This window comes from Castor canadensis, chromosome 13 (genome assembly GCF_047511655.1).
Source record: "Castor canadensis chromosome 13, mCasCan1.hap1v2, whole genome shotgun sequence".
NCBI classification, from domain to species: Eukaryota; Metazoa; Chordata; class Mammalia; order Rodentia; family Castoridae; genus Castor; species Castor canadensis.
The window spans coordinates 71,618,220-71,754,093 of NC_133398.1; the positions used below are offsets into that span (position 1 = coordinate 71,618,220).

The 135,874-nt window shown below is 42.8% G+C and overlaps 1 protein-coding gene and 1 non-coding gene across 4 annotated transcripts; one reads left to right on the forward strand and one right to left on the reverse strand.

Annotated features, from left to right (window-relative positions):
* Positions 1 to 54,099: 54,099 nt before the first annotated feature.
* Entrep1 (endosomal transmembrane epsin interactor 1) lies at positions 54,100 to 118,895 on the forward strand. 3 transcript variants are annotated; one of them, XM_074052001.1, is made up of 11 exons: positions 54,100 to 54,269; positions 65,612 to 65,668; positions 92,944 to 93,054; positions 102,365 to 102,493; positions 104,415 to 104,522; positions 104,654 to 104,787; positions 110,991 to 111,120; positions 111,294 to 111,372; positions 112,543 to 112,695; positions 114,789 to 115,081; positions 118,110 to 118,895. In XM_074052001.1, the coding sequence occupies exons 2-11, from the start codon at positions 65,657 to 65,659 to the stop codon at positions 118,311 to 118,313; spliced, it is 1,353 nt and encodes a 450-aa protein (XP_073908102.1). In that variant the 5' UTR covers positions 54,100 to 54,269; positions 65,612 to 65,656; the 3' UTR covers positions 118,314 to 118,895. The 3 variants fall into 3 exon arrangements, with proteins under 3 accessions (XP_073908102.1, XP_073908101.1, XP_020035065.1); XM_074052000.1 differs by having other exon boundaries at positions 54,129 to 54,206; XM_020179476.2 differs by lacking the exon at positions 54,100 to 54,269 and adding an exon at positions 54,657 to 55,288.
* On the reverse strand, positions 116,987 to 117,105 carry LOC141415995 (small nucleolar RNA SNORA32). The gene has a single exon (XR_012440932.1). It is a non-coding gene; the product is annotated as a small nucleolar RNA SNORA32 (small nucleolar RNA).
* Positions 118,896 to 135,874: the final 16,979 nt, after the last annotated feature.

Genomic DNA, 135,874 nt, shown 5'->3' on the forward strand with positions numbered 1-135,874 from the left:
TTTTTATCCTTAATTATTAGGTCCTCCTCTCCCCACCACCAGGAGACAGTAATTACTTCATTCTTCTTACTTGTTTCATTTTCTATGTTTTTCCTAATTCTCCAATAGATCTCTTACTCCTTTTGTCACATACTCAAACACTATCAGTCTTATTTTCTTCCCAGGAGACCTTTTATTTTCCTCCCATAGTCCTTTGCTGTACCCAGAATGCTTGCTCTCCAAAACTGGTGCACAGTTGTCACTGAGGATATCTTTTTTTCATCTCTTATATTAATTCTCCCATATCTTTCATTCTTGGTTTACTTGTCCAATTTTCATTTACTTTTGTGAGAATGTCATCTTCCAATAGCTTCCTGAGAAAGAGTATAAAGCAGATACATTTTAAAAGATTTTTGCATGTCTCAAAATTATTTTGTTCTGTTTTTACATTTCATTTTTAGAGCAATGGAACATAGAATTAAAACTGAAAATATAGCAGGATATAGGACTTAGAAGGGTGCTATAAGACCTGTGCTATTCTGATTCATGATTTTTAATGTGTGGGTCACTTTATTTACTTGGAATCTTGGGACACTCTTAGACACTTTCTTTAATCTTGATGCTCTAACATTTCCTAAAGGTATGTGTTGGTGAGTATTTTTTTTTTTCCTTCAATGTACTTGGGCATGAAGTGAATCTTCCAATTTGAAAACTTAGTTCTCTCAGTTCTAAGACAAAAAAATTTCTTTGTTACTTTATTTCCTTCTTTTCTATTTTCTCTTTCTGTATCTCCTACATATAAGATAACTGTACTTCCTAAATTTGTTCTCTAATTTTTCTCCTATTTTCTTTCTGATGATCTCTTTTGTGTTTGTGGAAGTTCTCTGTGACATGTCTTCAATTTTATCTTTTAATTTTTTTGCTAAATGTTTATTGCTACTATTCCATTTCAAATTTCCAACATCTTGTTCTTATTCTTTGTCTAATCCTATAAAATTTTCTATTCAAGTTTAATAGATATACTGTCCACTTACAATAATAAGAATAGTGTTTAGTTTGGGGACCAGAACTTGGTGGAAATGGTAGAGCACTAGCAAGCATGAGGCCCTGAGTTCAATCCAGGTCCAACTGGAAATAAAGTTAATCTAAAAATGGCAAGGTAAAATGATAACAGACATAGAGACAAAATGTCAGCAAATATAATAACTGTTGACTGTAAAAATTGGAAGACATTTTATTCCTTCCTTAAAGCAGCTTTATTGAAATATAATTTACATACCATAAAACTTACCTACTGTACCATAAGTGTTAGTAAAATCCATACAGTGTTACAACCATTTTATAGTTTGATTTTAGATCTGTCCTGTCACCCACAAAATGTCCTTCATGACTGTTTGCTGTAATTACTGCTCTTGTTCTGAGTCATGGACAAGCTCAGATTTGCTTACTGTTTTAATAATTTGGCCTTTTCTAGAAATTTTGTATAAATAGAGTCTTTCTTGTCAGAGTTCTGTCACTAAGCCTAATGTTTCTAAGGTTCAGCTGTGTTATTGAACATCTCAACTTTCATTTGCCTTAAACAGATATTTTAAGTGTATGATTGAAATTTTCTGTTGATTTTTTAAAGCTTTTGACATGTAATTAAATTCACCAATTTAAAGTGTGTTTCATTCCATTTTTGTGGCTGAATTCTAAAAATTAACCCATTGGGGACATTTGAGTTGTTTCTATAATTTGGCTATGGCAAAGAGTACTGCTATGAACATTTGTGTACAAGTCTTTGTGTGAATGTAGGTTTTCACTTCTCTTTAGCATATACTGAAGAAAGGAATTTCTGGGCCAACACACTGTGTGTGCTTAATCATTTGAGGAACAGCCAGAATATTTTCCAAAGTAATACATAATATTACTTTGTGATATTAATATTATACTTTGTATTACACACTCACCAGCAACATATGGAGGTGCCATTACAGCCACATTCCTATTTTTATTATCTTTAAAAAATTGTATCTATCCTAGTAGGTATGAAATGCTATCTTCTTGTGCTTTTAATTTGCATTCCCCAATAAGAGGTAAGATGGTGGAATAGAAGCCTCCTCTGTGTGACTGTGAAGAGAAGAGCCAGGGTAACAAAAGACAGATTTTATTCCAAAGAGAAAATGAGAGGAAGAGCATTGGGAATCACAAAAGAAGTGGCAGAACAGCTGAAAAGGTACAGAGTAACAGAAAGGACCCCCAGAGAGAAATAGGAAATAGCCCAGCAGCACTAACCTCAGCTTCCTATGGGGTGGGAAGGGAAAGCCAAAGCCACAATCACAAGGTAAGCCAGGTGGCCCTGGTGACAGACTGGCAGTCCTGGCCACCAAACAAACCAGTTTTTTAAAAATTATTCATTTATTCACATGTGCATACATTATTTGGGTCATTTCTCCCCCCTCTCCCCTTCTCCCCTCCTCCCCTCACTTACAGGCAGGTCCTGTTCTGCCCTTACCACTAATTTTTTTGAAGAAAAGACACAAGCATAATATGGAAGACAAAGCATTTTTACTAGTTAAGGATAGCTATACAGAAAGATTCCTAGCATTGCTTTCGTGTACACATGTGTTACAACCCATGTTGATTCATCTCTAACTGATCTTTACAATGGTTACTGATCCCCTTCTCATGTTAACCTCTGTCGCTTTAAGGTTCCTGTATTAGTTCCTCTGGAATGGGGACATCAAACGCTTTCATGTTTTGGGTTTTCTACCTATTGCTATATCTCCCATATGTGCTCTCCCCTTGTCATGTGATCCAAGTCCAACCAACTTGCTGCATTTGCCCTGGATCTAAAGTCCACATATGAGGTAGAACATATGATTTTTGGTCTTTTGAGCCTGGCTAACCTCGCTCAGAATGATGTTCTCCAGTTCCATCCATTTACCTGCAAATGATAAGATTTCATTCTTCTTCATGGCTGAGTAAAATTCCATTGTGTACAAGTACCACATTTTCTTGATCCATTCATCAATAGTGGGGTATCTTGGTTGTTTCTATAACTTGGCTATTGTGAATAGCACTGCAATAAACATGGGTGTTCAGGTGCCTCTGGAGTAATCTGTGTTGCATTCCTTTGGGTATATCCCCAGGAGTGGGATTGCTGGATCATATAGCAGGTCTATGTTTAGATTTTTAAGAAGTCTCCAAATTTTTTTCCAGAGTGGATGCACCAGCTTGCATTCCCACCAGCAGTGGACCAGGGTTCCTTTTTCCCCACATCCTTGCCAACACATGTTGGTAGTGTTTGTGATGATGGCTATTCTAATGGGGGTGAGGTGGAATCTTAGTGTGGTTTGGATTTGCATTTCCTTTATGGCTAGATATGGTGAGCATTTTTTCATGTGTTTTTTGGCCATTTGAATTTCTTCTTTTGAGAAAGTTCTGTTTAGTTTGGTTGCCTTGGTTCATTGATTTTAGGAGAGTTTAGTTTAAGTTCCCTGTATATTCTAAACCAGGTCTTAAATTCAGCTTGGGGATTTGATGTGACAGTGACTCTTCCTAACAGGCCAGGCTTGAGGATGGAATCCATTTGTCACTCTTCATATTCTGGACAGCTATAGCTGGGCACCATCTTGAGAGGGGGCTTACTATCTGAGACTAAGTTCCTCTGGGAACCTGAATATAAGGAACAATGACAAGTTAGGGAGTTTGGGGTCAACCCCACAGTGTTTAAGTGGACCATAGTTAGGAGAGATAGTTGGGGAGAAGAGGATTGGACTCAGCCATACCTGAGAATCTGGGCAGCAGGAGCATAGACTGTGAAGGGCTGGTGGTCAGCGGCTTTGCCCTCTGTGGTGAGAAGAGAGGCAAGAGAATGAAAGATCCAAGCCCATTCTCATGGCTGGAGGACTGCCCAGCCTCCAAAGCAGGCTCCTTGCTTAGTGTAAATTGCCGCCATGGGACCTAGAGCTCTGAGCCCAAGTCCAGTGTGCCATGCTGTTTCCCCAACCTCCTCCCTCTCCTAGAGTGACTTACTGCTGGGTGAGATCAGAAAGCTCTGACGCCTTCGGGCAGCCTGCCAGGTTGCTTCATTTCTCCCTCTCCAGTGCAGATACCAGGGCTCTGTTTGCCTCCCCTACTCTTACACAGTCAGGGGAAACCCCCAGGCTTTCACATTTGCTGCCTCTGTGTGCACAAACTGGGGTGGGAAATGATAGAGAAGCCACCCATATCACAGGCCAAAAATCTCCTTGGGGCCAGAATTGGCTCTAGATACTCAAGGAAGGGAAGCACGTAAGGTAAATGCAGCACTGATGTTGACACCGAGCCTTTACTGGTCTGCCTCTCATACTGTGTTAGGGTACCTTCGAGGCTTGCAGCCCACTCAGCCTGAAACTGGCCATGACTAACATGACCCAAGCTGCCATTTACTGTAACTAAGGGAGGTGGATGGTTTCTGGGAACAGGGACTGTTTCTGGTTAATCTTGCTAAACAGTATGTGAGTCAATGAATTAAGACACCTGGTGTTTATCAAGTTCCTGATAAATAATCTTCAAGTAATCTTGCCCCACCGCCAGGATGTGGGTGATATCAGAAATATGTGACCCCAGGGGCCATAAAAATTGCTGTGTGACCATGACTAATGTTTAAAAAATATAAAAGCAGCCTGAACTTTGCATTCGGGGTCCTCGTTGAAACCTGCTGCGTCGGGTGGATACCCAGACCCCAGCTGGCTGGAAATAAACCTTGCTTTGTGACTTACATAATCGTGAGTGTCTTTTGTTCCTCTGAGGGGTGGTCGACCTTGGACCCCAACATCTGGAGGCCCCAGCGAGATCTCGGCCCCTCCCTGAGAGGAACAAATGGCCTCCGATACCGAGGTTTAGTTGAGAAAGACCATGGAAGGAGGATTGGCCATCTCCGTTTGGAGGGACTTAGAGTCCCCGTCTGAATTTGGTTGAGAATTCTCGTTGAGTGGAAGGAAGGGGTTGCAGCCTTGGAGGCTCCACTATTGGAAGTCGTGGGAGACATCCCCGACAGTCAGGAACCGTGCCAACATCCTCAGTGGATGCCGTTTGGGCGGTCTTTGGGTAAGGATCCTGAATCTGGTGTGAATGAAAGTGTGCCTGTCTAGTAGTCTGGTTGACCGGCCAGTACTTGTGTATGTTGGAGAGTCCTGTGCGAATTTGTTTGTCTACTGGAATTGTCTCTTTTGTTCTTTGTTGTCTCCTCTGTCCCTCTCTCCTGATCATCATGGGACAGGCTCAGGTAACTCCTAAGACCCTCTTTCTGAGTCATTTTTCAGAAATCCGTGCTAAGGGACACAATTATGGCATGGAAATTAAGAAAGGTAAGTTTAACATCCTTTGTTCAGCGGAATGGCCAACCTTCAATGTAGGCTGGCCTCCTCAAGGTACCTTCTCCTTGGACATGATTAAGAAGGTCTGAGACGTCATTAATAGACCCAGTCTTCATGGCCACCCTGATCAATATCCCTATATCCTTATGTGGCAGACTTTAGTAGAGGACCCTCCTTCCTGGTTGCAGCCATTTATCCATGAGTCACCTATAGACTGGCCCACGATACTGGCCATGTCAGGGAACACCCCCACTCCTGTTAATTCCCCTAAGAAGCCTATTCTGCAGGAAGAACCGACTCTCCATCCATCCTTGATAGACTTAGATTTTGAAGTAAACCCCCCATCATATGCTGCTGCCGCGCTGCTCCAGCCAGAGGCAGCTGGCCCCCCTGAGCCTCCCTACTCGTCAGCCTCCCTGTCTGTACCCCCTGCCCTGGTCTCCAGACCGGTGAGGGGGCTCAGGCCCCATAAGGCAGCAAGAAGAAACCCTCTTCCACTTCCACCGGGGCCCCCATCCTTCCAGTGCGGGCCCTGGGTGGTGCTGGTCCCGATGGGGAACGCACTTATCAGTATTGGCCATTTTCAAGTAGTGACCTGTATAACTGGAAAGCCCAGAATCCTCCTTTTTCTGAGGACCTTAGAGGCCTGATTGATTTGTTCGAGTCCATTTTGCATACTCACAGTCCCACCTAGGATGACTGTCAGCAGCTCCTTAAGACTCTGTTCACCACTGAGGAATGGGAGTGGACTCTCACTGAAGCCAGAAAGAATGTCCCCGGCGACAATGGACTACCAACCACCCTGCTGAACCTGATTGATGATCGTTTTCCTTTAAACAGACCTGGCTGGGACTATGGGAATACAGTTCCATATGGGAGGGAGCGTCTCCGGGTCTACCACCAGACTCTTATGGCAGGCCTCTGGGCAGCAGCTCACCACCCTACCAATTTGGCTAAGGTTAAGGCAATAATGCAAGGGGAAAATGAAAGCCTGGCCACATTCTTTGAGCATCTTTTTGATGCATACAGACAGTATACCCCCCTTGACCCACTAGCAGAGGTGAATCAGTCAGCCGTGATAATGTCCTTCATAAATCAGGCTTCCCCAGATATTAGGAAGAAACTATATAAGCAGGAAGGACTTAGGGAAATGACTCTCCGGGATGTGATGAAAGTAGCCGAAAGGGTTTTTAACACCCGAGAAACCCCAGAAGAACGAGAGGATAGAATCAGGAAGGAGAATCAGGAACTACAAGAAAGGATTTGGAAGGAGGACAGGGAACACCAGAATAAGGAAAACAAGAAACAGCAAAAGGAGATGGCTAAGATATTGCTAGCAGGAGTCCAGGGTCTGGCCGGACCAAGTTCTGGACGGACCGGCCCCACACGTCCCCGAAGAGATCGACCCAGGTTAGACCAGGGACAATATGCCTATTGTAAAGAATATGGACACTAGAAGAAGGAATGTCCCAAACTCCAGGGTCACCCGGGACCAAATAGCAGGCCCAATAATGATGCCCAGGTCCTGTTAGCCGGAATGGACAGTGACTAGAGGGCACGGGACTCGGATCCCTCCCTGAGTCTTGGATAACCATATATGTGGAGGGGAAGCCCATGAAATGCATGGTGGACACAGGGGCCCAATATTCAGTCCTTAATAAACCTACTGAGCCACTGTCCCAGAAAATTAGTCTTGTGCAGGGAGCTACTGGGTCCAAGGCATATCAATGGACTAGCAAGCGTCAGGTAGATTTGGGCCGACATCAGGTGACCCATTCCTTTCTGGTCATTCCTGAGTGCCCTGCCCTGCTTCTGGGATGCGATCTGCTAACTAAGGTGAGGGCTCACATTCACTTTGAGCTGGACGGTATCAAAGTGACAGATGGACAAGGACAGCCCATCCAAGTCTTGACCATGTCTCTCGAGGATGAACATCGCTTGTTCTCCTTGCAGGACCCTCCCCTGAAACCTATTGAGTAGTCCCCTGAAATGACTTATTGGATTCAAACCTACCCCCAGGCTTGGGCAGAAATAGCAGGTGTGGGGCTGGTGGAACATCAAGCCCCGGTAACAGTAGAGATCAAGGCTTTGGCTCAGCCCATCTGAGTCTGTCAGTATCCCATGTCTTCTGAGGCATGGAGGGGGATTGCCCCTCACATTAACTGTCTCCTGGAGGCCGGAATATTACGGCCCTGCTGTTCTTCTTGGAACACTCCACTCCTCCCCATTAAGAAACCCGGGGGAAAAGACTATAGGCCAGTCCAAGATTTAAGGGAAGTAAACAAGAGGGTTGAGGACATCCACCCCACAGTCCCCAACCCCTATACCTTGCTGAGCCATTTGCCCCCCTCCCATGTTTGGTATACCACTTTGGACTTGAAAGATGCTTTTGTTAGCATAGCCCTGGCACCCAACAGTCAACACATTTTTGCCTTCGAATGGCATGATGAAAATATGGGAACCCCCAGACAGCTAACATGAACTAAACTTCCACAAGGTTTCAAAAACTCCCCTACTCTGTTCAGTGAGGTTCTTAATCAGGATCTGGACTCATATCGCCGGAGCCACAGTTCCGTCACACTTTTGCAGTATGTAGATGACTTGCTTCTGGCAGCTGCATCTGAAGCTGAGTGCCGGCAAGCCATTGGAGACCTCCTCCAGGAGCTGGGGAAGTTGGGCTATCGGGCCAGTGCAAAGAAGGCTCAAATTTGTAGACAAACAGTCACCTACCTGGGGTATGAACTAAAAGAGGGAACCAGATGGTTAATGAATGCTATGAAAGAAACTGTTCTCAGACTCCCCATCTCCACCTCGGCTCAAGAAGTCTGTGAGTTCCTGGGGATGGCGGGCTACTGCCGGCTGTGGATATTGGGGTATGCTGAACTGGCAAAACCCTTATATGAGGCAACTAAGGACAAGGCCCCTTGGGCCTGGGGGCCAGATCAACAAAAGGCCTTTGAGGAGCTCAAGACTGCCCTCCTGAGAGCCCCAGCCCTGGCGCTGCCAGACCCTCTAAAGCCCTTCACCCTCTTTGTAGATGAAAGGAGGGGGATAGTGAAAGGGGTACTAATGCAGCGCCTAGGGCCCTGGAAGCGTCCAGTTGGTTATCTATCCTAAAGGTTAGACCCAGTTGCAGCGGGCTGGCCCCCATGCCTGCAGATCATAGTGGCAGTTGCCCTAATGGTAAAGGATGCAGATAAGCTCACTTTTGGGCAACACCTGAAGGTGGTAACCCCCCATGCAGTAGAGGGGGTCCTAAAGCACCCTCCAGGTAGATGGATGACCAACGCCCAACTGACTCATTACCAAGGGCTCTTGCTGGATGCTCCCCACATTCTCTTCTCAGAACCAGTCTCTCTGAACCCGGCCACCTTGCTGCCAAATCCAGACCTGGAAGCTCCCTTACATGACTGTGAGGAGATCATAGCTGAAATCACCCAAGTGCGCCCCGATCTCCAGGACTTAGCCCTACCCAACAGCGAGCTGGTATGGTATACAGATGGGAGTAGCTTCATCTCGGATGGGGTGTGTAAGGCGGGCACAGCAGTGGTGGACCAAGGTGGGAGCATAATTTGGAGTGCCCCGCTGCTCCTGGGGACCTCAGCCCAGAAGGCTGAACTGATCGCGTTGGCAGAGGCACTCGAGTGGGCTGAGGGGAAATGAGTGACTGTTTATACCGACAGCCATTACACTTTCGGCACCATCCATGTACACGGTGCCATCTACCGGGAAAGGGGTTTTATTACAGCAGAAGGAAAGGAGCTACATAACCTCTCAGAGATCCAGAGACAACTGCTTGTGGTGCAGAAGCCTCAGGCTGTTGCAGTAGTACATGTTCCTGGTCACCAGTCTGCTCAGACTCTGGAAGCTAAGGGAACCAGCGAGCAGATGAAGTGGCCCGAAATGCTGCTTTGGCCTCCACAACCCTAGCGCTGACTTTACCTGTGCCCAAGCTCCCGCCTTGCACTGCAACCCGAGTACACCCCGGAAGACAAGCAATGGATTCAAGATCACCGATGCCCGGAGCCCAATCAGCAAAGCTGGTATCATGATATTGAAGGGTGGCTAATCCTCCCTGAAAAGCTAGGACTGTTTCTTCTCTCCAACTTACATCGAGCCAACCATCAAGGCAAGAAAAAACTACTCACCCTCCTCGAGTCGGCCCACCTCTGATTCCTGCGCCAAACAGCTCAGATTCAAAGGATTGTGGACCAATGTGCTGGGTGCCAGGCTATGAAACTCAGTAAAAAGGGACTTCTACATACAGGTACACGGGTATGGGGGAGGGCACCGGGACGGAGCTGGGAAGTGGATTTTACTGAGGTGAAGCCGGGAAGGTATGGGTATAAGTATTTGTTGGTTCTGATAGACACCTTTTTAGTCTGGGTGGAAGCCTTTCCTACAAAAATGAGAGACTGCCCAGGTTGTAGCTAGGTTTTGCTGGAGGAAATCATACCCAGATATGGCATCCCCGAAACTCTAGACCCTGATAACGGTCTGGCTTTCATCAGTAATGTCCTACAAGGGCTGGCCCGGGCAGTGGGGACTAATTGGAAACTACATTGTGAATATAACCCCCAGAGCTCAGGGCAGGTAGAAAGAATGAATCGGACCCTGAAGGAGACCTTATCTAAATTAGCCATTGAGACTGGCAGAGACTGGGTGGCCCTCCTACCTTATGCCATCTTCCGGGTTTGAAATTCACCATATGTACATGGATTGACATCTTTTGAAATTCTATAAGGGCTCCGCCCCCCTTTGTTGTCTGAACCCTACCGGACCAAGACCCCAGTATGGCCCCAAATTACTTGGCCAGCTTAAAAGCCCTACAGGAGGTCCAACGAGAGATCTGGCCCTTAGTGCGCTCCTTGTATGAGACAAAAGATGCATCAAACCTGGAACATGGCATCGTCCCAGGGGGTTGGGTATGGGTAAAGAGACACAGAGCCTGCACTCTAGAAGAAAGATGGAAAGGTCCTTACATGGTCATTCTGGTCACCCCCACTGCTCTTAAGGTTGACGGAGTCAGACCTTGGATCCATCACTCCCATGTGCGTCCAGCCAGTCAGAAAGAACAGACAGACACCAGAGAGTGGTCTGCACGGCGGCACCCAGATAGCCCATTGAAGCTGAAGCTCTTGCGACCCCGGGAACATGCAGAGTCTTCAAGAACACCCACGGATGGGTTGGCTGGTCACTCTGATCTTGCTCAACGCCCAGAGCAGGAGCCTTGCAGAAACCAACCCTTACCAGCCCTATAAGCAAACCTGGATACTCACCAATGGGGAGACCCATACCACCCTTAACAAGACTATACACATTGTCCCTACAGGAACTTGGTGGCCAGAGCTTCAATTCTGCTTTAGAGACCTCAATTCTGCCTACAAATCTGCTGCCCCAGAGCAAGCCCGACGTGATGGTTTTTATGCTTGCCCCAGCCACAAGATAAGCAAAGAAGGATGCAATTCTCCTTCTGTAAGTCATGGGCATGTGTCACATCTAACTATGGTAATTGGAAATGGGGGGTATCAAAACTGGACCTGGTTAAATTTGCCTTTGTAAATGAGGGGGTACCATGGGGAACTAAAAAGCCATTGCCCACCCAAGAATGTCAGCCCACCGATCTAGATAGAATCAAGGTCACTTTCACTGACAGTGGCAAAAGGGACATCCTCGGGTGGATACAAGGCAGAAGGTGGGGACTTGTGTATTATAAATATGGTGGACATTCTGGCTCGACTGTAGTAATCAGATTAAAAGTTGAGCCTATAGGGCCACCATCTAAAACGGTAGGCCCCAACAAAGTACTCAAGCCACCCTATGTAGAGCCACCTTTCCGACCTCACACCACCCTGGTCCCTTCCTGGCCTCACACAAATGCTAACATTAAAACTCTAGGACCGCTAGGCACCAGCCCTCCCCTGGGAAGGCCCAATCTCACGTCCGGGTCCACAGACCCCCTCTGGAATTTGGTAAATGCTGCATTCCTAACATTGAACCACACCAACCCTAATATGACTACCTCCTGCTGGCTGTGCTATGATGCGAGGCCCCCATTCTATGAGGCAATAGGGCTAAATGTCACCTACAATGTCTCGACTAGTGAAAACCCCACTCAATGTTCCTGGGGAGACCGTAAGAGAGGTCTGACCATACAACAAGTGAGCAGCCAAGGAACCTGCTTAGGGAAGGTGCCGGTGAAAAAACAGGACCTATGTGCTACTATAGATAACAATCCCACCTGGGGTGATGGTATTAAGTGGTTAATTCCAAAAAGGCAATTGATGGTGGGTATGCTCACAGTCCGGGCTAACCCCTTGCCTATCAACTAATGTCTTTAACGGCTCCAGGGAATTCTGTGCCCTAGTGACTGTGCTGCCCCGCATCATCTATCATTCTGAGGAGAGCCTATATTCATACTGGAATACAGGAACAGGTGAGAGAAAGAAGAGAGAGCCTATTTCTGCATTAACCATTGCTACCCTACTTAGCCTAGGAGTGGCTGGGGTAGGAACCGGCATAGCCTCCCTGGCTACTCAACATAAAGGGATGTCCTCGCTGCACGCGGCCATAGACGAGGATATGGAGAGGATAGAAGCCTCCATTAGTCACCTGGAAAAATCCCTTACCTCTCTAGCTGAGGTAGTGCTTCAGAATCGACGGGGCCTAGACTTATTGTTCCTCCAGCAGGGGGGACTATGTGCAGCCCTAGGGGAGGAATGTTGTTTTTATGCTGACCATTCAGGGATAGTTAGGGATTCTATGGCTAAAGTGAGGGAAGGACTGGCAAAAAGGAAACGGAAAAGGGAAGCCCAAGAAAATTGGTTCGAAGCTTGGTTCAATAGGTCCCCCTGGTTCACTACCTTTGGTCTCTACCCTGGTGGGCCCTCTGGTCATACTACTGCTTATCTTAACCTTTGGTCCTTGTATTCTGAATAAGCTAGTGACCTTCGTGAAAGATCGAATTAGTACAGTCTAACTAATGGTCCTGAGACAGCAATATGAAAAGTTTCCGATCCCTGAGGATGTTTAAGCTCGTCGCCCATATGAGCATGATTCCTCATTATGAACAACTAAAGGGGGGAATGCTAGGGTACCTTTGAGGCTTGCAGCCCACTCAGCCTGAAACTGGCCATGACTAACATGACCCAAGCCACCACTTACTGGAACTAAGGGAGGTGGGACGGTTTCTGGGAACAGGGACTGTTTCTGGTTAATCTTGCTAAAATGGTATGTGAGTCAATGAGTTGAGACACCTGGTGTTTACCAAATTCCTGATACATAATCTTCAAGTAATCTTGCCCCACCACCAGGATGTGGGTGATATCAGAAATATGTGACCCCAGGGGCCATAAAAATTGCTGTGTGACCATGACTAATGTTTAAAAAATATAAAAGCAGCCTGAATTTTGCATTCAGGGTCCTCATTGAAACCCGCTGCGTCAGGCGGATACCCGGACCCCAGCTGGCTGGAAATAAACCTCGCTTTGTGACTTCCATTATCGTGAGTGTCTTTTGTTCCTCTGAGGGGTGGTTGACCTTGGACCCCAACAACTGCGTATAGCACCAGCTTGACACAGGTGTGGCTGTTACGATGGCTTGTTTTCTCCTCCGTAAGAAGATTGAGCCCTCAAGCCTGTTCACTGAGAAACCAATGAATAAAATTTGGAGGACACATCCATCCCAACAGCTGTGCAACTTAGAAACAAATACGAAAAACCAAGGCAGTATGACTCCTCCTCTTAAAAGTTCATAAGTTGGAGGGGGCACTGTTTTCTTGTCCCTCCTTTGTTAGAACAAACTTTCTCTCACTCCTGGTTACTACTGAACCTAACTGGGCTAACTGGGGGTGACAGGTGATGCAGAAAAGACACAGAATAGACAGAAAGTGGGGTCAGGTGTGTTGGGTGCCCAGGTGGAGACACCCAACCCTCATTGCTTCTTTTCTCTATATTGATTCTTTAAGGCCTTACTCCTTGCAGTTCTTTAAAACCTTGCTTAAAACCTCTTTCCTTAGACTCGCTCTGTCCCATGTTTTCTCTTAGCTCTTCCTTAACTTAATTGCTCTTAAAGTCTTTTGCTCCCAGGCTTGCACTGTCCCATGTCTCTTTAGCTTTCTTAAAGCCTTGGTGCTCAGACTTGCAAACAGCGATGCTTACAAACTGCATATGCATAACTCTTAAAGTCTCAGTCCTTACACTTGCCCTGTAAAGTTCTATCTTTGGGTTTTCTTTAGCTTAGCTTTTCTAAGGCTATGTTAAAGTTCTTTCTTTAGTTTAGTTTTTCTAAATCCTATGTTAAAGTTCTCAGTGCAGACTTTCTATCAATCCGCTTTAGCAATTCCCCTTTAGCAATCCTTTTTCCTTCAGCAATCTTTTCCCTTCCAAAAGCTTCCCATACCAAAAAGCCAAAAGCAAAAGGCAAAAGCCAAGGGGAAAAGCCTCACATTCCAAAGCAAAAGCCAAAAGCCCAGAGCAAAAAGCCAAAGGCAAAAGACCCAAGTAAAAGCCAAAGGTAAAAAGCCCCTCTTCCTCCTTTAGGGGCCTTTTATAAACAGCCATAAACAGTGTGGAGCTGTGGCTCTCCGGGAGGGGTGTGACATTGTAACAGGAGAAACCTGCATTCCTGTTTCTCTGAAGGCAAACAACTTAGGAGAAACAGCTGTTCTGCTTCCAGGGCTGTGCCAATCTCAGAAAAGCAGGTGAGCTGCATCTCGCCTTGCTTGTGTCCAGTTCTCATAGGCTTCCCATAATCCACTCTCCACAATAAGTCCTCAATAATCAAATTCAAATATAATGGTATGGCTGAAATGCCAAACAAAGAATTTTAAAATCTACTTTAAAAAATGATCAATGTAGTACCACCACAAAGAAAAGAAAAAGAATCAAAGACCTCAAAGAGGATTCGAACAGTAGAATAATAGAATGAAGTAAGGAAGTCAATTCAAGATCTAGATGAGAAAGTTAGCAATATGGATAAGAAATTCAGAGAAAATATTGAGACCCTGAAAATTAAAAACCAAGCAGAAGTGTTAGGAATGAAAAACTCAATAAAACGAATAGAATAGACAGTGGAAAGCATCACCAATACAAGAGACCAAACTGAAGAAAAAATATTGGGGATTGAAGACAAAGCTGAGGAAGTATTACATTCAGACAGTGATAAAGAAAAAAAAACATGACCAACTTTTAAGAACTCTGGGACATGATCAAGAGATCAAATCAAAGAATCCATGGAGTAGGAACTGATATACAAACTAAAGACATTAAAAAAAAAAAACCCTATCCAATGAAATTATAACAGAAAATTTCCCAAATCTAGGGAGAGAAATGGAGATCCAAATACAGGCATATACAACCCCAATGGACATGAAAAGAAAAGAACCCCTCTACATCATATTATATTAAAGATGCTATAAAACACAGAACAAATACTGAAAGCAGCAAAAGAAAAACACCAATTTACTTACAAAGGCAAATCCATCAGAATTACATTGAATCAGCAGCAACCCTAAAAGCCATGGAAACATAGAAAGACATATTTCAAGCTTTGCAAGTAAATAATTGCCAACCAAGATTACCATATCCAGTACGGTTATATTTGCAAATCAGTTGAGTAATAAAGAATTGCATGAAATTAAAAAACTTCTGCACAACAAAAGAAATGGTCTCTAAATTGAAGAGGCCACCCACAGAATGGGAGAAAATATTTGCTAGCTACACATCAGCAAGAGACCAATAACCAGAATACACAGGGAGCTCAGAAAACTAAACTCCTAAAAAATCAATGACCCAATAAAGAAGTGGGCAACTGAACTAAACAGAACTTTCTCAAAGGAAGAAGTCCAAATGGCCAAAAAACACATGAAAAAATGCTCACCATCCCTGGCCATAAAGGAAATGTAAATCAAAACCACACTAAGACTCCACTTCACACCTGTTAGAATAGCTCATCAAGAACACCACCAATAACAAATGTTGGCAAGGCTGCAGGGTAAAAGGGGCCCTTATACTCTATTGGTGGGAATGTAAGCTAGTACAACCACTATAGAAAACAGTATGTGGACTCCTTAAAAAACTAAAAGTGGATCTGCCAAATGATCCAGCAGTACCACTCCCTAGGGATATACCTGAAGGAATGCAGCTCAGGTTATTACAAAGGAAACTGCACTCCCATGTTTATTGCAGCAATATTCATAATAGCTAAACTACATGGAAATAGCCAAGATGCCCCACTACAGATGAATGGATTTAAAAAATGTGGGATTTATACACAGTGGAATTTTATTCAGCCATGAAAAGAATGAAGTTTTGTCACTCGTAGATAAATGGATGGAACTGGAGAACGTCATTTTAAGTGAAGTTAGTCAGGCTCAGAGGGCCAAAAGCTGCATGTTCTCACTTATATGTGGCTTATAGACCTAAAACAAATGCAGCAATATTATGGGATATGGGTCACACTAAGGGGAGGCCACACATGGTAGGATTAGGGCAATGGAAGGAAACCAAAAACTTGAATGTGGTTGATTTACTCAATGTACAGAGATCAATATAGAAATCTTAAACTGGCCAGGGCCCCCATGGGAAGTGCACTAGGGAGGAGTGAGGATGACTGGAAGAGATGAACCAATTGGGGTTGCAATGCATCTATGCATAGAAACAACAGAAGGAAACTCCTTGTGTAACTATCTTTATCTCACACTGATAAAAGCATCATGTTTCTCTTTTTATCTTTTATGTTTTTCTACAAAATCAGTGAACAAGAGGGCAGAACAGGTTCTGCCTGAGAGGAGGGGGGGGATTGGCATGAGTGGGAGAGGGGAGGTGGCAGGGAAAGGATAGAAGGATGAATATGGCACAAATAATGTACACACATGTATGTAAATGCAAATATGATACCTGTTGAAACTGTTCTAGGAATGGGGAAGGTGGGGGGATGAAGGGGAGCACCAGAGGGGGTGAATTCAATTATGATACAATTGATACATTGTAAGAACCTTTGTAAATGCTACAATGTACTTCCACCCAGCACAGCAATAGAAAAATAAAATATAAATAAACAAATGAATAAGAAAATTCCTTTTAAAAAAAGGAAACTATAAGTAACTTTTAAAAAAAGAACTACCAAATGAGGACAAAATAAAGCAATTTACAATCATAAAGCCAGCATTGCAGAAGACACTTAAAGGAATCCTACCCACATAAGGAAGAAAGATAGTCATAAACACAAGAGGTTCAGGAAAGAATAAATTTTAGGAGAGGAATACATAAACAAAAGAGAAGGCAAGAATCAAACATGTTCAATTCAGTAAACCAGAACTCTAAGAGGAACAAGGGAAGAAGAAAAGAACAAATAGCACTTGAATCCACAAGGGAGAAAAACCCAACAAAATTATAAGAATCAGCAAACATCTCTCAATAATAGCCATATATGTAAATGGACTTAACTCTCCAATTAAAAGTTGCATGTTGACCAATGGGATTAAAAAACAAGATCTATTTTTCATTTGCAACAGACACATCTCATTGGCAATGACACACACAGCCTTAAAGTGATAAGATGGACAATGATTTACCAAGGAAGTAGAAATCAAAAGCAAGCAGAATTAGTTATACTCATATCTGACAAAGTAGATTTCAAGCCAAAATTAGAAGAGATAAAGAGGATCACTACATATTAAAAACAGGAATATCCATCAAAAAGATATAACTATTAAACATTTGTGCAGCCAATTTCATGAAACAAACACTACTGGCTGTAAAGAGATAGGTCTAGATATAATAATAGTGTGTGACTTCAATACTCCACTCTTATAAATAGACAGATGATCCAGTCAAAAAAATCAACAAAGACACTTCAGAGTTTGTGTGGAGAAGAGTATGAGAGCCTATGAGAACTTGGCATAAGCACAGTATGCCCAATAATCTGCAGGCTGAGTTGGCACGACCTCAGCCACAGAAGGGAGCAAAGGCAAAATGTAGCACAGCTGCTTTTTCTAAGATGTTTACATTCAGAGAGGAGTGATGTCCCACCCCCACCCCGGAACTGTTGCTCCACCTCCTTGTTTGCTGTGGTATATAATAAACTCTCTGGAGTCTGGCTGTTGATGCTGCTGACAGCTGTTGTGTGTCTCCATCCCAGCTTTTTGCACTGAGAACTCTATATTTAGGCTTTAAAAAGCTATGCTAAAGAAAAGCTAGAGGAAACATAGGACAGTGCAAGTCTAAGGACTGAGACTTTAAGAGATATTAAAGATGCTAATGTAGTTTTTGGATTTTGTACAGGAACTAAAAAAGAAGTAAAGGAATAGGAAAGAATAGAAAAGAAGTAAATGCTGCTGTTGTGTGTCTCCATCTGAGCAACCAGCCCACCTGACCCCAGCTTTCTGCATGTTTGTCCTCTATCTTCTGTCCTTTCTGCATCTCCCATCGCCCCCAGTTAGGTTTCTAGGATGAGCCTGTGCAGGTCACAGGAAGAGTTAAACTTCACCATAGAGGAAATGGACTTAATAGACATCTATAGAACATTCCATCTAAGAGCTGCAAATACACATTATTTTCAGCATCTCATGGAACTTTCTTCAAAATAGAGCACATTTCAACCATAAAGCAAGTTTTAATGAATATAAGACAATTCAAAAAATTTCATGTTTATCATGGAATAAAGCTAGATATCAAGAATAAGAAAAACTATAAAAACTACAAACACATGGAGATTGAACAATACCTATTTGAATGATCAGTGGGTCATTGAAGAAATCAGGGGGAAACTGAAAAATTTCTAAAATTAGAATCTGTGGGATGCAGCAAAGGCAGTTCTAAGAGGGAAGTTGATAAGTATGAGTATATACATTAAAAAATTAGATATCAATAAGTAACCCAATGATGCACCTCAGGCTCTTAGAAAAATAAGAATAAGCTAAACCCCAAATTAGTAGATTGAAAGAAATAATATAGATCAAAGTAGAAATTAATGAAATGGAGAGTACAAAGATGGGCATTATGAAAAAGCTGTAGACTAATTTCCCTGATGAACATATGCACGAAAGTTCTTAATAAAATACTTGCAAATTATATCCAATTGTATATATATACAAATCAATCAATGAACTATAGAGCTGGTTCTTTGAAAAGGTAAATAAGATTTTTAAATCCTTAGCCAAAGTATCCAAAGGAAAAGAGAGAAGACCCAAGTTAATAAAATTAGAGTTAAAAAGGGGATATTACAATAGGTATCATTAAAATTCAGAGGATTATTAGGAGATATTTTGAAAATGTATAGTCAATTCTTCTATCTAGAAGTAGATAAATTTCTAGAGATATATGACCTACCAAAATTGAACCATGGGAATGTAGACAACCTAAATAGATTTATAATGAGCAAAGAGATTGAAGTAGTAATAAGTCTACCAATACGAAGAACCTAGGACCAAATGGATTCACTGCTGAATTTTACCAGACCTTTAAAGAATTAACAACAATGCTATTCCACAAAATAGAAAGGGAAGGGACACTCCCAAACTCATTCTATGAAACCAGTATTGTCATGATTCTCAAACAAGATAAGGACATGACAAAAAAAAAAAAAAGAAAACTATAGATCAATTTCCTTGATAAACACAGACACAAAAATTCTCAATAAAATACTTGCAAATTATATTCAATGATATATTAAAAAGATCATATGCTGGGCTGGGAGTGTAGCTCAAGGGTTAGAGTGCCTGTCCAGCAATCCCAAGTCTATGAGTTCAAGCCCCGCCCCCAAATAAAAAAGATCATGCACCGTGATCAAGTTGGTTTCATTCTTGGGATGCAACAATAGTTCAACATATACAAATTAATAAATGCAATGTAGCACAAAAACAGAATAAAGGACAAAAATCATCCAGTCATCTCAATAAATGCAGCAAAAGCCTTTGATGAAATTCAACATCTTTTCATAATAAAAATCCAGGAGAAATTAGAAACAGAAAGAATGCACCTCAATATAGTAAAGTTATATATAACAAATCTGTAGTATTGACTACAGGTACTAAGTGGAAAAAACTGAAACTATTTTCTCTAAAATCAGGAATGAGTCAAGGGTGTTCACTGTTCCTACTCTTATTTATTATAATGCTTGAATTCATAGCCAGAGCAATAAGGCAAGAGAAAGAAACAAAGGAATGCAAAAGGGAAAGGAAGAAATCAAGTTGTCCCTAAGTACAGCACCATGACATGATCCTATACTTAAAAGACCCTAAAGATGCCACAAAAATATTCTTACATCGGATACTTTTGGCAAAGTAGCAGGATACAAAGTCAACAGACACAAAACAGTAGCTTTTCTATACACTAATAACAAACATGCTGAGAAAGAAATCAGGAAAACACTTCCATTCACAATAGCCTCAAAAAATTAAATACCTAGGCATAAACCTAAGTAAGGAGGTGAAAGGACTCTTCAATGAAAACTATAAAACACTGAAAAATGAAATTTAAGAAGACGCTGAAGGAAGGAAAGGCCTCCCAGGTTCATGGATTGGCAGAATATTGTGAAAATGGCTATACTACCAAAAGCAATCCTCATATTTAATGTAATCCCCCTCAAAATTTCAATGACATTCTTCATAGAAGAATTCATACAGAAGAACAAAAGACCCCAGAACAAAAGACTCAGTGCAAATTCTGAGTAAAAAGAGCAATGCTGGGTATATCACAGTACCTGATTTCAAATTATACCGAGAGTCATAGTAACAAAAACAGTATGGTACGGCCACAAAAGCAGACACATAGTTCTAGAAGACCTTAAAATAACCCCACATATCTAGAGCCTCTACAAAGATGGATTCTCTACAAAGGCACCAAAAACATACATTGGAGAAAAGACAACCTCTTTAACAAATGGTTCTAGGAAAACTAGATATCCACATGTAGAAGACTGAAACTAGATCCATATCTCTTGCCCTGTACAAAAATCAATTTAAAATGGATCAAAGAACTTTGTGTAAATCCTGAAACTTTGAAAGTACTACAGGAAAACATAGGTAAAACACTTCAAGAAATACACACATGTAACAATTTTCTGAATTGGACTCTAATGGCTCTGGAAATAATAGTGAAATTGACAACTAGGATTACATCAGATTAAAAGGTTCTGCACATCAAAGAAAACAATTATAAGGGGAAAATGACAACCTACAGCTTGAGAAACAATCTTTGCCAGCTATTCATCTGACAATGGATTAATATCAGGAATATATAGAGAGTTAAAAAAATCACCAAAAGAATAAATAATACAATTAATAGATGAGCAAATGAATTGGACAGTTCTCAAAAGAAAAAGTACAAATGAATGATAAATGTATGAAAAAAGGTTCAAGCTCTGTAGCCATCAGGGAATTGCAAATCAAAATCACACTGAGGTTGCATCTCACCCCAGCCAGGATGGACATCAACAAGAAAGCAAACAACACATGCTGGTGAGGAGTTGGGAGGGGGAGGAACCCATATGAACTGTCAGTAGGAATGAAAATTAGTGCAGCCACTATGGAAGTCAGTATGGTGTTTCCTCAAGGAACAAAAAATAGAACTATCAGATGATCCTGTTACACCACTCCTGGATATGAACCTAAAGGAACCAAAGTCAATATGAATAGAGATAACTACACCCCTATGCCTACTGTGGCACTTTACAACAGCCAAGTCATGGAATCAGCCAACGTGCCCAACAACGGATGAATAGATAAAATGTGGTGTTGCAATAGGGTATTATCTAGCCATGAAAGGAATGAAATCATGTGTGTTCAGGAAAATGGATGACACTAGAGATCTTATTAAGAAAAATAAGCCAGTCTCAAAATGACATATTGTATATATTTTTTCTCATATGTGGATTCTAGATTTAAAAAAAAAAATCTACATGAGAGTAGAAGAGAAACTATTTGGGAAGGGGAAGGGGACCAGCAGGAATGGGGGATGGGGGACAAGAGGATAATGGGGGATGAATATAATCAAAGTGCATTATATACATGGATGAAAATGTCATAATGAAATCCATTATTTTGCCCAATTAATATGCATTAATTAATAAAAACCCTTGTAAAAGATAAAAATTTAAGGATTTAACAATTGAATTAGTAAGTGAACTTGATTTAGACATTCCTTTGAGATAGAGGATCTTCTAAACATTACCTATACACTATTTTCAAAGGCAGTCTTAACACATTTCTAAGAATTGATACTTCAGTCAGAGAACATTTTACCAATCATGCTGAAATTAATTTGGAAGACATTTTAACATCACACATAGATTATAAACTTTAACAATAATCGCTTGAATAACAAGAGTTTAAGAGGAAATTGCTGGGAATTCCATAGTATTTAGAACTTTTAAATGGCTACAAAAGTAGTACATGCAAAGCTATTTCTTGAAAGAAGCATGCTTAGTTGTTTGAGATGGGAAAACCAAACTGCTTTTCCTACTCTTCCTCTCCATATTACTCCCAGGACAGACAACAGCTCCTCTGGTCACCAAGGTGAGTGGGGATTTCTCCTTTTCTCCTCACTACCGTTCATTCACTAATGGATGCCAACTGGGTGTCACCCAGCTCAGGCACAGCTGAGTGCTCAGTCCCATGTGACACCCCCACTTCAGATGCCAGTCACAATCCCAGGTTAGGACCTGTGCCTCTGACCAAGAGGCTGTCAATTGGGGGTTCCTATGACCCCCACCTTGGGTTCAGTTAATCTGTGAGAAAGCCTTTTCAGAACTCAGGAATCCTTTGCTCATGACCACCCATTTATTATAACGGAGACAGCAAGGGATTCAGAGGAACAGCAAGATGGAAGATTTGCATTAAGGCAAAGTATATGGAGAAAGGCGGGGAGCTTCAGCGTCCTCTCAGGGTGTGACCCCCTCAAGGCACTGCCACAAGTTCTGGACAGCACTCTGGGGTCCTTACGAAGGCCTTGAGACATAGGCTCCATTGCATATTAACTCCTTCTCCAATCCTCCCCCTTACCCCCCTCCCCCACCGCTTCCTGGAGAGTGAGGAGTGCGACTGACAGTTCCAAGTTTCTAGTCACCAAGAGTCACTTCATTGTAACAGAAGATGCTCCTGTTACCCAGGAAATCCCAAGGGATCAGGAACTCAGGGCCAGAGACCAAATATGCAATATTTCATTATTTCACAGTATCACAGTGGTAAGGTTTATGGATATTTTTGAAAAATAAAACAAGTTTTGAAGTGAGTTGTGTATAGAATCTAAGGCTGGGCGTTGGTGGCTCACGCCTATAATCCTAACTACTTGGGAGGCTGAAATCAGGATGATCATGGTTCAAAGACAGCCCTGGGCCACCAGTTCTTGCTTCCCCATCTCTAAAATAACCAGAGTAAAATGGAGTAGAGGTATGGCTTGAGTGGTAGAGTATCTGCTTTGCAAGAGTGAAGAACTAAGTTCAAACTGGCTAGAAAAAGAACAAGACTAGCCTGAAGTATGCAAGTGAAATGAAATAGTAAAGAAGAAAAAAATTAAAAACTAGAAAACAAGAATCAATGTAGTATGATTTGGTATGTACCAAATTTGGTATGTACCTTTTGGCACATACCAAAAGGTAGTATGTGCCAAAACAAGGAACGAAAAAGAAAAAGAAACAAAGGCTAGCCTGACTGTTTCAGAAAAATTAGAAAAGACACAAATATAAAATACTTGTATCCAAATAGTGAAAATAATCACTTAACTCAATTATGATTTTAAAAATAAAAAGAGAATGCTATAAATGGTTTAATGTCAATAAATTTGAAAACTTTGAGGGGGCTGAGACTGTTTACCTCGTCCATTCTTTTCTTTTTCCTCAATAATGGAACCTCTGATTTTTAAAAAAATTTATTTTATCGTTTTTGCATTTACTTCACTCTGGGAAGTGAGTTTACATTACATTCCCAGCCCACCCCCCGGAACCTCTGATTTTTAGTTGGGTACATGACTGCCTGAATAAAAAGACATTTATTAGTATTTTTTGCCACTAGGAGTGCTTCCATGCTGTGATACGATCAATGAAATAGAGTAGATATTTTGTGGTAACTTCTGAGAAATTCTCTAAGAAGTCCGCTGGCACCTACCCTGTGCTCTCTCTTCATTCCTTCCTCCAGTCAGCTGGCTGGAATATGGAATGATGCTTGCATGTGAAGTAGCCATAGCACACCATGAGGTGGAAATCATGGGCAAAGGATAGAAGCAAGATAAAACAAACTTATATCCCTGAAACGTTTTGAAGCTATCTGGCAACCTTGTGCCTTCAGAGCTCTTTTATATGTTAGAGAGACAAACTTAGAGCTAGCTGGTTGGGCCAATGCTATTTTGTGTTTTCTGTTACTTGCAGCCATCGGGTGCTTTGGAGACGTGACTCAATTATTAATTACAGGTTTTTGTTAACATTCTAACACCCATTTTGAGAAATTTCTCAGATGGGCAATTCTCTTGCATATATCTCAGTTACAAAATATAGCACAATTTTATCTAGCTCTTTCTTAGGTCTCATAGGCATAGATCTGCACAGAAATGTCTATGTAATCAAGGCCATTTCTCCAACAATGAAAAAAAGTTTCACTAATATCAATATTCTACCCAACCCATCTGCTTTCCGAATATTTCTAGATACTCAGTGTCTTGTTTCCATGACAAATCTCAGTGTAATCTTTTTGAAGATCACTTCACACCTGCACACATGACGTGGTGATGTGAGCATTCATGGTCAAGTTCAGTTTTGTAGAAGCAGCAAACAGATCTCCTGTAATCCCAGCTACTTGAGAAGCAGAGGCGGGGAGAGACAAAGGCAGGGAGATCATGGTCTAAGGCTGGCCCAGCAAAAGCACGAGACCCTATCTGCAAAGCAAACTACAGCAAAAGGACTGGGTGATTGGCTCAAGTGGTAGAGCCACTGCCTAGCAAACTGGAGTCCTTGAGTTCAATCCCCAGTACCACCAAAAATAAGAAATAAAAGCCAAAACGAAAACCGGGGAAATTGTCTCTGCTTCTAAGATTATACAAGTTTCTTATTAAATAAAAACTTGGACTTCTGTACAGCATCAATTTATGACTACACAATGTCTGTGCTTATGATGAAAGAAGGAGTGATGTCTGAGCCACTGCCTTTATCTTAACGTCAGCTTGTTCTTTCTGTAAATAACCACCAAAGCCTGGGAAAGCTGAAAGTCACCCAGACGTCAGCCAGACAGGACAGACAAGGAGCTGAGATAAACCACAAGTCACATTTGTGGCTGGGAATCCGAACTGGTAATTATGAGCATTTATAGCAAGGGCTCAGTCATTTAAAGATGAGCTGTTGGTGGTGGAGAGCAAACCTTCCCAGAACTGGAGGGGTCCCCTGCCTCCGCTTCTGTCCTCGAGCCTGTCTTCTCCTCAGGCCAGAGTGTTGAAGGGTCATCTGACCACCTCCTGACACATTTTTAACGAGAGCACCGTTTGCTATCAATGGCTAGTGAAGCTGGGTGAGGCACAGGAGGGTTCCTTGCTCAATTTTTTCTGTTTCACAGCATGCTTGGAAATTTCTATAACAAAGCCTTCCTTCCTTCCTTCCCTCCCTCCCTTCCTTCCATCTCTACCTTCCTTTTTTCCTTTCTTTCTTTCTTTGCCTGGGCTGACCTCAAGCTATGATCCTCCTACCTACACCTCTTGCACACTTGAAATTACAGGCACACACCACCATGCCTGTCTTGTTCTTTGAGATAGGGTCTCAGCAACTTTTTATTGTTGTTATTATTGTTGCCCAGATTGGCTTCAAATCACAATCCCCTTATCTCCACCTTCCAAGTAGCCACTATACCTGGCACTGAAGCATTTCTTTGAGATGCTTCTCCTTTAAATAAAGTTCCAAACCAATATTGGTTATTCAATGAGTATTAACCCTTATTGGTGTTGGATAGTTAGGTACTCACAACATGCATTACTCCCTGAGAAACAGCTACATCATTTGTGGGAGAAGCAGAGTCTGAAATCTGTGTGAATGAAATGCTACGATGTTGGAAGTTTGCTTTAAGGTTGTCTAGTGGTGAAGGGAGGATGGCTGTAACAGGTGCTGTGGTGATGGGTACATGGAGCTCTTTATACTGTCCTTTCTGTTTTTATGGACAGAAGAAGTTTTCATAAGTAAAATCTTTTTTTTTTTTAAGATATGTTGCCAGGTGTGGCAGTCTATGCCTGCAATCCCAGCACTCAGGAGGCTGAGGCAGGAGGATCATAAGTTTGATGCCAGCCTGAGCTACAAAGAGAGTTCAAGGCCAGTCTGAGCTATATAATGAGATCCTGTCTCAAAAAAAAAAAAAAAAGTTGTCCATCTGCTTCTAGGACTATATCCCAGAAAATTGAAAGGAGGATGTTTGCACACCCATCTATCCATCTAGATAAAAACTAAAAGGTAGAAACAATCCCATGTCCATCAACAGATAAATGACTAAACAAAATGTGTCACTTACATGCAATGGAATATTATTCAGCCCTCAAAAGGAAGGCAGTTTTGATACCTGCTACAACATGGACGAACTTGAAGACCTTAGGCTAAATAATTCAGAGTCATAGAGACAGGAAGTGGAACATAGTTGACAGGGGTTGGTGGAGGGGGGGTGGAGAGCTCTGTTTTGTGGGTACAGTGTTTCAGATTTGCTGAGATGGTAATACCACGAACATTCTTAATGCCAGTGAACTGTCCACTTGAAAAAGGTAATTGATGCATGTTTTCCCACAGTAAAAAGTCTTTTAAAAACATACAGTTTTTAAGCTTGAAATGAGGGAGAAAGAAGAGAAAACTGAGTGTATATGAAAGTGATAGACATTGCTTCATCTTCAATAAATGTGAAAATCTTCATGTCTCCTCACAAGTGTCTGCCATTCCCTGAACAGGGTCCCTGCCTCATTTTCCTGCTCCCACCTTCTCCCTCCAGGCCTTCTGCTTCTGAGGGAGAAGCTGAGGCCACAGAGCTGGTCACAGGCAGCTGGGAGAAGCTGGGAGAGGCCTCTGCTCTTCGCCCTTCCTCTCTTCACCAGGCCTGACCTCACCAGGCCATGAAGCCTCTAACTCTGGAGGGAGAACAAGGCCCAGAGGAGGAAGCAGCCCATTCTCTGCAAGCAGAGGAGACAGGGGGAAGGGACAGACACTCCCATATCGTTCAGACCTCCAGCTTCTTCCTTGGAGGCTGGGTGACTTCCCTGCTGCCCAGGGTTGCCTATGAGTCTTTTGTCTCGGGAACTCTCCCCAACTGCTCTTGCTTCTCTCAGGAGAAACTCTTTATGACACATCCTCTGGAAGAAGTCCACGTGTGGAAATAAATCCATCAGAAGTTAAAAATATCACTGGTCATTTAAAAATACATTCTTCACTCAACACAGCAGATGTTAGTTTGTAAGCACAGCCATTTAAAGACAGGCAAGGCATGATTACAAAAAAATAGTGAGGTAAAAGTATTTTCAAACAAGTTGTTTCTGCAATTACCCATCTGATTTATTGATTCAATTGTTTATACTTTTTCTGTCCCCCAAGGTGGCAGAAATGGGGTCATCAGAGTGAAGAAGATCCAGTTGGGGGAAATGAGATGTGACCCGGGTTGGCTTGGGTGTAACACAGCGCACACCATAGGACCCTGCACTCTGCTGGCAGTGTGACTCAGGGGTGACACTGAGCTCTTGGCAGTCCACAGCAGAGACAACACCATTGATGTCAATCATGAAGGTAAAAATAAACTAGCTATTGAGGAGAAGTGGTGACTTTCCTGGAACTTCCATCCTCACCACTCCTGAGAGGCCTGTGTGTGATAGAGGGGACAAAACCCTCCAAATTTTTCCTACCGTAACACAATAGGTAGTTGTCCAGGGACTCTTCCCGAATGTGGCATTTAATGAGGGAAAGAAGTGACCCAGAAGTGAAAGTCATTATGGACTCTCGGGAAGTGACCAGAAGAGAGCAGTCCAGCTGTATGGCTCTAAGACGACCAGATGTAATTCAAAGACAATGTTTTAAACCTCTGAGTGTACTGCAGAGAGTGAATATTCCCTGACTGTCATTTACACTGTAATCCCTTCCAAATAAATTGGACAGTAGTGACCCATCTGACTGGCCCAGGGGCTTGTCTGAGACACCATGCCTCCTCCTTGCTTAGATTCCTCCCTGGGTCACTGAAGCCTTAAGTCTAGCTTTTGTGACCCACTTTACTTTCTTGCACCTGTGTTCAGGCTCACCCATAGCCTGTGGGTGCACCCAAAGTCTTGTCCTCATACTTGTGTGGAGCAGGCTCAGTGTTCTGATCTCACTACCAGCCAGACATCCAAAGGCGGCCACCAGACAGTGCTCAGCCTCTCTCCCCTGATAAAAAGATTTCTGCCAAGGTCAAATCTACTTTCTCTGCTAGGCTAGAAGTGGCTTTGTTATCTTTCCAGCAATGGAAATGATGAGAGAGAAGTGTTCTTATTTGGAACTAGAGCAGATATGTTTGTGGGAGTGAAACACCAGTGATTTTTTCCTTCTGTCCCTTCCATTGACTTAAGTGAAATGTTTTCATGCAAAATTCAGAGCACATAGAATTTCTAAATTTTCTAGTTTGATTTAATTTGTGCTTGATAGATCAGTAGTCATTCACAAAAGTCCAACTTGGAGCATCTTACTCTGCCCTGCACATTTTCTGTTATGATGGGGTTGATTCCATTTCCTGCATGTTGGCTCTGACACCATCCACCACCAGGAATGTCCAGAAGCAGAGACTCTCTGGGTGCCAGGTGCAACTGAAGTGGAACAACTTTTTTATTGTTGCTGTTGTTTCTTTTAGTAGCACTAGGGTTTGAACTCAGGGCCTCACATTTGCTATGCAGGTGCTCTACCACTTGAGCCACATCTCCAGCCCTTTTTGCTTTAGTTATTTTTCAGATAGGGTTTGATATTTTTTGCCTGAGATCCTCCTACCTATGCTCCTAAGAAGCTGGGATTACAGGGTGAGCCTCCATGCCTGGCCTGGAACATCTTCTTGACAGGACCCTAATAGGATTCAGCCCAGAGGAGACCCACCAAAAGCCACCAAGGGCTGAAGGGGGAAGGTCTTGTTAAACTAAACTTAGTTTGGCCTAATGCTGCCACTGGACATATTTTAAGTTTGGCCAAAAGGTTTCTCTACATTGCATGAATTGTAACCTAACTTGGTATATGAAAAGACTGTATCCCACACTTAGAATAAGTGAGTCTCAGCCAGTCATAAGTGTTGAACTATTTAAACATGTTCAAATTAGACAGACAAGAGCTGTAGCCAGTGGGGCTATCTCTGTACCTCATTTCCATTTTCTTTGTGGCCCTTCCTTTTCTCTGCTACAAGGATCACTGACCCATTTGGTAGCATGGAGCCTTCTGAACATTTTTGGTCCATACCTCTGCCTGATTCTTGAATCACCAAGCCAGTGAAGATTTGCAAACTAGATTTGTGTGGATTTCTTTTGTTTTTTGAGACAGGATCTCGCTGTAGTCCAGGCTGGCCTGGAACTCATGAACCTCCTGCCTTAGCCTCTCAAGTTCTGGGATTATAGATGTGTGCCACCACGCCTGCCTCTGAATTTCCTTTTTAAGCAATTTCAGAGGAGAGCTTTGCCTTTCATAAAGCAGACAGTAGGTGTAATAAAAGCAGACCACTGACTTCTGGTAAATGTCTGGGCTCCCTGCCAGCCCCTCACAGGCAGTGTGGCAACCACATTACTCCCTCGACACCCACTTCCACAGTACTTGCATAGGGGGACCTGCCCTCTGCCCTTTGGGTGATCAGGAGGGGTTTGTGCAAAGGGGGTCAGTATACAGTTTTACTCAAATCTTTGCAGGGACTCATTATATAGATTTTAAAAATTGTGGTGACCTCCCAAAGCCACCAATTTTAAACAAAAACATCTGAGTGAATGAAAATTCTGGAACATTAAAATATCTATTTGCAGTCACAATCTTCAAAATATTTCAACTGTCACAACTTTGATCATCTCGTTTGATGAAAAGTTTACTTTTGACTCCTTTTTTCTTTTTTGGTGGCATTGGAGTTTGAACTCAGGGTCTCAGTTTTGCTACACAGGCGCTCTACCACTTGAGCTACTCCATCAGCCCGGAAGTTTACTTTTGATATTTGACTTTAATTTCCTAAGGAGTCTTCACATTTGCTGTCCAATTGTCCTATTCCTGGTATTTTGTGTTGTGGTTGTTTTTGTCTGCCAGAAGGGCAGTCATTTTATTCCTTGGGTCTGGCACCTTTCAAGCCTAAGACAGAAAGGCACCTCTCCACCTTACAGCCCATATGAGTTGGATTATATGGGCAAAGTCTGAACTAAATGCCTAACAGAACATTCTTTGTGGTTCTGCTTTTGTGTGCTTCCCTGGCTGGAGCAGGGACCAAACCTCAAACCAACAGTGGGTACCTGCATTCCCCTAGGGTGCAAGATGAGGGAGAACTGTACGGGGATGACTGCCCAGGTTGTGGACAACCCACCTTCTAGTGCAGGTGAGGTATTTGGATGGACTGTGTGTGTCTCCAGAGCTGGAGAAGCTGGATGAGGAAGTGGAGCATGGAGAGCCCATGGAGGGCAGAAAACAGTTCCCACCCAAGGAAGAAGACGGCCTCAGCCTCTGGGCTTAGTGTGAGATAACACCCAGTGGTTTTCCCCATCCCCCCATCCCCAGGGTAGGAAGAGTTCTTGCTCAATAGACTTGGCCTCAGTCAGTGCTGTCTAAGTGTAAATCCAGGGACTTCAGAGTACGTGACTCCTTACTCTACTCTATGGGGAAAAGAACGTCCTGGACATTTCTTCCATTCAATGAGGCCAGGTTGACCTCAGACGTCCACAACTTTTCCTTTTTGTTAACCCAGGCATTTTTAAAAACCTCATCCTATGCTTATCAGCTATGACTAAGCTTGTCTTTTTTAAAAACTCTTATGCAGGCAGTCATAAGAGAGTGTGTCTACTTTTCAGTGTTTTCCACTAGTAATAGCTTGCATCAGGATAGTACAGGGTCACACAGAAAACTCACACTGCCACTTGACCTACCTTATCTAAACTTCAGTTTTACACGCAGCACTCATTTATATGTGTGTATTTTATTCTGTAGTTTTATCGCACGCATAAAGGTGACAACCACCACCATAAAGATAGGAAATCATTCCATCACAAGGATCCCTCTCATTGTCTTTTATTTACTTTTTTTTGTATTTTTAAAAAATTTTCAGTTATGGGGATTGAACCAGGGGCCATAGCAAGCACTCTACACCTGAGCCATACCTCCAGTCCTTTTGATTTTCAGATTGTGCTAACTTTGCCCAATCTGGCCTCAAACCAAGATCCTCCTGCCTCTGCCTCCTGAGTAACTGGGACCACAGGTGTGCACCACCATACCTGGTTTTTGTTTTTTTACATTTCTACAAGTGTGTAGAACACCAGCGTGTGGTATTGACACTGTTTTCTATGCTAGCAATTCCCACAGTTGTGTCCTGCTGTCCCACTGTGGTTTTTTATTTGCAGTTTACTAATGGCTAATGATGTAGTCTTTTTCTCATCCATTTATTGGCCATCTCTCTATATGTTCTTTTTAATTTTTATTATCATATTTATGTCTTCTTCAGTGAAATATCTCTTCTGTTTTGCTCATATTTCTAATAAGAATGTTTTGAGTCTTTTTGTATATTGATACTAGTCCTTTGCAAGATACATGTCTTCAACTTTTTCTTCCCGTCTGCGCCTTATCTTTTCATACTCTTCGCAGAATCTTTTGCAGAGCAAAAGTTTTTCATTTGATGAGTTCCATTTTTCAACTTTTCCTTGTGGCATTGTGCTATTGGGATCAAAACAAATACTTTTTGCCTAGCCCTAGTTCTCAAAAATCTTTCCTAAAAATTTTAATTTTAATATTTCTATCTTTGCTCTAGTTTGAATTTATTTTCATATAAGATGTGGGGTTTAGATCATTTGTTTTGTCCATGAATATCCAATTCCTTCAGTACCATTGGCTGAAAGAACTCTTGCTTTTACTTATTTAATTTTTATTCTCAAATGGGAAAGGGGAGGAAGAGAGAAAGATTACATTTGAGTGACACCATTGTGCCCACCCAGCAGAAGGTTGAGGAACACTGGGAAAATAGTGTGGGTTAGGTCAGAGGGAAGGACTGCCCCAGCAGGAACTGACTTGTGTGCTGTTAAACCCTGAGGGACGGCAGCCACTGATGCATAAATTACGTATTTCCAAGGGGAAAAAGACTATGGTTGGAAAGAGAGTGGATGAAACTCGTGCGCATAACTTTCCACTAGGTGCAGTAGTAACATTGAGCTGTGTGTCACTCTGGGGTTGAGGATAGTGAAGAGCAAAATGGGATGGTGTCCAGGCAGGTTGTGCTCTGACAGCCAGAACTTGGGGCACACACACACAGATTCCCTCCAGGTAGCCTCCCAGACTACAGTGCTGGCAATACCTCCTGCTGGACCCTCTAACTTCTCTCGGGCCTGACCACACTAAGCACCCCTCCCCAGGAACTTTTCTCACAGCTTTCCTGTGCTTGCCCCCTTCAGCTCCGGCCTGGTGCTGGAATGTAACTACTTAAGAGCTCAAGAGGCCTCCACAAAGAACACCAAGGCTTTGCATTCCACCTCCTGGGTCCCTGCCATGTGACTGTCTCCAAAAATGTCTCTGTTATTTTTGGAATGGAAAAACCAAACACGGTATGGCTTCTTGAAAAGACAAGGTGATTGCTCTCCAACTTGTTTGCAGAAAATAGACACTTGAATGCTGCCCTTCAATGGGCATTTCAAATTCAAGAATGAGGCCATAGGAAAGAAGTGTTTGATGAAGGTAATTCTACATGTGCACCTTATTAGTGGTTATTGTGGGATTTGGAGCAGAATATAATCAAACACATTGACACTTATATGTAAGGAGCAAACAACAGAACAGGGCTGCATGGCCCACTTTGAGATCTTTTGTTTAAAAACAACAACAAAAAAGAGCCAGTTGGCTAACTTGTTATCGCTGAAACTCTTCCACAGGTGAGCATAATGGAGTGGAGGAAGGAAATAGCTAGCTGGTGATGGTTTCCTTTCTACCTTTTTTATATGCCATATTGGTGTCACCTGAAACATAACCAAGCCAACGTGCTTCTTTTACAGCTTTTCTTAATGATCCTCACACAAACTGTAGAGAGTTGAAATTGCCCAACTCCCCCCCAAAATTATGACCTCATCCTAATGCCCAGAACCTGTGACTGTAACTTTATTTGGAAAAGGGTCTTACAGGTGTTAAAGATCTTCAGATGAGATCATTCTGGATTATCTAGGTGAACCATAAGTTCAACAACAGAAGGGGAAAAGACACAGACATACGGAGGGGAAGGTCAGGTGAAGATGGAGACAGAGATTGGAGTGATGTACACATTCCAAGACAAGCCAAGAAAGATGTAGAGCTGCCAGAAGCTGTAAGAGGCAAGAAAGGATTTTTTTCCCTAGACTTTCAGAGGGAGTTGACACCTCAATTTCAGACATATGGCCTGTGAAAGAACAAATTTCTGTTCTCCTAAGTCACCCTAGCAGCCCTAGGAAACGGATAAACATATTAACTTGTGTGCAGTTGTTAAGACTTTAGGAAAAGCTGGCCTGCTGGTGTATCCCTGTTATCCCAACACTTGGGAGACTGAGGCAGAAAGATCACAAGTTCAAGGTCAGCCTAGACTAAAACAAACAACAAAAAAACCCCAGCAAAACCTTAGGAGAGATGAGAATAGTGGTTACAATGAAGCCAGCATTAGGAACAGGTTCTGTGCCTCCTTCTGGAAGGTATATTTATGTTGGGACATGAGTAGTGTAGACAGTGTCAGGTTTTCATAGATGAGGGGATCCTATAAGACCCAACTCAAAGCCCCACATTTTCCGATGAAGAATCTGAGACTCTCAGAGGGAAATTGTTCTACTTGAGGCCACACAGGCAGAGGCAGGGACAGTAAAAACATCGATTGCTCTGGTTCCCAGTCCATCAAATTTCTTCTCTGCACTGTGAGCCACGCTCTGCTGAAGTTTTTTCAGGTTTTCATATAGCTCATGCCTGCAGGAGCTCACACAAACCTGGAATAGAGGAGGGCGGCTTTAGTTTCAGGCACTGAAACTTGATCCACCAGGACTTTCTTGCTCCCTTCACTCCTCCCTCTCTCAGCTATGAACGTCTGTCTTCCCTGGTATCATATTGATATCAATATGATATCGTCTCTCTGATGGTGGATATGGTTTCTTCATGCTCCAGAAGGCTGCTAACCACTCCACATTCACTCACATCCTTCCTGTACCATGGTCCCAAAGCCAAGAGGCAGCCTCCTATCAGATCCACAGAGAAGACTCAGGGAAGAGCTCTGATGGCCTACCATGGGTCACATGTCCAACCCTGGGGTGGAGTGTTAAGGGTAGGGTCTGTGAGAAGCCTACATAAGCACAGTTGTGCTCAATGATCTACAGGCTGAGTTTGGTCTGGCCCCAGCCTTAGAAGAGTGCAAAATGCAGCACAGCTGCTTTTCCTAAATTGTTTAGGTTCAGAAAAGTAGGAATGCAGGTTTCTCTTGTTACAAGGTCACACCCCTCCCCAAGAACTGTTGCTCCACCTCCTTGTTTACCACTGGATATAAAAGACTCACTGAAGGAGTATGTGAGTTTTTTTGATGGGGATTTTTAATTGACTTCCACTGCTGCTGGGTATGTGTCTCCACCAGAGCAGCTTTCTGTACCAAGAACTTTATATGTAGGCTTTAGAAAAGCTAAGCTAAAGAAAAGCTAAAGAGAACATGGGACAGTGCAAGTCTAAGGACTGAGACTTTAAGAGTTATGCTAATGCAGTTTTAAATGCAGCTGCTGTTGTGTGTCTGCAAGTCTGAGCACCGAGACTTTAAGAGAGATTAAAGAAAACATGGGACAGTGGTAAGGGAGGGGGTGGGGGCAGGGGGGAGAAATAAACCAAGCCTTGTATGCACATATGAATAATAAAAGAAAAATGAAAAAAAAAAAAAAAGAATAGAAAAGAAGCAAGGTTTTAAAGAAAAACTTTAGAAGTAAGGTTTTAAAGAATAAAAGAGGCAAAGTAAAAGAGGAGTTATTGGAGAAAAGATGAAAAGAGGCTGCGTGCGTCTCCATCTGAGCGCCCAGCACACCTGGCCCCAACTTTATACATGTCTGTCTTCTATCCTTTGTCCTTTCTGCATCTCCAGTTGCCCCCAGTTATGTCAGGGAGAACAAGAGCTCATGAGAAAGCTCTCTACACCCCTGTCCTGTCCTTTCTCCAGGGCATGCAACCAGAGAACTTCCCCAGACTCCCTGGTAGAGAGGGAAGGTCAGATTCAAGTGATGATGGTCTAGCCAGTGGAATGGGAGCATGGATGTACCCCATGTCCAGGTCTGGCCCACCCAAATTTCCACATGCTCCTCTGCGTTCCTTTTCCCTTCTTGTTGGCTGGAAGGGAGGCAACCTCAGGGCAACCTTGTAAAGGACAGACTGATATGGCAGTGACCCTATCAGTTGGCATCACCAAGTGAGTGACTTCCTGGAAGAAAGTCACCTGCTGCTCGGTGAACAAGAAAATGACTTCTACTGAAATTAAACTATTATAGTGGAGGGTTTATACTCCCATTGTTAGCCTACATTAAATAATAGGATATAGTAAAGAAGACACGAGTGTTAAAACCTGGGCCATCAAAATAAAACCAGACGTGTCAGATGTGTGGATCAGGCAGGCATGGTTACTGTGTGGTAATGAAGAGCCACATGCTCAGTGGTCTCAGCCACAAAGGTCTTATCTCTCACGTGGGCCATTTTTTCATCGTGGGTTGTCTGGGAAGGACTTGGCCTCAATCTCATCCTTGCTCAGGGACCCAGGCAGAGGGAGGCTCCAGCTTCATGATTCCACAACTGTCAAGGCAGAAGAAAGGCTGTGGTGACTCATTCACTAGTTTTTAAAGCATCAGCTGGCCAAATCAAGTCACATAACCATTCCCAACTGCAAGATGGTGGGGACACCCCACAGTGTTACCGGGAGGAGTGTGTGTGGTGCACAGAAGTCTGATTGTTACAAGAAGTTTAGGAAAGACCAGATACTGCTTGTCTTATGTTTTTGGTTAGCCTATATTAACTAATATGATATGTTTCCAAAAGAAGGTATCAGTGGGGAAAGCTGGGCCACGAGAAACAGCATCAGCCACGTCAAATGTCGAGAAGGTTGTCACCTGACCATGTCTCTCTATCAGGGAGGCTGGGGAAGTTCTCTGGCTGAGCACCCTGAAGGAAGAACAGGACAGGGGTTTAGGGGAACAGCCAGCAGCCTCTACCACACAGACCCTACTCTTTGGCCCTCCACCCCAGGGTTGGATATGTGACCCATGCTAGAGGGAGGAAAGGAGAGAAAAATGAGGATACTTTTTATTGGATTCTCTTTTGTACTCTTTAAATATTTAAAAATTTTATTGTAGTAAAATATGATATAAAATTTACCATCATAACCATTTAAACGTGTTCAGTAACATTAAGGACACTTGGGTTATTGTGCCATCGGTCTCCAGAACTCTTGCAGCTTGCAAAACTCAAACTCTAAACCTGTTTATTATCTGCTTCCCATTCCTCCTACTCAACAGCCCCAGTCACCACTATTCTACTTTGTGTCCCCATGAATTTGACTACTCTTGGCACCTCCTATAAGTGAAACATGTACTATTTGTCTTCCTCATGACTGAGTTATCACTTAGCATAAGGTGATTGATGAGGCTTTATCCATATTTTAGCATGTGTCACAATTTTCTCTTTTGTTTTTAATTTTTAAAGCATGTATTAATTGTATATATTAATGGGCTTCAGTATGATATTTCCATACATGCATATAGTATGTACTGATCAGTTTTCAAGGGTAAATAATACTCCATTGTATATGTACACAGGTTGAGTATTCCTTATCCAAAATGCTTGGAACCAGAAGCATTTCAAAGTTCAGATTTTTGTGGATTTGGAAATATTTGCATATTCATAGTGAGTTGAATAAAGTTATGGAGGGTACTGAAGTCTAAACAGGAAGCTCACTTATGTTTTATATGTTCCTTAAATACACAGCCTAAAGATAATTTTATGTACTATTTTAAATAACCATGGATGAAATAAGTTTCATTGTGTAGACTCTTTCACAGTGACATCAAAAAGTTTTTGATTTTGGAACATTTTGGGTTTCAGATTTTTGGATCTCAGGTGCTCATCCTATACCACAGTTAACATCTTCATTCATTCATCAAAGTTCCTGGATGGTGTCCCCGTTTTGGGTATTGTGAACAATGCTGCTGTGCACATCTGTCAGAGACCCTGCTTTTACTTCTTTGGGGTATATACCCACAAGTGGAATTGCTGAATCATAAGGCAAATCTGCTTTAATTTCTCTAGGAACTGTGGCCTTTGAGCTTTGCACCATGAGACTGTATTATCTGTCCGAAAATAAATGAAAGTAGAATGTTAGGGACTAGCTGAAATGCTGCGTTCACAGAGAATGCTGTTTGCAAGAGTGTTGATTGCGGTGTGATTTTTGCCTGCCAGCCCAGGTCACAAATGATGCTTCACCAGCCTCCCTTTCTGCCATACTGACCTTGGTTTCCTATCCTGGGAGTGATTGAGGTTTATAGCTTGGCCTCCTCAGCTCAGCTCAGTGAATGTTGGGCCTGGAGGCTGACTTATGGCCATAGAAAGATTTGAAGTCTTTCAAATTGAAGTCTTTCTTTGAGGTCTTTTCAGGTCTCTATTAGAAGCTCCAGTTTGGAAGAGAACACCCACAGAGTGGGAGAAAATATTTGCCAACTATACATCAGACAAAGGACTGATAACCAGAATATATAGGAAACTTAAAAAACTAAATTCTCCCAAAACTAATGAACCAATAAAGAAATGGGCACATGAACTAAACAGAACTTTCTCAAAAGAAGAAATTCAAATGGCCAGAAAACACATGAAAAAATGCTCACCATCTCTAGCAATAAAGGAAATGCAAATAAACCACGCTAAGATTCCACCTCACCCCTGTTAGAATAGCCATCATCAGCAACACCACCAACAACAGGTGTTGGCAAGGATGCGGGGAAAAAGGAACCCTCTTACACTGTTGGTGGGAATGTAGACTAGTACACCACTCTGGAAAAATATTTGGAGGCTACTTAAAAAGCTAGACATTGATCTACCATTTGATCCAGCAATACCACTCTTGGGGATATACCCAAAAGACTGTGACACAGGTTACTCCAGAGGCACCTGCACATCCATGTTTATTGCGACACTATTCACAATAGCCAAGTTATGGAAACAGCCAAGATGCCCCAGCACTGATGAATGGATTAAGAAAATGTGGTATCTATACACAATGGAATTTTATGCAGCCATGAAGAAGTACGAAATGTTATCATTCGCTGGTAAATGGATGGAATTGGAGAACATCATTCTGAGTGAGGTTAGCCTGGCCCAAAAGACCAAAAATCGTATGTTCTCCCTCATATGTGGACATTAGATCAAGGGCAAACACAACAAGGGGATTGGACTATGAGCACATGATAAAAGCGAGAGCACACAAGGGAGGGGTGAGGATAGGTAAGACACCTAAAAACTAGCTAGCATTTGTTGCCCTTAACGCAGAGAAACTAAAGCAGATACCTTAAAAGCAACTGAGGCCAATAGGAAAAGGGGAACAGGAACTAGAGAAAAGATTAGATCAAAAAGAATTAACCTAGAAGGTAACACCCACACACAGGAAATCAATGTGAGTCAATGCCCTGTATAGCTATCCTTATCTCGACCAGCAAAAACCCTTGTCCCTTCCTGTTATTGCTTATACTCTCTCTACAACAAAATTAGAAATAAGGGCAAAATAGTTTCTGCTGGGTATTGATGGGGGGGAGAAGGAGGGGGCGTAGTGGGTGGTAAGGGAGGGGGTGGGGGCAGGGGGGAGAAATGAACCAAGCCTTGTATGCACATATGAAAAATAAAATTAAAAAAAAAAAAAGAAGCTCCAGTTTGCATGAACATTCGTGATATATCAGGGAGAAATGAATTCAAGTCCAAGCTCTGCTTTGGTACAAAAGAAGAAAGCCTGCTGCTGAGGGAGGTGCTCCAAGATAACACTGGGCAGACTGTTCTGCTCGCCAACTTTTTGAGTTGCTTCTCCTTCACTTACTCATCCTAAGCACTTTCAACTGTTCCGAGAGAAGTGCAGCATATGTTTCCCTAAAACCTTAAGAGAATGGTTGCAGAGGATTTGCTTTGAGACCTGCTATGTTTTTGGGTTCTAAAACCCAAGGAGAATCACTGTTCTTTATTTTAGAACAGTTTTATTGGGATATAATTCACATAATGTGTAATTCATTCAGTGAAAGTGCATTTTTCATTGGTCTTTAGGGTTTTTGTGGAGTTGGGCAAACATTGCAACAATGTGATTTCCGAATATTTTCATCACCCCAAAAAATACCCAGTACACATTAGTAGTAATACCTCTTGCTAATCTCTCACTCCATCCTACCCCTCCAGCCCAGGCAGCCATTAATCTCCTTTGTCTCTATAGATTAGCCTATTTGGGAAATTTTGCATTAGTGAAAAGAAACAGTAATGTGGCCGTTTGTAACTAGCTTCTCTCACTTAACATGGTATTTTGGAGGTTCATTCATGCTGTCGCTGGTACCCATACCTGTTCCTTTTATGGCTGAATATTCCATTGCATGGTTATATCATGTTTTATTTATCCTTTCAATCTGTTCATGGAAGAGCAACATTTGGGTAGTTTCCATTTTGGGGCTATCATTAATAACACTGCACAAAGTTTTATGTAGACTGCACAAACTTTGTGCACAAAGTTTTGTGTAGAGACAGATTTTTGCTAATTATGGTATATAATTAAGGGTGGGATTTCTGGGTCACAAGTCTAGCATTTTAAGTAACTGTCAACCTGTTTTCCAGTGTGGCTTCCCATTTTATATTCCCACCAGCACTGTTTGACAGCTCCAATTTCTCCCCATTCTTTCCAACACTTGTTACTGTCTATCATATTTATTTCTAGCCATCTTCATGTGAAATGGTATCTTTTCCTCCCATAATGACTAATGAGGCTGAACGTATTGTCATGGTCTTTCTTACTGGCCTCTTATAGATCTTCTTTGGAGTAATGTTTATTCAGATTCTTTGCCCATTTTAAAATTGAGTGACTTGCTTTTAAATGGTTCATTTGTATGAGTTCTTTAGCATAAATTAAAAAAATATTAGACATGTGACTTCCAAGATTTTGTCCCATTTTGAGGATTGTTTTTTTCATACATTTGATAGTGTTCTTTGAAGTATAGAAGTTTTAAAAATTTGATGATATCCAATTCATCCATGTTTTCTTTTATAGCTTGAACTTTTGGTGCCATATCCAAGAAACCATTGCCTAACCCGAGATTTTGAAGATTACCTCTATAGTTTTTCCTAGGTATTTTATAGTTTTAGCTGCTACATTTAGGTATGTGAATTAATGTTTTTCTTTGAGACAGGGTCTTACTATGTAGCTCAGGGTTGCCTGGAACCCTTGATCCTCCTGCCTCAGCTTCCCTAGTGCCAGGATTACAGGTGTGTACCACCACATCCAGCTTATGAGTAAGTTTTGCGTAATGTGTGTAATGCAGCACCATTTTTTTGTCAAAGATAAATTTTATTTATTTATTTTTTAATTTTTATTTTATTCATATGTGCATACAATGTTTGTACCCCTCCCTTACCTACCCCGCCCCCTCCTTCTCCCCCCATCCCCTCACTACCAGGCAGAAACTATTTTGCCCTTGTCTCTAATTTTGTTGTAGAGAGAGTATAAGCAATAATAGGAAGGAACAAGGGTTTTTGCTAGTTGAGATAAGGATAGCTATACAGGGAGTTGACTCACATTGATTTCCTGTGCATGTGTGTTACCTTCTAGGTTAATTCTTTTTGATCTAAACTTTTCTCTAGTTCCTGGTCCCCTTCTCCTATTGGCCTCAGTTGCTTTAAAGTATCTGCTTTAGTTTCTCTGCATTGAGGGCAACAAATGCTATCTAGTTTTTTGGGTATTTAACCTATCCTCATACCTTTCCTATATGTTCTCGCTTTATCATGTGCTCAAAGTCCAATCCCCTTCTTGGGTTTGCCCTTGATCTAATGTCCACATATGAGGGAGAACATATGATTTTTGGTCTTTTGGGCCAGGATAACCTCACTCAGAATGATGCTCTCCAATTCCATTCCATCCATTTACCTGTGAATGATAACATTTTGTTCTTCTTCATGGCTGCATAAAATTCCATTGTGTATAAATACCACATTTTCTTTTTTTTTTTTAATTTTATTATTCATATGTGCATACAAGGCTTGGGTCATTTCTCCCCCCTGCCCCCACCCCCTCCCTTACCACCCACTCCGCCCCCTCCCTCTCCCCCCCACCCCCTCAATACCCAGCAGAAACTATTTTGCCCTTATTTCTAATTTTGTTGTAGAGAGAGTATAAGCAATAATAAGAAGGAACAAGGGTTTTTGCTGGTTGAGATAAGGATAGCTATACAGGGCATTGACTCGCATTAATTTCCTGTGCGTGTGTGTTACCTTCTAGGTTAATTCTTTTTGATCTAACCTTTTCTCTAGGTCCTGGTCCCCTTTTCCTATTGGCCTCAGTTGCTTTTAAGGTATCTGCTTTAGTTTCTCTGCGTTAAGGGCAACAAATGCTAGCTAGTTTTTAGGTGTCTTACCTATCCTCACCTCTCCCTTGTGTGCTCTCGCTTTTATCATGTTCTCAAAGTCCAATCCCATTGTTGTGTTTGCCCTTGATCTAATGTCCACATATGAGGGAGAACATATGATTTTTGGTCTTTTGGGCCAGGCTAACCTCACTCAGAATGATGTTCTCCAATTCCATCCATTTACCTGCGAATGATAACATTTCGTTCTTCTTCATGGCTGCATGTAATTCCATTGTGTATAGATACCACATTTTCTTAATCCATTCATCAGTGGTGCGGCATCTTGGCTGTTTCCATAACTTGGCTATTGTGAATAGTGCTGCAATAAACATGGGTGTGCAGGTGCCTCTGGAGTAATCTGTGTCACAGTCTTTTGGGTATATCCCCAAGAGTGGTATTGCTGGATCAAATGGTAGATCAATGTCTAGCTTTTTAAGTAGCCTCCAAATATTTTTCCAGAGTGGTTGTACTAGTTTACATTCCCACCAACAGTGTAAGAGGGTTCCTTTTTCCCCGCATCCTTGCCAACACCTGTTGTTGGTGGTGTTGCTGATGATGGCTATTCTAACAGGGGTGAGGTGGAATCTCAGCGTGGTTTTAATTTGCATTTCCTTTATTGCTAGAGATGGTGAGCATTTTTTCATGTGCTTTTTGGCCATTTGAATATCTTCTTTTGAGAAAGTTCTGTTTAGTTCACTTGCCCATTTCTTTATTGGTTCATTAGTTTTGGGAGATTTTAGTTTTTTAAGTTTCCTATATATTCTGGTTATCAGTCCTTTGTCTGATGTATAGTTGGCAAATATTCTCTCCCACTCTGTGGGTAGTTTCTTCAGTTTAGAGACCATTTCTTTTGATGAACAGAAGCTTTTTAGTTTTATAAGGTCCCATTTATCTATGCTGTCTCTTAGTTGCTGTGCTGCTGGGGTTTCGTTGAGAAATTTCTTACCTATACCTACTAATTCCAGAGTATTTCCTACTCTTTCCTGTATCAACTTTAGAGTTTGTGGTCTGATATTAAGATCCTTGATCCATTTTGAGTTAATCTTGGTTTAGGGTGATATACATGGATCTAGTTTCAGTTTTTTGCAGACTGCTAACCAGTTTTCCCAGCAGTTTTTGTTGAAGATGCTGCTATTTCTCCATCGTATATTTTTAGCTCCTTTGTCAAAGACAAGTTGGTTATAGTTGTGTGGCTTCATATCTGGGTCCTCTGTTCTGTTCCACTGGTCTTCATGTCTGTTTTTGTGCCAGTACCATGCGTTTTTATTGTTATTGCTTTGTAATATAGTTTGAAGTCAGGTATTGTGATACCTCCTGCATTGTTCTTTTGACTGAGTATTGCCTTGGCTATTCGTGGCTTCCTGTGTTTCCATATAAATTTCATGGTAGATTTTTCGATCTCTTTAATGAATGTCATTGGAATTTTGATGGGAATTGCATTAAACATGTAGATTACTTTAGGGAGTATTGACATTTTTACTATGTTGGTTCTACCAATCCATGAGCATGGGAGATCTCTCCACTTTCTATAGTCTTCCTCAATCTCTTTCTTCAGAAGTATATAGTTTTCCTTGTAGAGGTCTTTCACATCTTTTGTTAGGTTTACACCTAGGTATTTGATTTTTTTTGAGGCTATTGTAAATGGAATTATTTTCATATATTCTTTTTCCATTTGCTCATTGTTAGTGTATAGAAATGCTAATGATTTTTCTATGTTGATTTTATATCCTGCTACCTTGCTATAGCTATTGATGATGTCTAGAAGCTTCTGAGTAGAGTTTTTTGGGTCTTTAAGGTATAGGATCATGTCATCTGCAAATAGGGACATTTTGACAGTTTCTTTACCTATTTGTATTCCTTTTATTCCTTCTTCTTGCCTAATTGCTCAGGCTAGAAATTCCAGTACTATGTTGAATAGGAGTGGAGATAGTGGGCATCCTTGTCTGGTTCCTGATTTTAGAGGGAATGGTTTCAGTTTTTTTCCATTAAGGAAAATGCTGGCTGTAGGTTTGTCATATAGCTTTTATAATGTTGAGGTATTTTCCTTCTATTCCTAGTTTTCTTAGAGCTTTTATCATGAAATGGTGTTGGATCTTATCAAAGGCTTTTTCTGTATCTATTGAGATGATCAAGTGGTTTTTGTCTTTGCTTCTGTTAATGTGGTTTATTACATTTATTGATTTTCGTATGTTGAACCACCCCTGCATCCCTGGGATGAAGCCTACTTGGTCGTGGTGAATAATCTTTTTGATGTGTTGTTGAATTCGGTTTGCCATTATTTTGTTGAGGATTTTCGCGTCAATGTTCATTAAGGAGATTGGCCTATAGTTCTCCTTTTTGGAGGTGTCTTTGCCTGGTTTTGGGATAAGTGTAATACTGGCTTCATAAAATGTGTTTGGCAGTTTTCCTTCCCTTTCTATTTCGTGGAACAGTTTAAGGAGGGTTGGTATCAGTTCTTCTTTAAAGGTCTGATAGAATTCAGCAGAGAATCCATCAGGTCCTGGACTTTTCTTTTTGGGGAGACTCTTGATTGCTGCTTCAATTTCATTTTGTGTTATAGGTCTGTTCAGGTGATTAATTTCCTCTTGGTTCAGTTTTGGATGATCATATGTATCTAGAAATCAGTCCATTTCTTTAAGATTTTCAAATTTATTTGAATATAGGTTCTCAAAGTAGTCTCTGATGATTTCCTGGACTTCCATGGTGTTTGTTGTTATTTCCCGTTTTGCATTCCTGATTCTACTAATTTGGGTTTTTTCTCTCCTCACTTTAGTCAGGTTTGCCAGGGGTCTATCGATCTTGTTTATTTTTTCAAAGAACCAACTTTTTGTCTCATTAATTCTTTGTATGGTTTTTTTGGTTTCTATTTCGTTGATTTCAGCTCTTATTTTTATTATTTCTCTCCTTCTATTTGTTTTGGGATTTGCTTGTTCTTGTTTTTCTAGGAGTTTGAGATGTATCATTAGGTCATTGATTTGGGATCTTTCAGTCTTTTTAATATATGCACTCATGGCTATAAACTTTCCTCTCAGGACTGCCTTAGCTGTGTCCCATAGGTTCCAGTAGGTTGTGTTTTCATTTTCACTGACTTCCAGGAACTTTTTAATTTCCTCTTTTATTTCATTGATGATCCATTCTTCATTAAGTAATGAGTTATTTAGTTTCCAGCTGTTTGCATGTTTTTTGTCTTTACTTTTGTTGTTGAGTTCTACTTTTACTCCATTGTGATCAAATAGTATGCATGGTATAATTTCTATATTCTTGTATTTGCTGAGACTTGCTTTGTGCCCTAGGATATGATCTATTTTGGAGAAGGTTCCATGGGCTGCTGAGAAGAATGTATATTGTGTAAAAGTTGGATGAAATGTTCTGTAGACATCTACTAGGTCCATTTGATCTATTGCATATTTTAGATCTTGGATTTCTTTATTGATTTTTTGTTTGGATGACCTATCTTTTGATGATAATGGGGTGTTAAAGTCTCCCACAACCACTGTGTTGGCATTTATATATGCTTTTAGGTCTTTCAGGGTATGTTTGATGAAATTGGGTGCGTTGACATTGGGTGCATACAGGTTGATACTTATTATTTCCTTTTGGTCTATTTCCCCTTTTATTATTATGGAATGTCCTTCTTTATCTCATTTGATCAATGTAGGTTTGAAGTCTACTTTGTCAGAGATAATATACCACATTTTCTTAATCCATTCATCAGTGGAGGGGCATCTTGGCTGTTTCCATTGCAACACCATTTGTTGAAGGGTTTTTCTTCCGCATTTGTTGAGAAGACTATTCTTTCTCCCATGGAATTGTGTTGGCACCCGTGTTGAAACTTAATTGATCATAAATGTATTCATTTCTGGTCTCTCAGTTCAGCCTCATTGATCTCTATGTCTATCCTTATGCCCATACTACCCTGCCTGGTTTCTGTAGCTTTGAATGAAGTTTTGGATCAGTACTTCTGTGGCCATAAATAATTAAGGCACTCATCTTAACCATACTCTGTGGTAGTGAAGAGTCTTATGCTTCATATAATTCTTACAACTCCGTATTTCAAATTTAAAGATAAGGTATTTGGGGCATGTAAATATAACTTTTCAGAATTCACACTGTCTTTGCTGTCTGGGTTGACATAAGAGTGGAACTCATAGGCTAAGGCTAAGTCCCTCTCTAAATGAAGCACTCAAAAGCCCCACAACAGTTTCTGAATAGACTTTTCTAGATCCTGAATAGATTATTAGATGTGTCATTCTTACTTGTGACTGCATCAAATGAAGAATTTCCCAAGGCTATTCATTCTTAGCAACATGTTGACATTGACTGTGACATACTAGCTCCTCTGCGAGGTGAGGTCTTTCTACTAAATTCATCAAGGTATCTGGAAACATTGAAATGTTTATGTGGTCAGAGCAGAAACCCAAATTAAAATAGACTGAAAGGGGTAACTTTTGGGGAAAAAATTGAGATAGCTCATGTAACTGAAGAAAGTTGAGCAGCCTGAACTGCAGAAAGTGTGAAGTACAGTTGGACCTCAGGAATAGCTGGAACCAGCACTAGAAGGACATCAGGATTCTCTCTTTGGTTCTCTCCGTCCTCCAAATATGAACCAGGCCCAGCCCTGCTTAGCTTCTGAGATCAGATGAGCTCTGGTGTGTGTAGTGTGGTATTGCTGTAGATCTCTCCCTAGTTCTTACCTTTGTTTTTCTGAGCCCATCAGGTTCACCCTTCATGTAAGTCTCCTTCTTCCACATAGCCCAAGGCAAGCCAGAGACAGGAAAAAGCCTGGACTCTACATTGTTCTCTCCAGAGGAAACCCACTCTTCTCCCCAGAGCCAATTTGAAAATTGTCAGGCAAAGACTCTGATTGTTTGGTTGGGATCAGGTGAGGCTCTGGGAAGTTACTGTAAGCTTTTTGGTTACAGTGAGGGAGGATTTTATTTGTAGGAAAGACTCTTCAGAAGTTTACTTTTGGACCAAGCAAGTTGTTTTCCATCTATTGTAGCTCTAGTTATTGTAGAACATTTATTTATAAATCTATCAATTGTTAAAAATCAACTTGAAGGGGCATGTAAGTATTGTTTGGTCTACTTTAAAAATTCAGTTAATTAAACTGCGTCATTTCAAACATAATCAATTTAATATATTTGATTTTTTTCTTAAATATTTTAATTGTCTGGCCAAAGAAGTCTTTTTGAGTACTAGTAACTAGTAGCAATTCAATAAACTAACCTTACAAATAAAGAGAAGCTAACGTTCTCTTGGCTGTTCCAATACTGTGCATGAACTTGGCAGGATTCCAATATCATAACTCTAACTTAGCTATTCAATTGCTTGTTTTAAAATCTCAGTTTCAAGGGTGTCACTCTCCAAGCTCCAGTTCTCTTCCATGTTGCAAACACATGATTTTAAACATGTGCAGAGTCCATCTAAACACTAGGATATTAATATCAAGTTTTTGAGCCCTTTGAATTTTTTATACTTAATTAATTTAAAATCATCCTCCGATTAAAACCTGTATCCACTAAAGAACAGTTGTAGAATCCTAGAGAACTGAAAAAGTCTGAAATTCTAGACTTTCCTTTTAAGGAGCTCATTCACTGGAGAAATTTTGTGTATTCTAAGATGTACTGGTTTTTTTCCACATTGTTACGTGTCTGAAAACGGGATGTATCTCACACTTAGCAGCTGCTCACAGCTCACCAGCACCTTTCTTAGTGAGATGTTAAGTAATGACACCTTCAGTTAGATGAGATCTGGTACCACCTTACTTAATTGGGATTATTAAATCTGGAAGTTAAGGCTAGATATGAGATCTGCAGCTACAGATATCAGACGTTTCCTCTCATTGACATCACTGTCCTGTTAATGTTGCCTTTTCTGGTTTCTGTGGCATGGCTTCAGAACTTACAAAAGAAATGTGGCTTGTGAGATGGCTAGTTGGATTCAGTTTATCCAAATACATAAGCATTTGCCTACTCACAAAATCTACTAGTCCTGCATTTGTCTATCTCTTGACTGGATTTGTACTTGTATGACTTTCAGTGTACACAAATTTCTTTTTTCCAGCCAACTGTTAAACTGACAAGAACCTATGCTATTTAAATATACTTTTAAATTTAACATTAAAGGTATTTGAATTTGATGTATTCTTCTATTCTTTCATGTTCTGGTTGGTGTTATTCTACTTTTCATCCAGGTATAAGTTATATATAGGAATTATGATAATTATTCTTTTTGAATATTTGTCATTGTTTAGTTATAGAGTCTGTGACATGCTAAGCAAAATAAGATAGGCTCAGAAAGACAATTATTGTATGTTTTTTTCATGTGTGGAATTTAGACTATATATATTTCTGTATGTTTATACATACATACTTATATGACATCCATGCAAAGGGAATTTTTTGGGGGGAGAATCATTGAAGGTAGGTAAAGGAGAAGTGAGGGGATGAATACGATTGAAATACATTATATGCATTTATGAAAACAGCAAAGTGAAACCCATTAAAATTGTGGGGGATAAAAGGGCTGGGCATGGTGGCTCACATCTGTAATCCTAGCCATTCAGGAGATGGAGAACAGGAGGATCGTGGTTCAAGGTCAGTCTGGACAAAAAGTTAGCAAGACTTCATCTCAACAAAGAAGCCTGGTATGGTGGTGTGGGCTTGTGATCCCAGCTATGCCGGAAACATAGGTAGGAGGATTGTATCTGAGGCCAGTCCTGGGCAAAAACTGGAGACCCTACCTCAACAATAACTAAAGGGATGGGGGGATGACCCAAGTGATAGAGCATCTGCCTAGCAAGTATGAGAACCTGAGTTCAAACTCCAGCACTACTCCCAAAAAATTGTAAAAAAAAAAAAGAAAGAGGGGACAGGGAGGAAGATAAGAAAGAAGTAAATATGATCAAAACATTATATGGATGTATGGAAATCTCACAATGAAACTCCTTTGTACACTAATTTAAAAATACACTACATATACACTAACTTAAAAAGCACAGAGTCTATGACAATATCTAAAGTGGAGATAATTGCCATTCTCAACTCTTTCCTAAATTTAACAAACACTGTTTTGTATGCTCTTGACAGTGATATGAGCTTGGGCTACATGGCAAGTTTGGGGTCAGTCCAGGTCTGGAACTCTCCAGCTTCCTGACTTAGCCTCCCAAGTGCTAGAGTTCTTCATCTTCAAATGGGTGAAAACCACTTGCCCAGCATGGTTGTTGGTGGTTGTGTATGAGATAGGGTGCCTGAAGTTTTATGCAAAGCTCAGGGCATGAAGTCTTACCTCTGTAATTCTTCCTGTCCCTCATGGTTCCTCCATAGGCCACTGCTCTCTGGAACTGTTTCAGACTCAACTCCTGTTAAGTGCACTTGGCATTTCTACTCCTCCACTTGGTGCTGCCATTGGAGTCTCTTCTTACAAAGTTCACAGTCAGTGGCTTTATTCTGTGACCTCGGCCTCCAGGGCTTCAGAGGTTTTGCATGGACTGCACCCACATGCGACTTTCACAAACACTGAAAACTGTGCATTATGTCATACCTGTCCAGGCCTCAGCTTATGTGTCCCCTCACCCATGCCATTCTGGCCACAGGGGTGTGGTTGGAGCCTTTCACAGCCTACCTCATTCCTAGTCATATCCAAAGTGGCACAGACTCTGGGTTGAGGAGGGGGACACAGTTAAGCTCTCTGGGACTAGGTCCTGAGGCTGACAGATCACACAACTGTGAATGGGACACCTGATATTCCAGCCACAGGTAGCCTGACACCAGGACTTCAGGCCCTGGGCTCTCTTTCAGCTTCTTTTCTCTCTCTCTCTCTCTGTCTCTGTCTCTCTCTCTCACACACATACAAGCTAGCTTTGTACTTTCTCATGGGGATGACTAATAATTAGGATATTAGTACTCAAAGGAGACCAAGGAGCTGTTTTCTGACAATAAGGGAGTGAAGAGCTGGTTGAGTAGCTCCAGAAGTAAAAGTGCCTGCCTAGGCAAGTGTGAGGCTCTAAGTTCCAACCCCAGTGCCACAAAAAAACCCAAAAACCAAAAACCAAGGAGGGAGCAAAGATTTCCACAGTGCTGACATTTAGAAGTAAGTTAGAGCTGGAATGATCTTGGATGTGACGTAGGCTAAACCTCTCTCCCCATCCTGTGGCCATTAATGGAAAACACTGGAACTCATAGAGACATGTGACCTGTCTAAGACCTTTAAGTAAGAGGAGAAGTAATGACTGTAATCACTTACTCACTACTTCATTCAAAAAAAAGTTTATGGATCCCTGTCTCCCAAGGGCTATTTCTCCCAGATGAGATTTAACATAAAGTCCTCATGAACCTTGTATTTGTCATATTGTCATAGAGACTATGAAAAACAAACATATAATGTTAGATGGTAAGTACCAGGGCAAAATCCAGAATAAGAGCATAGGGACTGAAGGAGAGGTGAAGGACCAGATTAGAAGAGAATGTCAGGAAAGGTTTGTCTGTAAAGCAAATAAAGAATGAGGGGAAGAATGCTCCAGACAGACAGAATGGCAGGTGCAAAGGCCCTGGTGCACCAAGAAGGCCAATTGACCAAGATGTCTGAATTTGCCATGTAGAGCTCCTTCATCAGATCCCATATCAGGGGTGTCCCAGAAAGTTCCCCTGGTGAATTTGAGCAATACCTCAGATAAACTACTCCTTGGCAGAGGGAGAGGCAACTCTGGTCACACCATTCCAAGTAAACCTCTCTTGTTACATTGTTCTTTCTGTACTTTATTGTATAGGGAAAAGGCCTACACTTCACATTTACTTAACTAAACGAACTGGTCCAGAAATTTCCCCAGAACAAAGGAAGTCTCCACTCAGGCAAATTACAGCTTTGACTTCTACAGAAACTTGAAACTGCAGGAAGCTCTGACATTACAAGGTTACAAATACACACACACACTCACCACTCACATATTTGTAGGATATGCTTTATCACATATAGCTTATCTCCCCTAGAAATTTATGAGCCATAAATAATTTCAGGACAGTTGGCTTAAATTATCTTTTGTCGGAGTTGCAATATAAGAAGTTTTCAGTATTTAATTTCAGCAAAGAAGTCTATCTTGAGAGCAGAAGCATTAGCAATTCTTAACAGTTTGCACCACTACTGCAGAAAAATGTGCCTGCTCAGAATTTCTTTCTTTCATTCAATTTCTTCTCTTTTAATTTAAAAATATTAAAAAGTCACACAGCCTTTTCTCTGCCTGCCCCCTCATCCCTGTTCCTCCACCTGACCTTTCACACATCACGGTGCCCTATGGAAAACCAGTGACCGTGGAATTCGAACCTTGATGTTTAGAAGAGCAAGTCTGGGGTTTTGTCCTGGATATTTGGGCTCTGTAAGTTTAACTCTTCCATATGCAAATTCAACTGCTCTGGCATCATCCTTGTTTTGTTGCCCTCCTCTGAGAAGCTGTGCCCATGAGAATGGTTGAACTTCAGAATTGCAGGCCTAGAAGAATCCAAAGGATTGGGCTGCCAGCCTCAGGCAGGTGAGGTCTCCTGCATTTACAGGTGAAGTTAAAGAAGCTCCCAACTGGCTTCAGATGGGTGGGGCTGGGTACCCATTCCAGTGCAATTCAGTGTATCTGAAAGTCACTTGCACAGCAGTACTTGCAACAAAGCCCTTCCTCCCAATTTACATGTGAGGTTTGCTTTTTTGTTTTTTGGTGGTCCTGGGGTTTAACTTAGGTTTTTGCACTTGCTATGTCAAGCCATACTGAACCCCTTTTTACCTTAATTTGTTTCAGATAAGGTCTCACACTTTTGCTCAGTCCAGTCTCAGACACCAATTGTCCTATCTTCATTTCCCTCTCAATTGCTGGAACCACAGGCATGCACCACCACACCCAGCTCATTTTTGAGATAAGGGATTACTAAGTTTTTGCCCACGCTTGCTTTGAACTTTGATCCTATTTCCACTTCCTGAGTAGTTGAAATTACAGGTATGCACCACCATGTCTGCCTCCTAAGTTTGCTTTTAAGCCAAATCCTTTACCTTTCAGTACAATTGCTGTCCCTATTCCCCTCACATGTAAAAATAACCATATAAAGTTCTGGAGTCTGAATAGTAGTGTATTTTAACATTTCTCTAAGTTTGTTAACATGCAGGTCCCTGTGGATTAAGGGGTTGCTTCAGTTGTAGAATGCTTGCTTAACAATCACAAGGCCCTGAGTTCAAAATCCATACTGCCAAAAAAACAAAACAAAAAGCAGGTCCTTAGCTCTCCAGTCCAGAGTATCTGAGTGCATGACTGCATGGGTGGTGGGGGTTGGGGGTGGCCTGGGAGCCTGCATTTTGACGTGGCCACCTCCAGCATGGTTCTGTGGTCTGTGGATCACAGTCTGAGAAGCTGCTCCAGGACTGCCATATTAATGGAGGCTTCAAGAGTCCACATTCCCTCCTCTCTTTTTGTGATACGTAGGGGCTGGAGGCAGGCTGCAGGGACATGTTTTGAGCAAGAGTACCATCAGCAACTCCGCTCCTGCCACACACACACTAATTAACTGGCAGGGAGGATCAGCTGAGTATGGAAGGAACCAGCAGGGGTTTGTTTAAAAGTGTTCAGAAAAACCTGAGCACAGAGCCTGACTCCTCAGTAGAGAGCGCTTTGAGCACAGCCAGTGGAAAGTGAAGCGCAGGCAGGGAGAGAGGGTGGGAGAGACACAGCCTTCTTGCAATTTAACTTTGATCTGGAGGGGAACTGGTAGCTGGGTTCCACCACACCATATGGTCCAGCCATTGTGAACTTGAACTTTTGCCCACATTAATGGAGTATCTGGGTCAAGCCGTCCACAGGTTCTTCCTCACTTGATGTGTTTACTTTTTTGGTAATAGCTTTATGGGATATAATTTACCCACTTCAATTGTACAACTCTGGTTTTTCATATATTCACAGAGTTGTGCAATCATCATTACCATCAATTTTAGGACTTTTTTTTTTTAACCTCCTTAAAAAGAAGCCCTATACTCTAGTTCTCATCCTTCTCCTCAATCTGCCCATGTCCCATCCCTCAACAGCCACTAAGCTACTTTCTGGTTCTATAGACTTGTCTGTTCTAGACAGCTCATACAAATAGAATCATATAGTACGTAACCTTCTGTGACTGGCTTCTTTCATTTAGGACCTTTTTTTTTCATGGTACTGGGGTTTGAACTCAGGGCCTCATGCTTGCTAGGCAGGCTCTGTAGTGCTTGAGCCATGCCTCTAGGCATTTTTGCTTTACTTATTTTTTGAATAGGGTCTCTTGCTTTTGTCCAGGGCTGGCCTAGACTGAGCTCCTCTTATTTATGCCTTCCACATAGCTGGGATCACAGGTCCACCTCATTGATTGACATGGGGTCTTGCTAGCTTTTTGCCCTGACTAGCCTAGCACTGCTGCCCTCCCAATCTCCATCTCCCAAGTAGCTAGGATTATAGGGTGAGTCATCTGACCCAGCTTCCTTAGCATGTTTTCAACATCCATTCACATTATACCATTCATAAGTACTTCATTCCCTTTTTACTGATGAAAATATTCCATTGGGTGGATATTCCACATTTGGTTATCCATTCGTCCAGTTCATTGACACTTGGGTTGCTTCTATCTCTTGGCTATCAAAAATAATACCACTATTTGTATACAACTTTTGTGTAGATATGTGATTTCCTTTCTTTCTTTGTGGGACTGAACATGGGCTTCCCATGTTCAAAGCAGGCACTCCACTGCTTGAGCCATACTTCATTTCATTTGGGTATATATATACCTAGGGATAGAATTACTAGATCAAATGATAACTGTGTTTAGCTTTTTTGGGGGAACGGCTAGATTTCTTTCCAAAGTCCTTACTTCATTAGTATTTTTAAGGCAATCTGGATCCAATGGCTCGGAATCATCCTGTAAGAACTCAAGAATGACTAACCTCTTGCTGTAAACAGGGGCTTGGGGAGTGCAAAGATTCAGGCTCAGGTTACAAAAATCCTAAGCCCAAATACCTGAGGGCATTAATTGGCATAGCTTTAAAGGTTGGAGCAATGTCACATAGATTTGCATTTATGATAACCAGAAAAAAAACTCATAGAAATGTAGCCAATAAAGAGAGAAAAGAAAATGACAGTACAACTCTTAACCCTTAATCAGTAAGTAGCTTTAGAGACAATTCAGTGATCCTATAAAATAGGCATTAGATAAAACCACCTATGGATTTAAGCTACATCCATTATTAGCAGTTACTGCATAGAGAAAACACTTAAAAATTTTTGAGCACTTAGAAATACTTTCAAGTATTTAAGTATAAAATGCATAGAGAAATGTACAAATTATAAGTGAACTGTATTGAATTTTCACAATGAATCTTACCCAAGCAACTAGCATCCACATTAAGAAATGGATGTCACCCAGTAGCACCAAAAAAAAAAAAAAAAAAAAAAAAAAGAAATGGATGTCAAGAGCACTGGCCCCCTCAAGCCCCTTCCAGTCATGCCTATTCGCACGGGAAGGAGGCTGTCCTGACTTCTAACACCAGCATTCTTAGACACAGGAATGCATTTTTAATAGCTTGTTTCAGGTGTCAAGGACTGGTCAATAGATTGGATTTGCTTCGCTGAGAGAATGTCTTAAGATGCAGGCCGACTTACTCTGTTGCATGGTCTTAAACATTTAAGCCTCAGCACCCAAGAAACTTCTCATCACTTTCAACGTAAGAGAATATACTGTAGGTGGTTTTCATTAAGTGCCTGAAACAACAGACTTTAAACGGCTTTTTGACCTCTTCTTTTTCCTCCAGGATCAGTTTATTCCAGAGAGCAGTCCTAGAGCCCATTAAGCACAGGTGCTTCAATAATTTAAAGAGTATATGTGTAAACACACGTACGTTAGCAATTCATCACATTGCCGGTTGAAGTAAGTAATGACCAAAATAAACACAGCCTTCACAAGCAGAGCATAAAAACTGGCACATATTTCCTTTGTTTATTGAACAGGTGGATATTAAATACCCGCACCTTACCAATAAGACAAGCTCTCTAATACTGGACTAGATGCAAATCGACACTGCTCTGATTCTTAGCTGGAAAAAAACTCCATTATCATCATCTACGGTATGAGTCTTTGTACGCATTACAATTCTTCCGAGGGAAAGGTATATACTTCATCTTGCAAAGGTAAATTTTTTTTTTGAAAGGTCTAAAGATGTCTCTTCTATTACCAAAGGAGATTACGATTTTATTAGGCTATTTCCTCCGAAGTTTGGGATGCTATTTTCTACCAGGTGATGCTAATTAGCTCCTGAGTCAAAGCCAGGCGCGGTCTGTAACCCTTGCCACGCGGGCCCTTGGTGGGACCTTCGGGTGGCCGGGCTCCGCTCCTCTCCAGCCCCAGACCGGCGGTGGGGACAGCCTTGGGCTGTCGGGGCCAGCTCTTGGCGGAGGCGGGGACCGTCCCAGTCTTAGGGACTTGGAGGCGGGCGCGGGCTGGGCGGCGTCCCCGAGGCGGTGGCGCACTGGCGAGGCGCGCGTCGGGGACAGCGCGGCGAGCGGCCCGGCCGGGGGGCGGATCCGCCGGGGGCAAGGTGGGTGCGGCCGGTGGGAGCCGGGGCCGCGGCGGCGGCGACAGCAAGTGGTTGGACCGTGCGCATTTCCTTCCCTCCTGTCGGCCTCGGAGCCGCCCGCCCGCTCGCCTGTGCGCGGTGCCCAGTGCGCGGCGCCCTCCGCCCGGCTCCGCTCGGCGACTCGTCCCCGCCGCCGGCCGCTCCCTTGCCTGCCCCTCCATGTCTCTGCCCGTGGTTCTGCCGGGCTCCTGCTGCCCGGTGGCGGGGCTCTCGGGTGGCCCGCAGGCAGGGGGCCCGGGCACGGTGGCCGCTGCCTGTCAGGAACCGCCGCTGCCCCCGCTGCGGCCGCGCTGGCCCCGGGGCGCGCTGCAGCCCCCGGTGCGGCCTCGCTGCGCCGCCACCGCCACCGCCACCGGGGTGCTGGCCCCGCCGCCCGCGCTCGCCTCCCGCCGGGCCACCACCGCCGCTGCCGCCGCCCCGGGCTCCGCGCTGCTGCCCGCCCGGCCGCTGCTGTCGCTCGGGCTGCTGCAGTTAATCCTGGGCTGCTGCATGGTGGCGCTCAGCTTCGGGGCGCTGTCGCTGAGCAGCTCCCCGCAGGTGAAGAACTCGTGCCCGTTCTGGGCCGGCTCCTCGGTGAGTCCCGTGCGCGGGCGCCCTGCTTGCCTCGGGTTAGGATCCCCCCCGCAGCTGTCCCCCCTCTTTTAGGGCTGCATTTGGGGAGCACAGACCCTCCGGTTATTTAAAGTTTTTGGAGACGTTGAGAATGTGTGTATCGGGGGAGGGGGGGGTGGAGTGAGGACGGTTCAGAGACAATCTTAAATTCAAGGGTGCACCTGGGGAGGCTAAAGGATTTTTATTGTACCTGTCAAGTTAATAGCGTAAAAAAAAAAAAAGTGTAGCGCTCAGAGATTGGAAGGGCGGGAGTGGATGGCATGAGTGTGGGAGAATGATCACAAACTTTTCCGGCCGTTGAGACTTAATGAATTTCCAAAGTAAGCTCCGAGAGGCCAAGGGTTTGATTTGTTTTGCTCATTGATGTATCGGGGCTCGTCACGGTGGGTGTACTTGGGGGATGGGTAGAGTGAGCGGTTGGTGGGTTGACATCATTTGTTTTCACTCCTTGTTGAGACTCACGTAAATGTGAAATGTACCTGGTGTTAGACGACTCCATTCTATCAGAGGAGCACTTCAGAGGTAATGAGAGGGTGTCTGTAACTGCCTGCTTGTACCTGGTCATTAAACGAGGTCCCTAACTCCACATAGGTTCCTGGAGCCTTGCAGACTGCTGTGCAGAATTGGATTTTCAAAAAACAGAACCTGTCATTATGGATGAGCTCGCCAGAGCTGCAGGAGCTCGGGGGCAGGTAGCTGGAGATGTCACGCCCTGCTCCAGGACTAGTCCTACCTCTTTGTCCAATCAGAAAGGCTAATCCCTGGGGCACAAGGGGCAGCCTGGCTGCCAGTGAGCAAGTGTCGGTCTCCACTCAATGGTTACTGACCCCTGCCTCTTAATAGTTTCCCAACTTTCAGGGCATCCAATCCCTTAAGGTCTGCGGGGGCTGAGAGACAAGGAACAGGTCTTTGTGGAATGATTTGTAAGAGATGAGTAAGTTAACGACGTGTCAGTGAACGAACTCAATCTAAAAGCTTGGCAGTGCCTATAGTTTTAACTTAGATCTGTAATGAGCAGAAACTGGGCTTTTGCAGGTCCACACCTACCGAGGTTCAAGACCAGATGTTAAGAATGTAGGGAGAAGTAATTGAAAGTAGGGTAATTGTTTGAATAAGAACATTTAAGAACACCGGGTTCTTCAAGCCTAACCTGAAAATTTCTACTTGATCCCATGCCAGTCCTCTTCTTTTGAAATACTTTGATGTTGGTTGGTCCTGTTGCCATATGTTCTGTGCTGTGGTGAGTGAAGTTCACAATTTGCACATCCTGTAGACCAGTCCCAGCTCTGTGACCCTGTCCCTGAGCCCTGCCACTGTTCTCTGTAAGTGCTCTGGAAACCCCACAAGGCTGGGTATTACAAACAAGGTAGCAGTTAAATTCATCATGCACCCCATTCCACTACATTTTGGGCCACATTCAACCAAGTGGTAACTGTGTTTCATTCCTCTAAAAACCCCGGGTCAGAATCTTGCATACATTTTTTTAAAGGGATTTGCTCTTTGTAAAATCATAATCTCTTGTTTTCTCAAAGATAGCTAATTTAGGATTATGAAACATTTTTTTTTCTTTCCTAAAGTTAAAATCTGAAATTTGTTTGCTGTAAATAAATGCACTTAGATTTGAGTGGAGTCGCAATTGGACTTGATGAATTATAAAATAAAGGACACAAGGCCAGAAGATGCAGGCTGATGTTGTGGACTTGCTGGCTGGCAATGTCTTTGTCCCTAGGTCCTAGAGAACCACAGCATGAGAAAGGATCAGGGATCTGGAACGGAAAAGTCCTCTTCCATATGTCACCACCCCAGTCTCCCAGGTGTGCAACCCTGTGACCATTGGTTATTCTGATTTTGGTGACTTGTTCCTGAGGCTGACCTCAGAATTTGCAAGTCACAACAGAACCAATGGACACTATGGCTACAGAACAACTAAATATGATTTTAAGAAGATGCATTGGATGCTGTGATTATCTTGGTGTTTTAGGGGGAAAAACTTACTTGTGTCCTATGTTTTGAATTTATGTGGGTTTTTTAAACCCCTGTATTATGAACACTTTTAGATTTATACAAACACTATAGGGTGAAGCCATGGACAGCCCTTATCCCACTTCAGCAATGGTTTCCTCTGTACCCTATTCCTGGGCTCCTTGCTGGCCCTTGTGTTCTGATAGGCCCCAGAAGCATCAAACAGGGCAGGAGTTAGGTCCTTTGTGCTCCCTACTCCACTTGTCAGATGAAACATTATTTTGAATGAAATCTCATTGCGTCATTTCAATGTGTACAGAGTTTTAAAAAGACAACACAGACATTATAGGTAGCATAGAAGTGCCCAGGAAGTGTTAAGTACCCCCTTGCACTTTTAATATTTCATTATGAAAAAATTTTAAAATTTTAACAAGTGTTCAAGGTACAGGCAAATGACTCTACATTGGCCATTCATCAGCTTCAGTAGCTATCAATGTCTGCTCACTTTATACCGAACGCCACTCCCCCTTCTTAATACCTGCTGGGTTATGTTAAGGCAAATTCCAGTTAACACTTAAGTCATTAAATATTTCAGTGTGTATTTCTAAAAGAAGGGGCCAAATGGCACGTTGCCGTAATCCTCATAGCTAAACTAAGTCTTTTACAACAAATAGCTGAAAATTATCACTTGAGGGCTGCAGAAATTAAAAAATGAAGCAAAAAAAACCCCTTGAGAGTTAATTCACCTGCCAGACAAGTCACCCATTTTAAAGCGTACTATTTCATGGGTTTCAGTACATCTGCGCAACTGTCACCGCACTTCATTTTAGAAAAATTTCATCACTGCAAAAACCTATTAGCAGTTACTCCCCATTCCTCTTCCCCTGCCCCACACCTCTATCCAGGTACCCAGTGATTACCCTCCTTTCTGTCCCTATAGACTTGTCTCTTCTGAATATTTCATATAAGTGAAACCATGTCACACATGGTCTGTTATGACTGCCTTCTTTCACTTAGCATATTGTCAGGGTTCATCCATCTTGTGGCATTTATTATTAATTTATTTGTGTTATTCGTGGAGTGAGATCTCATTGTGTGGACATACCATGTTTACTTGTCACAGAATTGATTTTTTTCTGCAGCAGCACTAGGGCTCGAACTCAGGGCTTTGTGCATGCTAGGCAAGTGCTCTACCTCTGAGCTACATCCGCAGCCCCACTCAGATGTTTTAGTAGTTTAATGAAATTGCCAGCTAACTCTCCAAATTCCTGTGTGAACACAGAAGAAGACTCTCACATTTCAAGTTTTGAATGACTGTTAGGTATTTTATAGTCTGCTATATCAACTAAACTGGCTAATTTTACTAAAACTCTTTTGTTTTTTGTCAAAATTTTGGTTATGTGTCTGATAAGAAATCAGGTTGAAGGGACAAGCATATTGAAAATATTATTTTGTTAAATACAGCATGGTTCAAGGATAGTTTTCCATACATATACCTCTGTAGAAGTTCTCACTCTGAACTTGGAACTTTTTTTTTTTTTTTTTTGGTGGTACCAGAGTTTGAACTCAGGGCATCAGGTATGCTAAGTAGGCACTCTACCACTTGAGCTACTCTGCCAGCCCTGAGCCTGGAACTTTAGCAGCTTCCTGCAATTGTCTGACCCTGAAGCAGTATTTTATCTATTTAAAAATACATTTAAGAATTGACAACTCCTATAAAGAATCTTTTCCATACTTTACATTCATATTTTCAGGAGCATGAAGGGAGCATGTATAATGTAATCTTATTTTAAAATAAATTTTTATTAGGGTATATTCAATGTAGAGATGGGATTTTGGTTAGATCACCCCCACCCCCACCAGCTTTCCCCCTTGACCCCTCCCTCCTCGCCCCACTTCAAGCAACTGCAAACGGTTTCTTTGTTCTGTTTCATATAGGCATATGAAGGTATATACCCTCACCTTAATCTCCTTCATTCACCCTTCTCCCTCCCATAAATACTCTCCCCCACCACTACACCTATTTTACAGTCCTGTCTTTTGATATTAATATTGAAGTTGAAGTACCAAGGGGTTTCTCAATGCTTCCCCACTGTGAGTATACTTTTCTCTGGTGCATTCATCCCCTTCCATTGCTCTCCCTTAGCCTTTTACCTCCGACCCCTCACCCCCCCCCCCCATTTTTCAGTAATCTTATTTTTTTGAACACTCTTTTTTTTTTTTTACTTTATCTTTGGCTAATAATTCAATATATTATTATTCCTAAAGTTAGTGATGCTAAGAGGTTAGCCACTCTCAAATAACTTGGAGGCTGGGCATGGCAGAGCAGGCCTTTAATCCCTAGCACTCAGGAGGTGGAGGGAGCAGGTTGAGAGTTTGAGGCCACACTGGGCTACATAGTGAGGTACTGTCTCATCAACACCAAAGCAACAACATCAAAAGCAAACCAGCCTGCAGTTGGTGGGTGACTGAGGTAAGATCTCAGTGTCTGTGTTCAGGCCCAGCTGTGCTGGCTTTCAATTTTGGGATTTGTTTAGCTACTATTAATTAGATACTACTGGAATTGTGGATGACCCAGTCAACCACACTGAGCTAGTTACGCTGGTTTGTCTGTCTGACTTCAGAAAAACAAAATTCTGTCTGTGAAGATCCCGACATGTGTGATCCTTGGGAGATGCTTCAGGCAAGTGGCCAAGAATTGGTCATTGGGTTTTATCCTTCTCAGGAGCCGCTGATGTCCTCTATCATCTGCACACATCCATTTCCCTCTGCTGTAAGTCAGCAATCTGAATTTGGATCACTCCTTTCTTGAGTTCATGATTTTTGGACAAGATTTCATTTTCTTGTTGGGCATCCGTGGCTCAGTGCCAGTAATCCTAGCTACTCAGGAGGCAGAGATCAGGAGGATCATTGTTCGAAGCCAGCCTGAGCAAATAGTTCGAGAGACCCCCCCCCCCCGCCCCCATCTTTAAAATATCCAACACAATGCAGGGCTGGTGGAGTGGCTCAAGTGATAGAGTGCCTGCCTAGTAGTGTGAGGCCCTGAGTTCAATCCCCAATACTACCAAAGGAAAAAAAAATTCACTTCCTGATAAAGAGACAGACATTGGTAAACCTTAAAATAAATCTTTGAAAGAAGATTTCGATGACTAAGCAAAAAAAAAAGAATGGCCCAAGGAAGACATTAACAAAAATTCTGAAGTCTCTACAAGTTAAATAATAGTACATATATGATTTCTGTCACACTCCTGCAGTATTTAAGGGACATTTAAAATAGAATTTGTGGAGTGAATTGTTCTTTCTCAGTCCCTTATTTCACATGACAGCAGAGTCACATATGTAAGCTCTGTGCCTTGAGTGAGTCTTTGAACCCTCAGCCTCAGTTGCTCATCTGTAAAATGGGTAGGATGAGTCTTGTCTCAGGATCACTTTTGGAAGGTAGTCAGCATATGGGAAAGGTGCTTAAGGTGGGACACCAGCACAGGCCTGGCTTATACTAGAACCCTGGCAATGCTTTTTAAATGCCAAGGCAATTTGTAATTAAAGTGAACAGGCCAGTTTTTTGCAGGGCATTTTGGTAACTATCAGGTGTATATTAGAAATAGGCAGTTGTGCCAGGAACAGTGACTTATACCTGTAATCCCAGCTACTTGAGGAGTGGAGAGGGGGAGGATTGAGGTGAGGGTGTGCTGGATTTCGGACTCATCATCCCAGCTACATGGGAAGCATAGGACAACCTGGCCATAAGCTTGAGAACCTATTCAAAAAATAACTAGAGCAAAAAAGGGCTGGCGGAGTGGCTCAAGAGGTAGAGTGCCTGCCTAGCAAGTGGGAGACTTGAGTCCAAACCTCAGCATTGCCAAAATAAATAAATAAAAATAATAAAAAAAGAAATAGCCAGTTGTGCCACTTTGTCAGTTTTTTTAATGAGTCATACTAGACAGGAAGGAAATCTCTCTCTCTCTCTCTCTCTCTCTCTCTCCCCCCCCCCTCTCTGTCTCCCTCTCTCTGTCCCCCCCTTCTCTTCTCTCCCTCTCTCCCTCTCCCATGAGCACACTCACACGATTCCATCACTGCTAGAAAAGCTATAGGGCAAGATAGGTTATTGAAGGCTTTGATGAATTATTTGTGCTTATTTACAAAGTAAACATGGGGCATTTACAACATGGCTTTTTTTTTTAATCCCTTTGTTTAGATATAGCACCTTTTCACAAATGATCCAGAACATTTTTGCCCTCAGGCATGCTAGTGGATTAGTCATGAAAAATGGGGCAGTAGAATTACAAGCTTTTGATCTTAATGATTTGGTTTTTAAGCTGGAAGATTAAGGCCCATTAACCATACTTGGTGGGTAACACTGACTCGCCTGGAGTGTCTCAGGGGCCCTCTGCATTATCAGAAAAAAAGAAAGGTCTCCGGGTTCTTTGTAAGCTACAAGGAATGAGTCACAAGTGTGTGACACAAAAATTATAATAGACTCATTCTAGTGTAGAGATTGCTTGGTGTTAGAGAATAGGCTCTTGCCTGTTCATGGGGCAAGTTGCATCCTGTGTGGGGTGAAAGGGGTGCTGAGGGGGTGGCTTTTTGCTGCTAGGGCTCTCCATTAGGAAGCAGAGGTGGGGTTCATCAGTGAGCAAGCTCCTCCCGTTTCTGTTCTCTTTCCTCATCCATCCATTCTTGGACTTTCGCCATCACTCAGCGTGCCTTCCAGGAGCCTTTGGTGGCACCTGAGTGAGGATGCACAGGTCCAAGCCCTCACAGATCATCAAACAAGTAGCAGCGTTGTGGTGCAATGGGAGGGGAAAGGCTGTTGTCACCAAGGGCGGCAGAGGCGCTAGCTGCTAGCTCGGCCTCTTTCCCTCCTCCCTTCCCCATCCATTGAGGTGAGTGTGAACTTCCACTCCTCACATCTTGTGCTCTGAGAGGATTCATGCCCTCTGCAGCACCTATGCTCTGCAACCTTTCTAGAGGCTTCTGTCACTCTAGCCCACCTTCCTCTATTCAGCTTTCCCCCTTTCTCACTCACGGGGTTTCCCAAGAGCCTTGGGGAATCATTGGGCTTCAGAAGAGCAGGAATTGGGTGAAAGTTCATGGGCTGTGCACAGGAGGCACAGGACTGAGGAGGGCAAAACTGCATTCCGAGGGTACTGGGGTGTTTCCTATAGCCGCCGATAAGAAGGTTGTTCACACAAATCCTGTCGGGTGTGTGCGCTTGAATTGTCAAACAATCTGAGGCTGGGCACAGTGGCTCACATTGGTAATCCTAGCTACTTGGGAGGCAGAGATTGGGAGGAGTGCAGTTTGAGCCTGGGCAAAAAGTTAGCTAGATTCCATCTCAACCAATAAACCAGGCATGCTGGTCCATGCCTGTGATTCCAGCTATGCAGGTGTAAGTAGGAGGATTGTGACCTGACACTGGCCCTGGGCGAAAAATGTGAGACCCTACCTGAAAAGGAACTAAATCAAAAAGGGCTGGAAGAGGCTCAAGTGATAGAGCACCAGCCATGCAAGTGTGAGGCCCTGAGTTCAATCCTAGTACCACCAAACAAACAAAAAAGGCCCAATTCAAATGGAAATGGTGTCTTTAAATAGTTTGTCTTACATCCATGAACTTGGTGTATATTTTGATCTGTTTGGCTCTTCATTAGATATTGTCCCCTAAGCTTTATATATCTCCTCACCAAGGTCTTAGGTACCTTTGTCAAACATATTTTGAGATGATTAATACTTATCTCTCATATACATCTTTTACATATTTAAAAAAGTACATTTCCTATAGTTTGTTGCTACCATATATAAACAAAATACCACTTCTAAAGGAAGAAATAAAGACAGAACTATAGTTCTTTTTGTCTCAGAGGTCCTTCATTGGAAACGACACTCCTGTCTATCAGAATATACTAGAATAAAAAAATATCAATACCTTCCAATTTAGCAATCTCATTCCTGAGACTTTACCCAATGCAAACAAAAGTGCCCGTTTTTAAAGATAGATATGACCATGGATGTTTACGGTGGCATTGTTTGTGAGGGGGGAAAAACAGCGAATGCCATGAATATGGAAATGGTTGACACATCGGGTGCAGCCACACCACGGAACATTACGTAGCCACCAAGCCAAAGTGAAGACAGCCATTGCAGTGGACTCAGAGATTTGCACCAAGTCTTTATTGAGAGAGGAAAAGAAGAGGCGGAAAAAGTCTTTTATGATCTGTTTTTGTAGAAATCACACCTGTGTACGTTCAAATACACGTGGTGGCATGGCTATGACAATGTAGAAATACATACATATGTAAAATGCGTAACCACACTGGATTTCTGGATTGTGAACGTGAGGGAGGTGGGATGGGTAGGTCTAGGTATGTCACTTTTCCGGGGACTTTTCTGTTCTGAGCTGGCACTTCATCTTAATGCTATTGTTCTGATGGAAAACACTGTTCCACAAAGCTGAACCACAGGGGTCTCCATTGGGGGCTTGGTAACACTGGTTGCAAACACCAGTCATAAGTTAAATAACAGTGATGTTTTTTGCCTGAAGCAGGGTTGGTGTTTCCCTTAAGGGCAGTCAAATTTTCAGTTAAGTTTTTACAAAAACAGCTTGCATTTCCTCAGCAAAGTCCAGGGGCGGCAAGTGGGTGGCTGGGAGGCGCACACACACACACAGAGCACATGTGCCTGTACACCGAACGTCAGGATGTCTGAGCACTCTTTCCTCACTCTGAGGTCAGTCTTTGGAGCCACGCTTCTCAGGAGACCATAGGGAGGGCCAGAGATATGAAATGACTTGGCCAAGGTCATGGCATTAACTTTTTGGAAGCTGAGTCAGGGTCTGGAGCCAGGTCTCATGGATTCCATCTCCAGTGTGCACAGTAGACCCCATCCACATGCTCAGGGTAAGCCACACCTGCCCTGAGTGTCACAGGCAGGCAGAAGTCACTTAGGGGGAGGAAAGGGGACTGCAAGGGTATATAGTGCTTGGTGGACAGGCAGACATGTACACACAAGGGGGATACACAGAAAATGTTCCCTGCCTGTCTGCCTGCACGTAGTTTTGGTTCTGGGTGGGCAGACTTGCCCCCTGCTGGATTTGGTGTGGTGTAGTGGAGTGATTCACTCTCAGCTGGTGTGAGCTGTGTATTGCAAGTCATCCGTGTGCTGTGGATTTAAAGCTATGCTGTAAAATCCTTCTGGTTTATACTTCATCAGCAGTAATTGAGAACTCATGCGCTGGAGGGATTCTGGTACGTGAGGAGCCCTCTGTTATCTGTGTGAGTAGATGTAGATGTGCTTTCTCACACAAGGGTGACTGTGCCCAGGTGGCATAGGACATCCCCAGGCTGAATAATTTCTCTGATTATTCTTTCCCAGTGGCTTGGGGAACTGTGCTATCCAGAAGGCAAATGGTGGTTGCCAGTTTATGTTTTGGCAACATTCTGGTTCTTGTTAGTCTGTTGTTTATTGAAGTGTCATTTTGCAACATGCGCTCTTTTTCACTTTAGTTCTTCATTCTGTGGAATAAATGCCCAGGGACACCATTAGTTACCAGCCATATGACAGGCTCTATGCTGAGCTCTTTGCTGGGGTGCAAAGATAAGATAGGAGTTTGTGGTAGAAATTACTATAATTGAGAGGTTTTGAAGGGAAAAATTCTATGTAAAGGTCTTCTGGGTTATGGGGTGATGAGCTCAGTGAAGGGTTCTCAGAGGAGGTGCATGTTAAGTAGGGTCTTGTAGGATGGGTAGGAGTTCTCAGGTAGTTAGGACCACTGTTGGGAGGAGAGGGCACTGTACAAAGAGGAAGAAGCCCATAGCCCATGAATGTCTAGGACCTGGTCTAGAAAGGACAGGTGTGCCAGGCAGAGAGGTGTGTGGTGAAGGGGCAGGGGTGCATGGACACCAGGGTAAGACATGGGCAAGGGTCTTATCTATCATTTTGAAGATCTTACCCTGTCCATGAAGGGAGGGATATGGCCAGATGTACATCTTATCCAGGCTAGTTCTGGAAGCAGGGCGCTTGATTGAAAATGCTGAAATGCTGATTTGCTCTCTGACCAGAAGGAGAGGCTAATTTGTGCTTATGTGTTCTTAACTGACACCAAGGAAACGCATATATACTCGTTAAAAAAAAAAAAAGGTTTTTTGTGGGTTTGTGAGAGTGCAGAGTGGTCTGTCAGACTTCATATAATTAGGGTTATTAATTGATTTAATATCCCTGAAATTAATTGAAATTTCAGTACTTTAGAAACACATTCTTTTGAGCCCGGGGGTAATTAGTTGGAATAAGTCCATTTTCTGGACTGACCATTCTGTTTTATCTTTACAGGTGATACTCTCGGGAATCATAGGGTTAACAACTTGGAAACGGCCCATGATACTCCTGGTATGTGTAGATCTTGTCATTTCTTACTCTATAAAATGTGCCATATGTGAGGTCTGTTTAAAGAAACCATTGAAGAAATGCTTACACTTCCCTGTTTATTAAAAAATAAGTTAAAGGGCAATATTGGAAGTCAGGTGTTCTCATAATAATCACAGAAGATGATGATTTTTGGTTTTCTGCTTCGTTTTAAGCGTCTTACCTACCTGGTGCTCTACCTGTGTTTCTGGTTCCAGGATTAGATTCACTCTGAAGATGGAATTTTTAAAACCTAGTTTCCATGGTCAATTTTGACCAGGCACAAACGTCATAGTCCTCTCCGGACAATGTAATGAAACCTGCTTCAGAAACTGTTACCTTCCATGGACCTTGTTCAGCCCTGCTCTCAACCATGCCTCCACACTCCACGTGTTTTTTAATTTTTCATTCTTTTGAAGCACATCTTGTATATTAATCCCAAATATATGGCTTTTTGATTGTTAGAATGTTTTGGTTGGACAAGCTCAGAATTTTATTGCTTAGATTTGCTGTGCTGTCTTTTCAGAACATAAGTATTATAGTTTCTTAGTAATTAGACATTTACTGTTGACTTTATGCTTTTGTTACTGAGGTAAAGTTTATATTACAAAATGAGCCACTTTAAAACGTGTGCAATGCAGTGGGAATTAGAACTTTCCCAGTATTATCCTGTGTTTTTATTTGCTCTGTCATGTTGATTCTGAGACTACTGTAAAAAACACAATTGACCCTGGAATGTATCCAGCCTCCATGGATGAAATATTGGATTTAGGAAATTCAACTTGAATTGAAGACTACTTAACAATTTTTTTTTCCTGTGTAACACCTCTATTTTTCTATCATTTTCTTGAGATGGGGTTAAATGATTTCCTAAAGTCATTTTGTGTATATTTAATAGTTTATCATGAGCAGAGTTTGCTAGGCAGTAAATACAAAACCTCTTACATTGTTAGATGCAAGGAAAAGAAGCACCTGTGGAATCTTTGTGTCTGAATAGTGGATACAACCCTGCTTTCTTGACCTTGAATACTGAAGTAACATTTTCAGCTCTGCAAAGGTGATGCAGACAACATTAATAACTCCGTCATCTTGTATTTAGTGAAAACTCCTTTAGTATATTCGGAAGAAGTAAACTGACCATGTTACATTCGAATATATTCAGTAACAGGAGAGGAGGAAATGACTTTACAACCTCTGTTGTGAGTGGCTGAGGTGTGCTTTGCAGCAGTGGTGTGGAATTACAGTTTCTGCAGGAAAAGTTTGATGGTGTTCATGTTTGTAGTAATATTTGATTATAGGAATCACCTTTGCAATAACTTTTCCTATTGAGTCAATATTAAAATAAGCAATTAAGGTAAGTTAACATAAGAAATTCTCTTATGATATTTATACTCTGAAAATTCCAGATGACGAACAGAATATGACCATTTGCTCTGGATAGATTTTTAAGAAGATCTACCTTTTAAGACATTTATTCCTTTATCTTTATTTTCTTTTGGAGAGGTGGTTTATATATTTATTATGTGAGCTGAAGCAACTGGAAGCAAAAATGTCCCTAATAAAAAGGTGTCTTCTTTAAATTCCTTTCAATTTATTTGTCATCTTTGTTGGAAAGATGTACTTTGTGGCAAAGCTATAATCAGTGTGTACATACTATATTGTGCACTGCCTTTTCTGCTTATATTAAGTTGATATCACTTAATATTATGTTTTCATGTACAGGGAGGATTCTATATGCTTATCACTTAAAAGTCACTAAACAGCCTTCTCTTATATTTCTGTAACATCATCAATTACTATTGTGTTAACATTTGAGCTTTTTATATTTTGGTGCTATGAATTTAAAAGGTTGGTAGAGATTGTTTTAAAATGTTAATCAGTATCAAGAATTGAACTAGGAACTGAAGATGTGTCTCAAATGGTAGAGTACCTGCTTTGTAAGTGTGAAGCCCTGAGTTCAAACCCCAGTCCTGCAAAAAAAAAGAATTGAACTTGGAAAAGCTTTCTATCAGTCGATCATTTGAACCTTAGTCAATATCATGCACAAAAGATCTTTAGTTCACATAAATTAATGTTATACCAATATAACCTTCACCTCATGCTTTGTAATGTTAAAAAAAATGAAATGAAATGAAAGGAAAGATGTGTGATAAGGTGAAGGAAACTGGATGTGCCAATCAGATGCTGCTACTTCATCCCTTTAAGAGCTACACAACTGCCCAACACACTTGCCTTTTCTGAACCTAGCATTCTTTTCTGCTCTGAGGGGACAATTAGTGATAGCAGATGTAGCTCTACCAGACCCCTTCCTTGGTGGATATGGATTCTTCTTTCTTTTTTTCCTTCTTTTCCTTCCTTGTTGTCCAGCCTCCTCTCCCTCAGCTCCCTGAGCTTAGGGAATTTCCAGTAGCTGATTTGGGGGAAGGTCATGTTCCATGTGAGAAGCCAGCGGGGTCTGTGTTCTCCCCTTTACCTCCTGTGCTGTCTGTTTTGGGACTTCTTCCCTGGGCAGGTTGTTGGCCTGCTCCCTTTCTTCTGGCTCTCAGTTCAGGACTCTGCTGCAGAGGTCTCTTCATTGATCACCCTGAGGACGAGGTTCCTGGGATCAGCCTCTGAACTCGTGGTTTGTCATTTGTTGTCTTTCTTCCCCAGGAACTAGTCTGTTCTATGAGTACCTCATCCTTGTCTTTCACCCTCTAGTGCAGGGTCCACATGCTCAGTACACATTTGGGGTTGACTACGGTGTTAAATTGGCATTCAGGAAGAAATAACTTTGGGTGAGTTCTCAATGTTTTCATTTTGTCTTAAGTTTCTTTCACTCACTTTTCTTCTCCAAAAGTCTGTATTTGTCCCTTCCCCTGCCATAACTGCAGGCTTTTCGGGGAGTATTTTGGTGGTGTGGAGGTGGGGGCAGGGCTGGTCCATGTTGGAGCCTGTGAGAGGCCAAATGTTCTCACTATTGTTGGGTGAGCACCAGTGACTTTTGAGTGCTATCCTTCATGATGGCCACTGTGGCTGTGATCACAGCAGGTTTGTACCGGTTTGAACAAAAGAGGGTCATTTTGACCTAATCCCTTCAACCTCACCTTTGTATGGGATGTCAGAGGTGCAAGCTTCATTCAGTGAGTTCTCTTCCTCATACTGATAAAACACTCATGCATTCAGAACAAAAATAATAATATTGGAAAATAGGATTTAAATACTTGTGGCTATGATTAGGATTAAGTTAGGAAGTATAGTATTCTAGGTTGGTATTTTCCATAAGAGCTGACATTTTCTGTTTTGAAAAGGTTTGTATTTCTTCTAGACATCATTCCTTTTTCTTTCTAATAAAGTGATTTGTAAGTGTTTGGAAATCACAGACTTGGTACTGGAAATGGCCTCAAAGATCATCTTGTCTAAGTGTCTCAGTTGCAAAATAGAATTGTTTTAATAAGATGGTTTTATTTTCTATTTTTAATGCAATTGCCTTTAAAATGTTTTATTAGCATACACTAGTAGTACAGGGGGGTTTCAATGTGATATTTACATATGTGCTTACAACGTATCTTAATTATATTCGCCCTCCCCATCATTTTCCCTCATCCTCCCCTCTCCCCCTTTTGAACAGTTTTAACGGATTCCATTGTTCGGTTTTCATAATGTATACAAAGTACATCTACCATATTTGCCTTCCTTCATCCTCTCCATTTACCTCCCCCCTTCCACTGGTACCCACCACAGAAACATCTGTTTTACCTTCCTGTCCTTTATTTTTTTAAGTGTATGTTGATTGTTCAAGGGGATCTTGCCTTGGCACCACATGTGTATATGTCATATTTCAATCAGATTAACCACCTGTATTACTTAACCTTTCTCTATTGCCCTGCTTAGTTAGTGGTACATTTAGTAAAAATCACCACTGTGAACGTTTGGCCAGTTCTCTTGCCTATAATTTTGGCTGCTTAGGATGTGGTAATTTGAGCTGTTTTTTTTTTTTTTTCTTGGTGGTTGGGGACAGATGGCCTTCAGACTGATAAAAGGACAGCTCTGTTCCTAAGTACCAGGATAGAAGGCTCTCCCCCAGTGATCTTGTCAGTTCATAGGTGACTTATTTTCACCTATGGTTCCCACTGATTTGCACCCCAGTTTCTCTTTTAACTTTAAGATTACAGTATTTAAGATAAAATTTCCTTACCCAAAGAGTTTAGAAAATGACTTAAGGTGAACATTTTTTCCCCATCATTTAGTCCAAGTACACTAAGTTTTTTTTTAATCTGCTATGTCTTGGAGAAAAAGTCTTGGAACATCTAGACAATTTGTCCAACGAGGTTGAGGACTCAGCCTCACTAGCCACTTGGACTAGTTATGTTCCAAGGTAGATGTGATGTCTTCTTTCCTGATGACAGAAAGAATTGGAGTAGTCAGGATGATCATGTGCAGTTGAGGAGCCTGGAAAATGAGCTGAGGTGCTCTGGCCTTGTTCAGTCTAGGTCCTTAAAACATGTTTCACGGCTACAGTGATTTGTCATGAGTCCTTATTTCATAGATTCTGAAACCTGGATTTTATTTTATTTATTTATTTAATTTTTTTTCCTTTTTCTTTTATTATTCATATGTGCATACAAGGCTTGGTTCATTTCTCCCCCCTGCCCCCACCCCCTCCCTTACCACCCACTCCGCCCCCTCCCTCTCCCCCCCACCCCCTCAATACCCAGCAGAAACTATTTTGCCCTTATTTCTAATTTTGTTGTAGAGAGAGTATAAGCAATAATAGGAAGGAACAAGGGTTTCTGCTGGTTGAGATAAGGATAGCTATACAGGGCATTGACTCACATTGATTTCCTGTGCGTGGGGTGGGTGTTACCTTCTAGGTTAATTCTTTTTGATCTAACCTTTTCTCTAGTACCTGTTCCCCTTTTCCTATTGGCCTCAGTTGCTTTTATGAAACCTGGATTTTAATGCTGACATGTTACCACTAATTATCAGGTTACCTTGGGGAAATCTCTTAATTTCTGTGTTTATAAAATGAGTGGCTTAGATATGAACAGTATTTTAAAGTCCTTCTAGCTCTCATGTTATAAATTTCTTGAAATCTCTCTAGTTACCTTGATGGTATTTTAATTTAAATGGGCATTTCAACAGACCAGTTGAAATGTAATCAATAAAGTAAATAAACTGAAATAGTATGATTATTTCTTTTTCTGTGGTGCTGAGGTTTGAACTCAGGGCTTCACACTTGCTAGGCAAGTGCTCTCCCACTTGAGCCACTCCACCAGCCCTATTCACTTTCTTTTTAGACATAAAAATGGCTGACTGGCCATGATGACACATACCTGTAATCCCAGCCACTCAGGAGGTGGAGGCAGGAGGATTTGAAGTTGAAGGCCAGCCTGGGTAAGTTAGCCAAGGCTCTGTCTCAAAGTAAAATTAAAAAGGGCTAGAGATGGAGCTCAGTGGCGGAGCACTTTTCTAATAAGTCCTTGGTATAGTCCCCAGTACTTAAAAAAAGAAAAAGAAAAGAAAGAAGAAAGATGGCTGTTTTTACTCTTCAGAATTATGGATGATACCTACTTGTATGTCTGTAATGCTTAAGAATTTATGAGGTTCTTTCATACACCTGTTCTTGTGGGACTTCTATGGCAGGGAGGGAATATTAGCTCACCAATTGACTGGCTGTCCAGTTGGCCATCAGATGAACTATTCTGAGAAAGAACCCTGGGGTTTGTTCCCACTCCAATGCTTCTCCCTCCTCCCCCATTAGCAAACTGTTAGGTACTTGCTTGAGACTGACCACAGCTTATTTTTGGCATAAAATCTAAGTTAAATAAGTTGTTTTCTCACTCTTGACTGTCCAATTCTTTTTCAAGTTCCGAATTTGCAAAAGTTTTAGTACTTCACTCCAAAGAGCCTGGCAAAAAATAACCAAGACAAAACAAGGTCCAATTCTGCTTCTCAGTCCTGTCACTTTCAATGAGGCCAAGACAGGATTGAATTTGTTCCCTTGTTTGTACATGGTGTAATGCACCTGTCCTCAGGATTGTATGGAGGAACAGAAGACATAATTTGCATGGTCTGATGCTAGGCAAGCAAATACGTGTATTTATTACCTATCCATTGAGAAAATCTCCAGGAGAGCATCTAGTCACTAAGTAACCCATGGCAGGAAATGTGCCTTTGGGACCTGTCAGGGTGCCAGACTAGGTTCAGGCTCAATGTGACCTAGTGCGTCAGTAACAGAACTTTCTCATCTCATCTGTATCGATCTGGGATTTAATTTCTACCATCTGCCATGCCCTAGCCCTTTTTGGCTTCAGTTGTGTTTTAGGAAGGGTCTCTCACTCTTGCCTGGGCTGGCCTGGAACATGACCCTCCTACTTACAATCCCCTTGCCCCCACCCTTCCCCTCCATGTAGCTGGGGTGATAGGTGCACACCATCATGTCCAGTTTATTGGTTGAGATGGCTCTCACTAACTTTTTGCAGGGCTGGCCTCCAACCACAATCCTCCTGATCTCTACTTCCTGAAATTACAGGTGTGAGCCACAGTGCCTGGCCATAGAACTTTCATTTCTCTCCTCTGATCACTACCAAGGACTGTGCATCAAATAAGAATCTGGGACCTAGCTGGGCAGGTTGGTGCACATCTGTAATCCTAGCACTCAGGAGGGAGAGATCAGGAGGATCACAGTTTCAACATCAGCCTGGGCTATGTAGTGAGACTCTCTCCCCACCCAAAAAAAAAAAAAAAAAAAGAGAAGAAGAAGAAATGGAAAGCACTGTGGGTGATCTATTTCTGGGATGAATCCAGACCTAGGCAGGCAGTACCCTTTTTTGCAAAGGGGTCTAAAACAATGTGTATGTGTTCTAAATAGCAGGTGGAGTTGGCAGCATTAGGAATAGCCAAAGCTTAGAAATAACCTTTCAGTGAAGCTGAATGTTAGAATGAGAGCGCGCCTCAGACCAAACTCTGCTACACATACAAAACTCTTATTAGCTACCAGACCTGCCCCCAAATTTGTCCACACCCTCCACTCTGAAGCTTTGGAAGGATAGAGCTAAGATTTGCAGCAAGCATCTAAAATTGAGCACATGAACAATGTTTCTGAAAGTACTTGTCTCAGATACCATGCTTGATTCTCTGAACACCTGTTGATCAAGCAAAGCTACGTATCTTACACTTACTTCAATAAGAGAGAACGCCTTGCCAGAAGTTCCCAGGAAGGGTGAGTCAAAGAGAAGGTATTTGTATGATCTTGGGGCACTGACTGGGGATGTTTTGAAGGTGAATCTTGTAAGACAGGAGCTGGTTGGGATTGGGCAGAACCCAAATATGTCAGAAGAGCTGTGGATTGGGAGGTCAGCGAGAAAGGGCTTGTTACCTGAGCTCTTAGTCTTGATAAACAATTGATTAGTTTGCAGTCTTACTTTTGAGGAATCAGTATTTCCTGGAGCAAGCAGCTAAGTTATCTCTTTTCTTGTTCTTAGCATTGTTTAATACCAGGAAAGTATGACCTATCAGAAGATTGATTAATTTAGGGACAGGGGCTTGGGGATGTTGCTGAGTGGTATATTGGCTGCCTAACATGTGTGACTGGGTTCAATCTTGAGTACTGTCCAATTCTTAACATCTTTCATGTTAATTAAAGAAGCTCATTTCACCAATGACATGGCATTTCCAGATTTTCTATGCTAATTTAGCAGTCTCTTGGATGTCGTTGGGGAATAAAAGAAGCAGTCTTCTGGGGTTTGGCCTTTCTTATAAGTGCTAGCTGACCATTCTGGAATGTGAATTTCTGATGGGCCTTCAGATGTAGCTTGGACCAGGCAATAGGTACACAGACCTAAAGAATTTTGTAGTGCATCACAGACAACTGCAGTGGTAGGAGATGCTAAAGGAAGGCCTCTAACCAGCCTTTCGTCCAGGCTTTTTGGGCCCAATGGTCAATTTCTGAATATGGTTTTGAGAATACTGACCAGACTCTAAATGATTTGGGACCAGATTGGTTGGGGAGCATCTTAGATGTATCATGTGAAAAGATATAGAATAATAGGTACGGTCCCAATTGTGTGGCCAACAACCAACACCCCTGGGGAGTTAGTTTAGGTGTTTGCAATTATGTGGAAAAATTCTAGAAGGATATTATAAAGCTGCAGTGAGCTCCTTTGTTGAGTGAACTGGGAATGGGAGGGAGGAAGGAATCTGACTTTCCGATTTGCTTGGAGAGGACTGTGTGCTGTGCGTAGAGACTTTCAGCTTAGTGATCCTTTAATTTGGGGCAGCTCAGTATCTGCCATATCTGGACTCTTTTTCAGACTGGATGTCTATTTGTGAATCTTGTGACAGGAAGACCTATGCTGACCCTTCTGAGTCCAGCAGCCTGGATGAGCCTGTGACTTTCACCCACTAGTGCTCCTGCCCAGAACTCTGCAGCTGGGTGTCCAGTTAGAGTAACCAGGGGCGGCTTTGAATTCATTAGGTAAGGAGGCAACTGTACCCAAGGCTGGTGACAAGAGACCTGGTTTTCCTGTGGTGTGACCTCGGTAGAGGTCCCAGAACTCAGCTTCCTTAGCTCCTTCCCAGATTCCTGAGCCTGGTTCCTGTGGATTCTGTGAGCTACAAGAAATTCCTTTTCTGCTTAAGTAGCTGAGTTGGTTTTTCTTATTCAGAATGTAACCAAGAACTCTGACTGTAGTAGGACTGTGATCCACCCTCCCTTCTTCCCCATGAATTGAGTAACTTTTGTGATAACCGTTCTGAAGTTCAAAGCCAGATTTATTTTTAAACATTTGGGCATTTATGGCAATTCAGTAGAAGAACAAGAAACTGAGCAGTGCTCGGTCCAAATGGATCTATGGTGAGCGCTTGGCATCAGTGGAAAGGATTGGGTGGAGGGGTGGGGGTGGGATGGTGTCTGACCAGCTGTGATGTCTCAGTGAGAATGCCACAGAGTTGCCTGGCGGAGCTCTTTAGTGAAGAGAAAAGGCTAATTTCTAAATGGATGGTTGTGTTAGCAGGTATTCTGCACAGCAGTGGAGGGGAAAGAGTTTAGATTTGGGGATTTGGGTCAGGTCCAGCTCTGAGTGCAGTACTTCACCTCTCTGAAACTATATCCCATTTTATTCCTTCCTTCCTCCCTCCCTCTCTCCCTTCCTTCCTTCCTCCCTCCCTTCTTTCCTTCCTTCCCTCCTCCCTCCCTCCCTTTCTTCTTCCCTCCCTCCCCCCTCCCTTTTTTCCTCCCTCCTTTCTTACCTGCCTCCCTCCCTCCCTTCCTCCCTCCCTCCCTCTCTACTTCCTTTCTCCCTCTCTCCCTCTCCCCCTTCCCCTCCCTCCCTTCCTTCCTCCCTCCCTCTCTACTTCCTCTCTCCCTCCCTCCCTTCCTCCCTCCCTCTCTACTTCCTCTCTTCCTCCCTTCCTTCCTCCCTCCCTCTCTCCCTCCCTCTCTACTTCCTCTCTCCCTCCCTCCCTCTCCCCTCCCTTCCTCTCCCCTCCCTCTCCCCCTTCCTTCAATAGGGTCTCAGTTTTTTATGCCCATGTCAGGCTGGACCACGCTCCTCCTATTTATACTTCCCGTGTAGCTGGGATAGCAGGTATACACCTGTACACCCAGCTTTTTTATTGATTGAGATGGGATCTTGTAGACTTTTTGGCCTGGGCTGGGCTGGGCTGGAACTGGGATCCTCCTGATCTTAAGCCTCCCAAGTAGCCAAGATTGTAGGCATGAGCCACTGGCGCCTGGCTGCCATTCAGCCTTTGCCTATAAATAGTTTCTCAAATAATGAAAACCAATAATGGCAGTTACAGTGTACTTGTTATGTGAGTGTTATTTTATTGGTATGTTAGAATTGGGTTCTTTATTTCACATACACCTGAGGGCTTCATAGAAGAGTGCCAGTTCAGTTGCTCCCATATTCTCTCTCTCTCTCTCTCTCTCTCTCTCTCTCTCTCTCTCTCTCTCTCTCTGTGTGTGTGTGTGTGTAATGTAAGCAGGGGTCACCTGCAAACCTGCACAGTAAAAACCTGTTTTGCAGCTCTTAGGTGATCTCTATCCCCCAGTCAATAAAAAGATAGGGATTTAAAGGGACAAATAGAAAGTTACTGCATTGCAGTGGTATTTTGAGTTCTCCTTCCTTATTGTATGTGTGTCTGTGTGTGTGTTGGGGGGGGGGAGGGCAACGACTTAAAGATCAGTACTTGGAGAATGTGAGATAGGGTCCCAAGTGTTTGTGCTGGTGTCAGGCACGTGCCTGGGGAATTGGAAGGGGCCTCAGGTGGAAAGTACCAAGCCCTACATGCGTACTTCTAGCTGGCCAGATGCCTCCCCCGCAAGAGACGGCTGGCCTGGGGTGAGGCCCCTAGAGGAGTGGGGAGACCACAGCAGCGGGAGGCTGGGTCTGCACTGCTGGATGCCAAGTCACGGAGCTGCCACTCAGCAGCAGGTGTCTTAAAGAGCCAGTGGAGGCCCTATTGGAAGGGAGCCCCCTGAACACACTTGCCACAAGCAGACATTAATAGTCAGGTGATTAATAGACATTAACAGCCACACCTGCCCTGCCCCTACTCCCTGGCACCCAGATGACCATCTACGGGAGAGGTAGAGATTGCAGCTACTCCCCTTCCTTCCCACTGTAGGCTTGCTTGTTGCTTACAGTAAGAAGCTGACACCAGGGAAAGAAACTGGAATTCAAGTAAGTTCCAAGTTTTCACTGGGACACAGATCTGGCCATTTTAATTACTGACTTTTAATTGTGACTTGCAGTGATTGGAGCACGTTTTATAATTTTAAGTCAAGGACCTGGCTTCAAATATCTTCTTAAGGGATTAGGAATAACTAAGCCTACAAAGTAGACTTGAACAGCATTGGGGAAAGAACAATGTGGTTTTCTGCTGCCCCCAGAGGTCCCACTTGTTCAAGGGAATAGTGCCATTATTTATTGTGACACTTGGAGCATGAGTGATTGTGAAGAGAAGGGAATGTAATCCCATGTTACTCAAAGGAGGACCGTTTTGAGCAGCCAGCTCAAATACATTGTCGTTTCTTGTCCTCTATTATTTACTCAGTAGCATGCCATTTTTTTGTTTGCTTCATTTTTGGACCAAGACTTGGATGTCTAGCTTTATATTTTTCCTAGAGGTTCCAAATGATCCTTTATTTTTACATTTTTGTTAGCATATATTGACAGTACAGGGGGAATTTGTTGCAACTGTTCTGAATAGCCTTGCATCGTACAATGGTTAGATCACCTCCACCACCCTTCCTTCCATCCCCTCCCTGTTGCATTTTAAGCAATTACAAGAGGTGCCATTATTCTATTTCCTTTATGTACAGGAAACTCATCAACCATATGCCCACCACTTACTGTACCTGTATTACAGGCCTGTCTTTTATTATTAATTCCAAAGTCAGTGTTCAAAGGGGGTTCTCAGTGCATCTCAGCTGTGAATACGCTTTACTTTGATCAGTTCAACCCCCTCTGTGCTCTCCCTTACTCCTTCTGTCCCACCACCCATCATTTAGCTGCTTTCAGTGCGTGTCGTTATGTCCTCTACCTGTGCAGATGTGAAGTATTACAATATTGTTGACTCTCTGTCATTCTTTTTTCCTTTCCCTCCTGCACCGAGTTCCATAGGATAGTTCCACTGTTACAAACATGTTCTACGTGTAGATGAGTATATTATCCTTTTCTTTCTTTTGGGGACAAGAAAAAAAGTACCTCATTTTTGAGATTATCTATTGTTTATTCTTTTTCATACAGCTTTATTAAAATAATTGATTTACCATAAAATTTACCCATTTAAAGAATATAGTTCAATGATTTTTTGTATAGTCCCAGATATGGGCAAATTTGCTACCATCAATTGTAGATTACCACCCAAAGGTGGTGAGAGCCACTTCCCATTTCCCCATAATTCCCTCAGCTTTAGGAAACCACTGGGGCTTCTTCTGTCTCCAGATTTATCTATTCTGGATGATTTAAATACATGTAATGACAAAATTATGTGATCCTCTGTGCCTGACTTCTTTCACTTGACATATAGAGATTCCTAGCATAATATTTTTAAGGCTCATCCATGCTGTAGCAACTATCAGTTGCCCTTTGTATTGCTGAGTGATATTCTGTTGCATGGATATACCACATTTTATTTATTTCCTCATTGGTTGATGGACATTTCCATTTTGGGCTATTATGAATAATGCTGCTATGAATATTAGTGTACAAGTTAGTTATTTTTTTCATGGGCCTATTTTCATTTCTCTTGGGCATAAGCCTAGGAATAGAATTGGGGAGTCATGGGGTAACTCCATGTTTAACATTTTGAGAGAATGCTAAATTGTTTCCAAAGTGGTTTTATTTTGCCATCAGCAATGTTTGAAGGTTCTGATTTCTCCACTTTTTTGCTAGCACTCCTGTCTATCTTTTTATCATAGCCATCCTTTGCAGTGTGAAGTATCTCACTGTGGTTTGACATGCTATTGAAAGCTTCTTTTTGTGTGCCTATTGGTCATTTGTGCATTTTTCTTTGGAGAAATGTCTATTCAGCTCTCTTATCCATTTTGCAATTGGATTGTCTTTTTATTACAAGTCCTTCATAAAATTTGCAAGTAACTTATCTAATTCTCTGGGTTATCTTTTCACTTTCTTGATAGTGACCTTTCGAGTACAAATGTTTTTAATTTTAATGATGTTCAGTTCATCCATTTTAAATTTTGTTGCTTGTACTGTTATACCTAAGAAGGCTTTGTCTAAGCCAAGTTGATAAAGGTCTATTCCTGTATTTTTTTTCTGTATTTTATTGTTTTACATGTTATGCTTAGGTCTATGGTTCATTGATATAATTTTTGCATATGGTGTAAGGCAGGAATCCAAGTCCATTCTTTTGCATGTGGGTGTCCAGTTATACCACCACCATTTGTTCAAGATGCTTCTTTATCCATTGAAATATCTTGGCACCTTTGTTCAAAATCTATTGACTGTGTGAGGTTTATGTATCTCGTCTCCTTTCTTTTTAAAAAATATCTTATTGGCTATACCGGGGTTTGAACTCAGGGCCTTTGTGCTTGCCAGGCTGGTGCTCTACCACTTGAGCCATGCTCCTAATCCTTTTTACTTTAGTTATTTTTGAGATAGGGTCTCACTTTATGCCTAGGCCAGCCTGGACTGTGATCTTCCTACTTATTCTTCATGCGTAGCTAGAATGACAGGCACGCCTCACCATATCCAGCTATTTGTTGAGATGGGGTCTCAGCAAACATCCTGTACAGACTGACCTGGAAATACCATCCTCCTGATCTCAGTCTCCCAAGTAGCTGGGATTACAGGCGGAGCCACCAGTGCCTGGATCCCTTTGGGCATTTCTTCCTGAGATCTTTAGCATCCTGTTCTACTTCATACTTAATTGTTTTCCAGGCCTGCTGCACAGACATCTGAACATTTCTTTTCTTTGGGTTCTTGGATTGGATCCATTGTTTCTTAGAGCTTATGTGTTATTTTTCCTTGAATTCCTTTTTCATTTTGCCAGAGAACATTCTCAGATAATCTTCAGAAAGTAGTGAGGGAAAGTAACTCCCAGTCTTTGTATATCTTGACGTGCCTTTGTTTTTTCCCTCTCACTTGAATGATGAGATCGAATCCTGGTTCAAAAGAAAATTTCTTCCCAAATTTGAAGTCATTGCTTGATGCCTTTTGTCAAGGATAAGAAACTTGATGTTTCTGATTTTTGTTCCTCAGTAGGCACACTCTTACTTTTTTTTTCCTATATGGAGACTTTTAGAGTCTTTTCTTTACCTTGATATTGATAGTTTGGTTTTCAAAAAGAAAAAATCATGATTCTCAAGCAAATATACAGGTGTCATTAGGAGAAAACACTACTAGCTAGTACAAAAAGATTTCAGATGCTAAGTGTTCATAGGCAATGTTAAGAGAAGATTGCTAGGATAGATACAAAACTGGTTATGGATACCAAGGCTAGCAACTGTAACCTTGAGGTTTTCTGTCCCATCAGACAGACATGTTTTTATTTCTACCAAAATAAAATCTACAACATAAACTTTGCCCCCGTAGAGCCGTAAAGTAGGCAATTAAATAAATAAGTAAATAGAATACCCAGGAAACTCTTTTTGCCTAGTTCCAGGTTTCAGATAATTTTCCTGACAGTCTTCTGAAGATTCATGAGGATATGTCTTGATGTTGGTATTGTTTCCTTCATCTTTTGACTATTCAGGGAGTTATTAATCTGAAGACATGTCGCTTTTCAACATTGAGAATATTTCCTTACTGTTTTTGTGATTGTATCCTTTCCTCCACGTGCTTTGCTCTTTCTAGAACATCAAATAATCAGATGTTGGAACTCTTGCATTGAACCTCTTTTTTTTTTTTTCTCTTTTTCAAAATCTCATAATTTCTATTTCTTTGTGTTTTAATTTATCTTCTGGGTATTTCCTTAATTTTTTCTCTTACTATTATATATTTTTGACAGTTTTAATTATTTATTTTATCCTTTTTCATAGCAACTGTTCTTGTTTTATGAGTGCTGGATTTTCCTTCTCCCTTTGAAGGTACTTAGGAGACACACTTAACATTTTTTCCTTCTCTGAGTACTCTGTTTTCTTCATGGGGATGAGTGGTTCTGGTTGACATCTTGGTCCTTCTTTTGTACTGTTAAGTTTTTGCTAATTTTTTTTCCTGTGGTAACAACATAAAGTTACCATTTTTAATCATTTTAAGTGTACAGTACAGTGGTATTTTAACATTCAGTGTCATTAAGCATATCACATGTTGTGTAATCATCAACACTATCTGTTTCCAGGACTTTTTCATTCCCCCAAACAGAAACTGTACCCCGCTTATATAACAACTCCCCATTTCTTTCTTCCCCCCAAGTCCCTGGCAGGCACATACTATTTTCTGTCTCTGGGTACCTCATGTAGGTGGAATCATACAGTACTTGTCTTTTTTGTGTCTGGGCTTATTTGACTTAGCAACATGTTTTCAAGTTTCATCCATGCTGTAGCATGTGTCAGAACTCCATCCATTTTTTGTGGTTGAATACTATTCCATAGTATATGTTGGCCCTCACCTCTTGATATGAGGGGCAGCACTGAGTACAGAAGAGGAAGGTCTCTAAGTACTGAGGGAGGGTGGCCTTCTTTGGAGATTGTTGACTCTGGTTAGCAGATTCTTCTCATGAGCTATGATCTTCATGACTGGGGGAGTCGTAAGGCCTGACTCTAAGTTGCTGAACTTTGGAATAGGGACAAGAAGTGAGAAAACAAAGAAAATTAAAGATGCACAAGGAAGAGCCAGAAGACTGACTGATGGAGAAAGGAGTGTGGAGCCTCAAGACCCATAGATCTTTAAAGCTAACTCTCTGCTCTCTCATCTTCACATCCACAAGTTTACTCTTTCTGCTTCATTTGCTTCACAGATTGGGTGTGGACCAGTTCAACTTGTTAAAACAGCAAGTGTCACGTGCCACACGGCCCACTGACAGTTTCTCTTGAGAGGCTCAATAGGAGCCTTTCCCCTGGTCCTCGCACATGTTCCCGAGGAGAACGTGCTACATTAGGGCTGGTAAAACAGGCCAAGGTAAATTGAGGAATTATGGAGCCAGACACATGCTGAGGTCAACCCCTTCCAGCCAAGCCTGATTTCTGGCTCATGAGAAATGAAGAAAAGGTGCTGGAAGGGACGCTGGGGGATTTGGAAGAGAAACTGGGTGTAAGGAGTCCCTGGTAGGCAGAACGTGCTTTTCAAAGTGTCCCTGGATGTACGTGTGCACCAGAAAGACACAGCTCCAGGTCGTGAGTGCTTTTAGATCTCGTCAAAGCTGGGTCCCAAGTTGATGAACGTTTGTGTCTCACTCTGCAAAGCAAGAGGCCTTTCACCCCATTACGATATTTTAAATTCTCTGTAAAAAGAAAATGAGGGGAGAGTTGTAGTGCTAGCAAGTCTGGCCCTTCAGTGTCTTTGAGAAGAAAGGGAGACAGACAGTTGGTTCTCTACCCAGCACTAGTTATCTCACTGGTGGGAAAACTGGTCAGATGATGCTAGTCTATCTGCCAAGCTTCTGGAAGAATTTTAAAAGGTGTCAAGGGACTGAAAGCTCGGAGTGGTTCTTCTGGTGTCTGAGGATTACCGGCAGCTGGGGAGCTCCTCTGTTGGTTTAAAGGAGGGAGAGGTGACTCGGTGACGCTTGTGAGTGGTTATGTGGATGTTTGCTTTGGTGCTGGCGGCCAACCCAAGCATTCATTTTGCTAAACCAGTGAAGAAAGGTTTTAGTTTGGGGTCTTGTCTCCAATTTTTTTTTTCCTCCAGGCCATTGCATTGTATCTAGATAACTTATGATTCTAAATCTGACAGTACTGGGGTTTGAACTCAGAACCTTACATTTGCTAGGCAGGTATTCTATCACTTGAACCATGTCCCCAGTCATTTTCAATTTATAGTTATTTTTCGAATATGGTCTTAGTTTATGCCTGGGCTGCCCTGGACGGCTATCCTATTTACACTTCCTATGTTGCTGGGATGACAGGCATGTGCCGTCACCAGCTGTTGGTTGAGATGGGGGGGCGTGTCTCATGAACTCCTTCTCCCCACCCAGAGCCTGGCCTGGAACCACCTTCCTCCTGATCTCCATCTCCTGCGGAGCTCGGATTGCAGGAGCACCTGGCCTCATGATTCCAGAGCTTTGCTTTAAAAATGGTTCCCCAAGTGGAATGCAAACTTCAACTGTTCAGAGTTAAATAAGAAATTATGTTACTGGCATAGGTCTTAGGACGTTTGTCTTATCAGCCAGTGAGCAGTCAATGTTTTTAAACGTGGACTCTATACCTCTGAGGACAAAAATGTTAACAAGGTGGTTAGATTCCCAGGCAAACCTCACAGTATTCTTGTTTCAGTGGAAAAATGTAGCCTGAATTCTAAGGGACTGGGTACTTTGTCCTTCTACACACTTACACCCCCACCACCCTCACGTCTTCCTGTGCCATGGTGGCACAGGAGTCCCCAGCGGTGAGGGTGGTGGCCATCTTCGTGTGAGCATTGAGGGTACACAAGGGTTTGCCTTTCAGGGCTACTATGTGCTCTAGACTATTGCAAGAACTCAGGATGCCTGAATGTAGTGTTCATCAGAAGGAATCGGTTTTTCCTTTTGTTCATCGACTCATTCATTCGTATTACTTGCTACCCCCTATGTTTTTGTGTCTGTGGTTCAGACTTTATACCCTCCTGGAGAAACATGTATTTTAATTTTTTATTTACTTTCAAACAGTATCAAAAGGGCTATATGTTGTGTGTGAGTGGGGTAATAGCATAGTAATTAAATTATCAGTGACATGTTTTTGGGAAATTAAATGAGAAGGATTCTGAGGCGGTCTTAAGTGAAAAGTTTCTGCTCTTTTAGAAGTTTCTTCTCATGAAGAAAGAATTTGGCTAGCTGTTGATATTTAAATGAAGACATCAACATACACCCATGCACACAAATTCACTGTTAATGTTTAGGAAAAACATGTTTCTGATGATGCAAAAAGGAACATTTGATTGACTATTAATTGTGAGAGGCATTTTCTTTTTAAGCTAAGCAGATGTAACAGAGACTAAGCCAAAGTGGAAAGGCTGTAGCATCCGTCTCCATCAGTGAACACACTCAGGGACCTGGGAGGGGCTGTGTGGTTAGGGACAGAGGTGCAGGCTGGATGGAATGGAGAAGAGCATGAAGTGGAGCAGGTGCTGAGTGAAGGGACAGGAAGAGTACATTTTTTTTAGATAAAGTCTCAGTGTGTAGCCTAGGCTGGCCTTGATGTTGAGGGTCCTCCTGCCTTAGCTTCCTTATTGCTGGGATTGCAAGCACACACCCCCATACTTGGCTGACAAGTGCATTTATTAGGGAGAGATGTATTGAATGTCTTCTGTGTGTCAGGCACTGTTGCCTTGACACTTATATACATACAGTAATTTCATGGACCTCCTCCTATTTTTATTGTTATTCCATTCTAGCCTTTTCAGCTAGGTACTCTGTTTTATAGGTAAAAAAGTGAGACCCAGAGAGATTAAGTAATTTGCCCCAAATCACTCAGCTACCAAGTGAATGGACTGGAAATTGAATACACCTCTGCCCATCTTCAGTTCATGCCTTTCATTTAATTTTACCGTTTAAGTTTAGTCTTCATTTTCGCCAGCATTGTACATGCACAATATTTAAAGGGTCAAATGGTACCAGTAGATTTAATAAAAATATTTAGTTCTTTATCCCCTTGTCCAAAAAGTATCTTTTGATATTTATCTCTGTTTCTGAATCAGTGCTGACACTGCTGCTTCCTGATGCTGCAGGCTTGGCACTCTGGGCAGTTAAGAGACCTTGTCTTCCACACCTTGCACCATCCGTACATCTGCTCCTCCCTGCTCAGTAGAGTTATACATGACTCTCAGCTGGGTAATATTGAACGCCCTACAATCTCTGTAGCCCCTGACTAGCTGTCTGGATTGGTTGCCTGTTAGGCCTCCACCGTTTGTCACCTCTGTCACCATTTTACCCTTATCCTGGGCGTTTGCTTTCCCCTCTCTGGAGTTGGAGTCCTGTTCCTAATCCCATAGCTCCTTCTCTTCTAATTCCTCCTTCGTTTTCATGTAACATCCTCTAGTAATTTTCTGAGAAAAGGGCACATGAAAAACATGTTTTTAAAAACCTGCATTTAGATTGCAAAACTAAGAAACATTTTTATTTTACTCAAATTCCATCAAATATTTGCAACAAAATATACAATTTTGAGTCAGAATTTTCTCTCAAGGATCAGAAGGCATTGTTCCATAGAATTTTCGTTCTGCAAAACAAACAAACAAGCCGTTTTCAGTCTTTAGCTGAGATTGAGGAAATATTTTATTTTGGGTTCATAGCTGTGGTCAGAAAAGGAATCAGGAATTCTGACCTTTTTTGGAAGGGATATATACAGTTAATTGCACGTATCTTAAATGTATAGCTTGCTGAATATTTATAGCCTTAGCTACTTGTGTAATAATCATTCAGTCATGATACAGAGCTTTCCCAGCATTCTGTAATATTCCTTTATGCCTCATCCCACTCAATTCCCCTGCCTCCCTGCAGGGGTCTATTAGTCCCGTTTTCACTTACTGTCATGAAATACCAGGGGCGGGCTCCTAATGAAGAAAGGAGGTTTATCTAGCTCACAGGTTGGAGGCTCAGATTCCAAGCAGCCTGTGCGGACTCTGATGCAGGTGTCTCTTAGTGACTTCACCTCACAGCAGATGGCAATGGCAGGAACAAGAGATCACACCCCCAAAACAGCAAGCAGAGAGACTAGGGTCTCACAGTCCTTCTAAGGCCACGCCCCCAGGTAACAACAGACCTCTCCCTTGGCTCCACCTCTAGAAGGTCTCGCCACCTCCCAGCACTGTCACACTAGGAGCCAAACTTCCAACATCCGAACCTTTGGGGATACTTATAGATGCTCGTCAAACTACAGCAAAGGTTGTTTCAGTTTTTTACTCAGGAGAATGTTCCTGAAGTTCATCGGTATTGTTAGGAGCATTAATGTTGTGTTCTTTTGTATTGCTGAGTTTTATGGCTATGCTATAACTCACTGATCCATTCATCTGTTCTTGGACATTTGGTTTGTTTTCAGCTTAGGGCCTTGTGAACGCATTGAGATGCACGTTCCATGCAGGTCTCTTTGTGGACTCACGCACCAGTTTGTCTTGGATGGGTATCTAACCCTGGAGCGTCTTAGGGTAGTTTGTCTTTAACTTGAATAGAAACTGCCACGGGTTCTTCGTAGTGGTCGTACCATTTTATAATTGCCTCTTCAATAGACTCTCAGTCAGTCTTCATCTTAGAATTGCTTTCATTGCCAGAAGCAGCTGGATATTTCTGAATACTTGGGGATTCCAAAGAGCAAATCCTGTTGAGTTTTTTCTTTCCTTCCCGCTGCCAGGGGATTCGTTTTTCTCAAGGCCACTGAGTCAATGCATATTCCACCTTCCAAAGCTTTGTTGCTGTTCTCCTGTTCTCTTGATCCTTTGGAATTTCTGCACTTAAAAATTTCACTGGGCTGCCATTTTAATGGGCTTTCAGGAACTAGTAGACCAAAATACTATTCTCCACTCACCACTTTAAGCCTAATCATTTTTTAACTTGTTTCTTCTCGTCATTACTGGAACTATTTTATTTAAAGTCACATCTTGAGGTTGGAGCAGTTCGGAAATGAGGAGCGAAAGAGAAGTTGCTAGGCACCGGGGAAGGTCAGCCTCTTTAGAGAATGAACCTTGTATAAAAACACACTCAGTGACACCAGCTGTGATCCTCATGAGTAGTTAATGATACAGTGTGACAGGGAGATTGTGAAGACCTTTCAGCAGGTAGGAATATGCCAACTGACAGAGATGCTGCTTCTTGGTAGCCTCAGGATTCCCGACTACTATTATTGAGTCACTTAATAGAGTCCTGAAATGAACTGGGGGCTGAATTGCAAGAGATCAGAGCCAAGGTGAATCTCAAATACTGAATGGGAAAAACATAGTAGCTTTTGCATATAAAGACACTTAGTATAAGTGTCATAAAACATGATTCAAGTTAGGAGCAGAAATTAAAAGTGGTGAAAGTCATGTGGCGGGTCCTCTGGGAGGACTCATAGCATCTTGGATTATGATCTTATCTTTAAAGTCCCTGGAAATTGCATTAAACATGTAGATTACTTTTGGGAGTATCGACATTTTTACTATGTTGATTCTACCAATCCATGAGCATGGGAGATCTCTCCACTTTCTATAGTCTTCCTCAATCTCTTTCTTCAGAAGTGTATAGTTTTCCTTGTAGAGGTCTTTCACATCTTTTGTTAGGTTTACACCTAGGTATTTGATTTTTTTGAGGCTATTGTAAATGGAATTGTTTTCATACATTCTTTTTCAGTTTGCTAAACTGAAGAGAACACCCACAGAGTGGGAGAAAATATTTGCCAACTATACATCAGACAAAGGACTGATAACCAGAATATATAGGGAACTTAAAAAACTAAAATCTCCCCAAACTAATGAACCAATAAAGAAATGGGCACGTGAACTAAACAGAACTTTCTCAAAAGAAGAAATTCAAATGGCCAGAAAACACATGAAAAAATGCTCACCATCTCTAGCAATAAAGGAAATGCAAATTAAAACCACGCTGAGATTTCACCTCACCCCTGTTAGAATAGCCATCATCAGCAACACCACCAACAACAGGTGCTGGCGAGGATGCGGGGAAAAAGGAACCCTCTTACACTGTTGGTGGGAATGTAGACTAGTACAACCACTCTGGAAAAAAATTTGGAGGCTACTTAAAAAGCTAGACATCGATCTACCATTTGATCCAGCAATACCACTCGTGGGGATATACCCAAAAGACTGTGACACAGGTTACTCCAGAGGCACCTGCACATCCATGTTTATTGTGGCACTATTCACAATAGCCAAGTTATGGAAACAGCCAAGATGCCCCACCACTGACGAATGGATTAAGAAAATGTGGTATCTATACACAATGGAATTCTATGCAGCCATGAAGAAGAACAAAATGTTATCATTCGCTGGTAAATGGATGGAATTGGAGAACATCATTCTGAGTGAGGTTAGCCTGGCTCAAAAGACCAAAAATCGTATGTTCTCCCTCATATGTGGACATTAGATCAAGGGCAAACCCAACAAGGGGATTGGACTATGAGCACATGATAAAAGCGAGAGCACACAAAGAAGGGGTGAGGATAGGTAAGACACCTAAAAAACTAGCTAGCATTTGTTGCCCTTAACGCAGAGAAACTAAAGCAGATACCTTAAAGCAACTGAGGCCAATAGGAAAAGGGGAACAGGAACTAGAGAAAAGGTGAGATCAAAAAGAATTAACCTAGAAGGTAACACCCACGCACAGGAAATCAATGTGAGTCAACTCCCTGTATAGCTATCCTTATGTCAACCAGCAAAAACCCTTGTTCCTTCCTATTATTGCTTATACTATCTCTACAACAAAATTAGAAATAAGGGCAAAATAGTTTCTGCTGGGTATTGAGGGGGGAGGAGAGGGAGGGGGCGGAGTGGGTGGTAAGGGAGGGGGTGGGAGCAGGGGGGAGAAATGACCCAAGCCTTGTATGCACATATGAATAATAAAAGAAAAATGAAAAAAAAAATTAATATAATTTTGTATGGAGGTATAAGACAAGATAGCGTTAGTCACTTTGCATAACTATGACAAAATACCTGAAATAAATAAAGGAGTAAAGATTTAAAAAAAAAAAATTCCCCTTGGTGATGTGGGTGAGCCCTCCCCTCTGACTCCCTCTGTGCCTCACTGTCTAAAATATAAGTTCGAAAGACATTTCTTCTTCCCTGGGCTTTTCTGTTCCTGGAGCACAACTTCTGAGGATGGATTGATTGGCCTCAGTAGAATTCAGGAATGATAACTGGTGGTGTTCATGTCATGAGGCAGGTGATGGTGTGATGTTTTCTTTGAGGCAAGGAACTGGGCTTAAAGACTGGAAATAAATGTGAGAAAAATTTTGTCAAGAAGTGGAATAAGTCAGGCTCCCAGCAGAAAACAGATGGCGCAATGCCGTTATAATTTGACATAAGGTTAACAGAAGGACACTTCCCAAAGGTATGTGCGGGATGTGGGGGCAGGGAAGCTGTTAACCTTCCCAAAGCCTGGCAGGAGAGAGTGGTGGCCACAATCAAAATCAGAGTCACGCAGAGGATGAGAGAGGGCCTGTGACTTGCCACTGGGGGCACAGCTGGCAGAAGCCACAGAGAAGGAGCTCACAGAAAAACTAATTCCCCAGCCTCCTTGCCTCCCTCCCTCAAGGGCAAAGAAGGCTCAGGATTCGTTCTGCACAGGCGGCCTCCTGTGGGTGGAGAGGAGGAGGGAAGGGCTGTGAGCAGAGCTGGCCAAACACCAGAAAGATGCCCACACTAATGTCTGTGGCCCAGTGTGCGTGAGCTCCAAGAACCGAGGAGAAGTTTTGGAGTCAGTACATCTGCAGATTATTCTTATAGCTTGAGTATCCTTTCCAGCTAGCTGCCTTACACTCAGGTATGTCATCAGCAAAAGACTGAAATGCTGATACCAGTACCAGACCTACTGAAATTCATTTTGTGAAACTCATTTTGTATTAACAAGCTGCATCCCCCAAAGTAGAAATGCCCCTTACTATTATTAATAAGATGCTTTGTGTAGTATTTTGCACTTGAAAAAGGACTTTCAAATATATCAATTTGTGTATCATAGTATGGTATGGTATTATCACAGTCATCTTTTGAGGTAGATAAGAAGATAGACCTACTTGATGGATGAGAAAAGTGAGTCTCCCAAAAGTTGCCTAGCATATCACAACAAGTAAGTAGAAAAGCCAGGTCACCTGGTTCCAAATTGTAGTTGCTGTCCACAAAGAAAAACTCAAATCGCCCACAATGATTTTTTTTTCAAGTAAGAATAATAATATAAGAAGCATAAGAGATTCTTCCTCTCTGTAGACATTGCTGTGTGGGCTTTGTGACTATGATGATTGTCATTAGCAGCTGGTGTTTTCTTGTCCTGTTTGTGGGACAGCATTCAGGGAAGGTTGGGATGGAAAGCCAGGTCTTGGAAGTCATTCTGTCATAAGCAGATCGAAGCTGGAAGGGTCCATCCTGAACGTCCCTGTGAACCCTGTGTGTATTCCTTATAACTCTAACAGTTTGTACCTTGGGATCTGATCCAGCCTCTGAAATAGTGTCCTCACAGCTCAAATGCCTGATGTATGCCACACTGGTCTACATTTGACTACAGAGTTGACCATTTGGCTAAAACGTTTGACCAGAGTTTTTAATAATTAGTGTTAAATATTATTAATAATCATCAAATTAAATATTAATAATTATTAAATTATTAATAATAATGTCCTATGTAGGCATAAATTTGAGGAACAGTACATAGCACTTTTGTATACAGTCTGTTGCCATGGCCCAGCTCCTCAAGGATTCTGGGATTTGCAGATGGCCTTCTGATCATGTGACTTGACTGTCACCGGCAGTTCCTCAGGTGCAGGAGGGAACCCTGCGTGCTCTTTCATCTTGTTTGTCATGCACACATTTTACAAATAGATCATTGTATGATCTGATACTCTTGCTTTGGTAGTTGGATCCAGAATTCTCTCTGTTTTTATTATAGTAAGTATAAATTAGATTTGGTGAGATCCCGGATGTAAATGATTAGTTAGCTGAAATTTTTGTTTGTTTGGTTTAAAAAAAAATTTTTTTTTTTTTGAGAGAAAGTCTTGCTATGTAGCCCGGGTTGGCCTCCAACTTGTGATCCCTCTGCCTCTAGAGTGCTGGGATTACAGGTGTGCATCACCATGACTGACTTTCTGTTAGCTAAGTGTTGACAGCTGGAATCAGCCATATGAGCACCACCCAAGACAAGATGTACAACATTTTTATCACTCCTGAAAATTCCCTTGTGTCTCCTCCCAGTCAGTGTTCTCCCTCCCCACCCACCAAATGGGTAATCATTATCCTAATTTCTTTCTCAATAGATTGTTTTATCTATTCACGAACTTTTTGTCAGTGAGGCATATAGCATCTGGCTTATTTTGCTCCATGTAACATTTGACCTTCATGCTGTTGTTTTGCATTAGTAGTTTGTTCCTTTTTATTGCTGGATGTATTCCATTCTTTGAATATATTGCATTGTATGTTCACTTTATTGCATTACAAAATAAAATTTGTAGTTGAGAATTGCTTGGATTTTAAAAAATGGCGAAGATAGAACATAAAGGGAATCATATGTTTTCTGTTATTGGTCTCTTACTTTAGTATGGTACATTCATCACAGCTGCTGAACCAGTATTGATAACATATTGCCAACTAAAGACTACAGTCTTCATATTTCTCTAGTTTTTAGCTACTGTCCCTTTTCTATCCACAGTCCCATCTGGGACACTACATTGCATTTAGTTGTCATGTAGGCTTTGGTTCTTGGCTGTGGCAGTTTCTCAGTGATGATCTTGACAGATTTGAAGAGTGCTCATCAGGTATTTTGTATGATGTCCCTCAATTAGAATTGTCTGATGTGCTTCTCATGATTAGACTGAGATTATTATGGGGTTGAGGGGACAGGAGACTGCTGCGGCTAAGTGCTATTTCCATTACATCTGAGCATGAGCCACTGGCATGACCCATCCGTGATGCGAACCTCGTCACCTGGTGGATGCAGTGTCTGTCAGTTTTCTCCTCTGCAAAGTTACTTCCCTCCCTTCGTGTATTCTTTGGAAGGAAGTCACCTTGTGCAGCTCACATTTAAGGTGTAGGGAATTGAAGGTGAAGTAGCTCCATTATTTGGAATTATTTGGCATACTCTTGCATAGTTTCTTAATTTTTAAGGATCTGGCAGTTTTCTAAAGATTGTGCCATTTTCTTCTCACAGTCACAATGTCTGAGAGTCCGAGTGCTCCTCATCCTCACCAGCTTTTAAATTTTAACCATTCTCGGTTTGAAGTGGAATCTCATGGTTTTAATTTGCTTTCATGATGACTAATAATGGTGAGCATCTTTTCATGTGCTTATTGGCCATTCCTGTATCTTTTTTTATTTTTTGGTGAAATAGCTGTCCATGTTTTTTTTTTCCAAAGTCTTTAATTGGGTTGATTGTGTTTTTATTATGAGCTGAGAAGTTATTTGCTATTCTTAGTATAGGTTCTTTGTTCAATATATGCAGGAAAATATTTTCTCCTAGTCTGTGGCATGCCTTTTGACGTTATTAATTATGTCTTTTCATGAGCTAGAGTTAAGGTTTTATGAAGAGATCTGGGAACGCAGTGTTAGGAGTTATTGAACCCTCACTCATTTCCTATGTGATGATGGTAGTTTTAGTTATGACGATTAGTGGTGTGCTGGTGGGCATATAAGGACCACTACCACATTTTCTTTTCAAGTTATCTCATAATGCAGTAAAGGAACATTGCCAAAGTGAAGTTCAAAACTTCCTTGTAATAACACCAATTGCACTGCTGGGTGTGAAAATTCCGTATGTATTGGGTGTCCTCAAATAGCAACTGGCAGTATGTACAAGTCCATGTGGGAAGATCAAGCCCTGTCTGGGCTGGTGGAGTGGCTCAAGCGGTAGAGCGTCTGTCTAGCAAACGTGAGGCTGAGTTCAAACCCCAGTGCTGCCAAAAAAAGTTGAAGATCATGCTCTGTCCTTTGCCAGTCATGCAGCCCTCTTCCCAAACACTTTGGCATAATCATGGATAATACCATACAAGAGGGGACGTAAGCAGTATGCTGTCCAAATCAAAGTCCTGTAGACACTGAGGAATCAGCCTGGGGAACAGTCACAGTAGCAGCTGCTGCCAATATTTCCCAAAGATCTGATGAAAGGGCAGGTGCAGATTAGCAGAAAGGAGAGATGGCCGGCTGCCCTTGGAGAGGCAGGAGGAATTCCCCTTAGGAAAGTGGCATGATGTTGTATTAAATATTGACTCACAAATTGCATCCTGGGAGGTGTTTTCCAGCTTGACATGGAATTACCACAGTAGTCAAAAAGAGTAAGTTTTCTGTGTTAGAATTTTGCATGTGAATTCATTTGCCAGTCAGCTGACATGGTCAGCTACCTGAATTAATGACTTGTTTTAATAATTGATAATTATTGGCTTTATTCTTTTATATTTGATTTTGTATTTAAGGTCTGATTTTCATAATAATCACAGTTCCAAGTTGAAAGACCTGGGTAGTCTTTAATTTGTACCAAGTAAATACCGGTTGATGTCTCTCAGTTCTTAATTATTTGAAGTAGTAGTATTTTTAATTTTGGAAAAAAGCCTGAACTGAAAAGAAAGACCCATCTTTATTTTCATCTGTATGCCGTGATTTCTGGTGATTTGACTTAATTGATTTTCACTTAGATTCCAGAGTTCTCCATTTGTCTGCTTGTTGTTTTCATCCAGCAAAACTCAGGGATAACCAGAATGGCTTAAATAGGAAATAGCTATGGATAAAAGAAAAAAGAGAAAGAAATATTTGCAAAAAAAAAAAAAAAAGAAAGAAAGAAAAAAATAGGGACTTGAGATTATTGAGAAGACTTGAGAGTCAATGAAATTCCTTAGAACAATTTGAAAGATTCTAACATGTGAAAAAGATGATAAAAACATAGTTTTGAATTTTTTAAAAGTTTCCTCTTGGAAGAGAATATCATTTTTTAAAAAAATTCACACAAAACTATCTCTGAATTGAGTCTCTTTCTAACTGCCCATCTTCTTATCATTTCAGGTGAATCTCTTTGTGCTGCTTTCTGTGGTGTGTGTCCTCCTAAATCTCGCAGGATTCATCCTGGGCTGCCAAGGGGCGCAGTTTGTGTCCAGCGTGCCCAGGTGTGACCTGGTAAGCAGTCCTAAACATCACACGCGTGGGGCAGAGCCTGGTGTGTGTGCCTTCCTGGTGTGTTGTGCGACATGCAGGACCTTGCAGCTGTCCTAGAGTGAACTCGAAGTTGGTAAAAGGAAGTGGGAAAACAGAGCAAAGGGCTGCCCTCTCATTATTTCACTTGGTTGTCAGTTATTGTTCCCCAAACTGCGACCAGCCAGTATAACCCCAGCATCATAGTTGTGAGAGGCATCATTAGTTAGTGAGCAGATGGTCAGGTCTACATAGTCAATTGCTGTCTGCCTTCATCTGAAGACAAAAACTGGATATTACAGGTCAACAATCCTTTACCTGAAAGCTTGGGAAGCCAGGTGTGTGTCAGCACTTAGAGATTTTCCAATTTTGGAAGATCAATATGGTGCGCACATCTTTTGTTACGTGGTATGCCAGTGGAGTCTGGGACTGCAGGCAGGAATCAAGGCGTTTGGTTTTCAGAAGTTTCAGATCTGTAGCAAGCACCTCTGACTTAAAAAAAAAATTAAATTGTGGTAAAATGCACATAAAATTGACCATCCTAACCGTTTTAGGTATGCAGTTGAGTAGTGTGTGCTTTCACTTTGCTGTGCAGCGTCCAGAACTCTCCATCTTATAAAACAACACCCCAGCTGCCTCTTCCCCTCCAGAAACCACTGTTCCACTTTCCATCTTTATGAGTTCAAATATTCTTAGTACCTCATGTAAGTGCAACCATACAGCACTTATCTTTCCACGAGTGACTTGTTTCTTCACTTAGTATAATGTCCTCAAGGCATATCCATGTTGTAGTATGTGTCAAAATTCTCTCTCTCCCTCTCTTTTTAAAATAATACTCCAGGGGCTGGTGGAGTGGCTCAAGCGGTAGGAGTGCCTGCCTAGCAAGCATGAGGCCCTGAGTTCAAACCCCAGTGCTGCCAAAAAAAAAAAAAAAAAAAAAAGACATGGATATAAAATAATACTCCATTGTATGAAAGTATGACACATTTTGTTTATCCATTCATCTGGAGGATGGGCCCTTGGGCTCTTTCCACCTTTTGTCTATTGTGTATAAAGCAGCTATGGCCATGAGTATAAAAATATCTCTTCTAGACTCTGCTCTCACTTCTTTTGGCTATAATACCCCAAAGTGGAATCACTGGCCATATTTGAACTTTTTAAAAGGACATCTTAGTAACCAACGTCTCCCTTACCACAAAGCACAAGGAATGAACTCTTTAGAAGCTGTACTAAATCTCATTTATTTGGAATGAAACTCGTTTCCATGGCACTCTCATTTGCTAGGAAACCACAGGATACAAGCCAAGAGGCTGCCATATTTCTAGAGACACTGCCCTCAGCCCTTGCAATGAAAGCCATGACCTCCCCAGGCAGGAAAATGCCTCAGGGACTCGCTAAAAACTGGTTGCTCTTTCTCACAGTTCTTCACAAATTTTTTTTTAGTTTTGCCATTTCATTGCTTAATGACCTTCAGCTATAGGATCAAATCACTTTTCCGGATTCTAAGGCCTTATGTGAGTTGGCCTTACCCTGCCCTTGCCCTGGAGCAGCACACACACCCTGTAATTGAGCCAAAGCCCACATGTTATTTCCCAGGATTCATCTCTGCTTTTTGTTTGTAGCCACAGGTATATAAACTATTTATTAACAAACTCGTTTCTTCTTGGACAGACCCACAGTGGTCTTGGTGTGCCAGCCTCAGACACAAAGGCCCCAGAAGTTGGGCAGCCCTCCATGGGCTCTAGTCTTCTTCAGTAGCTCCAGATCCTCATGGAGTTTGGGCAGAACCTGGCAGTATTTTCTTTTTTTTTTTTTTTTTTGTCTTTTCTTTTTTGGTGCTGGGATCGAACCCAGGGCCTCACACATGCTAGGCAAGCGCTGTACCACCGAGCTACATCCCAGCCTCCTGGCTATGTTTTCCATCATTTCCATCCTTCTTGTTCAAGAGCCAGTCTGGAATCTTGTACTAACGTAGGCTCTGCGTGATGGTGATCACACGTTCCACCTTCTCCTCACTGAGTTCTCCGGCCCTCTTGGTGAGCTCAGTGTCTTTCTCCAACATCACAGGAGCCTGTCTTCTCCTCGCTCCCTCAGTGGCAGTGATGGCAAAGGCTATTTTTCTGCCTCCTGCCAACATTGGTGTTAAATACTCGCAAATGTGCTGGACCATCTTGGGACTCACTAGGAATAGGGCATCAGCACTGATGGTGTGTAGGCCTCACGTGCAAGAGCTGTTGGTTTCATGATGGGGGATGTTGCCATGCTCACTGTGTTGCCTAGGGCAGTCTTGAACCCCTGAGAGAAGCAATTGTCCTGTCTGGTGCTAGGACTACAAGTGTGCAATACCATGCCTGGCTCTGAACTGCTTTCTTATTTCTAACAATGCTATTTGTCCCTCAACTCAAGAATTTCCTTCCCTCACTTCCCTGTTTGTTCAAATGCTCTCGGTCTTTTAAAGTTCCATTTAAGGACTGTCTCCTTCAGGAAGTAATTCCTGATCCCCTGCAAAGTTAATCTTCTGGAATATTCTGCAGTTCTTAGACATTTATCCTTCTCTTTTTGAGCTAAAGATATTCAAATACCTGTCTCTTCTTTTGGTCTGGAGTCTTCCTTGAGGACATACTGAGTTCTCCTTTACCTCAGGGGTTTCTAGTAACCCCACAGTGCTTTTTTATGTATAGGCAATCCCCAGAAAAAAATTTTTGACAAAGTCTGGATTTCCACTTACTAAGTGCATGACAAATTAGAATGGCAAAGAGGAAAGATAAGTGATGATATATGGAAAGACAAGTCAGCAGTTGTACCATGTGTCAGAATTTCCTGTATTTTTAAGACTGAATAATATTTTTTGGAGGCATGTGGCAAATTTTGTTTATCCATCATCTGTTGATGGATGTTTAAGTTGATTCTATCTCTTGGTTATCGTGAATAATGCTTTGGTGACATTGGTGTGAAAATATCCTTTTGAAATCCTGATTTCTATTCTTTTGGATATATATCCAGAAGGGGATTACTGGATCATATAGTAATTCTCTTTAATTTTTTGATTTTTTAATTTTTTTTGATGGTACTGGGGTTTGAACTCAGAGCCTTATGCTTGCTAGGCAGGCGCTCTACCACTTGCACCACTCCACCAGCACTTTTTTGTGATGGGTTTTTTTCAAACTAGGGTCTTGTGAACTATTTTCCCGGGCTGGCTTTGAACCAAGATCCTTCTGATCTCTGCCTCCTGAGTAGCTAGGATTACAGGCAGGAGCCACCGGTGTCTGGCCTTTCTTTAATTTTTTGAGGAAGCTTCATGTTATTTTCTAACATGGCTGCATCATTTGACATTCCTACTAGCAGTATACAAGGATGCCAGTTTCTTCACATGTCTACCAGCACTTGTTTTCTTTTCTCTGCTGCTGGTTTTTTTTTGATAGTGGTTATCCTAGAGATTTTGAGTGATAGCTCATTGCAGTGTTGATTTGCATTTCACTGCTGATTAATGATACTGAGCCTCTTTTCATGTGCTTTTTGGCCATTTGTATTGCTGGGTTTTTTTTGGGGAGGGTGGAATTTCTATTCAAGTCCTCTGCCCATTTTTTTAGTTGGGTTCTTTGGTTTACTGTTGAGTTTTAGAAATTCTTTATATGTTTTCCATATTAACCCCTTCTCAGATATATGCTTTGCATTAAGTATATTTTTAATTTAAAAATTCCTGCCACAAACTGAGCATAGTGGTGCACTCCTGTGATCCCAGCAGTTGAGAGTCTGAGGCAGGAGGATATAGAATTTGAGGTCAGTTTGGGGCACATCCTAAAACCATGTCTCAGAAAAAAACAAATTAAAATATTTCTTCTCTATGAGATCAACTCTGATTATTTCTGATTGTATAATTGTGAAAGTTTGGACAAGTCATGGAAATGTAGGCTAGCACTTAAGAATCATGTGTAATCCCACTATTCTAGGGTAGCACAGTTGACCACTATGTTCTGCAATTACTCGCTCTCTTTTTAATTTTTTTGGCAGTACTGGGATTGAGCTCAGGGTCTCACACTTGCTAGGGAGGTTCTCTACCACTTGAGCCGCTCCCCCAGCATTACAATCTCGTGTACAAAAATGCACATAATTTCCCATCAACAGATTCATATCGTAATTGCTGTCCCTCATGAGAAAGACTAGTGACAAATTGTTATGGTTTGCAGGTGAAATGTCCCCTAGAGGCTCGCGTTGAAGGCTTGGTCCCTGATTAGCAGTGTTTAGAGATGGGGCTGTGGAAGGTGATTGGATCAACCCATTGATGGAGTCACAAGTTAATGGACTGTTAGGAGGTGACGGAAACTTCAGTAGGTGGAGCTTAGTTGGAGGGAGTATGTCACTGGGGGCATGCCCTTGGAGGGTATATATTTTGTCCCAGGTCCCTTCCTCTCTCTGTCTCTGCTTCCTTGCCATCATGAGGTAAGCAGCCTTGTTCTATCACATACTCCCCACCATGATATTCTGCCTCACCATAGACCTAAAAACAATGGAGCCAGTTGGCCATGGACTAAAACCTCTGAAACTCTGAGCCCAAACCTTTCCTTCTTTAAGTTGTCTTTCTCAGGTATTTTGTTACAGCAACAGAAGGCAGACTAACACACAAACTACATCTTTTGGGGGAAGAGTGCGCTCCTCTCCACTCACATAAGTCTCCTTAAAACAATGGTTTTAAGCTGGAGAATTTCCTTTCATAATCTTACACAAACTTGCTCAGGGTGGGGTTATTCATGATTTTTAAAGAATGGGATATATTACATACACTCCCTGCATCTTGTTTTTCTCACTTGAAGATAGATACAGATCTAAATTGAGCACCCTTTAAAAATTTGTTTTTTGTCAAGTCAGCTGTTTATTTTGCTGTTGTTGTGGCTTGGGTTTATGCCAGTAGACACAAGGCTGCTGTAATACCATTCTGCATATCCCCAGGGGACTTTCAGTCCTGGGGGGTAGGCACCCCGAACCAGGAATTGTTTGTTGCAGTATGCCTTTTCTTCTGTTTTTCTCCTTTGTTATTGTTATAAATTCCACCACCTTTATGACTATACTCATTTTTTAAAAATTGAGGTAAAATTTACAGTGACATACCCAGATCTTATTGTGCATTTTTACAATATACTTACTTTCTTATTGTGAGGTTTTTTTTTTTAACCAACATATACACTCATCTTGACAAATATATACACCCATGTGACACCCAAACAAACAAGTACCAGAATATTTTTGAACCCTCGGAAATTCACTGGTGTCCCTTTTCAGGCAGTCTGTACTGTCATGAGCAACCTCTGCTTCTTTGGCTGCAGGTAAGCTCCACCTGTTCTTGAGTTTCATATAAATGGAGGCACATGGCGTGCACATGTTAGTGTCTGGTTTATTTTGCTCAGCATAATATTTTTGAGATTCCTTCATGTCTCAATTGCTTCTTTTTGTTTTAGAATAGTATTTCGGGCGCTTGGATTATCTCCAGTTAGGAAGAAGTATTAATAAAACTGCAGTGCATATTATTGTATAGACCTTCTGGGAGAGCCGGCTTCCCTTTCTCCTGAGTAAATACCTGGACGTGCTATTGCTGGGTCATATGGTAAAAGTGTTTAACTTTATAAGAAACTGCTAATCAATTTGCTTAAGTAGCTGGGGCAAATAAGTATTTGTAATTTAAAATTGACAGTTCCTTTACTCAAGAGCTTCAACTCATTTTTTACCAGTGACTCATATCTCTACCAGCAGGTGTTTCTTTAATTTTCTGCCAGTCTGCCAGGGCTAAAGTAGAGCTCAGAGTTACTGTAATTTAATTTGCAGTTCCCTGATGATTAATGATGGCATTGTTGTATTTTTTAAAAGCTCTCCAGAAAATTCTAATGTGCAAGCGAGGGCTGAGAATCACAGTGTTAGGAGACGGCAGGAGGAAGCAAGGGTGTGACAGGTAATAGAATCAAGGTTGGAGAGTGGATGTTTACCATTTGAGATTGGGGATACTTCTTCAGATGTTTGAGAATTGACTAAAAAGATTGAGGGGAAGTAAAAACAAGTCTTTAGAAATGTTGGTCTCAAAGATGCTATTAAGAAGAGAGATGAAGATGCTAAGATTGGTGAGGATCAGGAGTGGGAGGAACAGGGACACAAAATGCATTTTTGTTTACAGTCATTTTGCAGAGCCTTGGGGCTTCCTTGTATCCAGTGAGCGCAATGCTTGACATTCAACTTTCACTCATCTGTAAAATATTGCCACCTACTCTGGCTCACCCCAGAGATTCCTTCTGGATAGCAGAAGTTTCTGTGTACTTGGATGTCTGGTGTTGGTGTGCAGCCCACACAGGCCTGGGTTCTCACATCACTAACACTTTGGTCTTGTGTGGGAAAGGAGTACTTTGTTAAGATGACACCTAGTACTACCTGAGGGATTAGAGGCCTCAGGTAAGGTCTAGAGGCTTGCACCAAGGACCACAAATAAAAACTGTGCTGAGTCATGTTGGAAAAGTGGGGGAGGTAGGCAGAATGTGTCATGTCTAGGAGTGCTGACTCATTACTGCCAGATAGAGTTGTTAGAAGGAGCACAGGAACAACTCAGCTGGAGAGTTTAAAGGAGGAAGGCCTTTGAGAAGTCTTTACTTGCTGACTTCAGCTCAGTGTAAGGGCTGATCTTGATCATGGGAGAGGGGCAAAGAGATCCCAGTGATGCTGAGAGCACAGGAGAGCCCTGTCTATCTAGGCCTTGCCTAGACAGAGCCTGTCTGAATGAGTCATTTTCCTTTATTGTTTTTTGGTGGTACTGGGGTTTGAACTCCGGGCCTCATGCTTACCAGGCAGGTGCTCTACCACTTGAGTCACTCCGCAGGCCCTTTTTTTTGTGCTGAGTTTTTTCTAGATAGAGTCTTGTGAACTATTTGCCCAGGGCTGGCTTTGAACCATGATCCTCCCGATCTCGTATCCCGAGTAGCTAGGATTATAGGCATGAGCCACTGGTAACTAGTCCATTTTCCTTTAGAAGGGAGAAACTAGTGTCAATATTAGCAGCAGGTGTATCTTCAAAACTGTGAGATAATGGTGAAAAGATTCTAATACAGACAGCCCTGTGCCTCTGCATGTGGGCCTGTGGATCTAGGTGTGGACATTGTTGAGGTTAGTAGCCACTACAGACAAACCAGGAAAGGACTGAGATATGGGGAGATGAATTTATAGTGATGATGGAGCCATCAAGGTAACTCTAGTTGTCATTCCTTGTACCAGAGGCAGAATTTATATGAAAACCTGATATAGTAATGTGTCCTTTTTAATGTGATTTCAAGAAAAAGAACAGAAAGGTGTTACAGAATCTATAGATCTCTAGAAGAGGCAAAACTAATCTATGTGGGTAAGCAGTGAGAACAGTGGTTGCCTTGGGGAGGGTGTGGGCAGAGATTGATGGAGACGGGGCATAAGGGAATTTTCTCTGGAGACGATAAAGCCCTTTATAATAAGGGGTTGGGTTGCACAGGTGTATGCGTTGCTCAAAACTCCTCAAATGGTATAGGCAGTAGTCAGGTGCTGGTGGCTCACACCTATAATCCTAGATACCTGGGAGGCTGAGATCAGGAGGATTGTGGTTCAAGGCCAGCCTGGGCAAATAGTTCACAAAACCCCATCTCCAAAATAATCAGAACAAAATGGACTGGAGGTGTGGCTCAAGCAGTAGAGTTCCTGCTTTGCAAATGTGAAGCCCTGAATTCAAACCCCAATCCCACCAAAAATGAGTAAGTAAAGATTTATAGGCAGTACTGCCAAAAAATATTCAGGGCTGGGTGTGGTGGTACATAACTGTAATCCCACCTACATGGGAGGCATAGGTAGGAGGATCGCGATCTGAGGCTGGCCCTGAGTAATAAGCATGAGACTCTATCCAAAAAATAGCTGAAAGCAAAAAGGGCTAGGGCCATGGCCTGCTTAGTAAGCATGAGGCCCTGAGTTTAAACCCCAGTATTGCCCAAAACAAAAAGACCTATACATACAAATTTTTGTGTGTATGTAAATTTCACCTCAAAAAAAGAAACTAGAACTGCTCATCCCCCCAAATGTTATATAATTCATAGTAGAATTTTTTCCTTAGTGTTCTAGTGAACTTGGATTATAAGGAACCAAGTTTTCTCTTAGTTTCACCAAACACCATGAAATTTATTACTAGCTAAACATAAATAATTTTAATTATTATTATTTGGCAATTGAAATAGTGTGACCATTCAGTTGTTCTTTAAGATTCCTGAAAAGTTTTGCAGCTAGTGGAGTCAGAGCTGCCAGATTAATTTAATGATTAGAGAAAAAAATGTAACCTTTCCTTTTAGGAAAAACAGAGGTGCCAATTTCAATAGCTTGAGCAGCAGAGCAAGTAAGAACAAACCTCAGACAATGGGTCTTGTTTGCCAAAACAAACCAGGTGTTAAATACTTTCATAACCTGACTCAAGAAAAACTCAGAAAAGTGAGCAAAAGTTTGGGAAGCATCTAACTAAAACCGTCTGAGGTTATTCATCAATTATCACTTCAAATAGAACAACACAAATCTGTGAGTGCATAAAAGATGGGAACTGGTCCAGGGCAACTGTCCACTAAATATACCATGTGCTGCTTAAACACACCTGGTAGATTGGGCTTTCCTGACTTCCTGGAGTTAGATGGAATCATTTGATTTGCTTTGGCAATGAATTTATGAGCTAAAGTGATGAGCATCATTTGGAAGAGGAAGATTTCAGCTAGGGTGAGCAGATTTAACAAGTAAAATTATTGGATACTCAATTAAGTTTGAATTTCAGATAAACTGCTAATAACTTTTTTTTACTGTAAACCTGCAGTGTTTGAAGAACACTTGTATTTTTAATAACTGTTGTTTATCTGGATTCAAGTTTAATTGGGCATCCTGTATTTTATCTGACAACCATGTTTAAGTGCAGTGTGCCATTTGTCATGGGCTCTCCAGCTCTCTGGCGTGTTGATTGTGCCATGCTATTGATATAGTGGATGTCCTGCCAGTCTGGTCCCTGAGGGAATATGGCATGCAGAGCCCTCTGCTGACCTGCAGTGGACTTGAGGCATCTATAAGAAGTAAGCTTTGCTGATTAAGCCACTGGAATTTTGGTTTTGGTTGTTAACTGCAGCATACCTTAACCTTTCCTGACTGACAAAGGCATTGCCTGACATGAAACCCTGCCACATCTCATTTTGTAAGATTGGTGCTCTGTGGTATAGCAAGGATTTTCTTTTTTAAAAAAAAAAAAATTAAATCATTATTCTGCCTGTTTCTTCTTAAGGTGGACTTAGGTGAAGGCAAGATTTGTTTCTGTTGTGAAGAATATCAACCAGCCAAATGCACGGACAAAGAAAATGCCTTGAAGCTCTTTCCGGTTCAGCCTTGTAGTGCTGTTCACCTTCTACTAAAGGTATGTTGGATAGATTCCAATCCCCCCTATCCCCATCGAGCTCCCATCCAGGCCAGTACTTAAAATATCCCTAGTCTGTTACTGCCCTCAAATAATTAAACTGCTGACAGCAGCTAGGAGTGATCCTTCATTAGTGACCCAGAGACAGAATTGAGTGTAGAAGGAACCACAGATTACTGTGTGTGTGTGTGTGTGTGTGTCTTAAAATTATGCATGGAGAGCTTATTTTGTGTTTGAGAATTGTAAGGTAGCAAAAAATGGAAAGAAACCTATCAATACCAGTACAGACCCACACACACAAATACGTTTGAATGCACCTGCATACGTGATGTAGCTTTTAGCAAAGCCTTTAAGTTGCATGCTCACTTGTCACCGTTCTAGTACTCATTTGTCTTAGAAGTAAATTGTCTGGATTTGTTGAATGCTGTTGAGACACAGTGGATGGAGACTGGGCAGAGAACACAGGAGAACTTCAAGCACTTTATATTTCATTTAATAGACAACAACTTTAATAAGCCAAAAAAATGATACCAATTAAAGAGAAATGCAAAACTAGTCTTGTTTCTTAGGGAGTTGAATAAAAAAAAAATGTGTCCTAACTGAAGGGACATTGGCCCAGTGAATAACAAAATCAGTTGTAAACCCTAACATATTAGCTTTTGGGTAGTCCACCACTAATGGCTTTCTTTAGGTCTTGGTTTTGGGTTTATATTTTTGTGGGGATAGGAATCTCAGAGAGAGGAGTTCAAATTTGCCAGCGGTGGGGGAGGTAAGACTTTAAAATGGTCCACTTTTTTTGGCTTCTGCATATTTGGGAGCTGAGTCATTCCAGAACTTGTGCAGCCAGGACCTAGCTTGGGGAAAGCCCTGTGAAGAAGCCAGGACTGTAGTCATAGCAGCTTTTGGACTTGCCTGTGCTGCTATTTTGAGGTCTGTGTTTGGAGGAGAGAAGTCCTGTTTACTCTCCAGCTGCCCAGGCCCCTGCTGCATCCTAGTTGGGTCCCTGGAGTGGCACTGCCAGTTGCTCCTGAAATAGAATCAGTAGTCACAAATTCAGCATGCTATGCTGTCCTACTTGGAGGATGGGAACTGCTGTCCCTGGGGACGCACATTTCGGAAGAGAACCTTACTGCTCTCCTGGAAGGAACCTTTCTATATAGTATTCTGATGCTTATAAAATGAAAAGCAGTTTTCCCTCAGTATCATTGGGGAATTGGCTCCAGGGCCCCCAAGGATACTAAGATCTGCCGTGCCCAAGTCCCTTATAAAAAAATGGCTTGGTATTGTCCCATAACCTATGTACATCTTCCTATATGCTTAAATCATCTCTAAATTATTATAGTACTTAGTACAATGTAAGTATTTTGTAAGTAGTTGCTATAATATCATTTAGGGAGAAATGACAAGAAGAAAGTCTGCACAGATTTTATACTGTACATATTCAGCTCAAACATAAACTTTTCTGAGCATTTTCCATCTTTGGTTGGCTGAATCTGTAAATAGAGAACCCGAGGACATGGGGGTGCCAGTTGTATGGTAATGCCAGGTCTTTCTGAGACAGGGAGCTTCTAAAAGTTTTTGGGTTTCTTTGTTGTTATTTTGGGTATTTTGTTTTTGAGATGGGGGTCTCACTGTGTAGACCAGGCTGGCTTTGAACTCATGATCCTCCTTTCAGCCTCTCAGTTAGCTGGGATTACAGGCACTCAGATAAGTTTCTAAAATTAAGACGTTCACTCTTGCATGAGAGTGATAATAATAGCCGTCATTTATGTCCGTAATTTCCACGAGCCCAGTGCTGTCTGTATGCATCTTTTCATGAGGCTTCTTTCATTGGGATGCTGTTATAATTATCCAAACATGTCTTTATATTCTGGTCATCTGCACTGAAGTGCTCCATGGTGTCACTGATTCTGTGTTCCAGAAAGTCCTCTTTGCCCTCTGTGCCTTGAATGCCCTGACTACCACTGTGTGCTTGGTGGCTGCTGCACTTCGCTACCTCCAGATATTTGCTACCAGAAGGTCCTGCATCGTAAGTCTGTGCCAGGTGGCACCATGCCATGTTTTGGCTGAGCCAGTCCCAGCCCCTGTTATGTCATCCATACTTTTCTCCCTGTGCTTTGTGAAGTTAGCTGTCGATTAATGGAAGTGCTGTCTAAACAGGATGAATCCCAGATATCTGCAGAAGAAGTGGAAGACCACAGCCGGATCCCAGACCCTGATGACTTCGTGCCACCTGTGCCTCCTCCTTCCTACTTTGCCACGTTTTACTCGTGCACGCCCCGGATGAACCGCAGGTATCCTCCCTACCCCCGTACCCCAGAGTCTTGGTGGGGTGCTCTAGTTTTGAAGACTGAAGAAGAGTCTCCAGAGCTACCAGCCTGGGCTCACTTTTCGCTTTTCTCTGAAATGCAGACAGATTGTGTGTTTCAGAGTTTTCAATTTGCTTTATCTTTTCCTCTATCTCCTTTTCTCTGTCTCTTTCTCTCGTCTGATAAGCCAAAGGAAGCCAAAGAGAAAGTCAAACTTGACTTAAAGATATTTTTTCAATTTCAATTAGCTTCCCAGGGAAAACGGACACCCAGGGAGATAATGGCTGTAATTTGACATGATTGAGAGTTGCCGTTTCCCTGGAAACACTCCCATTTAGGCCAAATCAATGTTTCATTATAACACCATCAGCAGATCCCAACAATCATGAAATTCTTCCCAGCCATTAAGAAAAGATTAATTATTTATTATATCTCCCTGGTTTAAAAAAATAGATACCATACTTATTCTCCTTTTTAAATTCTAGCTTAAAAATGCGATTTATTTCCCAAATCTTAGGAATTATTTGTAGAATGAAACACCACAGGATTTGTCTGGTTATAAAGGGATTTCTAGAACTGAACCTGTTTAAAGAATGACCTGATTTTTTCACTTAACAAACATATCACTCCTTGGCTGCTACTCTTTGTTGTGTTGGATTACCGAAATGCACAATGAGTTACACGAACTTCCTCCCCTCTGGTCCAGGAGCTCACGTTTAGGTAATTGAAATGAATGTTGGAAGGATCACAAAAGTTTTCCAAAGAGGGATTTGGGGTGCACAGAGATCTGTCTAGCCCAGAGTAGTGAGTGAGGTGGGCCGGCCAGGCAGGGATGGCTTTCTGGAAAAGCATCCTTAAACTGTGTTTAAAGGTTAAGCAAACCTGTATTTAAACTCCCAAAAGAAGATCTCTGAATTGCACAGAAAGTAAATTTCTATTTTAGAATCTCTTAGGCAGAGTTATCAAAGCAATTTGGTGCTGGGCTTGGGTTGTTGGAAAACATTTTCTAGTATTTAGGGCAGCTATTGAAATAGGTCCTATCTAGGTGCTATTAATGTTCTTCGCGTTGTACCTGAACTTCCTCCATGCTCTTCCCTGTCCACCTGCCCAGGCAGAGGCAGAGATGACCCCAAAGCCAGAGAGGGATATTAGCTTATTGGGTTGTTGGGGGGGAGGGACAGTGGAGCAGAAGGCCTGGGGCAGGCCCTAGGATGCTCAGGGAGGGGCCTACTGGCATTTCAAAGCTTCAGAGACCAAGATGACTTCCTAGCCTTTCAGGAAATAAGCCAAGAATTACAGATGCTGAAGAGCTGTAGCAACAAAATACACATTCTTTCTGTACCAAAGGACACATTTGCTAAACTGCAGCCTAGTCGCAGGTTGTTTGCGGAGGGTACGTTGGAGGACAGTAAGAGTGACTGTTAGTTATTTCATGGTTGGAAAGAGAGATTCCCCTCTTCACTAAGAATTCTGCCTCTTCAAGGTTGTGGTTGAGCACTTGGTTGAACTACGAGGAGGCAGCAGGCAGATTTAATTTCCTGCAGTGGCAGAAAGGAAAAGTGACTCATTTGGATCCAGCAGTCTTGCTGTGTAGTCCTGGAGTCTCCCCACCTGATTTCCTCCTCCCCTTCTCTGTTCCAGCAGAATAGTGCTTGTCAGTGTGTGTATTTCCATCCTTTGAGGATCTAGATGCATCTTTAGATTTGTCTCCCTGTGTCCTGAGATAGCCCCTGGTCAAACCCAGGTTGGGAGAAAACCAGCAAGCTTCCCATCAAAGACTTTACATTCAGTTTTTCAAAAGGATGATGGGAAGGGGAGGTTCAAGCAAAATAAAAAGGGCATTTTGAGTAGACACTGCTTAGTCTAAAATATAAACCTGGAGTCCTGGTTAATGAGGGCAAACACCCTCATTCTGCAAGTCTACCAGTATCAGAGTACAGCCCTCATTTCTTTTTAAAGGGACTGAGTTTATTCACATTTAAGTACATATTCTATCAAAGATATTTTTGGATTTGACTGAATTTTCTAGATTCACAGTATAAATCAACTTAATAGACACTAGCTATTTAGCCCTCATTGATAATTCTCTTTCTTGTGAGCAGGCAGGCAAGAATGTGCATGAATGTTTTTGTTCATATTTCCATAACCAGGTGTGTCAGGAGTTTTCGCATCATAGAGGCAGCCCATTTCCTGTAAGGTATTGTGTCCTCTCAGAAGAGGTCTGCTTATTTAACTTCTATAAATACAACCATTTCATGCTCTGGTAGCTCCTTGAGAAAGGGCTTCTCAAGTTACCAACATGAACAGAGGGCTGCAAAATCAAGGCTTCCATTCAAAGATGGGTTATTTACTTTGAGAATTGATTTGAAAGTACAGGAAGGAGATGTGCCCCCCGCCTCCACTACTCCAGGCTGTCCCCCATTCTCAAAAATTGGCTTGAACCAGGAATCAAAAAGGCAGAAACTCTGCTACCATGTGCCCAGTTCCAGGAGACACAGAATGTCTGTCTTTGGTCATAGGTGCATTAGTTACAGCATTTGCCTCAGATGAGTTTCCAAGGCTATCTGTAGTATTAAAGCAGAATGTATTTTGCATTTCTGCCTGCATATCCTCTTCCTCTTCAGGTTCATAAGCATGAACCAGTGAAGGCTTGCTGGAGACTTTGTGATGAACTTGAAAGAGCCCAGGCTCTGGAGTCTCATTAAGCATTGATAAGGCTGGTTTCTTACCATTTCTGAACCTCCATTTCCTTTTCCACCTGTGTTGTCACATGGCTACTGGGAAGAATGTTATGATATTGTGGACATAAAAATATTTATATAAGCAAAAGCTGAGGCTACTAGTCTCTTTTTGCTGCTGTAAAGGAATAATTTTAGACTGGATAATTTATAAAGAACAGACGTTTATTTCTGGTGGTTCTGGAGACTAGGAAGTCAAACCAAACTGGCAAGTTTGGTTTTGGTTCCAAGATGGCAGCTTGTTGTTGTATTCTCTGGAGAGAAGGAATGTTGTGTTCCCACTTGGCGGAACTGTGTTAGAATAGCATAAGACAAAGAACCCACTCCCCCCAAGCCCTTTTGGGAACACCATTAATCCATTTGTGAAGATTCTGCCTTTGTGACCCATAAACCTCCCAAAAGGCCTCACTTCCCAACACTGTTGCCCTGGGGATTAAGTTTCTAATATGTGAATTTGGGGAACACATTCACCCATACCGCCCATTCTCTACCATTGTTAATTGTGCATTTAAAATGTTCTTGGCTTGTGTCCTTCTCTTCAGAAGCATTGAGCTCTTAATCTTCTCAGACAGAAGTTTTCTTTTTGTTTTTTTGTGCCATAATACATTTTTATTAGTATATTAATTGGACAAGGGGATTTCATCATATTTCTATATAAAATATACTTTGACCAAATTCACTCTCTCTATTGCTTTCTCTTACCCCTTTTAGTCTCCCCTTTCTTTTCTTTAGTTTTTAGTAGTTTTCATTATGATAGATATATATCTATAAAATGAACTTTGATCACATTCACTCCCTCACCCTGCCCTGTTCCCCTGTCCCATCAGACTGATTCCTCTGACCCCAAGTCTCCCTTTTACATTCACGTCATATTATTATTTTTATTATTATTTTTTAGGTCTCAGCAGCTTTCTAAGACCCCCCCATTCTTAATAAAAATCCAACTTACATTCTCAGCTAGAGCAGGGCTTTAATTTGAACCACCAGATTTCATGCAGTGGTGCTTAATCTAACTGTGCATTGGAGTCACCCAGAGACAGACTCATTCCTGAACACAGACAGATGCCTAGGCCCACCCCAGGCAGTTAGAGCAGACTTTCTAGAGGCGAGGCTTGGGCCATCCATAGTTTTAGAAACCCCCAAGCTGATTCTACTCCATCACTAGGATTGAGAGGCCTAAGCAATCAGAGCAAAAAACAACCTGCCAGTAAATTCCTGACCTGTTTGCCTCCCTGAATATTTACCCAAGCGAGGTAAAGTAAGAAGTTGCTTAGTGGGAAAGGAACGTTCCTTCTGCACCACCTCTGCAGCATTTTTTACCCAAACAAAACTTTTCCAGCCATGATAATAACCACTGTAGAAGTCACTCATTTTGTGATCAAGTTGGATAAAGTGTGTCCCCTCCACCCTACATTTTTCTTCTGGAAGAGATTCTGCCCTAGTGTTGGATCTCAGACAGAAGAAGCCTGTTCTGACCTTTCAGCCCTCGGTAGGCCCTCCTCTCGAGTAGGTAGCGTCTGGGAATGTCAAAGACAGCAGAGCAAAGCTGGTGGTGGTAACTTCCCAGCGGTCCTCAGCATGTGTCCTTTGCTAAGGGGGAACAGACAAGGGTTTGAAAGTTCTGGAAAGATGGCTTATGGGGCTGTGCTAATTAAGGGTTGAAGACTGGCCACCTGGGGGGGTACATGGGTCTCCTTGTTTAAAACAAGGTAGTTCATTGGTCAGGAAAACCTCCAGTTAGATCTAGGAAGGGCTAGGCTTCTTGGCATTTATATTGGCAGCATTTATAATTCTTAGACAGTTTCAGTTGGGTAGGAGAGTTGGAATGAACCCTACATACAAGTCCTGGTCTAAGGGAAAATATCTTTTCCGGACAGCATTGTCAGGACCCCTTCCAACCAGCTCAAGGAGGGAGCTCAGGGAGGGACCTTCACACTGGTGCCTTCTGCAGACTGATGTTTGATGTATTATATAACCATCATCCCCAACTTTCAGGTCAGGCAGGGAGTGGAGTCTTATTTATGAATAGACCCATAGGCTACAGAATGTCATTCCTGTAGAAGGAATGTTTCATCTTCAGGAAGAAAGAATATCACCTCATTTTACATGTTTTTTTCTTCCACCAACCACATTTTACCAATGGGCACAAGGAATAAAATGAAAGTTTTAAATTCAGAGAGTTCAAGTCCTAATACCACCAATAACAATGATAACCGTAGTTATTTTAAAATTTAATTTTTTCATTTTCTAGTTTCTTCTCTTTCTTGGCTATGTTTGTTATAACAAGTTTAGGAGAAAACAGATGACCAATCTTTATCTATCTACTCCCTCCTGCCTCCATTATTCCCTTCTTTGGGGTGCAGGCACTTAAAATCTCAGCCATTTATTCAGCTGACCCAATTCTGTGGGTCAACCATTTCAGGCAGTCATACCTGAGAAGCTCTTCTGGTTTCTGCTGGGCTCCCTCACCTACCATTCTCCTTAATATGGCTCTGTTTTCAAAACTGTATTCAATCCCCAGCACCTGCCACTGAGCCTGGCATTGAGCAGGTGTCAGTATAAGTGTTGGTGGAGAACCCACCCTAAGAGGTTACACTGTGAGACCTCCAGCTGGCTGCTGTGTCTTGAGCTGTGGCACTGTTCACCTTTTTTTTTTTTTTTTTTTTTGCGGTACTGGAGCTTGAACTCAGGACCCTCACTGAGTCACTCCACCAGCCCCCCTTTTTTTTTTGAGATAAGGTCTCAGGAACTATTTCCTGGGCTGGCCTCAAACTGAGAACCTCCTGATCTCTGCTTCCTGAGTAGTTAGGATTATAGGCGTGAGCCACCAGTACCTGGCTCACCTTTTGTTTTAAGTTAACTCATCCTGTCAAATGTTTATATAAGAAGGAGTGAATTGTTACTAGGCATTAGGGAAGAAACTGTTGTCATGTGCTAATACAATTAATAGTTGAGTTTCCCAGAGTCCTTATTTGTTGTTATCACTGTTTTGAAATTGAGGTGAAATTCACATAGCATGAAATTAACCCTTTCGAAGCATACAATTCAAAGGTGTTTACTACCATCAAAATATTGTGCAGCATCACCTTCCAAAGCATTTTTGTCACCTCTCAAGAAATGCCATATATCCAATAAACAGCACTCCCCTTGCCACTGCAGTCCGTGCCCACCATCCATCTGTTTTTTGTTTCTGTGAATTGTTTGCTTTTTGACTGATGAACTTAAAAACATTGATGACATTACATTTTATGCACTGGCACTTGCTTAAGGAAATCTGGGCGTGTCATCGGAGGGCAGCTTAGATTGTTCTCCCTCTCCTGCCTGGGCCACTGTCACATGGGGGACTGAGTGGTTTCCCCAGTCTAGAGGCAAAGGCCAGTGTCCCAAGCCTCTATAGTCCGAGGCCCAGCATGCAGAACGTGCTTCTTGATACTAAGATGCTCTTTCTAGGATGATTGGTTCTGATATCATTCCACTGCCGCACATCTATGGAGCTCGAATCAAAGGTGTGGAAGTGTTCTGTCCTCTGGACCCCCCACCTCCATATGAAGCTGTGGTGAGCCAGATGGACCAGGAGCAGGTATGTTCACACCTTCTTTTTAGTATATTGACTGCAGGCGGGGAACATGGTACATCTCACAAAGGGCAATGGGGAGATGGTCCCACACATTATTTTAAGTTTACTGGGGTCCCACGAGCAGTTAGTTGAACATCAACAAAATTGCCCTCTTTTCCCCTTCCCTTGTGATGTAGGGATCTTCATTCCAAATGCCCGAAGGAACGGAAGCTGCTGCAAGTCCATCGGAACCAGTTTGTATACAAGTGACTCAAGGTAACAGACTTGCCTTCATTCCCAAAGTCATGATTTGGCAGATTTAAAACAGGGTAAAAAAAAAAAGAAAAAGATTTGGCTGTTGGAGGGCAGATATTCTCGGAGGAAATGTTCCAACCTACATGTCCTTCTTGCCGGGTGCAAAAATGCTCTCAACTATTAGGTCTTCTAAGTGGGAGATAAAAAAATGTGAAGAACAACAAAAAGACTCTTTTAGGACTAATCAGACTATTTTCAGGAACCTATGAAGTAGTTTGTTATTCCTGTTTTCGAATCTATGATTGTCATTGTTCTATTAAAATAAGCTTGAGTCCTTTGAAAGAAAATAAGTTTCATTTCTTGCAGGGTGGTTTGCTGTGGGATCCCATTGGGTCGTTACCCTTAACCTCTAGGGAGTTTTGATTTTCAGTCCTGTGGTAAAACTAGAGTCAATTTACATTCATCCTTGTAATTTAAGGATATTGTTGCTATAGCTTTCTCTCTTTGGGGAGGTTTTAAATGGCCCAGAAAATTGTCTACCAGCACAAAATTGCAAATGGTAATAAATAATGGATCAACTTTTAGCTATTTTAGATGGAGGTAATTTTTCAACAGTACCATTTAGAATGGGTTTCTGTTCACTCTCCTTTTTTTTTTTTTTTTTGTGCTAACCACATGTCCTACTACTGAGCTCTATCCCTAGGTCTACTGTCTGTCTTGAGTAGAACTATGAAGCAGCATTCAGTATCCTAAGTATCTCATAAGTCTTCCGTTTTTACAAAGGGTTTTCTGAACTACGACCCAGGCTCTCAAATGATGGGATTTTATTTCCTGAGCAGGAGTCATCCAGTTCCAGAAGGGTTTAGCAGTCACTGGCTCCTGAACTAGGTCATCTGGGAGTTTCCCAGGCCGAGCCATAGTCTGTGATATTCTGGCATGGTTTCTTTATTTTTGCCCTCGGGCTTAAAGTTTTTTGTTTGTTCGTTCTAGGTGTGGTGGGCTGATTTGGAGAAGCAGGTTTTCCCATCGTGCTGGGAAATAAAAACTTTCTGGGCTTGCTGCCCAAGTAAATGTAATTGACTATATTACTCTTGCCCTAGCAGGCTTGGGCTCACAGGTGTTTCCTGCCCAACATTTTGAAGGCTGCAGCTGCCGAAATAACTTTTGCTTCTCCTATTTACAAAAAATCAGGTGAGGACATTTCTAACACACCTGTCGAAGAAAGCACATCTGTATTGACTCCCAGTTCAAACCCGGTGCCTCCTTCCAGAAGCCGGAGAGCCCTCCCGCCCCTCAGGACAAGATCAAAGAGTGACCCTGTGCTCTGCCATTCTGAGGAGAGAGGTGATGTCATTGACCAACTCTTTGCAGACCACTGTGCTTATTTATCTAACGGTGCCAGGCGAAAGCCGGTGACTCTGGCCAGCTGAGGGCCCTGCAAGTTTAAGGGTACCTCAGAGGTGGTTAAGGGGTCTTGGGAAAATGAGGCAGTGTACACTCCCTTTAAAGCTGGCAGAATTTTTTTTTTTTAACGACATTGGCATCAGGAGCATTTGGTTGCATGACACTGTGGTAGACACTATAGGGAGAAAATTACAGGAACCTAAGTCTGATTTTACTTGCTTGCCATCGTGGGGGAATAAGTCAAAGGGGTGATTTGGTTGGTTGTTTTTTTTTAACCCCCCCCTCTTCTATACCTTAATATGTGTTACCCTTTTTCACTGTGTGTGAGTAGACTGAATTATTGAAATCTGACCTTGTTTTAAGGACTTTGGAGAGAGTGAAGCATATACACGCACATACCTGCATCTTCCCCTCTGTTTTGAGTTTTGCCTATATATAGACGTTAAGTAAGTTAAAATTGTAAATAATAACACTGATTGTTTTTCTGAATATATTTATGAAAAACTGAATCTCTCCAACTATCTCTTCTTTTGGGGAACTATCCTAGTAGTGGGCCTCTGCGATTCTGAAGCTCTAAGCAGTTTCAACTTTGGACATCCTCTGACCTGCTCTCTCTCGGGTCCTGTCTGAGCCTTTTCGGTCTCTGTCCTGTCCCTCTGACGGTGTGTGTCATTTGCCACAGCTCTGGACTGACGAGTCATGTGGGAGCCACAGAGAACACTCCTCTTATCTCTGCAGTGGCTTCTGAGTGCTGAGGAAGTCCCAGTGCGTGGGACTGAACTCTGTGCTCCTGCAGCTCTGTGGCTGGGCAGCCTGATTCTGAGGCCTCCCTTCTCTGTGGGTCTCCTGTACTCTGCCGGGCAAGCTGAAGGCTTGAACTGGCCAACTGTTGGCTTCCGTGAGAACTTAGCTGTTGCACGGCTAAGGGAGATCTTTCTGAAACCCCTCCCACGCTGCAACCTTGTAGGCGCAAGGACAACAAGCAGTACCTGTTGGATCACTTTCTTGTGAAAGGCACCAGGTTACCTTCAGTGAATGAGAGTGAATGACTCCGACTCTGTCCTCACACATTAGTGTGTTACTTTAGCATGTGTTACTGGAAGACTCTGGCTTTCTATAACAGCCTGGGAGGATAGCCTGTAACCATGGTTATAGAGCTTCTCATGCCTACCTTTCTCCAGAGGAAAGGAGCCTACCCTTCCTTCACCTGTCTTCCACCCTCTGCTTCCTGTCTTCCTTGAGTATCTAAATTCCCACCTGTCAGGCCTTCACAGGCTGAAGTCCCCGGTGTGAAGCAGTGAAGGCTGCTGGTGGTTGTGGACTCGAGTTTTACTTCACCCACTTCACGGTGCAGTGACACTCTGCTGGTCTTTATACCCTTACGGATGGAGGTAGCCATGGAAATTAGAGCCTGTGGTGATTTATGAGGCCCTCTGTGGACTTCTGGAATGATGTAATTTTTCTGCACCTAAATTTTTTGTAATAGTCAGCCATAGATCTACCTCATGGCCATGGTGTGAGCCTCGGTAAGAGAAGTCAGTACAATGCCCTTGAGGATATTTAGGACAAAGGTACAGTGAAAGTAAACACAGCATTACATTCATCAACAAGTCTTGTCTCTCTTCTGCCCCTTCCTCTTTCACTGGCTCCTTCATCCTCCCCTCCTTGGAACATAATTTCATTGGTCAGCCATGTTTTTTCTGCGTGCCCATTCATTCCCAGCTATCTACCATACCCCATGCTCTGTTACGGTTTGTGTTCTGAGTTCTATACTCTATCATCTGTCTTTACTTTGGGATTGTGTTTTATGTGACACAGTTAAATGGTTTGGGATGTAGCCTATTGGAAATGCACTTCAGGAAATAGGCTTGTGTCATAGTTCTATCTTTCCTTTTCTTTCTGTGAGATGAAAAGCAATACATGCATGCATGCATGGCTACTGGTGTCTTTCAGATGCTTTCTACACTGTGTTTTGTGATCTGTGTTCAAAGGCTCTAGGCCAATGGGTACATGATGTTTGTCTCTGCCCATAGCCACCCCAGTGCTCAGTTGTGAAGCTGCGACTCAGACTGAAAGGAGACTGGACCTGGCTGCTGTGACTCTGAGGAGAGGCATGAGACCAAGAGCATCAAGATGCAGACCTCGCTCTTTAATAGATTACAAGTCTTACATAGACACCAAGCTACTGGTAGCCAGGTTCCTGGAGCAATCCTCCTGCAGCATGACCCCAGACATCCATGAACTTGTAGAAAATATTAAATCTGTTTTGAAGTCTGACGAGGAGCACATGGAGGAAGCCATCACAAGTGCCAGTTTCCTAGAACAGGTAGTTTTATCATTAATACCAGGCATGAGTCTGATAACTGTTTCCATAGCAGCTGAAATGGTTTCTCCCATTTCTTGTTTAAGCAGAGGAAGCTCGTGGTCATGGTTTCAAGGGAACTGGGGTTATGAGGTCAGGGGATGGGGAGAGAGGAAGCTACAGACAGATTTCCTTCCAGGTGTGGTAACTTTTCCACAGTGCTCTTGGCCCAAAAGAGAATCCCGTTTTCTGGGATGGGGAAGCATTGCCTAGAAAAAAAAAAACAAAGGATGTGAGCAGTGTGGAGTCTTTCAATATTCGATTTCTTGAATTGCAGGCTTTCCCCGATGTGGCATGCTTTCTCAGCCCTTCGAAAAGGATGACATAGGTGAATCTTAATATTGGAAAGATTCTGGGAGCTGTTGATGTTCCCATAAATTGCTTGGCAAGATAAATAAGTCAATAGGATTTAAAGGACCAAACACCTTTTCCTTTCCAAAGATTAAAACGTAAAAGGCAGTCAGTCCCCTAAACTGAAACCACCCAGGCCATTTGGGTCTCAGGTTTCTCATCTTTCAAGGGAAGAGTTGGGCTAGCTGGTCTCTATCCCTATGTCTCTGAGTGACTGGAATTTCCTTCTGGTAGGAACTTTCTGGCCACCCTTTCAACATCTGTGCCCTTTTAGGTGTTTACCCCATTCCTCTGGGTTAGTGGGTGGCCGTTGTAGACCTCAGTGCACAATGGCACCTGGCTGTGTGCCTTTGTGCAATAGGTGCCTAACAAATACATCTTAAGTTGATCTGGGTTGATTCTCAGGGTACTCCCACTCCAGGACCCTAGCTGGATTTTTCAGGTGGATTGACTAAACCACCTCCTCACTTTCCATTCTGTTCCCCTTTACTCCTGCTGGCCTCATCTTACCAAAGCCAGAAGCCAGCTTCTCTCCCAGTCCCACAGGGGACCTAAGGGAGAAGACAGATCTGATTACTTTCTGGAAGAGGCACTTAAACTACAGACCCTCTGTGGCTCACTGTCTAGAAGAGCCATGAGTCAGTGGTGCTAGGTCAGGCTCCGTCGAGTCGTCTGTGTAAGGGAGATGTTTACATCCCGGTGTTTCTGACCTACTCCAGTTGTCATCCCCCACCCGCTTCCCTCTGTCTAACCCCACTGTCTCCAAAAGGAAGCATTTGGAGCCACTTCTCAATGGCCACCAAGCTCTGATGAGGAAAGAGCTGGAACATCCCAGAGACAGTTGGTCTGCTCCCTGGGGAATAGCTCTAGGGGAAAGCCAGGCACTGGCAGTCCAATAGATACTATCCTTATAAATGTTTGCTAGATCTTCATGTCTGGACTGGTTGAAAGTTTAAGTGCTCAGATTACTGTGACAGACTCTGGGCTATTGATCAGTTCTGAATCCCACAAGATCAGTTATCATAATACCACACCCTTCCTCCAGACAAAAGGAGGCAAGGACAATGGAAGGCGACCAGCTTTGAATTCTTACTTTCTTTAGTGTCACTAGAGTGAGTTTTTAAATCTATTTTAATTTTCCATCATATCAAAAGTCCCAGTGCTAACTTACCTTGTAACACAAGTTTAATGAATATTAAAACTTTCTTCTTTAAGTGTCAATAAATTTTTATTTAATAATTTTACAAAAAGAATTTGCTACATGTTTTGATTGGTTAACTGCACATCAGGGTCACCTCTAAAGCTGATTTTTCTTCCAAGATAGCCCTCCTTAAAAGCTGCTTAATCCAGTTGTCCTACATGACAAAAACACAAGAGATGAACACAACATAACCAAGAAAGATGTACAACTGCAAATGTTGCAATGTTACCAAATATTTGGCTGTCACAAAATCTCATTAGCAATGAAGTAGCCATTAGAAAAATCCTGTGGTTTGCATGGTTATTTCTGCTGGGCAGTAGTGTCCCCAAAAGTTTGATTGCTAACAAAGTAGCATATAGAGAACTTAGTGGAAAGATTTTTTTATGGTCATGTCCACAGCAAGCAAGAAACTGCATTCTAAAAGTAAAATTTTCTTCTTAATCAGGAAGCAAGGTCAGGCCTTAAAGACAAATGTAATTAATAGAATGTTAGCAAAATTTAATATTCCATCTTTTGAAAAGATTAACACTTCAATGACCTTAAAAGCTCAGAATAGTACAAATGAAACAAAGTCAGAAAGTCATTGGAATGATTGTTCTGTGATATTAGGGGCAGGAAGACTCCTGAGTCTTTCCCAAGGAACTAACAGTATCAGTCTTAGAGACCTGGTGTGCAATATCCCAAAATTACATTAACTGGATAGTCCTTGCTTCATCAATCCCATTTGGTTAGGAATTTCCCATATTTTTGCCATTTTTACAAAGTAATGATGTTCTGTACTTAAAGTTATATATGTGACACATTGCAAATCAGATCTAGCAGAAAACATTCTTAAACAGTTTTTACGAATCTGCTGTCCTACTTTTTTAAGTTGTTTATTGAAAGGTTATCAGATCCATCTGAAATATCACTGGTCTTTGTTGACATTTTATAAACTCATTACCTGACCAGACCAATGGTTCTCAAATTTTCAAGTGCATTGGTATCACCTGAATTGTTGTTAAAACTACTGATGTTCAAGCTCCCCTCCAGACTGTTGAAATTGGTGGCAGGTGAGAATTGATATTTCTAACAAGTCCCCACCGCCTACTCTCTCGTAATGGGAACCCTGGCTTAGAAGATAGGGAAATTGGGGAAAAAAGGATGAGAACGATGTCAAATATAAAGCAAGGAAGTGCAGTTGACCAGTTGATTAAATATGACAGATATACAATTGAAACAATAGAAAATTTGGCAGAATTTTTCTGAACTTTAGAAAAGAGGCTATATGTTGTTAAAAGCATCTCTGGAATCCAAGAGATATGTTTTACTGGGGGAAAGCATCTTTTTCTCTTTTCTGAAACCATTGGAAATTAAAATACAAGGTTAGATTCAGGAGGCAGGTCACAGGGCCACATCTGGCAAAACTTACTCTCCCACCCCCTCCCTATTCTCCTACAGATAATGGCCCCTTCCCAGCCCAGCACTTCCTGGGCCCACACTGCACCCTCTCGGAGACAGCCTGGCTTGCTGCACCTGTGGAGCTGCGGCGACCTGAGCACCTTTGCTCCCGTGGGAAGGCCGAGCGTGGAGAGGAGGCCCCGGCGAGCGGAGGCTGAGCGGCCACACAGCCTCATTGGTGTCGTCCGGGAGACCGTCCTGTGATCCCAGTCCAAGGGAGAAGTGTGCTGTTTACTGGCTGGGAGTTGGGGTCCCTGTCTGGGAACTCCTCCAGAAGAGGTGCACTCCCTCTCTTTGGCTCCCTTTTTTGCTGACCGAGGTCACTCCAGGGTGAAGGCTTAGGTTCTCCCAGGCCCCTTTGGGGGTTGGAGGCATCGAATTGGAGGTGAAGGCAGTGAGATCTCTTTCCTCTGCTGGGTCTCCCAGCATTTCTGAGGGACACATGTCCCCGTATGGGCAGAAACTGGGCTACTGATCCTTTGCCGGCCCCAGGCCTCTTGGCTCTGGGTGCTGCCAAGTTCTTTCCCTCACGGGAAGGACAGAGCTGCTGGGCTGCTGTTTATAGCTGCTCAGAGAGGAAGTGGCACAAGACAGGATGGTTATCCCCCATGTGATCGCAGTCCCCAAGCCCATTCAGGTTACCCTCCAATCCCACCCTCTTTAGAAAAAACCGGAAATTTGTCAATGAAAGCTGTTTAGGGAGAGGATTATTGTTGATTCCATTTATTCGTGCTTGCAAAACTAGAGCACCTGAGGCAGAAGGGAGAATAAAATGTTTACTTTGGATCTCTGGGCTGCTCGCTGTGTAGTATTTTGTGTGTGCCGGTGGCCGGCCCTGACTTTACAGGTTTGGAGCTCAGAACGGCTGTGGTCAGGTTCCCTGGGGCAGGCTGCCAAACCAGCTCCTCTCCAAAGCACCTGAACCCTGTGACTAACAATGCGCCCTTCATACAAGGGCTAGGCTGAATGGCTCTGTGGGGCTGCATTCCTGGTGGGGCCACGAACAATAAATCAATAAAGCAATTACAGCCTAGGGATTAGTGCTGAGAAGGAAGGGGTGGTTAAGGAGAGCCTCTTAGAGGAAATGACATTTGAGCTGGGCCTTGACTTTGTTGAGGGTCAGAGAAGAATGTTCCAGGTAGAGGGAGAGGTCAAGAGCAGTAGAGGTAAACAGTCCTGAGTCAGGGCAGAGGTGGGCGGAGGCTGGTGGGCTGCATTCTGTGCTAACAGTGAGATACCATGGGCTTTCCAATAGCTGGATGCTGGTGGGTTTAACTGTATTTTCAAAACATCACCTTGCTGGGCTGGTGGAGTGGCTCAAATGGAGGAGCGTCTGCCTAGCAAGAGTGAGCCCTGAGTTCAAACCTCAGCACTGTTGGCAGCGTGGTGTTGTCTGTGATCAGAAGACTTCCAAGTTCTGTGTGTCCCATGGGAAAGAATCCATGGCAGGACACGTGGGTGTAAATGGAATTTATTAAAAGCTAGGGAAGGGAAATACAAAAGGGAGCATGGCAGGACCCAGGTGGAGGCAGAGAGCGTGTGCGTCTCTTCTCCAGGTGCTTTTAAAACCTATGCTAACCTATGGCAAGGGAGGAACCAAGTGACTTTCATCCAATAATCAATGGGTGGGAGGGGCGGTTCCTGGGCCAGGTGAGGGCGTATCGTTACTTGGTTCCATTGACCTTTGAATCAAGGGGAGGAGCTGGGCAGACTTCTGTATACACCTATGTTAATTCTGGGGCGCTCCACCTATGACAGAGGAGGTTCCCATTCTTTCTAACTTATTGTAATTAAAATATAGCTCTTAAGGCAAGACCGGGAGTGGTCTCAGTCCCAAACTTTTCCTAATTTTAACCTACCTCAATACCACAAAAAGAGAAAAAAAAAAATCCGGAAAAACATCAACATGCTGCATGGAGAATAGGTCAGATACCAGAGGAAGTGAGGAGCTGGATAAAGAGGCCACGTGGAATGGTGATTCTGACTGGGCACCACTGTGTACCAGGTACTATGCTAAGGGCATTATTCACACTCTCAGTTTTGCACACTACAGCCTGTGTGGTGGGATCTGTTATTGTCCCCACTTTACAGATGAGGATACTGAGGTTCCATGACTTGCACAAGGTCAAGCAGAAGCTAAGGTATAGAGCTGACATTCACACCCAAGCAATCTGACTCCAGAAATCACTCCATTCTTCACAACTTCCCAAATGGTGGTAGTTCCATTTCGTGTTTCTGGGAGAAAGTGGTTAGTACTTCCTGTTTGCTTCATCAGACCACAGACTGCCTTGGCTCCATTCTAGCCACCCAAGCCAGAATGAGAATTGGTCACTCCCTTCTCAATTTGCAGGTAAGGAAACTGAGGCACAGCATCAAGTAAGAGTGGAGCAGAGTCAGGGGGCCAGCACTTCTGGCTCCTGGACCAGGACTATTAGTCTAGGTGGAAGCTTTCAGATTATTTGGGGTGAAGGAATCATTCTTTTCCTTCAGTCTGTTATTGACCAAAAACTTTGGTAAATTGTAGTAAACTGACTTAGTAGGAAAATGAAATAATAATAACAAAAATGACATATAAAACTCACAGCCCTCTTTTGAATAGATTATACTTTTAGAGCAGTTGTAGGCTTACAGTAAAATTGAGAGGAAGTTACAAAAATTTCCCAATGTGTCCTCTGCTCCCTTCATATGTATAACCTCTCCATTTCATCTCAACTGATAGACCTGTCTGGACCCATCATTATCACTCCAAGTCCACAGTGTACATTAGCATTTACTTTTGTTTATTCTAGGAGTGTGGAAAAATGGATAATGACAGGTACCCACCATTATAATATCACACAGGATAGTTTCACTGTCCTAAAAACCTCCTTTTGTGGCTGGGCATGGTGGTGCATGTCTGTAATCCCAGCACTCAGGAGGTGGAGGCAGAGAGGATCACAAGTTCAAGGCCAGCCTGAGCTGCATGTGAGTTTGGGCTAAAATGCCAGATGTTGTCTCAAACAAACAAACAAACAAAAAAAACCTGTCTTTGTTCCAACTATTCCTTCTTACCTCTCCCCTGCCCCTAGCAACCACTGATCTTTTTGCTATTTCTGTAATTCTTTTTCCAAATTGTCATGCAGTTGCAGTCACAGTCTGCAGTCATTTTAGACTGGCTTCTTTTCCTTAAGGTTCTGCCTTAAGGAAATATCTTAAGCTTAAATATCTTTAGCTTTTTAATTCACCCAAAGCCTTTTTAAAATTATTTAATTCAATTCTCATAAAAGTACTTTATCAGTTAACTTCTCAAAACTCTTCCCCTTGTTTTCTAAACTTAACCTTGGCTGTGGCCCACTCAAGGTCAGTGCTGATCTGGGACCCACTCCAATCTGAGCCTCCCAGTTTCCTTTGAGCCTGTTCTGTGTGGCAGGGGCTGGGGATGTTGAAGAGGAGGCCTGTGAGGGAGCAGGTGGGCAGATGCCTCTCCCTTTGTTGCCTCCTGTCTGTCCATGAGCTGAGGTGGTTCCTCACAGAGGCCTATGGTGTCCAAGTCCAGTGTTTTGTGAGTCCCACAGGGTTAGGAAGAGGGCTCTGCTGCCAGGCCTCCCCACCCAGCAGGAGAGGAATCCTGGAAGCAGAACAAAGGAACCCAGCTCCACCTCCCCCCAGGGCTCTGCGGCTGCCCAGGAGAGCAATCCAGGGGGCCAGAGAAAGTGCCCCAACGAGGCCATCTTTGTTTACATGCTGTTCTTCCTCAGGGCCTCTGCAAGGGAGCCAAGCCTGGCACCCAAAGACACCACATTTCTTCTGTTCTCCTCTCATTCATTCAACAGGTATTTATGGAGCTACAGAATCTCAGGCCGTGGGCCAGATGCTAAGCAAGTAGAGAGAGACATACAAAAAAGCAAATAAGAAATGCAAAGCTGCTGCTGAATAGCCCCCAGGCCTGCTGGGGCAGAGCCGCCAAAATGGTGGTGGAGACCAGTGGGCCTAGGTCTGGCTTATCAGAAGGCGGGCAAGAAGGGACCCTCATCCCTGAATATGAAACTGGTCCCAATGCCCTATAGACCTAGGTTTGTGGCAGCCTGTTAGGCACCATCTTGGGACTTCTTGAAGAAAAGCTGTTCATGATACTTGTTAAAGACAGTGAAGAAGACTTTATTCAGGAAGGGACTACTGAATCTTGGTCAGTAGTCAATCTTGACTACAAGGACAAGTGGAGATTTACACCAAGGAGCAAGGATGAGGTCAGGGGATAGAAAAATACAAGACTAAGGCTAGTTTTTTGTTTGTTTGTGGAACAGGTGAGAACTCAGGGACTTATTCACACCAGGTGAGTGCTCTACCACTAACCACATCCTAGCCCTAGGACAACTCTTGGCTGACCAACTCAAAAGAATCCTTATAGAGACAAGCCATGATGACAGGATATCCAGGTGAAGAATAAGGAATTCCATCAGATCTCCAGGGTAGGGAATGTCTTGCTAAGACTAAGCAGGTGAGGGGAGAACATCAGAGACTCAGTTTGGCCCAGGGAATCTAACAGAATCTGAAATTTTTATACTCCTCTTCTTGACATAGGGCTTGTGTAGGGAGTTAGGAAACCTGATGGCTGAGAACAATGGCTTGGATGTTGATTTTTAATGATGTTAACAGAATGACTGTGACACACAGCAGAGTCTTGCTGACCTGCAGCCCACAGAAAATGAAAAGCCCAGGTCTGACCATGCAAGGCCTAAACCTTCCCTGCCCAATGTGTGGGAGGAGTTAATGACATATAACCCAGTTTTCAGGAATAACCACCTCCATGTGAAAAAAAAAAAAAAAAAAAGCTTGAGTTCGTGGGACCTCAGTGTAGCCTCCTTCTTAACCTACCCACCTCCTCACTCAAGAGTGCACTCTCACTTTGCTTTGCATTAGTAAGCCTGGTCCTGCTTAGTTGTCCTTTGTATTGTACTTGAATTCTTTTTCTAATGAGACCAAGGACCTTCTGGCCTCTGACCTGGTGACCCAGATCCAGTAACATTGTGAGTGGGAAGCTCTCACCACATTATCTCTTGCCCCAGGCTTGTTGCTTCTCAGCAGGGTACTCTTTTTATCCCAATGACTGGCAAGATCTCTTGTGGTTTGCCCTAATGAAGGAGCTAGAGCCAAATTCAGGATGAATTTGGTCATGACCAATTAACTGTAGGTTCCAAGTCTGTGGAGGCTTTTCCAGTGTCTTTTAGATATTATGCATAAATTTGCCTTGCAAAGTCAGACACATTAGGCAGGGGAGAATTCTGAGCAAAGAGAGTTGCTGGGATTTTTCTGCTCTGTTAGTGAGCTATTTCTGCTACTGCTTCCAGGTCTGTTTGGAGGAGGCAAGCAAGTTGTCCACAGCAGTCATAAACAATATCAGAGGTATCAAACAGGGAGAACTGCTTCCTTGTTTTGTAGATGAAGAACTCCTCATTCAGAGAGGGAAGCTGATTTGCTTAAGGTCACACAACCTGAAAATGGCAGAATTTTAGCATATATCTTTGGCTTCTGTCATAACAAGACTGTTCACTTGAGGTATGGAATATGGCAAGGTGAAGAAAATACACCATAGGTGCTCATAAGGAACTAAAATATTTACCTCAAGTTATCACTTTAAAAAAGTCATGACTAGTATTTATTGTGAGCCTTCTTGGGCAGTCTTGTTAACTTAGCCCAAGCAATCTTCACAGTCATATGCAGCATTCTTTATCAGTTCATATGACTTGCTTTATTGCATTGGCTGACATCTCTAGTGCAATGTAGAAGACTAGTAGAGATGGTGGACATCCTTGTTCCTTATCTTAGGGAAAATACCTCTCACACTTCCCTATGAAATAGGATGTTAGTTTATCATGCTCAGACATTATCCTCAGTTCCTATGTTCTTGGGTTGTTTTTTTTTTCATAAAGAGTTACTAAATTTTGTCAAAGGCTCTCACAACATCTCTGTAGATCATGTGTTTTTTTTAACTCTTAGGTTTATTGATGTGATGATATTAATGGGTTTCTAATAGTAAACCAACCTTGGATTATTAAATAAAACTCACTAATTCATTATGTATTGTTTTCTTAATATGATATTGAATTCTGTTTGCTAATATTTTATTTAAAATTTTCACAGTGATATTTATCAATGACACTTATCTGTACATTTCTTTATATAGTCTTTACCTGACTCAGGTATCGGTGTTGGGTGGCAGGAGGCACGGCTCAGGTGGTGGAATACTTGCCTAGCAAGCACAAGGCCCTGATTTCAAACCTCAGTACTGCTTCATAAGATAAAGTAGGAGGCGTTCTTTCCTTTTCTGTGCTCAGAAATATTTTTATGAGTATTGGGTTATCTGGTCACTGACAGTGTGATAGAATTTCTTGCACTGGTAATTTTGTGTTGGGATAGTTTCTTAATAATTTCCTGTTTCCTTTGTGAATATTGGTCTATTTGAAGTTTCTAATTCTACTGAGATGTTAATTTTGCTAATTTTCATTTTCCTGGGAAATTTTCACCTAGTTTTTCAAATTTATTTGCAGAGAAGTGTCTAGTCTCTTATAATTTAAAAAGTTTCTTCTGTTGCAATAGTTATTTCCCTTTGTCATTTTAATTTTATATATTTATAGTTTCTACTGTTCTTTTTCTTGCCCAAGTAAACTAACTATACCACAACTTTATTTACTTCATTCTCCCCACTAATGTCTGGCTCCCTCTTTTTCAATTTTCTTTTTTGTGCTTTTTTTTGGGTTGGTTTATTGTTCTTTTTGTAGTGTTGCAACTGGAAATTTAATTCATTTCATTTTACTTTATTTTCATTGATAAATGTGTTTGGGGTAACAGATTTTCTTATCACTGCTCAAATTGCATCCCACAGATCTGATATATTTTCATTGTGCTTAGAGGCCCCTTTGGAGAAGAAATACAAAATTAGGAACCCAAAATTAGATACAGGGCCTTGGAAGAGGCACCCTCTTCCTACTGTTGTGAAACTAGTGAAATTCAAGTGTCATGACTCCTCCCTTTTGTCCGCCTCTGTGCAAGGACAAAGTTCAAGAATTTACACATGGGTTTGGGGTAAGTGGTTGGTATTGCTGAGACAGACAGAAGTAAGGGCAGGCCCTGACTGACACCAAGAGCAGCAAGAAGGAGGAATTAGAACGAGAAGGAGCTATAATAGTGTGCAAATCTGGCCCAGGCACTTGGCAAGCTTATCTCATTATGAATAATTGTACTGCTACCATTTGTAGGTGATTAAAAGCAGCTTCTGAATGTTAAATAATGTGCTTCAGATTGCAAAGTTGGTAAGTGAGTGCTAGGGTTTGAATGTCCATGCTAAAATTCACATTGAAATTTAATCCTCATTAGGAGGTAGTAAAAAGTAGAGACTTAGATTTTGTGGCATTTTATTTTATTTTTTAATCTGTGGCATTTTAAATGAGGGTAGAGTGGGGACTACCATTGCAGTAATGGCTCTGTAAAAAGAGGGAGGGAAACCTGAGCTGGCAAGCATGTGATGACCTGTGTTGCCTTGGGACACTGAGGAGTCCCACTGGATATGGCTTCATGAACTGAATAAACCTTTATTCTTTATAAATTGTGCAGCCTATGATAATCAGTTACAGCAACAAAGAATGTTGCTTGGTTTTGCCCAGTCTGAACCAGAAGGCCATGTTCTTTTCACTCTGGATCCTTCATTGTTGGCCTCAGTGCTCCTCATATCTTCCATGCAGCCATCAGATTGGGGACCTAGTATCACAGAAAACCACCTGGAAAGATGAGTGCTGGTAGTGCAGGATCACTTACTGTGAGGAACTGAACAAGGCATGGTGACTCCAGCAGTCACCTATTACTGTGTCGTAGGTTGTCCCCAAAGAAACATCTACCGTTTCACAGGCTGTGGGAGTCAGGAGGCCAGGACCTACTCAGCTGGGTGGTTCGGCTCAGGGGCTTTCATGAGGTTGTTGTCACGTGGCCAGGTAGGCCTGTATTCATCTCAAGACCCCGTGGTCTGCGCCATCTGCTTCCAAGCTCACCTGTGTGGCTGTGGACCGGCCTCAGGTCCTCCCTGGCTGCCTGTGGGAGGCCTACCTCCTCACCACGTCAGCCGCTCCATGGGGCCGCTCCAACATGGCTGCTTGCTTACCCCAGAGTGAGGTGAGAGAGAGAGAGATGATAGATAGACAGACAGACAGATAGACAGACAGATGATAGAGATAAATGGATAGAAAGTCAACCCAAGATGGAAGCCGAGTCATAGAAGGGGCATACCATCATTTCCATTTGTTAAAAGCAGTCGCTTTTAACACAAGGGACATGGCAAGAAGGAATATGAAAGTGTGGACACTGACAGGCTCAGGATATGCCACCCAGAACAGGACACTTTGGCATTTGAAAAAACCACAGGGGCGGGAAAGTCACTCTCGATCCCCTCACCCGTCTCCCCTGCAGTAGGTCATGAAAACTTCATTCCAGAAGGTTCCTCCCTATGCTCAGAGGAAAGGAATGTCCTCTCTGAAGACACAGCTCCACAGAGAAGAATCTGAACCAACAGGCTGAGTCTCCAGGTGATCACCATCAGACCACACTTCCTAGTCCAGTCATCTGTAGACTGTCACCTTCTTCCTCAGACCTAGGATAGAGATGCACAGCTGTCCCTGTGTTTTTGGGTCTTTATTTCTCTAGGCTTCTGTGTCATGTTTTTGTCTTGTTAATCTCTTGTTTTGCTTTTATAAGTTTCTGGCCAGGTGACCATTCTTTCCTCAAATACCCTGTGTGGCAGGTGTTAGGCTGGCATGATGGGCAAAGTGAGCAGGACAGACACCGTCCCACCCATGTGGCACCACAGAAGAACAGGGAAGACAGGCAGAGACCAGATGTGGTGCAGCTGGAAGTGCTACATGGTGTAGAAATCATGAGCAGCAGGAGTGGGGTGTGCTGGGAGCCGGCCCAGAACCCGAGTAGGGCTCCCAGGCAGGAAGGGTGGTGAGTGACAGGTTCAGGGGGCAGACATGGGTGGAAAAGGCATCTTTGGAGGATGATGCTGGAGCAGTGAGGAGTGGCAGAAGGCTGAGGCAGGACAGAAGTCAGAACCAGGCTTGCCAAGTCCTTGGACTGCTGGGCCAAGGCCACTGCACTTGACCCTGTAGACGGAGAGGCCCTGGGGAGCCTGGCCTTGCATCCAGCGAGTGAGTGGGAGAAACTGGAACTAGGGACTCTCTTTCCAATATTATTGTTAATACCTTAGGGAAGGTTTAGAATTTAAGAACAAAGAAAGGAATTGTAACACAAGATAGACAAGAAAATCATCGAAATAGGCCCTAATACCCAGGGAGAGGACTAGTGCTATTTTTACATTAGAAGTTGTTGGGTTTTTTTTTTTTAAGGCTGGAGGTATAGCTCTGTGGTTAGAGCCCTTGCCTAGCATACTTGAGGCTCTGGATTCAGTCCCTAGCACCCAGAGAAAAAAATGTTAATTGTATATAACATGATATATTGCCACAAAAATGTTTTCAAAGAATTCCCAATGTGTGTGAGTATGGGTGGGGGGTGAGTCTGCAGTTCAAGGTCACATGAAAGAGGCAGGAGGTAGGAGACAGGCCAGAGTCTGGAAGGAAGCCTGGCGAAGGGCCCAGTGATGATGCTCTGGGTACTGACCTTCCCGTCCTCGCAACTGTTCATGGTTTTGAAAGTTTTCACATGAATAGCCACGAGTGGTGTAATCAAAAGTTGGTTCTAAATAAAGATTAAAATCCACTTAAGATAAGGCTTTGCCAACTGAGCCTTCACCTCAGCTCTGGAAAGGTAGGGTGGGAGGGCTGTGGTGCAGCCCTACCAAGACTCCACCTGAAAAGTGATTCAAGCAAAAAGGTCTGGGAGCATGGCTTAGGTTGAAGGCACTGAGTAAGCCCCAATGCCACCAAAGAGAGCAGGAGAGGGAGAGGGAGAGAGAGACAGACAGGATGTGGATGATGGGGGGAGGCCTTACCAAGTATGATCGGGAATGGTGGCTTTAAGGTTCTGTCCTAGAGCAGGGGACTCCATATTTTGGAAGCAGGATGAACAGAACCCTCTGGTTGGATGTGGGAGAAAAAGTGTGTTGGGGGGAAAGGCAGAGGAGGTGGAGGGAGGGGAACATAAGGTGGCCATCACATCTCCAAGCCCCTTCTCAAGGCAGCAGCCAGAGCAACCGAGTTAAAACACAACTCAGATCCTGTTCCTCCCCAGCTCAACACCCCAATGGTGCCCACCTCACTCAGAAGAAAAACCAGCATCTTTAGAGTTACTTTACCCTGCTCTAGGGTTGCCTCCTGGTTCATGGTCTCTTGCCCCCTCCCTCCCTCCCTCCCTGTGCTCCAGCAGCTTTGCTGGCTTCCTTATAATTCCTGGAGCAGGCTGATGTGTTCCTGCCTCAGGCCTTTGCACTTGCCACCTCCCTAATGGAATGTTTTCCTATATTTGTTTGTCTTGCCCTCTTACCTTCTTCAGTCAAGCATCCCCTTCTGTAGTGAGTGCTTTTCTGGCAACTCCGCTCCAAAGCTGTCACTCTCTGGAACTTCTTTACCTAGTTACATTTTGTTCTTGGGACGCACCATGACTTAATAGGACTATGTATTTTATTTGGTTATTTTTTATTTTCTCCAGTAGACTATTACAGAAGGGCAGGCATTTTGCCTGTTTTGTTCACTGCCTTCTCTCCAGCTGCTGGCACAGAATTAACACTAAATTGATGCTTGTCGACTGACTAGTGACCACAATCTAAGTAAAGAGTCCAAACATCCCACTTACCTCCAAAAGCTCTTCAAAGACTTACCATCATTATTCAAAGACATTAAATGGCTAGACTTCCTTTAATAATAAGCTCTGTTGGTACATTTAAAAGAATTCCCTTTCTACATTATTTAATGATTGTTGGTTGGTTCCTTTTTTCTCAAGCACAACATGTATCTATTTGTGGCTTAGCATCTTGGGGGCAGCGGGGGATGATCCGGGCTCAGACTCTGCAGAGAAGGATGTGGAATCACTGGGGTTGCAGGCTAGGAGGGCGCAGGTCGCCCTGTGCGAGTTCCAGCCCTGCACACTGCGCCTCCGGCTGCAGCTCTGCATGCACTGCTCATGGCCTTGGCGCTGGGGTCAAGTGTGCTCTTGCAGCAGCTGCGGGGCTGCTTCTGACTGCAGAGATGGGGTCTCTGGAGGGTGCGTACACCATCCCACCCATGCCTAGTTTATTATTATTATTATTATTATTATTATTATTATGGAATTAACTTGAAGAGCAAAGCAAAAGGGGGAGGTTTTTAGTCCGTGCCCCACCCTCGCCTACCATAGATAAGCAGCCAAGAGAGCTGCAGTGACCGCCCCAAGCAATCCCAAGAGAAGGACCAGGCCCTCTGGGACCCGGGTCTTCCGCACGGGTGCGCATTCCGTCCTGCGCCACCAGGTGGCGGTAGAACGCCACGCGTGGGCCGGTGGCCAGGGCGCGAAGGATGGAGCAGGTCTGCAGAGCCTGCAGGGCGGTGCGTGCACCTGCAGTGGGGCCATTCCCTGGAGTGTTGTGAGTTCACCAGCCCAGGAAGTGGGCCCCTCAGACTGCCCTCAAACAGCCGTGGCCAATGCCCACCGAGCCCAGTCCTGCACCAGGCTGCGCACAGCAGAGGAAGGAGTCACCAGGAAGGGAAAGGGGGAGAAGAAGGGCCAACCATCAGCACACGAACCCATCCCGCCCGCCCAGGGCTCTTCCTCCGTGAAAAATGGTGAAATCAAATAGACTAGCCTGGGCCGCATGGACCTTAACTCATGCCTGACCACTGGGCTGACCTCCCTCCACGGCCCAAATTTCCCGGTCCTGGCTTCCCGTTCGCAGGCCTGCTCATCTGTCTCCCAGAGCTCTGCCTTTCCACCCCCGTCTCACATGTTTGTACTCTTCACACTGTAATGGCGACAGAAAGGGACCTTTTAACTACAATCTGTATTTTTAACAGTTTCTCCATCGCTGTCTTAAGTCTAGACAATCAGCAAAACATCAAGCCCTGATTTGTGGTCTCTGCCAGTATCCATGACCACGTCAAATCAGCACTGAGATGGCACTGGGCTCAGTTAGAAGCCCATGTCATTCCGTAGTGCTCCACCAAAGATACCATAGGTGACAGTAACCTAACAATCATGGAGTAATTGTCAAACAATTGGGAAGCGATGAGATCTGATGATTTATTACATGTGTTTTTAACAAGAAATGAAATTCCTGAAAACAGAGCCGTGGATTCTCACCAGTGAGTCAGGGTTGCGCCAGCCCAGTGATAAGTAGAGATGTCCCACAGCTACAGGGGTGTGGGGGGGTGCACACCTGACCCGGTGGCCTCCAGGGTCCTAGCTCCAGCTCTGTGACTCTCAGGAGTCATCTTGGCCATGGAGGCTGTGGCAACCCAAGGTTCTTCCTCTAAGGTGTGTTCAGCCTTTGCTCTGACAGGTGAGCAAGCAACACAGGGCGTTCTAGAGACAGAGAAGAGGGGGGTTTGGGGACTTGGGGGAGAAAGTCCTTCTGTGGCCCTGTCCTGGGAGGCAAATTCATTTCCTCTTGGCTTTTTGTTGTGAAGTAAATAGTGGGCTTCCCCCTAGGGACTGGAAGTCAGGTCCCCAACCCTCAGAACCAAGGACACCTGGATTCAAGGGTGGACTCTCCCACTTAGCAGCTTGGTGTCCTCAGACCAAGTCTCCTCCTGTTTCTGTATCAGCAAAAGGAAGGTGTTGTATGTAGCCAGTTGTTCTGAGGACCCAGCTGTGCCTGGGGAAGGAGTGAGTGGAGCTCATGGCCACCCCCCAAACCTGAGGGACTCCTCATTTTCAAGCATCATAGTTCCTGAGGGCATACACACCTGACCCAGGACTCAGTGGTGGAAGGAGGCATCGGGTCACTGTGCAAACCAGCAGGCCAGTGACTGTGTGTATGAGCCTCAAGACTCCTGGCACCATACCTACCTGCAGTGCTCACTGCCTGTTGCTTTATTTAGTCTTCCAAGTCTCACTCTGATTTCTATAGTCAACCTAATTTGAACTCATACAGGGAATGAATTCTAGAAACCAATGTTCTAGCTTTTAAGTTGACTTGGAGAGCACCACCACACTCTATGCTTCTCTAGTACCAAATGTTGTGGGTCCTCTCACCACGTTTTTCCACACCTCTATGCCTCTGTGCAACCACATGACCTGGCCAACTCTTACAGCACCTACAAAACCCTGCGGAGACCTCCCCTTTCCTCATGCTTCTCCCGAGGACTACTCATGTACCTTACATTGTGTGAAGTGCTTCAAGGGCAGACTCTGGTTGTCAGAGCAACTGAGCCAATGGCTGCCCATTTTATAGATGGAGAAATACTGACTCAGTCACAACGCAGTGACCAATTATAATCCACAGTGAATAGGAAGCTGAGGGAGACTTGATTCCTGCCTGTAAGAAAGTAATCAGTGGAGGAGGAAGAGGGAGTTAAAGTAGGCGAGAGGCTGGAGAAGTGTTGGGATAGGAGTGGTCTCTGGGAGAGGGTCAAGGTCATCATCAGACTGTTCCCACCTTCTGCCTCTGCACTGGTACCCTCAGCCCTCCAGCCTGGAGGAAGGGGTGGGGATGCAGCAATGACCTGTGCTGTTCACTGCTCAGCTTTCACAAAGACTGGAAATGGAGGAGGTGTGTGATCTCAGTAGTGCTGCTCAGCCTCCTTGGGCTCCAGGGCCTGGCTAATAAGGAGAGGAGATATCCCACTGTGGTCTGTCTGCTGCGCTAAACAAAGGAGCAGTAGCTTGGGGGGCCTCAGGCAAGCCCTTGGGATTCTAGTTTCCTGTCTGGACCACAGGGGACCTGGATGGTGGCTAAGGTTCCTCACTGCTAATTGCAACCTGGGATTCTGGATTACCTGCAAGTGGCCTTTCTCCCCCTATTCCAGCAGAGGGCGCCACATCCAGCATTTGTTTCTGAAAGGGTGGGTTAGCTGGGAGAGGGCAGAGGCGGTGATGGGTGTGAGTGCAAAGCCTGTGGATTTGTGTGCAAGCAATTAGCAATGAGAGGCGTGTGTGCAACACCACAGTTCTTATCACCGCCGTCATCTGCCAGCGCTACCCTCTGCCTGCTGAGCTCAGTGGCTACCACTTGATGTCGCCTAGCACTGCCTCGGAGCACAGCCAGGAACCAAGGGCTGGCTTTTGTGCTGGCCAGTGCTTCAGCCTGGAGCCCTCACCCCAGACATCCACAGGGCCCCTCACTTCTTAGGAAGGCTTTTTTTCTTCTGTTTTTCCCCCTAACTCACATAAAATGGTTATCACTAAACATGCTTTATTTAAAAAAATTAAATTGTGGTAAAAATACTATAACATAAAATTTTCCATTTTGACCATTAGAAAATTAAAATTAGGGCTAGGGTGTAGCTCAAGTGATGGAGCAGCTGCTTAGCAAGCACAAAGCCCTGAGTTCAAACCTCAACACTGAAAAAAAAAAAGAAAAAGAAAATTAAAATCGTAGTGAAACACATAAAATAGTGTTGAACCAGGGTCTCCTACAAGCAAGTGCTCTGTCATCGAGTTGCACCCCAAGCCTTACTTTAGTTCTTTTTATGGGAACAGTTCAGTAGCAGAAAATACATTTATTTACATGAGTGACCAATCTTCAGGGCTCTTTTAATCTTGCAAAGTTAAATTAAGACTCCCCATTCTTTTGTCCCCTAACCCCTGGCAACCACTATTCTATTTTCTTGTCTCTCTGAATTTGACTTCTCTAGCTACCTTATGTAAGGGCGATCATAGAGCGTCTTTTTGTGACTGGCTTATTTCATTTAACAAAATGCTGTTAGCATAAGATTCATCTGTATTGTAGCATTCATCAGAATTTCCTTTCTCTTTAAGGCTGAATAATATTTTATTGTATGCATGTTACATCTTGTTTGCTGGTTCTTCCACAGATGGACACTTGGGTCGCCTCCAGCTTTTGGTTGATGTGAATAATGCTGCTATGAACAGCCTATCTGTTTGTGTCCCTGCTTTCAATTATTTTTTGCCAAGCTTTATTTTTTTTCTGCACAGCACTCAACAACCATCCAACTAGATTCTTCCCACCCTCAACTAGAGTTGCAAATAATTTCTGCTTGGGAAAAATGACCCTAAGCATTATAGCTGTACTGCCTTAAAGGGCATTAACCCGTTTCCTTTCTAACTTGGCAATTGTATTCTAGCATTCCTTTTTAAATGCCGGTAAACAGCTCTGAACATGCTTTCTGGGCCAGTGTTATCATCTTACCTGTTTTGTCATCAATAAGTTAATCCATTTCTGTTAGTGTTCTATTTTTGTATGAGTTATGTTTTTAACTTAAAAATTATGCATTGACATTTCAGAAGGTTTTTTTTTTTTTTTTTAAACCAGGAGCATAAATCTGCCTTTGTGAGATGAAGTTCAGTGCCTCATAGTTTGTAGTGCTCTGTGTCAGGGGGCATCAAGTGCTCCTTATGTCTGGGATTTTCCTCTGTTGTGGTTCGTGCTTGTGGACTCTGGGAGTCCGCAAACTCTGGGAAGCTTATGTGGACCTTGACTGGACTAGGAGGGACAACAATGAGCAGATGTCACAGCTCTCTCTCCCTGTGAGCCACACAATTCAGAAACCTTCCATGTGGCCTCTACCTTCGCACAGTCCCCACGAGATGGACATTAGCTTGCAGCGAGGTCAAGTAACTGAAGATCACGGCTTAAAGGAGAATTTTAGAAGTTTAAAACGGAACGGTTCTGTGTGCATCAGGATGGTTGCATGGGTTTTTTCCTGCGTTCAGGTGACATCTCTGGCTCAGACGCACCTTGGTAAGGTGTGGAGAGGGCAGACTTGATGGGGCGGGGCTTAGTTGAAGGGGCGGGGTTGTCGAGAGGGCAGAGTGGCTGAGAGGTGGGGCTTCACGAGGGGCAGGGCTTTTGCTGAGGGGGTGGAGCTTGTCACGAGGTGGACCATGGTGAGGGGCGGGACTTCCTGTCAGGGCGAGGCTTTGTTGGAGGGGCGGGGTGGGTTGAGAGGGCGGGGCTGCTGAGAGGGGTGGAGCCTCATGAGGGGCAGGGCTTTAGCCGAGGGGGTGGGGCTTGGCCCCTGTGATCTAAAGGGAGGATGGAGGAGCGTTGTCATTTGAGGACATGAAGCGTTCAGGAGCTATTTACCCCTTGAGCCCCGCTCTGTGGGCTAAGGAAAGACAACATTTACCTTACTCCAAGAGAATCACTGATGGAGCCAGGCAGCCAGCAGTCCCTAGGCCACACTAAGTGGGTGCTGGCGACCCTCTTCTGTCCTGTGGCTGCGGGCCTGGCGGTGGAGGGCGCAGTGCGGTTGGTGGTGGGGGACGCAGGGAGCAGGGAATCAGTACCTCCAGGTGAGACCAGCGGGATGCCTCCTCGTTTCCTCAGAGAAGGAAGAAAGTGGGTGCTGCTGACTCAGGCCGTGAGACTGTGACCGGGTGACAAGGGTGATCTTTGGCAGACAGTGGCCTGAGGAGGCCCTGGAAGATGGAGCGAAAGCTTGAGGCTCCCCTCTCCACACAATGTCTGAGGGCACCCACTGCTTGTCTAATAGAGACCCTGGTTAATGACAGGGTCAGCAGAATGAACCAGGCAATGGGAAGCCTGGCTCCTTCCCAAGGGCAGCCCCTAGGGGAATTTAGGGAAAACCAAAAGCAAAGACTTCTGTCCCAACATCCAGTGGCCAAATCTAGTCCAGATGTCGAGGTGGGGCAGGTGTGCTGGAGATGGTGGGTGAGCACGTGGGAGTTCTAGTACAGCTGCAGCCAGTGCGGTAGTAGCGTGCCCCTCAGTTTCCTTCCTAAAAATGGACATAACAGCCCCTTGCCTGCTGGAGGTCTCCTGGGGATTAAATCAAGCTGACAAATACCAAGTGCTCAGGAAAGTGCCTGGCACAGAGCAGGCACCATGAAGACCAGCTGAGAGTGGTTCTCCACGTGCAACTGCTCAGCACACCAGTTCCACTTGTCTTCTCCCACTTCTACAGCAACAGGCGGCTCTGGGGCTACACACTGCCCCCTGAGGGATATGGAAGGGGAGAAGCTCTGGGCTGGAGCGTGGTCCAGTGTGGCATGCGCTGGGAGAAACTTTAAGGGGTGAGGCTAGTGGATCAGGCCACTGGTCCCACTACCAGGAAGGATGAATGCTGTCTCTGGGCATGGGTTGGGTCTCTAAGAGGTGGGTTAGATGTTTGGAGAGCAGATTGTTAAAAAGCAAGGCCACGCCAAGCACTCAGTCCCTCCTGCACTGGCTTGTTCCCTTTCTGCTTCTTCATCATGCTGTGACATAGCCAGGGGACCCTAGACAGGACATCTGTGCCATGCTGTTTGGACCCCCCAGTCACTAGAGTGCTGAGTCAAATAGACCTCTTTAGTGTTGTTGTTGTTCTTTGCTATTTTCAGAATCATTTTTAAAAGAATGTTGGCACATAAAAATGGGGCTACCTTGTGATGCTTTGATACATGTGTACTGATAAAAGAAAAATGCCGAAGTGTTCTAAATTTAATGGAAAGGAGGAGAGATGGGGAAGAGGTTAATCCTAAACAAGCTATGGCTAAAAAGCAAAAGATCCATTACACCCTGAATCTATGAAGACCTTAATTGAAATTCCACCACTGTTGACCTTCAGAAAGACAAGCCCTGGTTACATAGAAACGTCCCAGATTGTTAACTCCCAACTAATGCTGGAGTGACAATTACATCTCATTATGCACAGCCTTCCTATTACAAAGCTCGGGGTCCTGCCCCTCTT

What these genes read in the sequence shown, in the direction of transcription:
- Entrep1 (XM_020179476.2), top strand. Translation starts at nt 54,875, where the DNA reads ATGTCTCTGCCCGTGGTTCTGCCGGGCTCCTGCTGCCCGGTGGCGGGG. An exon ending in CTACCAGAAGGTCCTGCATC is followed by an intron (nt 104,523 to 104,653) that starts GTAAGTCTGTGC and finishes CTGTCTAAACAG; the next exon opens with GATGAATCCCAGATATCTGC. An exon ending in CTGCCATTCTGAGGAGAGAG is followed by an intron (nt 112,696 to 114,788) that starts GTGATGTCATTG and finishes CTCTGCCCATAG; the next exon opens with CCACCCCAGTGCTCAGTTGT.